The 127,569-nt window shown below is 39.3% G+C and overlaps 2 protein-coding genes across 2 annotated transcripts; both read right to left on the minus strand.

Moving 5' to 3' along the window:
• Window positions 1–13,094: 13,094 nt before the first annotated feature.
• hgfb (hepatocyte growth factor b) lies at window positions 13,095–32,274 on the minus strand. Its single transcript, XM_075469715.1, has 18 exons — window positions 32,155–32,274; window positions 30,676–30,835; window positions 30,224–30,336; window positions 29,487–29,601; window positions 27,526–27,674; window positions 25,598–25,718; window positions 24,652–24,770; window positions 21,807–21,972; window positions 21,582–21,715; window positions 20,513–20,606; window positions 19,195–19,325; window positions 18,211–18,240; window positions 17,325–17,430; window positions 16,810–16,884; window positions 16,525–16,674; window positions 16,313–16,419; window positions 15,706–15,848; window positions 13,095–15,238 (listed from the first exon to the last, which is right to left on the minus strand). The coding sequence occupies exons 1-18, from the start codon at window positions 32,201–32,203 to the stop codon at window positions 15,059–15,061; spliced, it is 2,142 nt and encodes a 713-aa protein (XP_075325830.1). The 5' UTR covers window positions 32,204–32,274; the 3' UTR covers window positions 13,095–15,058.
• Window positions 32,275–45,352: 13,078 nt separating this feature from the next.
• On the minus strand, window positions 45,353–120,498 carry LOC142383899 (voltage-dependent calcium channel subunit alpha-2/delta-1). The gene is made up of 40 exons (XM_075469716.1): window positions 120,210–120,498; window positions 113,242–113,323; window positions 112,946–113,062; window positions 99,923–99,982; window positions 99,209–99,244; window positions 98,222–98,351; window positions 80,706–80,837; window positions 78,651–78,720; window positions 78,345–78,395; window positions 78,052–78,151; window positions 73,783–73,941; window positions 73,299–73,403; window positions 72,217–72,295; window positions 71,757–71,806; window positions 71,179–71,268; window positions 70,972–71,046; window positions 70,796–70,876; window positions 70,372–70,446; window positions 66,081–66,152; window positions 65,826–65,897; window positions 65,009–65,070; window positions 64,685–64,761; window positions 64,015–64,030; window positions 62,016–62,020; window positions 60,824–60,884; window positions 60,639–60,730; window positions 59,557–59,638; window positions 58,887–58,949; window positions 58,213–58,316; window positions 57,651–57,740; window positions 57,497–57,564; window positions 57,343–57,381; window positions 57,048–57,119; window positions 52,785–52,937; window positions 52,603–52,655; window positions 52,097–52,152; window positions 51,773–51,902; window positions 50,958–51,070; window positions 50,139–50,221; window positions 45,353–47,526 (listed from the first exon to the last, which is right to left on the minus strand). The coding sequence occupies exons 1-40, from the start codon at window positions 120,296–120,298 to the stop codon at window positions 47,419–47,421; spliced, it is 3,252 nt and encodes a 1,083-aa protein (XP_075325831.1). The 5' UTR covers window positions 120,299–120,498; the 3' UTR covers window positions 45,353–47,418.
• Window positions 120,499–127,569: the final 7,071 nt, after the last annotated feature.

Genomic DNA, 127,569 nt, shown 5'->3' on the forward strand with positions numbered 1-127,569 from the left:
GTTGGAGCGAGCAGTCAGCGTGGATGTGAAAAGAGGCAGATAGCTCTCCAGGGAAGTGGAAAGATTCAGTAAGGACACTGGACACAGAAAACAACAGATTACCAACCAGGCATACATTGGGCAATAAATCTAATCAAATTTGACTTGCTAGACCACAGCATTTACCCCACAAATGAGTACAATTTGATCAGGATATACTGTGAGTTGAAGAGTTGATGACTTTCAGCTATGCCGAGAAACCATGCTGGAGAAGATCTAAGCCACGCCCCCACACTCACACACTCAGAGACAATAAAGGGGGAAAAGACAGACCCAAGCACACAGGGGACGGGGGAAAAATGACACAACGGGGAAAACACAGAGCCACAAAAGCCAGCAGCTCGTGGCAACTGCAGCCTTGAGACCCCTTGCTTCCCTTGCTTACCCCTGTCTTGTTAACTAAAAAAAATAGAGAAAAAACATAATTTAAAGATTTATATTTGCTTGTTGAAGAGTAGAACTAAAATTAAAGTATATAGAAATTAAGGTGCATATGCCCTCATGTATTTTAAGTGTCTAAGGACTACGTGAGCTATACCACTGACGACACCATCTATATTTCTTAAATGTTTATTCTCAAACTGCCAAGGGTGAGGTTTGGGTTGTCTTCAACTTTCTGGGTAGTCACAGTATATTTTGTTACATTACAACTAAAGGCACAGTTGCTTCTAGAGCTACATAACATGAACATTACAGAAAAGTATTGAAATATCACATCTATAATAGAATCTGATTTATAAAGTCATATATATATTTTTTCCTTATCATCTTAGCGACCATGTTTTGGATTTTTCTTTTCTGTTTTTTATTTATAGCTATGTACAGCCATAGGAGATATAGTATCTTGGACATTTATTTTCTAAAATGTTTAGTATTGGATTGCATTTCGAAGCATCCGCATTTTATCCTAAAATGACAGTTGAACAGTGTAGAACATGCCACGCACATGCATTGGGCCTCCTTAAGATGTTCAGAGTAGGTGTTTGGAAAAAAAAACAAGGCTTGCTTTATCACTTTGGTATGTTTGTGGCCTTTTTTTTGTTCCATTTATGTACCTTACCTGGATTGGTCTGTATAGACAAACAACCTGCTACAAGACTTTCTGGAACTCAAGGGTTAGAGTTCAAAACCTTTGTTGTTGCAGCACACCATTGAGCTCAGCACAAGATACTTACAAACAAGCTTGTCAGTGTACTTCAAAGTATGTTCTTAGTAATTTATGATACTCCAATGTTATCGCTCTCCAAATCAAAGAAACTAAATTGCCCTGGCACTTAAAATTCACTCTCCTGAAAGATGCTGAATAAATAAAGATGCGGCAATTCATCTATCTTTCAGTTATCTGTAGATTCACAGATCTGATCTGCATGAAAATGGTCAGGTCTAAGCAACATTTGTTTATCTCTCTTCTGTTCCCCCATTTGTTAAAAGAGATAAATGATTTTGTGAAAGAGACAAACAATTTTCGATCAGTCAGCGGTATAAATGTATATGACAGTTTCAGTATACGAACAAAAGATCATCTCAAACAAACAAACACAGCTTAAAAGGAGTGGAAGGGGAACAGACATTACAGGAGGGATAGGATACTGCATGGGTTAGGAGTAGGAAGTGTCATAGAAGTAGCTTATTTGGAATGCAGTCAAGCACTCAAGGGCCTGCAACCTTCTGCAATTTGGCAAGGTAATCTCATCTCAGAGGCTAACAAATGAAATATTTCAAGGAGTGAAGTGAACTTCGTGTGAACCAGGCTGTATCTAGGGATTGGGCAGGGGAAGAGGAGAAAGAACACAGGTAGCTGTAGACTAATACATCAAGTTTAATCATGCATAGTTGTCAGTCAGTGGAATGTACAGTATGTCCGCCTAATAACCCAGAAAGAGTTAATAATTAAGGTGAGACAGAATTATTTTTCAGAACATAGCAGCTTTCCTGTTTCAGACTAAATCTCAAATAGGGAGAAAAGCTTTTAGATCCAAATGTGTCAGCCTACTTCCACACTGTCAGGACCCACGGAGTCACTTATCAACACAAAGGGGAGATTATACACAATGTATTTCTGAGCTCAATTTTCATTACCTTAACCTGAACTGACTGGCTGGCTGCTTGTTCCTATTCTTTTATTAAGGCAACTAGAGCCTATGGAGGGGTGGATCTCTCTTCCTCCCCTCCCTCTTCTCCTTGTGGAGCAAAGCGGAAACAGAAACTATTGCTGAAAGAGCTAGTTTGGATGAAATGCACTACCTGGATGAAAGAGACACAGGGTTGGTGGCAATGATTTGCAACTGAGATGGACATGTTTTATGGATATGGATAAATAATGCTGTTGGTTAATGAGGAACTGTCAACTATTTTGGGATGAGTGAGATAGAGTGTACAGTTATATAACTGTTTCTGAGTCTTACACTTTGGAAAATAAGTTCACGGGGGCTTTGAAAAATTAAGTCAGGTTGTGTTTTTTTTCTACTCTTGTCTGATCTACCTCTCTGTGTTTGAGCCATCCTGACCCTGACTGCTGTGTTGTTGGGTCCCCAAGAGACAGCTAAAACTCTGTGTTGGGCAATACTTCTACATGAAGGAAGATTAACTGCAATACCCAGCTTCAGGCTACACCTGGTGTAGAATATTTATTTTCCTTTTAGAGGTACAGTACAACAGCTTCCTTTTTAACTTGGTCTTTCCACCTCTGCTCTTATCAGACCGTTTTAGGGGACAATGGGAATCACTCAACCGCACTCCACCCCTCTCTGCTGAGGCGGAATTCTTTTAAGGTCTTCCTGTAAGCTTTGAGCGACCACATGAGCATAAATTTGTACACGAATTACGCTTAATAACCCTTGAGGCCCATTATTACCATATGAATGAGCATACAGAACCTAGCCAGAGAACTAACACTACCTAACACCTAACTGATAGAATAACCCCTGACTAACAAATTTGTATTGAAGTACTTACATTTCCCCTGCCTGCAGTTCAACCACTAACATTTGGCATCGATTTCTCTTTTTCGCAATGACGTGTTAAACTGGTCCAGGTTGTTAAAACTCAGCATTACAGATAGGTAAGTAAGAACTGAAGTGAGGTAACAATCAGCCACTAGGGTAGAGAGTTGAAATTAAAATGTAATTCCTCTGTCACATATCTGCTTGATAGACCAGGAGTCATATCAACTCACCTTTATATATAGCACATTTAAAGACAAACAAAGCTGACCAAAATGCTTCACAGAATAAAGAGGTTAACATTAAGAACAATTTGTTATGTGGATGACCTTTTAGCAGTGTTTATTTCTGTAATCCAGGTTCAATTGCAAAGGGATAATTATAATTTACAAGGTCAAAAACATGAGAAGAATTCTAATTGCCTAACAGTGATGTAAAACATGAAAGCTGAGGTAGGGCAAAAGAGTTTCATAAATACAGCATGATTTGAAGTTGAAGGTGAATGGAAATAAAGATGGGTAAGGTGGATTATTCTACTCTAAACAGTGACGTTGAAATAACGGCAGCAAGCAAACCTAAGCCGCCTCAAACAAAGTGACAGGGTTTTTTTATACTAGAGTTTTTTAGTTGGTAGTTAACTCAGATGCCCAAATATATGCTATACCGATGCAGATAGATATGTCTCATTTGCAGCCTGATTCTAGAAATTACTTCATCAACTATGAAAAGTTGTGAAAAATTGTGAGACTTTTTGTGTTCTAGGATCTTGTACCTTTTCTCCACAAGGTGGCCAGTCATCTAATGTGGATGAGAAAGTACTTCATTCAGCAAGACAGAGCGCAAGTAATTCTACCAAAAATTTGTTTGAGGAGAATAATGTTGAAGTTTTGGATGGGAAAAACAATGTCCTGACCATAATCCGGCATGATGCACAGGAACCTCAAAAGAAGGGTTAATGTGAAATATACCCACCAACATCCCACAGTTGTATACAGAAATGGCTTAAAAGCATTTTATATGCAGGACTGATCAACACTTGTGATAAAATGGACATAGCAATTGTTTCACAAGTGGTAACAACAAATACTTAAAGCAATAGTTGTACAGTATACTTTGGCCTGTCTTAGATTTGTTATATTGGAACATTAAGAACAAATCAAGATCATATGTATGTTGAACTGGTAAATTCTGTCAATGAAAATGTTTCATGCAATTTCAGGCTCCAATGTATGCATGCATTCGTGCTTTAATACTGCACACAATCAAACAAGCACAAGACAGACTGAGGGACATGCTCACATGTTTACTGTAGAGTTGTGTTTGATGTATGTCCAGAAGAATACATCCATTAAAAAGACACTCAATAAATCAGACAAGCATCAGCAGAGCACAATGACATATCAGTGTGCACACATACTAACATCAAGGTTCCAATAAATGTCCCCCATGTCTGTATGTCTATCCTATTATAGTACAGGACAATGACCGGTATTGGTGATTGACCTGATTTTTCCCATGCTGAGAGCACTCTGGCTGTATAGGTGCACCATACATGAACATACATGAAAAACAGGCATTCAATCTTGTTTACATTTAAAGAAAGTACAGTGAATGCAATAAAAAAAGAATGAATCATAATGAAATGGAAATGGATGCTGGTAAAAGGGAGAGGAGAGCAGAGGGGGTCAGCCCACATGAAGGGAAGTACTGTTGATGTACATGCTCTGTAGTGGAGAATTGCTACAAATATCAATCACTACAAGTGGTAAATATACGAGTCTGGGTATCTGTTTCAGTATGTACATTTTCCCATATTACAACATATAAGTGGCACAGCAATCCGATTTGCAAAATCTGTGGAAAAAAATTCCAGACTGACAGATAAAAGATGTGATTTGTGCTGTGACAGACAAAAACTACATTTGCGGCAAGCTGCAGTTTCTGAATGCACAAAGAACAAAATATTGTAAAAATACTCCTCAACACAAAGGAATAAATGCAGAGTTTGCAATGACAAAACAGACCTACTTATCATGTGCTTATTTGCTGTGCTCTGGCACAAATGCCAAAGTTGTTTCTGCAGAGCTGTGCACATCTAAAGAGGTCTTCTCACCCTGCTTTCTCCTCGAACACATATCCCACCTTCCAACTGCCTCTGTCAGCACACACAACACACACTCAACACCGCACTTTCGCAAAAAAAGTCTCCAAGGGTATTCTCACACAAGCAGGCAAAGCCACATGCACTTTTATGTCACACACACGGGCCATCTGCACACAGAAATACACAGGCAAATACCCCTTGGCACCAGAATTCAGGTTGCTATAACTGTATGAGCCAATTTTAGCTTTTTAATAAAACTAGAAGAGTTGCTACCTGAGATGACCCCAAGGAGAGGAAAAACAATTCAAGTTTCCCACAAGTCCTGGTCTTAATTCCTCTTTATTATCGTAAAGGGGAGAATAATGCTTCCTCTAATAATTCCTTTGGTCTTTCATTCCAATACTGATGTCCTTTTGTGTTGGCTAATGCCATTAGTCCTGACACATGTATAATTGATTATCATATTAACAGCTAAAATCATTCAGTTCATATTTGCTGAGCCTGTGGGGATTGTAGGGATGCATAATGGCTTTGAGCAGTCCGATCTATAGCTTTTCCCCTTTGCTCTAGTTGAGAATGTAGTTGAACAGACTAGAAAACATTTTATTTTGGTCGGTTTTAAGCTCAGTTGATTTTTCCAGTGTTATTTCAGAGCTAGCAGTCTATACCACCGAGAAATAATTTACACTGTGTGCAGTGATAGGGAGGAAAAACACAGTTGTCATGGAGCTTTTATGGTCTACTCAAGTTCATTTGGACTGAGGTTTTGAGTCACATTCTCATTGAGAAAGAGAAGAGAGGACAGAACCTGGTTTCTGTGCCACCGTTCAATAAATGAGCAGAACACAAATTACTTTAAGTGTGTTGAAGCGAGCCATTTCAAAGGGCAGTCCTGGGCCAGCAGTCTTTGACCTTATCTTGAGGGAACGATTAGTGATTAGAGTTTAAAATGTATCTAGTGACAGCACATAAAAATAAATCTTTAAAGTGCACTATATAATTACACAGATATCTATCCAAGTTGTAAAGTTTCAAACCAGATTGTATGCAGTGAAGCATGCCATATTTATCACCATTTTATATGTACTGTATGTATCAAGTTTTATTTCTGCCTTCTTAAATCATTTATCTTTTTAGCTTATATCTAATACCTTTATTCAACTGGAGCTCTTTTACTAATCTGACTTGAGCTATCGTGATGTTGATCCTGGGTTAACAAACATAATTGGGATTAAGAAAAAAAATGAATCTATGTTGTAAACATTTTGACATTTTTGTACTGATTATGTTCTATTTCTACTTTTTATGATTATGTTTCTATTCTATTTTTTGCTCTTTTGCGATAAAGTTTTATCATTCTGAGCCATTTAACCTAGAACAGAAAATTATGTAATGATACCCTATTCTTAACACTGTGATTTAATAGAAAATAGTAGGAGTCTTGCTCAACATTCTCAGGACCTTATTTGTCCTGTTTTTCATTTAATTTATGCGACACATGTTTTTAAATGGGCGACAGGTTCTGGAAGGTGCCCAATGCTCTGATTACAGAGGCATGCTGTTGTTATTATGTGCGGATCAGAGTTGGGCATTGTTCAACACTTCAGTTTAAATTAATTTCATTAGGTCACAACAAAATTATTCTCATGGATTAATAGAATGAGATAAATCAAATCAAATCAAATCAAATTTATTTGTATAGCACATTTCATGTACAAACAGTTCAAAGTGCTTTACATAAAATAAAAGCATTGCAGCAGGGAGTGCAAGAAGCATTAAAAATACATAAAATAATATAAAGAGAAACAAATAAAATAATTTAAATCCATAAATTCGACTATCTTTCTTTATGCACCTCAGGGTAGTGGAGAGAAAAAATATTTTAAACAGATATACAGTTCATGCAAAATCAGTCTCAGAGAAGGTGACTATTATTTCAACCAGAAGGGATTAGCCGATACAAAGTAAAAAAAAAGGCAGCAGGAAAAGAACGCAAGATAGAAACAATAAAACGCGGGTCTGGCGGTAAGCAATTGCAAATCAGAGCCATGGAACTTTGGAAGAGAGGGCCACAAAAGGTAAAATGCAATAGTGGCATTTAAAGGCATGGAGAATTGGAGACAGGAGAATAGTGATGGGAAACTTTATTGAAGGTCCATTCACTCCAGTACACCAACAAACTATCAAGGTTGCTAGCTTTCAAACTACACGCTGATAACCAGGCAGATGGTCTTGCAGCACCTGTGATTTCATTTGAAATTTCTAAATTGTGATTCTTCAGACCGCAGAGCAATTCTCCATTCTGATGAAGGCAGTGCCATATCAGGATCTTATTAGTAATATGTTTCTGAGCACATGGTAATGGTCACTGCAGGATTCTACCGGATCAAAACTATTTGCCCATACAGACTTTTACAAAAAGGTGAATCCTTCCTTCTTCTCTCTGAGTTGCTTTTTATTTGATATTCACACAGTTTCCTAAACTTTGTTTTTTTTAAATGAAAAGATTGTCAGTTTCACCCATGAAATAACTGATTTATTTTTAGATGTGTGTTTTGGTTTTTTAAACTAAAAGCGTGACAGGAGATAGTGGAGAAGAGAGAAGAGAGGAGGTCTGTGACGTCAAAGCTGGTGGAACACATAGCCTTATCTTGTATCCCATGGTTACCATATGCCTAACACCACTGGGAACCTGGGCCGGAGAAAGCTGGGTGACGCACTGGACACACTCACACGGCAGGACAACTGGCACCCAACACAAATGCAAACACACTTGCACAAGAATTTCACTGTGCACAAGTGCAGCACTGATGTCTTGCTCACTCAGGGGGTGGTGTTTCTAATTCCATCCTGGGTTAGAGAGAACACAGAAGGCTAATATCTGCAGGATCTCCAACAGGGAGAGGTAATACACCTCTATCCCCAGGAGATCATCCTGACAGGGAGAGATAGATAGAAAGATATATTTATATATATATATATATATATATATATATATATATATATATATATATATATATATATAAATTGGGGGAAGAGTAAGAGGGAGTCAAAGGCAGAGACTGACTGAAGGAGAAATAGAAGGAAGAGAAAGTAGCATATTATCTCTGTATAGAGTCCTGGGAGGAACAGCCTGTTTGTAGAGTGATACCTATCAGCTCCCTGGCTGTCTTGGGAGATGTTACTTCACTGTGGTGTACTTTGTAGAGATAAAGCATGCCAGTGTCTCTGATAGAAAGAGTCAGACTGATAGTGGCAAGGTGAAAGGGAAAGATGCAGAAGGACTGTCCAGCAGATTGGCAGAATAATGACCACAAAGCTGATTACCTTCCTAAGAAAAAAGTTGCAGCAGATAAGACAATGCTGAAAAAAAGGCCTATCACATGACAGACTGGCAGCAGCATGTTCCAGCACAAAAACAAATGCAAAATGACTGCTGATCAGTTCCACCTCATTTACAAAAAGATAAAAAAAATTAACATGAGGTCTTAAAACAACTGAAAAGTGTGCGAGGAGAACAAAAAATGCCAAATTCATCGCATTTGAAAAAATATGATCAGTGTTGTACATTTGCATCTGAAATATATTAAAACAGGACATTTTCATATGCAGTCAAATAGAATTTAATTATCATTAAATGGATAATATGCAAGGATTCTCTACATGGAGTCATTTTGGGATGTGAAACCCCTTAGCATAATCTACGAAGCTGGTTGTCACTTTGATGCCTTTAGATCCTCCCCACTATGCTGTTTAACACCCCCAGCCCATCAGATTATTCACCCTGCTGTGTGTCTGCTTGCCTGCCTTTTTGCCTGCCTGTCTCTCAGTCTGCCTTGCTGTGTCCTGTGGTCCTGGTTGAATAACTTATGATTAATCTCAGCAGAGCCACTGCCCCAGCAACTGATTTATAACATCCATTGATCAAGACCTTGAGATGGCGTGATAAAAAATTAGAAAAAATGCAGTGTCCACAGGCAAGGAGTTTTCTTTAAGAGGAGGAGCTTGACAATTAAATTTTGTGTGCATTTGCAAAAATACCATCTAAGACAGAACTTTTGAGAAATTTTCATCTAATCTGGCAAATATGTACTATGAGTTATCATTAGTGTGGGATTCACAGTGTATTTATACAGTCTTGCTGCCCAGTATGAATATAATACTTATTCTCTTTTTTTAAGGGCTTTTAAAAAAAGCCCTTTTTTCAGGTTTTGCTGCTTTTTATGTTACAGCTAAATGCTAAGCAGATGTAAAAAAAAAAAAATAAGGATGATAAGATTTTCTCAAACCTAAATGTGTTTTATAAACATCAACATGCAAACATAAAGACAGACTTAGGTTGTCCAATAATGTCTCCAAAAATGTTAAAGAGATGGGACTGAGAATTAAGTTGTGATGAAATGAATAATAGTTAGAACAATAAAAGTAGACAGTTAAAAAGCAGGACATTGCTACTGTTTGTAGAAAATAAGATTTTACTGGGTTGAAAATCATCATCTCCCACACATATGATGAAAGCTTAATGTTTGTCAATGACTTCTTATTGTTGTACATAAATTGCTGCTTACCTTTCATCTTTGCAGAGCTATTTGAGTCTGTGTCATCCTTTCCCTTTATTCTATCTGTTTTATCTCTATCTTTAATCAGTTTTTTCATGTCACTCCTTGGCACATGTTGGAAAACCATTGAATATTTCCATATTCAGCAACCTTGACATTCAGTTGTGACACTTTCCTCTACCTGGGGAATAGTCCTGCAGCTTGGTTTTAGTTTCCCAGTTCCCCAAGAAGCTGGAAGTGTAAATACTCTGCTGTTTTTTCTCCAGTTTATGCAAATTTTCTTTGTTGTTTAGTTCTCGGTCAGACAGAGCAGATCTTTTAGGCTGAAACCAACAGGACAAAAGCAACCCTGTCACAAACGTAAAGCTTTCCCATTTTGTGTTTCTCGACACCATGGACACAAACAAACCTAAAATTTCACAGACATATTTCATCATAGTTTATATGTTACGACTTGTGTCTCTTGTCTAATTTTATGCAAATTCCAGTGCGCAGGTGTCAAGCTCTGACTGGCTAACACTCCAAGAGCCCATAGAGGATTGGCTACTGGGGAAAGGAGCTCTTATAAAGGCTTAGGATGATGACAGCACAGGGACTCATCTCCCTCTCCTCCCAACCAGCGACACTCTTGCCACAAGCCATGTTGAGCATAACTTTGTACAATCATAACTTGTGGTTTGCTGCCATATTATTTCCTTTAGTTTCTCCTGTTTCGTTAGACCAGGGAGGTAAGTGATGCCTTTTCTTTTGATTTGCTTTAGGTCAGTTTCGCTCCTGTAGATAGCTTTGCTTGTTTGTTGTTTTGGCCTTGGCCTTGACCCATCCTGACGCTTATCATTTAAATCCAAGTGGATTGCTCCGTGGCTGCTTGAGACTTGAAGAAGATGGATCCCTCAGACTGGGCATAGTATCCCATATTCTGCACAAGCTTGTGCCTTTTTATCTACATAGATTTACATTGGTCAGTTGGAGGAGTAGCACTGAAAGAAGTGACCAGACTGGTTTTATTTTGGGCAAAAGAAGTTTTGTGGACTGGAACTGTGCTACAAATGGCAAACTTTTACTGTAGCTACTGGACTGGGAAAAAAGGTTGAAGCCATCAAATTAGCTTAAAAATAAGCTTAAACAGTAAAAAGCACTGAAGGCCTGGTGTAAATGCAGAAGTAGGCAGGTCTATTACTATGAGTGAAATCGAATGAATACATGAAAAACATGAATAAGAAAAAATAGAAAGAAATGAAAAAATCAAATAGATAAAAAAAGAAATTAGAAACATCTTTCTGTAATGAGAGAAACTATTGTAACAGGGTCAAATATCAACAAAATGGCCTACTACCTGGTGTAGGTTCCAAATCTGAAAGCCTCAGTAGTGTCTTATGTATTCTGATTAGTTTGTTTTATATCATTTCTTTACTGTGTCATATTAAGTTACTCTTGGTAGAATCATCGGTAAACACATTTGAAATGAAAATTGAAAATGAGTCAGTTAAAGTATGCATCAAGATTGTGTCATGTTACTAAACTGAATTAGTGATAGTGGAGGGATACTTTTAAAAGCCTTGCTATCATCTCACACACTCTGCTGTGCATCAATTGTTGTTTATGGCACAAATATTCACACACACACACCTGCATGCCCAGCAGAGACCTAAAGCTGATGAGCCCACAGAGAAAGGAGATAGTGTCTAAAAAGAGTTTAAATTACATTACAAAGAGAATACAATTAGATTACGAAAGATATTCCTAACTAAGTCTGAAACCCAATGATCTGTTATGGGAGTCCTGTGACTTATAAAACCCTTTCCCTGGAACAGTCATTCCTCATTTTCCATCTTTCTTTCCCAACCATTGTCTCGCTCTCACTTGACTCAGTAACACGTGTAACACACACATATGGAGTATGGAGGGAGTGCAAAGATTTGCATGCATTCATCAGGAAACCATGGCGGCACCCTGCTTCTGTGCTTGAATAGCAATAGCCTAGCAGCTAGGGAGAAGTACAACTTTTTCAACACTTGTGAAATGAGCAATTGGAATATTATCGAAAACGTGTGTATCTGTCTCACACCATCATTTAAACTGCCACACCCAAGCACTGCAAATGAATGCATGATTTAGTTTTTTCATTTAAAAACAAAAATTTGATTGTGGCTTGTAATCATTTCACCTTTACGCCTTTTTTGACTGTGTTTTCACAGAATGGACCCCCTTACACAAGCCATCCATCCATTTTGTATACCTGCTTGATCCAACTCAGGGTCGCGGGGGGCTGGAGCCTATCCCAGCTGTCATTGGACGAGAGGCAGGGTACACCCTGGACAGGTTGCCAGTCACAGAGACAAATGAGACACACAACCATCACACTCACTCCTAGGGACAATTTTACAGTCACCCATTAACCTAACATGCATGTTTTAGGACGGTGGGAGGAAGCCGGAGTACCCAAAGAGAACCCACGCATACACGGGGAGAACATGCAAACTCCACACAGAAAAGCCCCAGCCAGGAATCAAACTTGGAACCCTCTTGCTCTGAGGCAACGGTGCTGACCACCACACCACCCCTTACACAAGCCACTTTTGGTTAATCATTAAAGCCCTCTGTCAGTTATAGATCTCACAGTGCACATTGCCTGGTCAGGGGTGGGGAGTGGGGCTTGTGCCTGGCTTCTTGTCTGAATTTCCATCCGACTGACCTACAGATGAAAGAAAACTTCTAAGACGTCATTTCTCTTTGATGCCTTTACAGTACCTGTTATTGAGCACTCTGCTCGTGTATGTGTTTTCTATACTCGCACTCTGTCAACATCAGCACACGCAGTGTGAATTGCAACAGAAAATGTTGATTCCGGTGTATTTTTCTGCTTGCTCCATAAGTTCCTTAATACAGCATCAATGGATTCAGCATTTAATCTCCAGCTCTCAGTCGCTGCTCTTTCACCTTTATGCACTCCACCTCTTACCCCTCTCACAAACACTCACCTATATGCTCTCATTTACCTCTTATCTATCTTCCACTCTCAGTGGGTTGAAAGAAAAAATATTGTAGTGGTTAATCTAGAACAGCTACAAGGCTGGAGCAATTGATGAGTGTTCCACAGTTTGCATGTAAGTGGATGATAGTCTGGCATATAAAGGTAAGAATATAAATGTGCCTGTATGTGTCTCACTGTGTGTGTGTGTGTGTGTGTGTGTGAGGGAGACGGAGATTAGCAAGATCACCTACACATTCGTATAGTCTCTGTGTTGCTGTGGTGCCATCTTCTGGCAAAGATGCAAAGTAACATTCTATCAATTAGAGACCAAACAAGAGAACTGATTGAGCCTACATATATTTGCTTTCAGAAGATCGCCGTTCAAAGGATGTCACATTTAAACCACAACATAAATTAAAATCTTGGAGTAGAAAGCAACATTTGATACATTGAGAGCCATAATAAAGCATTTCAAATAATTGCTAAAACTGGGTTTATTATTTAGCATATTGGATAAGATGATTTTTATGACAAATGCACATTATACAGACAACATGAGGCAATACTGTACAACCTGTAGAATATAGCAGCTTGCAGCATCGTTCAGTGCGCATACACACACACACAGGCAAAAAAACAAACATTTTATCACTCTCGTACAAAACATAATGTGATTATAATATAAAGCTATCTCAATAATTTACACTGTTAGAAAAAAAAGATGTGTTCATTTGTTTTAAGGCCCATTCAAGTCATCACAGTGAAGCTCATTACAGACAATTCAGTTACAAAGAGCATCCCTTCCACAAAATTTGAAGCAACAGACTTTGTGACATTAATATCCAGAGTGGAATGGAATTGGGGGTCTGCCAAGGTCTGAGAGAAGGGATAACTCACTCAGCTCTGGCTCAACCATGCACTCACACGCACACACATACACGCTCTCCCTCTGCAGATTTCTCTTTGCATACAGTAACCACTGCAGAAAAAAATAAAATAAAAACACACACACACGCTCGTGATTAATTAATACTTGAAATATTAGTTTTTGTATTGAAAGAGTTTTTTTTGTATAGCATGAATTACACAGTTTAGTTTTTGTTTCTTCTTCTATTTGTTTCAAATCCTATAAAGGTTGGATAACCATACATTCATTGTATCTACACAAAAATCATACAGTCAGTGATACTGTGATAACATTACATAATGAAAATGGATCCTGACTTTATTACAAGACAGAAACTTGACTGAATTGCGAAAGCACACTTCATTCCATTTACTTTCCAACACCATTCATGATCTCCTGTCATAGATCTATAAGACCTAAATTAGATTTAGAGTGTCACAAACACACTCAATAAAACATTATTTACATTGAGGACCTCTTTTTTAAGCCCCTGAAGATGTATGGAGCTTGTTAAGAGTGCCCTTAACATTGCCCTACCTCTGGATAGTTGGCTAAGTGGCTCACTGATGTACTCTAAGGGAGTACCCTAAGGGTACAAAGGGAGCTGATGAACCACTGTTTTTGGTGATCAAATCATTCAAGTAATGCCAGGAATCAAGAGTATTCACATACACACATCTTTGATGGAAAATTAAGAAATGGATGAAAATCAATTATTTATTGTTCTTAACTCAATCAAAGACAACCTTCTTATCTTATGCAATATTCAACTTGAAGTGAAACATTTTCCTTGCAAGTTGCTCAAGTGGTTGATTTCCAACTGTATACCTAAGCAGTCTCATGGCTAAATGTGAAATAGCCACAAAGCATAAAAAGTTGTATCTGGGCACAAAAGCTGTTATTACTGTGTCTCTTTTAATGCAAACCATCATGTTTTCCCAACCTTAACTACATTGTTTTTAATGCAGAAACCCTATCAAACAGTGACTGAAACAAAACTATTGTTTCAAAGTAAAAATGACTGTAAAACATCTATGAATGGGATGGGAGTCAAACTAAGTTCTTGTGCTTGACAATCATGACCACCAAATATTTGACCTCTAAATTTGGAAAATACAAAAAAAGTCATCAGATTTGACCTTTTCTGACTGACAAGTGTGATAAGCAGTCCTATTATGCCAATTTTACAAAATGCCTTAAAATTACATTCCTTTATGCATTTTTTGTGTGTCCAGTTGAAAAATAAAAAAAGCAAAAAACTGTTGCCCACTTTGTCTTAAATCTTGGTTGATCAGATATGAACAAAGTTACAAATTTTGTCTTCATAGTCACCATCAGTGATTCTTACAGTAGAATCGGTATAATGATTTTCCATGCTCTTCCAATGATTAATGTCCTCAGACCTTCATCCATGGACCACAAAGGTGTACAAACATAGAAACCAGGTGTCCTGATTGCCACGCTGAGGTTAAAGAAGACGAGCTGTAGTTTTTGATTTACTCCCCTGATTGTGATTTATTTTTGTTTTAGTCTCTAGACAATATCAGGGTTAGAGTAGTATTTAAAGACCTTGTAGATCCACTGTGCGTAGAAGGGTACATTAATGAAGATGGCAGGCTGGTTGGCCCGAGCACAGCCTCTGCCATGGACACTTACGCCAACAATCACTCTAATGTCACCATCCTGACACACAAGGGGGCCGCCATAATCCCTCTGAAAAAGAAAAAAATACATTGCACATTTTTCTGCTTCAGTAGTTGAGAAATGGCTAACATTACTGTTGAAACTTTTGACAGTGATAAATGGAAACAAAAAGTATTTTAACATGCTCAGTGACAGATGGTACCATGATGGACAGATCTTTTCCAAAGTTAGAAACCACAAATGTCTTTGATAGCTGATGAAATTTAGCTCAACAGTCTCCAGCTGCTCTATTTACAACAGATTGAATACTAAGCCTGTGGATTTAAATAACATTTGTTTGAGATTTAGATCAAACTGGGCTTTGAAAGTACTGTGCTGAATCGAGTCTTTTTCTTCAGGTTTAAGGTCTATTCATGGACTGAATGAAGCTGATATTGTAACACACATTTGGCTTCATATTTAAATGGCAAAACAGCTCACTGAGAAAATAACACAAACAATAAACAGTGTAGAATGCAGAATTCATGACTGCATACCTCGCACACTCCTTCATTCCTCTTCCCCCCAGCACAGATCTTGGTATTGGTGATGTGAAGGTTCCTTCGATGCATCTCTCTACACCTGTTATTACTGACAATGGGCAAGTCCACGGCCTTAAGCATGTCATCATGGCCAGTGCCTGAAACAAATGAAAGTTACATGTTACCCGTGTTCTGCAACATGTATAATTCAAATTCCACCACAGAAAAGTTGTTCTTGGTTTTGGCAAACATATTATATGCATATTATATATATATACATCCCACACTGAATGAAGTCTTCATACAAAATAATGGCAAATTTCTGCTTTTATTAAAAACCATATGTCTACTTTAATTCTGCCTGTAAATCAAACCACCTAACAAGCAGTACTGATCTAGGGTTGGCATATTAAATGTTACAGTGTGCTGTTATTGAAGTCAGGACTATTTTATAATATCTCTTTTTCTCCTCCACTATATATCATTAAAACAAAGAGGGCAGAATAATGCAAGAGTGCTATATGAGAAATGCAATATGAAAGCCACAACATCGCAAATTTACGAGATGTAGAAAGTAGGTTTAAAACAGCTGTAGTAAGCGCACAGCACAGAATATCAGTACCTTTTGTCTCTCCCCATCCATACATTTTACAAATTGTTCCCTCTGGGATGGAGCATCCAGCCAAAGGAAGCTGAATTGTATGGACATTGTCTGCAGGAAGGGCAGGCCTGGATATATTAAGTGAACACACGAAGAACAAAAAAAATCATCAATATTACACAGGCAGAAATATATATCAATATATCTTTGAGAATGCTTTCCCAGACACTCACTTAGACAGCCTTAGGAGGGCTAAATTGGAGCCATCAGGGCCACATATCACATAAGCTATGCTGACTTCTTGTCCCTTGGACCAGTCAGGAGGACCCTCTCGAATGTCAGAGACTCCTAGCCACACCCGGTACTCACTGAGGTCTGGAACGCTGCACAGACATAAAAGTTAGAATTTTATTCACATGGAACAAGAAAAAAAAAATGTATCTGGACTGTAACGCTTGAACAGGCTGCTCAAGGTTTGAGCAAAAACTCACTGACACAGACAGCAAGTACTGATTTACCAGGAGGAGAAGCACTGTCTGTCAGTAAGTACCCACTCCTCTCGTATCAGTGAACCGCCGCACCAATGAACAGATCTGGTAAAACACATACGGCACATGACGGACAAAAGTGAAAGATCAGCATTTGTGAAAAAAGCATCTATTATCATTGTTATATGTATTCTGAAAGACAGATGGAGGTAGACTACTGTAACAGTAGTGATGAAATCCAATCACACAATGTAATCTGTACTGTAAGGTGGGTGGGGCTGTACAATTTATATCAATCACAGAGTACATAGTTATTTTCATTATTCCACTGCTTGAGGAAGAAAGTTTTTTTTTTAACATATCAAATGTGTGACATTAAGGAAACCATATAAAACCACAAAGACTTTATTTGGCTTACAAAATGGAAAGCAGATGTAAAAAGAGAAAATAAGAGAAAGCAAAGAAGAGAAAGTTCCATCTGGGCAAAATAATCTATTGTTTATCTTCAGTGTTGGACGACAATGTGCAGAATGTAAATGCTCTACCCTTTCTGTATGCTGACCATCCAGCTGCCGTCTGAGATTCCAACTCGACCCCCTCCCACAATTCTGGTTCTTTTATGGACAAAACATCCCACAGAGGATGGCTCAACTAGAAAAGCAGAAACGCATCCAGATATACATTCAATATTTTTTAATTAATCTCATTTCATTGAGTAAATAGTTAAATCTAATTCAAGCCATAAATGTGCATTCAGAGGTACAGACAGCCAGTTGTTAATGTTGAAATATTGTTTACACAGTCGCAATACAAGAGGCACTTTGGCTGCTTAATGATCCACCATAATCATCATTATTTATAAAATATAAGCAGTTATGCTGATGGCACCAATAATCAAGGTAATTATATTCAGGTTACAGAACACATGGGTGTAATTCGAACTTTATGTGTCAAGAGCAGGGGATTCATCCTCTGTTGTTAGGCTATTATGTACAGAACTAGTCACCCGAAGAGACTAACACACACACACATCCACACCTTTGTTTCTGTGTCTTTATGGGGACATTCCATTGACATAAAGCATTTTTTTAGTCCCTTTTGAATTCCTAACCATCACAACTGAATGCCTAACCGGCTTACCCTAAGTCTGACTTTAACCTAATTCCATCGTGTAATTTGGTCCCCACATTTAAAGGAAGTCCTCCCAACTTCATGCTCTGTCAGGTTTTGGTCCCCATAATGACACGCAAACACACTTACATGGAAACAGATGGCACCACAACGACATAATGTCCTGCGTCATGTAATATGATAGCTGGACATAAAAAGGACTCCATCAAACAGAAAAAAAAGAAACAAACTCTACTCTGCCTTCAAAGCTATCAAATGCAGATCAGCAGCTCTGCTACTTGCACAGGGAGACTCACTCACCCATTGGAATGGTGTTCTGTGAAGAATCACCTGCAGAAAAGGTTGACATGAGTATTACATGCATCTGTACATATCCACATACACAGAGAGTGAGCGGAAAGCAGCATTCAAGTCAGTAGAAAAGACAAAGAAAGGGGGGGTGGGATTCTCCGCAGAAAGTCTGAAGCCAATGTTGTGGACACTTCTGTTCTCACATCCCACCACTCTAGAACATCTCTACAACATTTGAGGACTTGGAGCATGTGTGAAAACAGCTTATGTTAGTCCTGTGAAAGACTGGTGATCTTTCCAGGGTGAACCATGTCTCATAAAGAGAGTCAGATGGGCTCAACAATGCTGATGGATGGACTTTTACATGCTAAAAAGCTTGATATTCAAGAACTATTTATGGTTTGTATATGCACTTGAATAGTGTTACAGTTTTAGGCCTACTTTTGGAAAATCAACAATAACAGGCCAATCTAAAGGCCCAACAAGTTTCAGTATATGTTCCATTTTATTATTTTTGTCTGCAAATGCAGTTATATATCTTCTCTACGTATTAAGCTTTAATCAAGGTTTGACAAGATACAAGACAATATCCAAAAAAGATTAGAATATTTGAAACACAACATCTTTTTCCATCTTGGTTGCTTTGTAGCTTACTGTTCTGCCATTTCTACAGCTAATTAGAAATATGTAAAAAAAAAATCTGTTTTATTAGCCAAGGGAACACAGCCGCTTTCGTTGTGGATTTTCTCTGACACACTAATCTGTGAGTGTTGATAACACTGCAATTAAAGTATGTGTTTGTGTGTGTATGTGGGTGAGACGGTTAACCACTCAGAGAGAAAACAAAAATATGCTGGTGCAGTCCTTCTTCTACAAGCCTGACAAAACTTCATTTTCTCAGAATTTCACAAACTGTTTTCTTATTGTCTATTTGCACTTTAACTGTATAACTATAACTAAAGGTATTACACGTACACAGATCCATGCACTTACAAGGTGATATGTTGCAGTAGTCCCAGCGAATCGCAGAATTATTAGTGAAACACCAGGGACCATGTTTGTCTTTATCAGGATTTCTGCAGTAGTTTCCCTCCAGGCTAGCAATCAGCATGCCCCTTTCACCACTGGATGAACACATAAAAACACACAAAAAAACTCATAACTATCAACATTCAGTAAGCCCCAAAGACAATGTTCAAAACAAAAGGATTTTTTTCCCCCCATTTTAAGCAGAACATTTGGCTCTTGCTGAAAGTAAAAGATTTATTACCAGAATTACAAGCTGAATGTATTTAACCAGATAAGATCTGGACATTCAAAGCACACAGCTGTGCAGGTTTTTTCCGTCAAGACAAGATAAGAAGGTGATTTGCAAAGGAATTTCTCCCTAATATGGCATAAACACACCTACATTCACGTATTACATGTATTATGTAATGCATTCTCATAAGGTTTTTAAAACTAAAACCGAATTTCTTTCTCAGACTAAATTCTTCTACAAATAGGGTGGAAAAATAAAATGAAAAGATGAGACTCGAGAGAGGGGCTTCAAATCACAGTGACCCAGAGGTTCAAATCTGTGTTTATATGTGTTATATTTCCTCCACAGCAAGCTCTCACTGACTCACTGAGGCTCCATGACCCTGACTTTTGACCCATGGGTAGGAGCCAAGCGGTGGAGCCGAGTGGCTTTGATGTGTTCCTACAAAGGAAGGGTTTGAGGTCAGAGGTGAGGAGGGAAGTGTATATCCCCCAACCAAGTTATCACTGAGAGTCATTCCAGCTGAGTTAGGTCATCTTCAGGGATGTACTTTGCTGGGCATTAGGTGATGCTGGAGAAACTAGTCATGGTACCCACAGGAGCTGTTTTGTCCTCCTGAAACCAAGAGGCTCAACATGATCCGCTAACAACAATAAGAGTTAAGTAAAGGTCAAAATAAGGTGCCTACATGCATTAACTCTGTGTTTCAGGTTATTACATATGGTTTTTGGAAACACAGACACATTTTCCTGCACACTGGGACTGTCGTGGACATGTATCTGTGCCCCCAAGCAAGCGTCCTCTGTCCTGTTAAAAGTCATAAAATGTGCACGTTTTCTGCTCATTATCAGAGGTTTGCTTTGATTCAGCTGAGCTGTTAAAATCCTCTACATTTCATTAGGCTCAGATGGTTAACATGCTGTAGATCTGTGTGACATCTTAATCTCTATTTTAGACAGAGGCCCATGTAGGCGATTTATCAGGATGCGGGTCTGTTTTTCACATCATAGAGTTTGGAAAAGTTATTAGGCTAGGATCCAGTGGGCCGACCTGTTGCTGTGGTCTCTCCAGGGAGCACAAGGCAGGTTTGATCTAGTCATTGACTGCTCTCCTTGGTAATTCTCTCCAAAGCCTTCATAGCAGTCTGGATTTGGAAACAAAAGAGAGAAAAAAAATTAAACAGGTAGTCTAGACATTCACGCCACATACAAGAAACATTCAAAAGTCAATATTGTGGGTTTTTTTCAGGGTTGCTACTGATATATCATACTGTAATGCATTTGTAGTGAAAATCTAAATATTGTGATCAAAATTTTGGAACTCCAACACAAAACTTTATTACGGTGGCAATGAACTATATCAGTAATCGGACAAATGTTGAAAAGCAACTGTGACAATCAGTTGAGCCCTACTGTACATTTAATATTGTTAAACTAAAAATTACCAAAAGTTCGAAATGACCATATATTGTATGAACTTAATAATATGAACGTCCTTTAGTTGAGCTATCATAGTTGTGACTGGATCTCAAACAGGCAAAGCTGGGAACACAAATGAATCCACAATGACGCCTTAGAAAAACATAGGTCATAAATAAGTTATTGAAGCTGCCTGTCATCTTGCGTTTAATTTCTGCATAGGAATGTGGTCAATCCTCGAGGGTAGACCACAAAACGACCTCAGAGTGGGTTGATAATCCCAAACACAATCTCTAAGAAATATTCCTAAAATCCCTTGGGAAATTTGAATTTGTGTAATCAGCCATAGATCTACATCTTTCCATTAAAAATCTTTTGCTACCCCAGAAAGACTCTGAACCAACTCTAATCCTTCAACTCCATCTTTCACTCTCCAGTGAGACCAGACCATCCTTAACTGCTGTCAGATTTTATTTATGTGAGATGTGGTCGTCAGTCTTCCCACAGTCCTGTAGGGCTACAGTTTCCCATAGGGATAGAGAATAAATGGTTGCGCACCAATATGTGAGGTTGTAGGGTCTAACATGAATTTGCCAGTCCACAAAGTATAAATACCAAATACTTATTTGCTTTGGATGAGGATAAAAATCAGCTTTTCCCATGTCTCTGTTAGTTTCAAATAAAGCCGTTAGATCTCTTACCACTGACAGGACTGTTTTGGGTGCCGCACTGAGGGATATTGGTGCAGAACATTGTGCGGACCCTTGGGTCTATAGTGAAGCACCAGGGGAATTCTTGACCATCTGGATTCCGACAGTAGTTCTCTCTCAGGTCCCTGGAAAACACATAGAAACTCTTCTTGTAATCTGCTCAAATGTAACAGCAGGGGTTTTTGGAGGGTTTTCTAATGTGAGTTTCAGACTCACTTGCATGGGTAGGCTTGAGGTATGAATGTGTGGTTTTGGGGATACTGAGAATCCCAGCGTTGGCAGGTAAGTCCAGTGTGCGTCATGTCCACCGTCCCCCTATAACCCTCGCCTCTGCCCTGGTAGCAATGCGTTGTTTCTACCACATTACTTTTAGGAGGTGTTTCTGTGAGAGAACAGAAAAGATTAAGCTTGTAAGTCAAGGTAAAAACAGGTCATGTGTATTCACTAATATTTTGTTGTGAAAACCAACATTAAGAGTATAAATTTAAACTATCTGAATTAATCAGTGCCAATCAGTCGATCAATGATGCTAGCTTGTTCTGGGAGTCTTTGATGCCGCTTTTTTCTGCCTGCAAATGAAAAACTACTATGTACTAATGATATTATTGAATAAAAGTATAATTTTCTTTCTTGATGGAAGTATAGCAATTTAAGCTCTACAACATCGGGTATTACATTGAAACATGAAAGCATGAACATTTAAACCATAGACTGTATGATGGACATGGGTTTCACAATTGAAGTCAAAGCAGAAGTGTCTTGAAAATGCATTCCATCTAATGGCCAGCAGGAGATACTCCTTCGATTTAAAAAAGAAGTCACATTGTAAGCTTCCAAATACTATGTGTCTAATTTTTTCAGTATACACAAACTCTAAACAAATGAAAAGCAAAACACAGAAAGAGTCTCCAAACTCTATATGGTTTTTATATGCGATTGTCCCAAAACTGTAAAGCAAGAAATTTCAAATGGACTTCCATTTGAAATTGCTTAACTTGCTAATTTATCCTGTCGTTTACTCGGAATTAACTCATTGCGGAATTTAGAAGAAATGATGGATGACGATAAAATGGATTATATACTATGAATTTGTATTCTTATTGTCCTAAAACACTGTGCATAGTTACATTTGACTTTTGCAAATACATTACAAAAGTAATTTTTTACACCATAAGTTCCCCAACTTTCCACAGGGGTAAAAGCTCCTCTAGCACATTGTGATTAGCATTTCTGCAGCGGAGCCTGAAAGATTAAGTAAATCTATACCAACGTGTGACAGTCTCACATTTCTTCTGAAAGTAATCCCCTGCAAACTGACAACTGAGCCTGGATCTCCTGATTGCTGCTGGCCATAAACTTCAAACAAAACAAAAGTGCCTGCAGTTGTGGGCTTTTTAACATGTTGAGTGTTTAAACATGGAGTGAGGAAATCTATTCCGCTTGATTACACAACACTATTCAGTGCTACAAGGTCCATCCTCAAAGTTCTTGATCCTTCAGAAAGTACTTCCCCTCAAGCCAGGACTTTTTTGGGGTGAAACTGTTTCCTTTGGATTTAATGCAGACACCAGTTCCTCAGTCACACAATGCAGAATGTTAACTCTTAGCTGTCAACACCAAATGGTTAAGCCTGTATAAGAAACTATTTGCTCTGGCTGCAGCCAAATCAGTTGGCCCACAAGTTCCAGTGTGTCCTCACCCTAAGGTTTTGTGTTAATATGAGAGCTACAAACATTTACTTTTATCTGGATATTTTACTTCTGTTCTTGTACAAAAATGAATTCATATTCAGGGTTTAAGCATCTTATATCTTCAATGTTTGGTTTCAACAGAATAGCTCCCTCTATGGGTTTAGTGTGACTGTCCTTAAAAAAAAAAAAAAAAAAGTGTTGGAAATGAAAAAGGCAGGGAATCTCATTTGCTCTCCTTTTTGCCATAGAGGGGCAGCTCATTACAGACAACTAATGGAACATTGTTAGCCTGATCATTGTACATGACTTCATCCAAAAAATGTTTAAAGCTGCAGATCCTCAAGTCTCTAAAACAACCTTTTTCTGCCCGCACAATATGTCTAAAAATAGATACGTACTAATTTGACCATAAACAAAAGAGGGAGTTTTGTCAATGGAGCACATCTCTTTTTCTCTGCCTGTTGCTTTGTCCTCCCTGCCTTGTTTTCATTAAAACTAACTGGGTCGTAAACTTGGTCAGTTACCAAAAAACTCCATATCAAAGAGAAATTGAGACAAGGCTACAGAGCACAGGGCGGAGAACAATTTTTAGAGGAGAGAAAACAGAGCAGAACAGTGAATCACTGGGTCCATATGGAGGACTGCCATCTAGTAAACATGGTGCCAGGGCTGCTGATGATTGTTGCAGACAAGCCGGCCAGTCATAGACTTGAGAGAAAGAAGCTAAACCCAAGAATAACACCAGTTCCCTCTCTGTATTCTGTTCCTGAAGATTGCAGTGGCTTGTCTCTGATTGCACAGTCATATACGAAAAAAGTATCTGCTGCTTCGATACAAGTACAAAGACCCACAGTACACAAAACTAGCTGTGACATACGCTGTTACATATCAATCACAGCACTTACATTAAGCATAAGAAGTGTGATGAAAGTGATCTGCTTGTAGTGTGTGTGACCCTAGTGTTGTGTCTGTATGTGTTGCATGAGGTTAAAGTGGACCAGTAACTGAGCTCTGTGTAGTTTGACTACCACATGTAAGAGCTGGCATAGAACAATAAACAGCAGACCACTGGCGCTGAGAAAAATAAACATTCTGGCTATTAGAGAAGACATAACAGAGAGCCCAACCCAAGAGGGGAACTCTGCATCTGTGTACATGTGTATGCTCCATAGCGTCAACCAATACAAGGAAGGGGAGGGGTAAATGAAGGATAAATGAAGTTGTGAATTATGGTGCAGTCAGTCATACTCCACGGGTCTGCACAGAACACAAACATACCCACTCTCCATCATACATAGTTTTTGACTTGGCACACTTGACTAATGTTAATGTATACAACCACACACAAACAAACAAGCATACATCCTTACCGCAGACTTTGATGTTGCAGTACTCCCAGGGTGTGTTTGGGTCTGTGGTAACGCACCAGGGTCTGTGGCGTCCATCTGGGTTCCGACAGTAGTTGTCATCTAGGCCTTTGTCAGGATAGCTAATACAAAGTGCAGAGAGACTACTTTAATATCTAGACAAAACCTCACATGACTACAAAGCATGGTACAAAACAACATTGCTGAGCAATGACATCTAACATCCAACATCTTCCTGAACTGTGAGCAGAGTAAGAGTTGAGAGACAATTCAATGTGGCTGAAACATGAATAACTGTAATGGTGCATAGACTCCATCTGTGAATCTCCTCATGGGAGTGTAGAGGATAATACATTTCACAACTACAGGTGTTCAACAGTAAGTCATCCCAAAGTCCATATCCCCTCAGGCCTGCAGCCTGTGGACATACAGCATCAGGCTGTGGAATCCTCTCATTACATTAGAGCTGTGAGCAGTCTGGGACCTGGTTTACACAAACAGTGGGATGATTAAGGATGTGTTAACGAGTCCCCGCTAATCTAGACCACCTGCCACCCAACTAGCTGTAATAGTCTTGTTGCAGACACTCAAAGCTGATGTGCACATACAGACACAAATTAAGATCATGTAAGCATACGGCCTCTCTAAATAAAAAAAAATCAAGGCTTTTCCCAGCACACCACTGTTAAAAACAGAGTTACATACTGATTTCTCAAGGCATTCCTTTGGGAAAAATTTTTCCTGGCTCATTCAAAATCACTTCATTTCCAGAGTTAAGTGTGCTACAGTCACATGAAATAGTTGTATGAACCAATTATTTCAATAAGTACTCTGAAGCTTTTTGCTGTTTTATGCTTTAAGTATTGCACTTACGTGTGACTGAGCATGCACAATTCTGTGAGAAGCAGACACATGTGAGTACTTTTCTATGTGTGAGTGGAAAGGTCACCTCTTGGGATGGTACAGGTGTTTGTGTGGTTCACCCAGGTCCCACCGCTGGCATTCTTTTCCACTTTCTGTGTGGTCCATAGGTCCTCTGTAATCTTCCCCATTACAGTTTATACACTCAACTGCACAAAAATGAAACAAATGCAACACAAAATTAAAAAAATCTAAATTATAATATCCAGAAGTTAAAATTAGACCCATTACACTTAAAAGCTTATCTTTTAACAAATAACAGCTCAGCTTTTTTGCATGAAAATTCTGTTTTTTAAAGTTTTAAATGCACTCACACCATTGTACTTAGCAGATTCTGTAAGAGGATGGTGGTTGACCAGCCATTTACTTTTAGATGGTCCAGTATACAGATTTAAACACAAAGTACATGGAGCGTTTTGCAGTGGTCTGTGGAACAGTTTACCTCTTCATATACACACTGCTCAGACTGCTTGGCTTTTACCTCAAATAGAATATCTCACTTTAATAGATCATTTGGATTAAGTTGAGCTTTCACTGAATTTTATTCTACTTTCCCTTTATTCTATTTGTTGTGTTTGTATACAGAACTTAACCTAGTTGACTGTAAGGTCCTTTGGCAAAGTGTTCTTGTTTTTAAATGTGCTACATAAATGAATTCCACCTTGGCATTATAACCGTTCTGTTGAGAAATATAGCCGTTTCTTGTCAAAGCAGAACACTTGTATGTGACCTGGAGAAAGCTTACTCTGGCACAGAGAGAACATGCAAACTCCACAGAGGAGCCCAGGTTGACCAACACGTGTGAGACCTCTTGCTTTGATGCAACCACTGCAGCCCACTTTACACAATACCATCAAAATAGGCACCTTACTACTTATCAGAGCTTCATTCTAGTCATCACGCTCTCATATATTCAATGCATTTACGCACAAACTGTGTGTCAGACAAATGAGGGCAACAATCTTTGAAGAGAGGGCACCATTTGCTGCATGGTGAGCAGTACGCACTGTCTAGTGTAAACAACAAAGAGGATGCTGATTAAAAACAGATGTTTTTGAGCCCACCTCTGTCATTACACAACACATTTAAGACAACTGGCTGCGTGAGTAGTTTTTGCTTTTACACGCCATGTTTGTGTACGTGTATGTTTCCTATTAGTGCAAGTTCATTTTTGCAGAAATCCCTCTGGTCATTTTCTCCTCATTTCATTTCATCCTCAGGCTCTCTATAAAAATAAAATGTCATTATCTCTGTTGCACAAAGCACGATAACCCAGTGGGACACCATATGTGAGTGGGAGAACAAGAGGCTATCCCATTTTGTCTTATCGAACCACAACCTGGTTCTTCATTAAAGTGATCCTGTGTCATGCATGCTGGGGAAACAACCCTTCTGACAGCATGAATCCCCTAGGATTAGATAACAGAGGTTATTATCATCCCCTCCTTCAGGAAGACTTCAGTGCCTGACAGTAACATTGTGTGATAGAACATAGAGGCTGAGACACAGTGAGAGAGAGATTTCCTTTCATCACAACCACATGTGCGCCACAGGAATGGGCATAATGGCTGGAAAATTATGTAGATGAGACAACAGAGGGATTCATATTCTTTAACACTCAGAAAGCTCATTCTTCAGGTTGAAACTATTTACAAACATTTTTATCCTGATGGAATGAGAAAAGACAGCAAAAGCTGAACCACACACCTGGAAACAACTGCGGCTGGCCTCAGCCAATAAAGAGAATGTGTGCACCCACACACATACAGCCCAGATGTGCAGTGGACCTCAGTTAGAACGAAAGCTGCTTAGTCCAAGTATATGATTGCCTAATTTGCTGCAGCTCATTTCAGACTGACATGCTTAAATTGGTGAAACAATTTACAACACGGAATGGGTATTATTTCAAGATGAATGTTCACATGCACACATATGTTGTGTGTGCTTGTAACCTACCCTGTGAACACTGTGGTATACCACACTCCTGGTGTCTGAGGTGTGCCCTGGGGTCGGTGGTAAAGCACCATGGACCAACAGTGGAGTTATCTGGGTTGCGGCAGTAGTTTTCTCTGAGGTCGTTCTTCCTAAACCTCTTAGACATGAATCTGTTGAAAGCAAAGTGGCAGTTAAACAAACAAACACGTCATGAAACCAGCTACCAAAAATGGTCTTACAAGGAGAGCACAGTGTTTTTAACAAACACTACAGCCTTTCCGGTGGTTAATGTCATATTTTCTCAATCTCTGACAGAAAGACATTTGCAAGAAAACTGTTGCTGAGCTGAAAACTCACTGTAAACAAGACCAGTAAAGATCAACATTTGTTAAAGTAACCAGCCATATTTATGGCCTGAGTCATGAATGTCACAATATGTTCGATCAGAGAAAAAACATTAATACAATGTTTCCCATGAGGCCTGTTCTGAATGTAGTATAAACACGCTGACACAAATGACTCATATCTTGTGCATCAGGCACGCACATGGCTGTGGTCACCACTTAAATTGATGGACACAGTGAGTGTATTTTTTTGAGTCAAGCTGTATTTTCCAGTGATGATGAAATGATAAAGTTATGAGAAGTTCATCTTTCAGGAGTGGGCAATGACAGGTAAGAAAATGAGAAAAAAGGGCAACCTTTCACTGATAAAAACACAATTTGTTCTTATGTGTGTCATCGTGTGTTTGTGTCAAAGTTTCCCATGCCAATAAGATGACTGATAAAAGATACAAAGTGCCTGGGTTCAATTACCTGATTTGTAGATACATTAATGGCATTCTGATAAAGCAGGTTCACTGGAGGTACAAACACACACAGCCGACTTTGATTCGCCTGCTGCAACAACTCACCACAAAGGCTTTAAAAGTAATTTAATGCCTCTGAGGACAAGAGAGATAACTTTTTGGTTTTTCTTTCTTCTTGGGAAAATTAAACTATATATTGTGAGTTTTCCCTTTTTTACTATTATTATTTTTACAGGATAAACAAATGTATTACCTCATTCATATATAAATTTATAAGACAGTGATTGAAGCAAAGCCAAAATAGACACAAAACAGGTTTGAATTAAGAAGAAAACAAAAAAAAAAAAGATGCAGCTTGACTTTCGACGATAAGCCCCCTCTTGTGTCAGTGCAAAGATCTCTGATAATTAATAACAAGCCTGTAGAAAATGTGCGCCGCTTTTTTTATGGTAATTCCACCTCAGTTCTCCTCAGTGTTTTTCAATCCTATTTATCTCCTTTGTAGCAAGATTATATGAGCTGTTTAAAAGGAACGCCTGTGGCTACCTTTAACTAAATTACATGTCATATTAAAATACAGTAGATCTAATAGTACATAGTAAAAAAATATTTGTGACATATGTTGTTATTCTTCAGACAGCATTGTGGTATTTTTTCCCCCTAAAATGAACTTACACTATTGATTACAAGGCAAATACAAGAAATCTATGCTAATTTCACTTTCATGATTAATAACTTACATCTTTTTGTTCAAAACATTGTCATACTGAGAGGCAGATACTCTTAATCAAGAGGGTATAGCGGCATATTGAAAAATTTGCTTTATCTGAGAAGTTAGTTGGGATGTACCCTGAACTAAAACAAAAGCTACAGAGAAGATATGATCCTTCCAGTAAAACACACACATGCCCACACACACACCTAGAAAAACAGAGTGGCCACACTGCAGGAAATGATGTGTGACTCTTAAAAACGTTACAATGAGGTCAGTTCAGATGAATGACTGCTCTCAGGAGTGTAATCAACCCCTTATATATCATACTCATACACACACACACAGACTAGCCTCTAGCTACCAACTAATTGGATCTCTCACAGGCCAACACTAATATTAACAGCAGCTTATAACACTATGGTGTTTGACGTCGAGGTGAAAAGTACATCAAATTCTTACTTGTGTTCATGAGGAATATTAGAGGCCCAGTCCTGACAGCGGATCTCACTCACTGTCTCCGACCTCCGGCCCCTGTAGCTCTGACCTGTCCCCACAATGCATTCCCTTACATAATCTGAAAAAAAAAGTAGTAAGAGAGAAAGATGGTAACATTGAGGTAAAAAGACAGTAATAGAGTATCGAAAAGTGTGATGAGTTAACAGCCTGACCGCAGTGTTTTTTACACAAAGCTAGTGCAGATGATGAAGAAAACAGAGACGGGGAGTAAGAATGCTCAGCTTAACAAGGACGTGACGTTGCCAAAAGTCAAATCTGTTTTCCTAATCACGAGTATCTGTACTCAGTAAAATCGGTTACTCAGCCTACATGCTCACCCTTGTGGTCAGTCAGACTGAGATGAGGCAGAAATTTCCAGTGTTTATACAAACACTGCTTAATGACAGAAAATTAACCATAACGTGCTGCAGCACAATAAACACTACAATGGTCCTTGCCCTTCCTCGTCTTTCCCCTGAGGGTCGGCATCGTTACAACAATAAAGTCAATCTCAATAAAACGGAAACAATAAAGTAATCAAGTTCTCCAACCATATCCTGACACAATAAAAACTGCAACTCAAAATTGGTAGCAAGACTATGTGGAAACATTTTCTGTCTTGATGGACAGACATGATAACATGAGGGGACACTAGTTTAGTGTCAGCTGGCAGTGAGGAAAGGAGGAACAGCAGAGGGCACCTTTCTTCTGATAGAGCTGGTAGTTGACATTCTGATGGCTTTGAGCTCCTGGTGAGTTCCTGTTGAATGAAAGCCACTGGCATTTCCTGTTGTTATGATCATAGAGGAACGCTCTAGGAAAGGAAAGGGGACAGAAAAAAAGGGAAGAGTGGCGATTATAATCAATAATTGTATTTGATTTCTTAAAGCAAAATGCAGCCATGGCCAATTAACACAGGTGTTACAATAATCAATGCAAAAGCATATAAATTACAAATGTAATTACAATCATTGGGCTTGATAAAAAAAAAAGACATGGAGCAAACAACTCCTTCCCACTTGACAGATCTTAGAAATTGACAGACATTCTGGGACAGTCACTCTACCATGTTCCAAAATAAGGGGTAATTATAAATTAGAAACATATAAACCCCAGAGCTGAATGAGCTATGATGCCATCATAGTAGACAAACCTGCAGGTGAAGGGGATTTTTCTGTTGCGGCTGCAGGCATTGGCACACCTGGATAAGCTCATCCTCTTGCTTTTGGTCAGGTGGGAGGCATCAGAAGGCAATGCCACCAGCTGGATTCCATCAGATTTCTGGTAGTCCTGCAGTGCATTTCTTTTGCCCTCTGATGCACAGTAACATCACATGATCATAACAATTCAGCAACGTTAATTGGACATTTTTGATGCTCAACTGACAGTCATCTCTACTTTTTGCACACATAAGCCACCATAAGGCTTACAACTATAAAATGTACAACTCTGAAGACAATGCAGCCTGATTTTGTTTTATTCTCTTCCCCTATTTCCAATTAAATCAATTTGCAGTTATACTTAATATTTGGCTTTTGATTGCTATTGTCATTATCTTTGAAGATGCAGTCAAATACAGCAGACCCTTTCTGTGGTTTGAGAGGCAACGTGGATACGCTGCCAATACAAACATTGAACACCAGCATTACAAAGTGTGAGTCAGTCTGCTGTGACTGTGACAGAACTGTGTATGTGTTTCTACAGTTGTTAGCAGCTTGTCTCTTCAAAATCAGAGGAACTCAGAGTTACAGATAAATCTCACATCACCTCCTTCATTCCCTCCTTCCTACAGTGTTCAGGAGTCTGTCTATGTGCACTTCTTCCTTTTCACAATCGTAATAGCAGAACTGGTTGAATTTGGTGATGGTGTGGTATGAGCTGGATTTTTTACTCTTTATTTGGAATGATCATATACCTTGTAAGGACACCTCACATCAGTGTTACTTTCACATTGAGTATTTGGATGCTTTCTGATGAGGTGAGAAGGCTGAGGATTGCAAGGGACCAGTAGATTCATGTTTGTCCCATCCTAACTTTCTAACTCTCTTTCTGACTGCCAAATGGAGAATTGAGCCAAGGAAGTCCCACTATGTTAGAGCTGCAGGGTGATTAAACAACTAATTTTTAATAGGCCATTTTGTGGGATGGTGGGTTAGCGTTTACCCTACTTTATCATCGCTTTCTTATGCCATCCGTTATTCACTCAGGTAAGACTTTCATGTCCCAAGTCTTGTATAATTCGCGCTAGAGATGGAACAACAAGAAGAGTTAAGGATGTCTTTCTAATCTTTTCATCGATGTACATTAACTTATCTCTATGTGATCTGATTAAGAAAACACTATTTTCATAATAATATACTTCATCCACCCAGTTTTATATTTATAACAGCATTATTTAAACACACATTTCCAATAAGGAGTCTGACAGGCAACACTAAGGCTATAGAGTGTAATACAGTTAGGAATATAATCCGGATAGACAATCACAAAGCCTGTGTAACACCGATAAAAACAGAATTAACTCGTGTTTGACAGCCTGCCTACAGAGCGCAAAAACAAGACAGCAAAGCAGCTGTCATATCGTTAAGGAAAAATCTACTAAATAGAACTAAATAGTTTTTGACAAACTTACCACCGCACAAAACGACGAAGAGTCCGAAGATGAGCTTGTAAATCCACATCGCACCGTTACACTACAACAGTTTGAAGAACAAATGGAAACGCTGCCTGCCGTGCTGCCTCACTGCAACCACGAGATGTTGCTTCCACCACTGATGCGTCTCCTCTCTAAGTACTTCGTCGCCTCCCTCCCTCCCTCCCTCCCTCACCACGTCTTTCTGTGCGCGCGTGTAAATTTTCTAAATTTCCTGTAATTTTCCTATTTTTTCTTTTTGTTGTTCCGTTCCTCGTCCTTAACTCTCTTTCTTTTTATCTTAATTTCACTCACACGCACACACACGCGCGCGCGATGACGCAATTTTACCAGAAGTTCAACGATTACCTTGCATGACTGATAGCCAAAATCATCTCCGCATCCTTCTTATTTAATTTTGTTGGCCATGTGTTATAAAGATGGGTCTTTTTGTGCTGTGAAGCTCTACATATTTGTGTGTTCAGATCATTACCAACACTTATGACTAATTACGGAGGTACAACATCACATTGAATCTAATTTGCCTGACTTATTTGCTCTTTATTAAACCTGAAATAACTCTAGAGTGACATGTTACCAATTAGATTTAAAAGGGGGGTTTACTAAGGAATGTGAGCACCTATAAACTTGAATCTGTGCAATATCAAATAATCTACGCAAATGTCTGGCTTGTGGTTCATCAGGAAACCCTTTTTTAATCAATCAATTAAATCCAAGTGAGTTGAATTCACATTTAAGTGCAATTATCATAAATGCACTCAACTGTAAAATGAGTGAACACACATTTTGAAAATGATACATGTTAAGAAGCCTGACATCTCAATCAGTCTGACAGCAGCCCTCCACTCAATCATCCTGTTGGGTCCTCTTGTCTGTTTTTTTTTTTTTTTTCCAATGCTCACTTATCAACACAGGGTGCTAAAAGAAACAGATATTGGCAGCCACTTGTCATCAACTCAGTTTTCCACTGCTGACACACACACTGCTGCTGCTGTATGTGTGTTGGAGGTGTGTACTGGTGGTGGGGGTTGGGGGGTGTTTATGCTACTTTACATTTTCCCTCTGACTCAGATAAGAAATGAACTCACCAGTGGGGGGATGAACGAGGACAAGACACCCAGTTCATTTCCCAAGTGACATCTCCATTTACAGCGATGACACTAAAACTATAACGATGACATGAGACAGTCCGAAACTTCGCTGACTTGTAGCGGGTTTTCAAGCATCTCTGATGCAGCAGTCATCCTGCACCACTGCAATCCTCTAGTGGAAGCCTGATGGACAGCACAGTGAACAGATATTAGGTTAGTTATCAAAATGCAGACTGCGTTTTAAAGCAGTGTGGGGATTCCTGGTAGTTTCTTTACAACCGAACAAATGCTTGAATATGTAGGAGGAGACAGATTCCATCCCTATCCTGTCCCTTGGTTCAGTGAGTAATGCTCCTGTGGCTTCCTGGGAAGACTACAATAATAAACAATCAGCTATGAGTCTGATACTTTCACCAAAGCAGAGCACAACTTTCATGTTTCTACCTTTTCTTATTGATGTACACACACTATGAAACACTGCCTCTTGTAGACATGAGTCTCGTAATAAGACTCCTTTTTTCTTTGTTTTCTACTCAAATGCGCACACACAAACATTAAAAAACAATCATGCTTCACACATAACAAGCAGCAGATGATAGTAAAACCTCACTAGTCTGAGCTAGCGACTAAAAGCCCTCATCACCACAATCTCATTACTGACTCTCCTCGTAAGAATCCAGTGGGTGTTTTCACTGGGACTGCAAGGCTTCGGCTCCGAGGTGGAAATTAGAGAGAGCCAGTAGCCCACTGCCTCGCTCACATGAGCACTGTCAACATTTGAGACTCCTCACATCTGTGGCTGGTTATTGCCAGAAACTTCATATCTGGTAATGGAGGGAGGAAGTTCAATGGGAGATGGAGATGATATGGGGAATGAAGAAGTTGATACGCAGGGAGTGTAGACGAAGAGTAGTCAGACACAATGGGTTTTCTGTGTGCCAAGGAGCTACAGTCCAGAGCAGTTCACTGATGGTTGATCTGTTTGTGTGCATTTTTGTAGAGTGTGTGGAGCATTGATAGACTTCCTGTAGATTTGTTTGGACCTTTTCTGTCCATTGTGTCCATATTATTACTTTTCTGCAGAAGTGTGCGCACACAAACGTCCATATGTGCACATTTTCATCTGCAGCAAATTAGGTGAACCTCTTCATGACCTTGAATCGTTCCAGCTTCTCTTCCAGACATCAGTCATGTAGTATGACCTTATGTACAGGAGAATGGAAAATTTAAAGAAGTGATGGCAGGAGTAGGGGCCAAACAGTGTGATAGTTTGAGTGTGTGACAGGGAGAGATTAAGTGGAGAAAGAATTAGACTGAAGTGATGCAGAGCAAAGGTGGTTCAGGTAATTTACTCTAATTAGACAAGAAAGATGATTCGGGGTTGTGTTTGTTTGTATGTGTGCGGGGTTAGTGATGAAATGGCGGGACCAGACATTGTAAACACAGATCCTGTGTCAAGAGATCCTCCTTTAAACAAACACACACTTCCTGTTGTTAGTGCCTGCGATTGTAGCCACTGCTCGTAACGGAGATCTGCTGACATTTACTGGCAACACAAACAAACTGCACACACAGACAATCTGCCTGTACAAACAGTTTAAAAACACAGCTTGTCGGACAAAACTTGAAATATCTCTCTTTTTTCCATTGCAGGCTTGTGGTCTGCCTTCAAGTCACAGTTCCATCTGATTTTTCTTCCTTAGAGAAAAGTTTGAGTCAAGAAACAGGATTGAAATTCAAAACTGGGCTGTAACACAGCAATTCATTATCGTCTATCAACTGAGTCACCAGCACACCCCCCCCAAAAATCGATCCGTAGAGGATCACACAAACATTACAAATATAAGCTACTAAATATGTTATTGATCTCTCTCAAACAACTTCTTTTGTCAGTGAAACTTTATTGATCACAGAAATCAGAGAACGATATCTTATTGATGAGTCATCATGACAGCGTTGAGTCATCATTTAAATGATCACATTTGCAGAAGGGACTTTTTTTTGCAACAGTTATTTCACTTTCATCCAAACAAGCTTGTCCAGATGAAATATACAACAACGATTGTCTTCCAGCCTTCTGTTCGGCAACTTTTTGAACACCCGAACTTGATTTAGATCATTACTGTAGAGTGGCATAGAATATCTAAATACAACAAATGTTTCAATCCAATACAACACATTCAGGTCACATAGAGCAGCCCTCTTTCTGCCTTTTGTCTTTCCCTCCTTCTGTGTTTATGGGTGTCGATGTGAATATTTGAGACTGAACCCTCGAACAATTCATGAACAAAATGGCCTGGTGCGTTTGTATATCCACACAAAACAAAACTGTTTAAATGACACATCCTTTAGCATGGCAGACCTAAAATGTGTCAGAGAAACACATGAACATCCCACACACACTCTATTATTGTGACTGGCCCTTTGACAGAAAATGCTCACAAAAGTGAGGTTAAATTAGTAGGTTATATTTACATAGAATTACAAGAATTTACAATTTACAAGAATTCAAAAAATACTTTAAATAACCCACTGTGCAAAGTAAACTTAACTCAATATCTAGTACAATAAATTATCCAAAGTAAGAGTCCACAAGGTGTGTTGAGGTTCAACACACCAAAACCACAACCATCTATCACTACAAGAGAATAACCACTGCATAGTCACAATATATCAGCTCCAAACACTGCTTCGGACAAGCAGAAATTTGACAGCATATCTTAAAATTGTGCCTAAACCTGTCTTTTCTCATTTCTCACACATCTGCAAACAGTCAGCTTGTCTTGTCTGCTGCACACTGCTAATTTGCCCCCACGTGATTCACGCACAACTGGAGACGCACAGGGGAGGAAAGGTGGTCGGTAAAATCAAAGAACCGAAGAAGAAAAAAGCTGCTGTGGGGCAGAAGGTACATTGCATCCCACATGTGTCTGTGTCAGGTCTCATGCATGTAATTAACATGTTGATGGTGAACATGGCATTGAGCAGGCGGGATTGCAAACAGCCTTCCGAGCCCACCTGAGTGATTTGCCAGACACTCATGCTGGGAACTTGAAGCATGAACACACACACAGGCAAACACTCGAGCACAAACACACCATTTAAAGTCTTTTGGCTGCAGCTGCTTTAGTTGTACTGCGCCACCCCTCTTTGCCTGTGTTGCAAAGTTGCATCAAGTGCCCACAACCACAACCAGCTGATCTGTTTTACTCCCTCTGTTTCTATCTAATTTCCTTAATATTTTTGCCATGTTTGTTTAAGGTTTTAAATTAAGTCAAATATGCTTTGAAGATAATGCACTAGGTCTGCTAAACACTTCAAAATAATACTTGACTTCCCCCACCTCTGTCTTTAAAATGGGACAAACTCTCTTCAACGCAATTGCACGCAGTTTTTCAAGATGGTTCTGGTATACTAGGCTTATGTGGAGTACTCATCTTGGTTCTTCTTAGGATTTTGGCTGACATAATAGTTGCTTTTATCTCTTTGCATAATGCCAGACTTTCTCAGTGATGTTGAAATCATTCTTCTAAGAAAAAATATGATCTGCTGTGGGAGACCTTGTTCCTGCCATGGATGAAGATCAGGCTTTATTTTTTGGCTGAACAGTATCAAACCTGCTGTCATGCTGCATGGAAAACTGAGGATAATTGAGTTCCTGCTGTTTATGCACAATTAATCCAAACATCACAGTGTCAAAACATTTCATCACTGCGTGTGTTATGTGGGAACTAAATCCAAATCAAACAAAGAAGGAAGCCACATACTTGATGTCAAAGTGCGTTTACAAGCATTTTTAAGCTGTCAGAGTGTTTATCAAGGTTGACACGTCATTTAAAAATCAGAATCTGTGACGAACAATCACACAGAGGACAAAAAATATATAGTAGTTGGAGGAAAAACTTAATATTTAGAAAGAAATGGCTTAAGTGCTCTATGGTGTCTATCAGTGCCTTAGACAAAGATAGTTTACACCTGTGTGATGGTAGCATTAATAAAGAAAGGAATGATGAGATTTTAGGGCAACATAAATGGAGCATCGCGTTAGTTCTGGCAGACCACGTAGTCAACGCGCCCTTTGCCTATTGGCTGACGCCGACCCAACCCTTATGGCTCCGCAACCAGCTGCGCTCAATTGGGTAATCAGCTGATGCTCGCAATTGGATGCTGGCATTTGGGGCACTTCATTTAAACTAGGTTTGCTGTCACTGCTTTTTTTTGCTCTCTGCTTGCACCCACCACCTCCCCTGCTCCACCGACTTCTCATTGCAAACAATGTCATACTGTTGTTCATTGTTGCTTGCTCTGTTCTAGGGGGTTTGTTGCCTTTACAGCAAATGGAAGGCACTCCACCTGAGGATGCTGCTGTTCCCTGTCTTGGCTTCCATGGAGCTCATGGAAAAGTCGGGAACTTCCTCCGAACAGAGCCATACCGCCAAACATAAATTGTATGCATTCAGAATAAGCTTCTGAAATTCATATCTGTTTCTCGTCTCATTTTGACGAGAGTGGTTCTGACAGAACTGTGTGTTATCTTCAGGTAGACATTTTTTCATGAGACTTCAATACATTTGTTAACAATGCAAAACCACATTTTTCACATATTACAACATGGCAGCAGAAGAGGATACTAATATTGAAAGTGCTTCATTACGTTGTATCTTCGATGCCAGAACGTCTTACAGTGTAAGATTTGTGAGATGGAATGTCAACGTTACAAAGTGGTAAGCTTAACTGTCCCAACTTTTATTTGGAATGTGCTGCAGACCACAAACAAATTAAATAAATTTGGCAAGAAAACTTCCTTATGGTTAGTGTTGCCTGTCGTGGGATAAATGCACATGCTTCCGACAAACCCAACACCAGCCAGTATATGTTAGGGCCCACTTTAAACACAGGGAAAAGCTACAAAACAAGGCCTGATCTGGGCTTGAATGGAATGTGTCATGTCGAGGCTCTTCACCTGGACAGATTTTTCTTGTGTTATGCCTGCCAATCACATTCTACACGCACACTCACACACACACACACACACACACACACACACACACACACACACACACACACACACACATGCACACAGCTTCACATACTGCAAACTGAGAGGAGAGGGAATTAATAGGTAGTGAGAACAGACAAGTGTGTGGTCATGTTTATGGGTTTGGAAAAGACTCTGGCATTTCCTCATAATACATGCCAAGTGTGTGATATATATATCTTTTTTTCCAAACGGACAACATCTTTCTTTCTCTCAACATTTGCAAAGATATTTCAAGGTTGTGTCCTGATGTCGTTGATAGCACGAATGGTAAAGTAGACAACCACCACAGGTAAATATTTAAAACCCACCATGTGTGTTTTTCTACTGAGCATTCAAAATACAGTTGGACTTTGACAATAAACCTGTTGCAAACTGTTGGATCAAAGCCTTAAGAAAAAAGGAGTGTGTCTCATATGGGAAAACACACCATGGAACAACTCATGTACTCGCTCAGGCAGCAGTTATTTACTCTACTCTAAGACAGAAGGCAGTGTGTTTTACAGATCACGACAAAACCTTAGTGACCCTGAAGCCCCGGCAGTTCTGTTTTATGATGACGGAAAAACTGTGACCTCTCTGTCACCGCTTACGAGAAGAATATTCTTTTCATAGTCGGTGAGTGGTGGGTGCAGCGGTGGGCGGGGGTGGGTGATGGGGTGTGCTGTCAATTAAGACCGTTGCAGCTAATGTAAACGATATTATAGTTAACAGATTCAGAGTTTATTCGGACTTGGGTTGATTGACCTGGAAGCATACTGACCCAGAGGCTGCCAAGAGTGTTGGTGTTAAAGTGTCCCTGAGTTGTAACACTGTTCTGAAAATAGAAAATTCTGGTAAAAGTCTACACAATTATGTTACTATCACAGTAATGTTATTGAACTTTACAGGATTTTACTAATGACATGCTGGATCCTTCCAGATCCAGCCACGGGTCATGCTGTTGATGCAGCATCTGTCTCATGTGTCATTTCCTGCAATTGGTGGCACAGTTTCAAAAGCCACTCTGATTAATTAAATTAACCAACAGTGACTCACACAGTCCTAGCTTTAAATGTTTTAGATTAGGTGAAATGCTGTTTTTTTCAGGAACAAAACATTAGTGGTGTTCATCAGAACTATGCATGTTAGATGGGCACAAGAATAGAAATGAGAAGAATTAGCCATCACTCAAGTTGAACTGATGTTTTGTGCATCAGCCATTGTGCTGTTTAACATCATTTGTAAAACAATTGCATGGACATTTTTGACTGACATGTTTTTAAAGGAATGTTTCGATCATACAACAAATCTCCAGTTCAACTCCACCATTTAAACTTTCATCTGAATGCAAAAACAAGGACATGCCTAGGATAATTATACTTTGTATTCTAATTCTGAACCTGTTGTCACAGAAATAGGAAACATCAATAAGCACACTTCCTGGACTCCACATTAGATGGCAGACAATCATCTCCTCTATCGCATTGAAAACAGTTATGTCAATTGTGACAACGCCGCTCTGTGAAAGGGGACTTATTCAATCAGAAGGGTAGAAATTGATTTATATTTCAGTTTTTCAACCTTTAGAATTTTTTACCTCGATACCTTACCAAATACTCTCTTACTAAACTGAAACACGGTTTTAGGTGCCAAAACATAACCACAGCCCTTTTACAGACAGCCGTTCCACTTCCTATTCGCCCCATTATAAAAAATTTGGCTGCAGTTCAGTTGATTTTCTCTGGGGGCGCTGGCGAGCGAGTGCAGAATGGCCATTTTCCATAGGGCTGGCGCTAATAACTCAAAAAATGTCCCCGCTAGCGACTGAAACCTGAAAATATTAAGGCTGAGTTATACTTCTTTTAACTGCCCTTGCGCTTGCGTCTTGCGCGTATGTTAATGGCTCGAGACGTTTATACTTCATTTTGCTTTGTCGGCGCTTGCGTGTGCTGCGTGGCGATTCACCGCCAGGACAGTAGGTGGAGTAGCGGGTTTTTTCAATGACAAGCCTACTATGATGAAAGCAAATTCACCGCCAGGACCTCTTCGAGTGGATTCATGCTTCTTCTTCTTGTAAATAGCCGGTATTTTGTCAGATTTTCAACACCTTGGGGGTCTAAACGACTACTTTCTCGCCTGAAAATGTTTCAAATGTTGCTATAGTTATATATTTACAGAGTTTATAGCTTAAGGGAAATCAGCTTTTCAGGCTGGCTGATTTGGGCTCGGACAGGAGTGAAGTGCACTGTGTGTAAACGCTCTGCATACTGTCAGATCGATGAGTGCCGTTTTCAAGTAGTAGGCGGTTTCGAACACAGCCAGTGGCTTGTGCTTGCGTCTTGCGTGAAGTTTAGAAAATTGAGGTGACACACGCAAGCACGCAAGGGGGGGCTTGCAACCGCGCAAGGGCTTGCGTTGCGGCTTGCGTCTTGCGTTGCGTCTTGCGTTACCGACTATAAACCAGGCTTTACTGTGATTTCTGACAGAGGGAAGTAGATTTATATCAAAAGTACAATAACCTGGGAGTTATATCTTTCTGTTTTCTTACAGGTCTGGCATTTGCGAGTCAGTCTCCGCTAGCATTTTGCTAACGGAATCTGAAGAACGCACGGCAGATTACGACCGGCTGCTTTACGGCACTCGTCCACTGTGCCAGAGTGCTAACCTGGTGCTGCTAACAACAACCAAAGTTAAACCAGAGGCTAGTCAGAGAGTATGTAAAAGGGCTGTGCTGAAATCTGTAACTATTTGAGCTAACACCTCTCTGCTAGCTCAGCGCTAGGACTGACCATGCCGTAAAGTGATGCCACATGCGTGACGTCACTCGTGAGGCAATACTGACAATAAATGTGTATTTTAAAAAGATCTAGTGAGTCTAAAAAATCAAACCAAGTGCCGTTTGAAAGGATAATTTATCCTTCCTTTAGGAAAATTAAAATGAAAAAATATAAAAAATTCTATCCAAAGCAATGGCTGGATCTAAGGTGGATTTCATAGTACCACCATAGAGTTCTGCCTGCTCTGCACTGCTTCGTTGGCGCCCCTAGAGTGCAGTACCACCCGGAAATAGCCGCCAGTTTTCCCTCTCCTCATAATAGAGACTCTCTGACATAACCAAACTAGCCTGGGAATTCCCATGCTGCTTTGCGCTTGATTTCATTCTCACTGCAAAGTCAGCCTAGAAACCACTGCCCTTGTTTTTGCTAGAGTTTGGGAACCAATCACAGAACGGGGGGACAGCAAGACGATGACGACGTCTATGCGCTACACCGAAGCTTGTAGAGTGTTAATCCAACATGACAGCGGACACAACGTTACCATTCAATGCAGCCTTAGAAAGTGTTTCGGAGTAGATTCACCCTAGGGTCATTTGAACCGTGACATCCAGCCAAGTAGCCCACCCGAAGTTTTTCCGATATTGGCTGAACATCAGCTGAGTTACCGAGTTATCCCGAATAGCTTAGTACAAGCGCTAACGGACCCTGGCAGTATCTCCAAAATTACCACACTAGAATCACGTCATGACACCAAACTTCTACAGTAGTACAAATATGGTCTGTACTCACAAAACGATGCATTTGGAAGTTTGTACATAGTCCAGGAGTTTATTATTATCATCAACACAAGCCTGATAGCTTTTCTGCTGCTAAAGCTGCGTCGACGTCACTTCTGGGAGCTGGGAGCTTCAAAGTAAGATGAGGGTTGATCTACTACTGTAGACAACAAAGCAAGGCTGCTCAATTTCTCCATTATTAAAATAAATTCACAACTCTACAACATAAAAATTCATGTAGAATATAGCATATAGGCCTACTTTGTTGTCAATTTAAGTAGCTTAGAGCGCAAGTTTACTTTTATTTTCCATTTTTTTCTTCTTCCTCGTCGAATTTCTGTCGTCATCTGGTATAAGTGATACAATTGGCTATGAATCGCGCACAAAGCAGCATGGGAAGAACCTGACGTCATTTGATAGACATTCGTAGCGCCCAATAAACGGCTCTAGGCATTCGTAAACCACGCCACCTAGTTCCCAGACCACCATCTCATTGAGATTGTGGACGCGTCAGCCAGGCTATAACCAAACAGTTTTTTTGCCAAAACCTAAACAAACTCACACACTTAAAACAATTTTCTTTTTTAAAAGAAGACTGATACTAATAGGAGAGCCAAATAGTAGATCTGTGAAAGAATAAGAAAAGAAATGAGGAAATATATGCAGAAATAAGATAATAATGTGGAAATATAAAAACAACAAGAAATGTGGGATTGTGAAGGCAAATAATAATTTTAATTAATAATAAATGATTTCAATATAAAGGATTTTCACACATTTCAATCATTTTGTTTTGATGTAATTTTTTTCATTATTTCAATTATTCTTAAACTTTTTCTGTTAGTTTTCTCTTTACATTTCTAATTGCATTGTTATATAAGACCTTTCAGTGATTAGATTTTCCAAACAAATAGTTTAGATTACATTTTTTTTTTAAATGTGTTTTGGTTTGCTCAGTGTTATAAGCGGTCCAGTTTTTGTCTCATGAAATATTCCAAATCCCAATTTGAAAAGATATGTTTAACTTTCATACACTGTGCCTGTAACTGCAAGGCATGCTAAAGGGTAAAACCACCTATCCATCCATTTTCTATACCAGCCTTATCTGATTCAGGGTCATGGGTGGGGAGGGCTGGAGGCTATTCCAGCTACCATTGGGCAAGAGGCAGGATGCACTCTGAACAGCTCACCAGTCCATCACAGGGCCAAAGAGTATGACCTTGTGCTTATTTACAAAAGTATCTCATTTCAAGCTCCCTTCGAGATTATTGATATATAGCACACATACGACGACCTTATGGCCTAACGCATATCCAAGAATAACAAACATTTTTACACCCACCACTCTGACCTGTGGTCACACTAATTCTTAGATTACCACCAGACAAACACAATATCATCAAGTAAAGTTTTACTCTGTATATCTCTACTCCCTAACTGCGGCGTTAGCACCTGGCCTTCCACTGCTTGCTCCAGGCAGGAGATAGCAGAACTGTCTGTGTCAATTATGTTGTTGCAACAGGCAACACAAAATTAGAAACATGGGTATAAGATCTTTGTCAAAACTCTCTGCGGGGCACTCTCAATCATGCTATTATTCCACATACAGCTAAGCTTCACACTTGGATGACTACTGTTGTCTGCCTCACTATGCGGGTTTTGTCAAAAAACATCTCTGTCACCATTTTTATGGAAGTGGAACTCTGCAAATAGGAAACAAGAAGTTCAAAAGGAAACAAATTTCTTGGTAACGATACCAGAGACGATATAAAGAAGATACCTGGCACAGGAGATGATAAGTGTACAATACATGTTGCTGGAGTTGTTAGATTAGATCACCTGGAGGGATCGTCTACTCTGCTGGTTGTTTCACTATCTGGCAATTATTGATCTGGGAATAGGAAAGTGCTATACACTTAAATCCGCAAGTTGCTTTTTTTGGCCCTGCTGCAACTTTAACAAAACAGTTTTGAAAATGTCTCAATTGTAATTTCACCACAATGACTTGACACTAATTTGGTTAATTCATCAAAAAATGCAGGTCATCTAAGAGCTCAAGCTGTCACCAGCATATTTGTTCCGTCTAAACGGAGGTTAAAATCTCTAAATGATCAAAATAACTGAAAAGATGAGAAAGAAATTTGTAAATTAAAAGTTTGAAATTTATTTCACTTCTGCATTTATATATATATTAATATTCATAATTAATTTAAACGAATATTTATCTATCTATATATATATATATATATATATATATATATATATATATATATATATATATATATATATATATATATATATATATATATATATATAGATAGATAAATATTTGTCTTTTAGCTGTTCGTTTTAACATAAATAGTTAAATAAATAAAAAACATCTGCTGAATTGTGACACATGTCTAGTTGACTGATACAAACATACAGTTGAGGTAAATTTATTTTTAACTGTGCTGTACAGATGAGCTGTAAGGAATAAGTTACGCTACTCTGATTTCAGCTGAAAATTGTTTTGTTGTTGTAAGAGTTTGCGCTTGTTTCAGTATGACAGTAGAGAACAGAGCTTTTTAAACATTTCTTTACAGTAAAGTCAATTGACATTTTAATTGTTGTTTAGTAGATTTATAGAGTCTAGACACGCACTTTGTATATCTTAGTAACCATCCAAATGGCAGTTATGGTTTCCTCTTCATCAATCTAAAATACAAACTGGTCTTATATGCCCAACTAACTATCTGGAAGCATTTACTGTTCCACAGGGGCTGCAGACTGGTGAGACTCCCATTGATCACCATAATGACCCTAAGCCATTACCAAAGAACAACTACTGCAGATGGAAAGATGAGTGCAGTGCTCTGTCAATAGGAATGCCATCTTACAATTTTACAGAATGGAAGCCTAATATAACTAAATGTAAATTGAACACCCTTTCCTAATGCTCTACATCTGTGTTTTTAGTTTAAGATAATTTGCCTATAATTGCTGGAGAAACAAAGTTGCATTATTTAGACAATAAACTATAACAAAAAATAGTTACCCCTCTCAAACTACTAACACTCGTGCACTTACATGTCAAACCATCATGACTAGCATGCATACATTAGGTGTATGATCAACTAAGTGTAAAATAACTACAACCTGAAATCTTTAGCTCTTTAATTTAGCTCACCATCATTTGCTGTAGTAATGTACAGTAGACATGCTGCTGGCTGTGATCACACATACATCAACCTATGCTGGCTGTGGTCCAACATACAACAAGCAACAGGCTTGAAATGTTCAACCAGAGAGGCAAGTGGAAAATATTTAAAGCCTTGTAACTTTCCTAAAGGGATTCAATATAAGGGAATTAGCAAAAATCCAGATGTTTCTTTTTTGTTGTCGTCTATTTTTTATTTTTCAGCAGCAAGGATAACACGTTTAGTCTGCTCCAAGTTGGCAAAGTTGTGAAAAAAAAGAGAATCTCAGGTCATAACAATACAACACTTTTATTGTGAATATATATTTGCACAATAATCAACACCATATTATAAACATTTTTTCTCTCGTTTCATTATTTCTTTTATACAGTAAATAGTGTACAAATGTATACAAAATTTATTCAGGCTAGTGAAGTTCCACAAAAGAGTATTTTATGTACGGTATTAAAGCACAATCAGAAATAGGAGGGACACGCACATGCCTGCACATAGACACGGGACCCCCGGGGTAAAACACAAGTCAACACGCAACTTTGATAGACAGCAACACCTGATCACTCGATACCAGTATGTCACCATGAAGGTGAGGCGGAGAGAACTCAATATTCATCATAAAAAGTAAACTGAAAAACCTTACTTACCTGTGATCCTTGTGAATTATGATAGGCAATGCAAAATTACCACTGGTAGTGATGTGTTCACAATGTCACAATGTATAATAGAGTTCTCTCCAGCAGGCCCTGATGCTGATATTAGGCATATAAAGTGTTCATACACATAACAAGCTCATCCCATGACATTGCAGCATTTCAACGCTGAGCCTTCAGCGTCTGCTTCACAGCACTTATAGAGCAACACAAAGAAGTAACAAGCATGAGGAGGAGAACAGCAAGGAGAACGAAACAAAGAAACAGTCATTTTGATATGCTGATCTCATTCACAAGTCATCTTCGCACCTGAGTCTGGTGATCCACAAAAGGAACAGAAACAGGGTAATCTGGAATGCGAGCTCAAGTCTGGTTTAGGTTTGTTTTCTCCAGGGAGGAAAATAATATTCTTCTACTAAAGTCACTAGTCGTCTCTAACGTTGTCATAAATTAGAATTACAGCAGCAGATTGGGCCCATTCCATAAAATATACTGCATGGGCAAACCCCCCTTGCTATGCTGCAGCAAGCATTAGCATTGAGGCAAACATGGTAAGAGTACAACTCTGATGCATTGCTTCATTGAGATATCAGACTGTTTGAGCTACTATGTAGGCACTGGGAATTTGATGCATCAAACTAAAGACAACCAAAGCTGTCAGTCCAAGTACAAACATATCCTAGATTATAATATCCTGGTAGATTTTTCCATTGGGTGGAATCTCACATCACATATCTCTTTGGGAGATATAGATACTGTAAGGTATCTACAGTATCAATCTAATCCTGTAATATATGTACTGATGTGCAAACATATCTGAAGAATCTCTTGAAAAAAAAAAAATTTGCACATTTTATGTTTACATCTTGTTGTCTTCCTTGGTACTGTTTGGAGCTTTGGTGTCAACATGTTGGTGTTGTCTTACGCTCTGTATTGAGCACATGCTGCTACAATACAACACCTAGCTAGTCACAAAATACTCGTTGATTTTGCAAACAAAAAATAAAGTAGATAGATAGCTAATCGACATTGAAAAACACTAAGCATGTTTAGTGTGACTTTCAACCGAGTTATCTCGGGGTCTTAATCCGACTGCGAGTAACCCGATTTGGTCCAATTTTTAGTCAAACTAAGGTGTCTACATGAACTTCATAACTCAGTCTTATTGTAATTTAGCCATTAATCCGATTCTTTCAATGCCATGTAACCCCACTGGCTCAGGCTGAAGGGATGTCCATAATAGTTGCACTGGTTGCAAAAATAAATAATCGTGACAGCATAATGATCCATGTGCAATAAGTATAATAAGCAACAAACAATACTGACAACTACACAAATCAATGCTGTCAGTGAACATACAGTCTTTGAATGACTTTCAATTGGCATAGTGGGATAACTCTCTAACCTCTGCTGAATAAATCTGACACACAAATGAGGCAGAATTAAAGGGTTTGGTTAGCTCTTACTCTTGCACCATAGGAAAGAATTAAGGTGTATATCATGGATATTTGTGCATCTGAGCACAGTAAATGTGTCTCTATATTTGAAAATGGGAAGGAGGAAATGGATGAGCACCCTTTGGCATTGGAAAATGAAAATTCTGATACCGGTCATCTATGTTGCGAATATTCTGCATACATCCTGTATTGCGTATGGCCTGGAGTGTCCTCTGGCCCCCTGTGAAATGGGATGATCGTCAGTGTATGAGTGACCATGTACGTATGTGTAGGGGTCATGAATGTAAAGATTTCGCCAGCCACAGTAGCAGCAGTTGGAGACCGAGCACAGGCCAGAGACTCGGGCTCAGACAGGTCCCTCCTCCACAGTCAGAATCACCTTCCTGTTGGACAAATCAGTAAGTAAATAAGAAAGTAAATAAGAAACAGCTTCTCTGGCATTCTGTAGATCTACTAAAACTTCCACCATTTATAAATGCTACTTCTGCCACTTAATGTTTACGACTGTACAATGTATCAAACTATCATATTCCATCACGTTGTGTCAATTTATTTCCAAGTGCTGGAAGAGAGAATTGGAAGAAGCCACATCAATGCAATTTTTTATCTCTCAACAATTAAGCTGGAGCCAGTGTAACCCTTGTCTAAAAACTGAAAACCAGGAGAAACTGTCAGTGTGGTTCTGTCCAAAGGTCACAAAATCAACCTACCAGCACATAAAGAGCTTAAAAATTAACTAATAAGATGTTTAATCCTTGAGGGAAAAAAAGAATGGCAATCTATGTGAAAGGCGTTTTACTGATGTGAGAGTGGTACATATGCTAATCTTCTCATCTAACCCTCAGCAAGAAAGTAAATGTGCAAGATTTAAATAATAATAATCGTAACATTCCGCTGCAATTTTCAAAGTGTTTCCCACCTCATTATCTTTTTGTGCATTTGTGTCTACGGTATTCACAAACACCTGCCTGTTGAAGCATGCGACTATAAGTTATTTTTTTATTTAATGGGAGTATTCAGGATATCCGTGCATGCCAAAGCCCTCAGAGAAAGAGGTGGGAGTCTTCTCTATTCAAAGAGCAGGAAAGCCACGTGACACTTCCTCTGTTTACTCCAGTGACAAAATGGACTGGCCTGGACACAAACTGTCTTCCTGTGAAGAGCAGAGCCAAAAGTAATGGGACAGCTAAAAGAAGGAAAAGCGACACGACCTACTTTTACTCTGTTCATCCACTTCCTCAGCCATTCATCCCCTCCCCTTTGCTTCCTAGAAAAGGCCTCGCCATAATATAAACTCACATGAATCGGTGTCCTGTTATTTGTATGATTTACGCTTTTACAACACAATGAAAGGCAGGAATCACAAAGATATGAAAAACTGTTTCTACCAAATATTTAGACGTCCTATAAATTGTTCAAAGTTGGGTAGTCATGTAATTCTCCCACATATGATTTATCTTTCTTGCTCCTTTGTTTTACTAATTTAGCTCAAATGGCACAGCACACAAACTTCCCAGAGATAGTGGAAACTACACTACATCTGCATTTGCTATTATTTTTTGCATTTTGTATTGAGTACCTGACACTTAAATATTCAAAATATTGTTGACATTGTTGGCACAGTGCAGTTTTTCATCATGCCTGCCTTTCACCAAATATCAGCCAGGACCATCTCTGGGCCTCTGTGACTCTTTACAGAATGACACAGGCCACAGTAATGGATGGATGCAAGGATTGTCAGAATATTTAGTCTCTTGAAGCTGATTACGGCCTTGCTTGAAATGTTTCTTTATTGCCATAATTTGAAGATCATGGGTTATTGCTTTGCTTTGTTTTGATGACAGTTTAATCTATGTCAATATCTCTTACTTCGTGTTCAGTAATGCATCTTCCCCATGAGTCATCACAGTGATCTTCATCAGATGTGATCAAATGGATCAGCTTCTTTTTTTTCTAACCTCCATAATTATCCTGTGATCTCAGAAAACAAACCTTGTTCTCTAGGTAACATTATCGTGAGAAAATCAACAGTGATCCTATAAAAACAAACAAAAAAGCAATCATCTTCTGATCTTAAGATAACAACATGAATAACTGCAGACATGGTTGTTCTTCTCTGATTAGATATATTTTAGTAGATATACCATTATTTTTGCTGCCAAGTATAAGTCGCATGTTAGAGAAAGAAAATAGCAAAAGACAATGCTGCATTCTGCTGATGAGACAGGCATGCGACAAAGACACAAAAGCCAACTAATCTATTTAATAAGTTATGTACTGGTATTTAATTTTACTTAAATTTATTAAAAACAAGTCAAACATAGTAGCTCTATTGAAAAAACAAAGAGACAAAGATGTGTTGGTACAGCATGAGTAGCTACATCATCATTTTGTTTTATTTGTGGTATAGTTTAGAGATCATGCTACTTGGATGGCTATCAAAGTGATTAAATGGACAATACCCTGGATGTTACCTTTTAGATTTTAAATGATAAATCCTAAAGAGTGAATTATATGACACTGAATTAGCTGCAAAGACTAATATGCCATAGTATCTGATTGTTTCATATGTCAGTAAGGAAATTTTGTGAAGTTGTGTGATGACACTGACCCTGAAGTCAGAACCAGAAACAACAAAAAAGGTGTAGGGCTGAGAGTAGAACCTCTGCTGATTGGACACAAGGGCTCATCCTTGGGATGCAGAATCACAAAACAAGAATGAAAGATGATAAGTGGTAGGATGATGCAAAGTAAGAGAAATAAAACTTAAATTAGTGTGCAGCCAAAATGTATCAAAATGAACAAAAGAATATTACAGCTTGACAATAAAAACGTTAAGAAAAAAATTGCTATAAACCAATGTGACTCAAAGCAGAAAACAAACTGCAGATGAAAATAAGGCAGATACTGACAGAAGCCAACCATTTCATCTCACTAATAGAGCCGTTCTCTGCAATGTTCCCTGCACAAAGCCACTCATGTGTTTGTGTCTTACATTTTCATTGTTGTCAAAACACACGTCCGGCCCTTTGCGGTATCTGGGATTCTGAGCCAACTCACATGGATTTGGACCTTCAGCTGAGCAAAAACTCAGGAAAATATGACTTCCTATCAACGATCTACATATATCATATTCAAACAACAATGATAAATTGACATGGTGTCTCTACATTTCTCTAAAGAAATCCACATGCAGTCTCAATTCATCAGTGACTCACCGATTAAATTTTCTCCAGATAGTTGCTAACTTTCTATTAACACATAAAAAGAAAAGAAAAAGTAAACAATTACTCCAAGACGGTTAAGAGATCATGGTGAGTATTGTGGAGACAGTGATTTAGTTTGATACTCTATTTTCTAAAGAAATATAAAGTAGGTGTGTATGTATCAGAATTTCTGTTTGCTGCAACCCGGTTGTGACCTCTGACAGTGACGCTGTCCCTGTTACATCAGTAGGAAGCTATAGACAGAATACATCTGTCAAACTCATATCCTGAACATATATGCACTGCCATAGTTCAAACATTATACTACTCTTAACCTTAATTCAGCCTGATGGCAGCCTGTAGCCCAGATGAATTTCTACAAAGCGATCCAAGTCAAGAGTAATGTGAGACCACCTCTCATATGCTGTGCATCTGGTTTACTGTTCACAGGTGAACATTCACAAGGGACCTACTACAAACTCCTTAACTCTGTGTGTCCTTCTATTGACCATCTAAAGCCCCACTGCCCTGTGCGTGATAGATGTAGGACTGGAAAGCACATAGTAAGTGTAACTTCTGTCGATTTTACGTGTTGAGTAAAAGGATACAGGGTTGTTCCGCCTGTCGAAGCGGCCTGGGGTCACACGACAAACACGTTGCCTTAGCATCAGTGATGAGAAACACTAGGTTGGTGTTTGGAAGCTTCTCAGCACGATACATTCTAGAAAGGAAACATCAACGCACAGTTTGTGTTCATAAAGACAGTGACATACCTGCAGTGTGAGGGTACCTTGCACCTCCAATTTGCATGCTACATTAAATCCCTGCAGAACACATTTGGATTTAGATATACAAGAATGTGTGTAGTAGTGCACATACACTACATACACTTCCCTCCTCTTGGAATTGGCATTTTATGGTTGTCAGTGAAGTTTCTGTGTCTACAGTTGTTAACTTTTCGGAGTAAAGCATCAGTCACTTGAGACTCATAACACCCAGTAATTATAGCCATATTTAACCCCCTCACACAGTACAATAAGACACAAAAGGAGGTTAAAGTGAAGCAAATGTGCAGTATTCTGTGAATAAGTGAGTCTGAAGTACAACCAAAGAGTGAGCAAAGAAAAACAGAATAATAAAGCTTTTGCTCTTCCCTCTGCAACTGCGGTTACTGACAGATCATGTGTCTGATCAGAGTTCATCTGAAAACATCTGCCTGAAATCAGGCTGCAAAACAGAAGGGCCAGGAAACCAACAGTTTTCTGGACCAATCCTCCGGGACAGCTAAACAAAAGGATGTCCACCCAGAGATCAAAGGTGAAAAATCTTAAATAGTGTAACCCATTTACAGGATGAATGGAGAGGGAAATTTAAACAGCAACATTTCCAGATTTGATACTCTTTTAAGCAAATGTGGACGTACCTGGAACAGTTTCCACAGTCCAGGACACCTGAGTAGGATCTTTCTTCATTGTCAAAGAAGTACTGAGTCTGCTCTGTAATACAGCTTTCTTTGAACATGGCATCTGGTATGTCTTCATCTGCTGATTCCACTGGAAACGAAAAACATATTAAGTAATCAGAGAAGTTAAAAAGAAGGATCAGTCAGAAAGCGGTGGGACTAAAACCAAGCAGGCACCGCGGAAGTGCCAAAAAGTTCCGTTCATTGAATGGCTCAAAAATGATCCCCATTGAAATAAGTGAAACTAATTGATTATTATACACAGTTTTAGCTTACATTACTTACCTGCCTCTAAAAGGTTGGGAAACAAAATCCCAAAGAGGAGCTGCTGAAGAATCGACCTATGATAAAGAGAAAGCGAAAAAGTACCCTGTATGGGTCAACAGATCTTCGGAGCATTTTGTTATCTACTTACAACGAGCATCCAAACGCTACTTTTTAAAAGCAACACCTCTGTCTAAGGTTAAGAGTCACTGGTGATGTAAATGTCATGGGAAGTATTTTCTGATCTATTTTAAAAGCCAGTTATATTACATTTGGACTGCCATGCAGAAAATGATGCAGTGTAATGTTGCGTAACTGCGCTTGTCCTACGATGACCCAGCCAGCTTCAACTCTCAACAACACACAAATCCACTCCCAAACACACTCCTACCTCTGTAGTACAAGTGTACTCCCACACTCAAATGCAAACACACACACACACACACACACACACACACACACACACACACACACACACACACATATATAAAAAAAAAGAAACATAAGCACACAACCTGTACACTCACCAGGCAGCACTGGAGGCCCACCAGCCAATACTGAGCAAGTCTGCAATGGTAGGCTGGAGAAGGACAGGTAAATACATTTGTGTAGGACAATACACTGTCAGATAATACATGAGTATGTTAACAATAATAATGTCAAAGAGAGCGACTGCTTTCTGACAGCTTGTGTGAGTAAGTTATCTAACCACATAGACGGAGCGGGGTCCTGCTGCTGCCTTGCTGTCTTTCTCAGGGTCGCAGACAGACTGATAGTCGTACGTCTTGTTGAAGGAGTACAGGGAGGTGTTGACCAGGTTGATCATCAGCATCGGATCCACCTCACCAAAGAACTGACCTATCTAGAAGAGTTTACATGTATACACACACACACACGCACGCACACACAAAACAGTCAATTAAAGCGCTGTAAATCTCTACTTGTAAAAACAAAGCCTGCAGCTGAGCCCTATTTCCTTTGGTGGTTTTACTTGAGATAGTTGGGTATGAAACACAACAAGTTACAAAAAATAGCAAAAAATACAAATTTAATCTAATACAGCCTCTTCTCAGCAACCACACAAAACAATTATATCATTAGATCAACATTGTTTTGACACACAGATCAGTCACAGCATTAGAACCACCAATGAGTTACTGTATATTAGCTTGAAAGTATATAATTCATACAGTTGATGTGTTGGAAGCAGGATATAATCAAAACATGTAACAATCTAAGCAACAAGGGAATGAAACAGAAAGCTTGGGGTATCTCTAAAATGTCAGGCTTTGCGGGGTGCTTCCAGTATGCGTTGGTAAGCGCAATCGAAAACTGGTCCAAGGAAGAGTAACAGTGAAATGGTAGCAGGGTCTGGGATTCCTAATCATAAACTATGCCCGTGAGAAGTGAAGGTTAGACCCTGAGGTCTGATCACTCACAAGAGATTTGGTAGCACAGATGGCTGAGAAATTCTGTGCAGGCTGTAATGAAAAGTGTATGTAAGAACACACTGCATCACAGCTTACTGTGTATGCGGCACATTGGCAGGCTATTCAGAGTGCTCTGACCCGCCCAATGCTGAAACTGCCTATGATCGCCACTTGAGCGTTACAACTGGACCTCGAAAGTGGTCTGGCTTAACGAATCACATTTTTCATATAAATTATGAACGTTGCCAAGTACACATGCTTTACTGATTTGATAAAGGCTGCATGATTGGAGGCAATATTTTGTTGGAAAACTTTGGGGAGATAGCATTCATGTTGATGTTGTGTTCACATCAACTGCCGATCTAAAAAAACTTTGAAGACTGTGGAATGTGCTGGAAAGATGTGTGTCCCATGTAGGCTTCATCTCAAACGTTACTGAACTCTAAGGATTTCATGAAAACATCTTGGGAACTGATACCACAGGATACCATGAAAGGTCTTCAAAAGGCATCCAGAGTCAAAGCTTTTAGTGGCATGTGGCACATTATCAGTCACGTGGCTTTAACTGGGTGTTGATCTGTGTATATATTTCTCAGTGTACTCTGAAGAAACTATAGCATTGTTGGATTTCCCCATATGATTCTGTAAATAAGACTTTGTTGCTGAAAACAAAATGTAAAAACTAAAGGAAATGTTACCAAAGTCCTTGAGTTTACTCATTTTATTTGACTTAAACTTTAAATGACATACTTTCATTACAACCAGCAGAGAATTGCCTCTTAAAATATAAAAATATAGTTTTGTGTTAAATTTCTGTCACAAAATATGAACAGAAAACACTGAAATAGTTCTAAGCCAAGTCAAATGTTGAAGACTTGTCTCAGTATATTCTTTCTTTTCATGCATTCCAAGTCTAACTCAGTGTTGTTGAGTTCAGGGCCCAGCTGGGGGCAAACCATCAGTTGCAGAAACCATTTTTTTTTCTTGTGGCTAAAAATAGTGCTTTATGACTCTAACTGAACGTTTGGTTCTGTTATACCGCAGAATACATTTTGAATCCTGATGCTATTGGTTGAGATATCAATTTCTGCAATATGGTATTTCAAATCAAACTAGTCATATGGTATGTATTGGCTTCTGTGAAACAATGAACGGTCACATTCTGAAAAACCTCAAAGAAAAGTTTCTAAAAATCCTGGAGCCTACAGCTCTAACTAATCCCAAATCTTTTTAGAAACCATCTAGAAACATCAAAAAAGTCTGTGGAAAGTTGTAAAACACGTTTTGGGAAGGTTTAATAAATTTGTCAGAATTTTTTATTCCAGATAAAAAGAAATCCCTCTCTTGGTTAAAGTTCCTTTGGCAGCAATGATAGTATCAAGAGTACAAGGGAATGATTGTACAAACCTGACACATCTTTATTTTGAAAGTTTATAGACCACCAACGGACTCCCTTAATCTGGCTTCCTCGCAAAACTTGGTATTCAGAAACTAAGGGCCTTGGTCAGAGAAGTGAAGAAAAAAGCCAAAGGTGACTATAAATAAGAAAATATGGTGATACGGAAGTGAAAATTGTTATTTTATGGAGATAGGAGAACTTTAGAAAAGCACAACCATCACTGCAGCGCTTTACTATCCATCCATCCATTGTCTATACCGGCTTTACACAATTAAGGGCCGCAGGGGGGCTGGAGCCCATCCCGGCTGCCATTGGGCAGGAGACAGGGTACACCCTGTACAGGCTGCCAGTTCATGACAGGGCGAACACAGAGACAAACAAGACAAGTAACTACTGGTATAAATAAACCACTCCTACTATCAATGAAGAATCACCATTAAGCTAAACTGCTTCATTTTGGACGTGGAGGGAATCTGGAGTATCTGCAGACAACCTACGCATGCACAGGCAAACTCCACATAGAAAGGCCCCGGCCAAGATTCAAACTAGGAACCGTCTTGCTGTGAGGTGATGATGCTAAGTACCACACCACTGTGCAGCCCAGCTTTACCAATTAGGTCTTCATCATTAAGTGGCAGGACAGAAGGAATTCTTTCATAAAATCAGTATAAATTTGCCTGCTGAGAACCTACAAAAATGTACATGAATGGCTCCCAGAACATGAAACACAAAAATTCTCTGATGTGATAAAATGAAGGATGAACTATTTGGCTACAATTTCCTATGACATTTATGCTGTAATGATCCTCACATCACAGGAGGATCATGCTTTGAGGATGTTTTTACTGTCACAGGAATTATGAACCTAACAAGGAAAGAAAAAAAGATGGATTCAAGAAAAATGCAAAGCTATCCTGAATGCAAACCTTCTCCAGGGAGATCAGGATATTTGTTAGAGTTCAAGGTTTCCATTTCGACAAGATAAACACCCTGAAAATAACACAGACTTGGCTTTGGTAGAGGTCAGTGGAAGTCCTGAAGTGATCCAGCAAGAGTCTGGACCTGATCCCAATAGTCTGGAGAGACTTAAAAAAATGGCTGTGCTCTGATGTTCCACATCCAACCTGGTTTCTCTCCAGAAGAGTAATAGAAACTTCCAAAGAAAAGGTGTGCCAGGATAATTCCCAAGAGGAGTTTAGGCTGTCACTGGTACCAAATCTGCTGTAACTAAATGGTAAGTGAAGGATCAAAATAGATAATTTTCAATTAATTTAACAAACAGCTCATTCTTTGCAACTATGGGATATCACTTGTTGTTGGACAGGAAAATAATTAACTGAATAAATTTGAAGATTAGTGGGAAACATTACAAATGGTGGGAAATTGCAAGGTTTAAATATTCCTCATATGTAACAATTCCTCTTCGAAAGCACAAAGAAAGCGTTCTGAAAGGTTCCTGTGGACAACAAATATTTCACAATGTTAAAAAAAAAAGACAGAAAGGTGCTTGTTCAAACGCTCGAAGGAGATAAACTGTTTGTCAGATTTTGTGATGGTAGAATGGATCAAAGACAGCAGATGTCCTGTTTTAACTGACGTAAAAATGTTTCCAAACCCACTGTACTGTATACCTACCAGTGACAGGCAGAGTTCGAGGGCAGCCAAAAAAGAGCAGAGTTAACGCAGCAGAGCAGACTTCTTACATACACAGGGGACACACTTCAGTACAGCTTCCATGACTGACTAAAACCCATCAGCCTTCCCTTTGATCCTCTTCCAGTGGCTAGAGCTTTCCCCTAGCAGAGACATGGGTGCACTGCTGTCCTACAGGAGTACAGCTCAGAGAAAGCATGCCATTCTAATAACTTAGTCAGAAGGACTTTATTTGCCCTCTGTAGAATGATGAATTACTGTGAGAAAGAGACTTAGTTTGTAGAGAGGTGGAAAAACAGAATAAAGGAAATGAAAATATGTCTACAAAGTCTCCTATTTAGATTATGTGACTGCTTTATTGAGTCATGATATACCTCTTTCTGAGCATAAAAAGAGAGAAAAGAAAAAGACGACAAATGGGCAACTCGTATAAAGTCACAATGACATATAAGACAAGACGAGATGAGATAAGATAACTGTGCTCACTCACCAGGGAAATATACACCTCTTGATTGGACATAAGAAGAAATCCTCCATCATCCAAAATTACGCAATCTACATGCTGCAAAATAAAAAAAATAAAAACAGAAAAGTGTTAGTGTTAGAAATCTGAAAAGAACATTCAACCTCAACTGGAAAACTTCACACAGAAAAGGAAAACATGCATGATAAATATGATAAGATGCGGATACAGCTAATAAAAAATATGGCTTAAAAACTACTGATATCAAAATGAACTAATATACGACAAACTAACTTTGTTAGTTTATTCTATATCGCTGTACCTTGTCATTCCTCAGACAGCCGCAAATCTCATCCTTGCACTGAAAAGTAGAAGATTTATTAAAATGAAAAAAAGATAGTATTTATTGTAAATCAACAGATAAAATTGTAAGATTGTCATAAACAATAGAAAGAGGCTTTATTAACAGAACTTACATTGAGTTTCAGTGTAGCGTTAATGAAACTGTTCATCCAGAATGAGACATTGAGTTTCACTCCCACAACTAAAAAGAAGAAAGAAACAGAGGCATGGTGTGTTGATTTGTGTTGCATCGCAAGACGCAATCAGTCTGGTATCAGGAAGACTGACCTGCTGGTTTGAGCGTGACTTCATCGATGATGATATCCACTGCTTTGCTCACAAGGATACCTGACTCAGACACAGGCTCCCTGGCCTCTACTGGTTTTTATAAAGTATACACAAGGGATGACAAACAATTTAACTGCAAGTAAATTTAAAAGTATAACATTCCTCAGTGAGCATAATGACACAAATGATTAAGATAATGGCAGTTTTTTTTTTTTTTTTTTTAAATTCCATGCATTTTAGCTGTTGTAATTTATGGACATGGAGTCTGTGAAGCCAGAACATGTGTTAATCCAGTCAAGTGTACTGTAGCTGTAACACTGACATTTGCCTGTCCTGGTGTCTGTTAGAGAGATCATTGGAGATGACAGGATGTATACAGGGAAGGAGGGAGGGCGGGGATGAGCACAGCAGGAAAAGGAGAAGGATAAAGAGAGTGATATCAGAGGCCTAAGAGTCTAATCGTTGCCAGTAGGGTTGGGATGACGTCCAAAGGCAGTGAACAGAACAGGCTCAGTTCCAGACCACACTGAAAATCCTCACGCACATAAATGTGCACACTTACTGTTGAAAGATGGAGCTGTGAATATATATATTTCATTATCCAAGGTCCTCTTGTAGAAGCTGGACTCATATGTCTCAGGATTCTCAGCCCACTCTTCTCCAGCACTGAAACCATCAATATGCTCATTTAATATTATACATTCACCATTTTGGGCATAAAAATCTAATCAGAAGTTAGATGATTCTAAACATTTAATATTTTAATGTAAAACCAAATTAAGTAACAGCAATAGGACTCACACCCAATGCTGTTGATCATTCACTTAAAGTAATAACTAAATGCATTTCATTAAATGTATATCAATTTACAGTTTCTTTTTTTTTTATTATTCATTTGTTTAATCAATTTATGTATTTAACATAGCAGATCCCCAAAATCAAGTTTAGGCAATTGTTGCAAGGAAAAAAATTGAGGAAAATCAGCAGCATTTGGCTACAGAAATTGTGGTTTTGACCCTCGTTCTGTACTGGCCTGGCTAGGTCTGGGAGCTCAACTGAAAGAGTCTTATTCTCCACGTTCTGGAAAAAATCCAAAGGAGCAGAGCAGCCAAAGGCGCTCAACCTAAGAGTATTACGGTCTGTATCAATTTTCATATCACACATTTATAATACCAGATATTTGGAACAAGCTTGTCATGTCATACAGTGAAATTCAGAATAAATAGGGAAGAGTACCCTCTGGGATAGACTCTTGTGATTCCTCCATCTGTGGCAACAAACCTGGCCACGGCCCCATCCCTGAGAACATGGAATGTAACAGCCAATCAAATGTCAAATACAATGACACTCACAATTACTGGAAAAAAGTAAGACCAAGGATCAGACATGAAACAAATACTTGTATTCCCAGTTCCTTTGTATATGCCCTATTCGTATGTCCTAATGTTAAACAGACACCATTCAGAATGTGCAAATGCATGTTCAGATTATTATTATAATTCTTATCTTCAGACGATAATAATATGTGAGCATGAAATAAAAGGAAACTGTTTTCCTCTCAAAACAGCACGTCTTGGCTTAAATCAGTATGTTGGGTGTGATATGCATTTCGTGCTTTGCTTTCATCTCATTTCAATGTTAAGAATAGATCATCCAAAGTAGACAATAAAAAACTAAAACTTTGGCTCCGTTGGGCAATAAATGGTGCATGGAATAAGCATCTGCTATTGCAGTTCAGATGAATAACGTATAAATGTAACACAGAATTCAATATGAGAAATTACTATCATTATTGCTATTATTATCATTATCATTTTACTACGGCAGTTCATGTTTCTGTAATTTGCAGAATACTACATCTTTGCATTGCATAGAACATAAAAAAGCTGGAATGTTTGGCACTTACACAGTCTGCTCTCTCCAAAGTTTAACCAGTTCAGCTGTCAGACCTGCATCCAGGATCAGTCGATTCACAAGGGAAACATTGCCTACAAACCAAAGACAAGATCATTTTAACTTATTGCAGGTATTACAACACCACAATAGCAGAACAGGGAAGGGGAGTTATGGTAATGGAAACAATGGCAGTCTATTTAACAAATTTAGGCAGGAAAAAACTGTTTTCTTACCCTAAAAAAAAGACACAAAAAAAACAGTAAAGTGCCTCTGACCAATGCACTGAACAAAGCACACAAGTGTGTGTATTGCTAAACTGTAAGACTATCAGGAACACTAAGGTCTCACTAGATAAATGCTGTACTAGACACTGTACAGCAAATCGCCCAGAAGGGAGAACTAAGTAGAATTTACAATTCGGAGAACCAACAGTACTTTGTGAAGGACTGCCTGTTAGGAGGGAGATGATGATGAGGTATTTAGTTTCAACCTCACTGTCAAGAGAATTACTTCTAAAGATGAAATCATTTGAGCACGTTTACCTTCAAAGTAACAACTCAGTCGCCACACTGCAACTCTTGAGTGTAGTTTTAAATCATCCCCATAACTTTTTACGAAGACTCAACATAACAGCAACATTAATTCCAAAGTATATGACTTGGCCTCGGGTAAAAATGGATCCAGGATATTTTGATCCATCAGCTGGATAAGGGTGGTATGCCATGCTAGCAGTGAGATCCATTAAAATGATGACTGATCGAACACCATGAGTCATTACTTAGCATGACAACATCAGGCTTCTAGGAAATTCAATCAATCAGTCCGATGTCACCCCGTTGACACCATACTGACCGTACTAGCCATCATGATATCCGAGTGGTAACTGGTATATGTATATTTTCCATACTTAAAAAAAAACATGCTATGGATTTATTTATATACAGTATATCTATAAATTCTATATATTACTTGGAGGGGCAAGGGTCATTGTCACTAAAGTGTCCAATATGAATATAAACAGGTCTTAATTAATTAATGCAACCAGTATGAATGTGTCAGGTGAAATAGCAGTGACAGAGATGCATGACTCACATGTATCTGGAGTGTTTCTATCAATGTACTGGTTGAAATCGAGGAGAAACTGGCTGTTGTTGAGGGACAGCTTCAGCTCTTTGCAGTACTCTCTGGAGAAACAGCATTGATCGAATGAAATATCTGTCCCTTGTCTGTTTGTTTTTCAAACAATTTTGTTGTGCAGTAATGTGAGGCTCACTCACCTTGGGGCAATGAAGGTGTAACCGAACTCATCAAACCTCTCTGGCTGTATAGTCTCCATGGCTTTTAAAAACACAAAGTGCCTGTCTTAGTATACAGTCACAGCATATAGTATCGAAACATATATTTTCATGGCAAAAATGAAACATATCTGGATCACAACTCTTGAAATGATACACCATGAAAAGCAGATTTTTTTTTAGGAAATGCTTTTGGTTGATACATGGACACCACAGTTCACATTCCATATCTGGCTCCCACATCCACACCCACACAAAACATATTGGACAGATATGAGGTGATGGATTAAGGTAGAGAGTGCGACTGGAGTAGCAGGCATGAGAAAGTAACTGACTGAGAAATACTTGCCTTCTTGCCCTGTTGTGACCCCAGGGAGAATGTGTCGGAGAAACGCAAAGGCAAAGAAAGACAAAGGGTGATGCAAATGCATTCATCATCTGACAAGTGATGTCATATCTGAGGAGAGATGCTGGAACGTGTGAATTTCTCTCAACAGAGGGTGAAAAAATGTTGTGGTGAAAGAATATTAGCTCAAACTGTAAATCAGTTCACATGAAAAAATGAAGCGTGTGGTGGCGTAATTAAAAAAACAGAACATAAAATAACAAAACATGGACTACTGGATAATCACCCCAGACAAAAAAAACAACAAACACATGGTATGACAAAAAAAAAAAAAGAAATTCCCTCCAAGAATTTGCTTTCCTCGACTCTGGATTTAATTTAAAATACCAGCTTGTAATTCTTATCTCATAAATGACATGACAGGCATCAATGGCCATCATTCATTGGTCTCTTAAAATGAAGAAATTTGGACAATGCCTTTAAAATATATTGACTCATGTGCTACAGTCTGTGAAAGCAATTACTGAGCGCAGAGTTTCCTTGGGGTCCTGGAAATCTGGTGCAGGATGAAACAATGTCTTAGTACATAAAATATAACAAGCAGATGCATTGTCACCCTGTCTCTACAGACTGGGCAGGGTGTCTCTAAGTCTGATGCCTTTCCACACCATTTTGATTTTTTTCCTCCTCTTTCTTGCTCTTTACTTATCTGTCACCATCTCTTCAAACCCCAGTATTAGGTCATTTATTTGAATAATACAGTGTTACTCCTACATGGATGAAAGAAAAAAAACTATATGTCCATCCATGACACCCTTGACTAGAGACCCTCGCTAATGTATTAAGAGGGCAAGTGGCTGCAGAAACCACCAACTGCATGAAAGTGGTAAGATAGATTGAGGTTTTGGTGATCTTGCTTCAACAAAAAACTCTATATGGCTCTACAGAGAATTTCAGAGTCCTAAACTCCCTATAGAAGACGTCTGCAGCAACAAGGCACGGTGTGTTGTTTTCATTAACAGGCCTGCAAACGTGCTGACAGCATTTATGGCACAGTGACAGACTCGTTAGAGCAGGGGAGTAGTGATAGAGAAGCTGAAACACTCACTCAAAATCTCATTTGTTAGAATAACTGCACCATTAGATGTTTACGTTTTGTAGCGTCATGTTAAAACTATGAAAAATTCAATAAAAACCAGATGACTATGTGCTGAATCTGGAGTTTTTCTACTCATTATACCATCTGGTCAACTTTGGCTTCTATCATGTTGCAATCAGCGTTCATACAGCCATCCATGCATGTCTTCGACCAAATACAGAGGAATATAAAATTTATGTGAAGAGTTAAGTGAGTCGAAGATGAACCAATCTCTCTTAACGGTCTTAAAGGCAAAGATGAAACATTCATTTTCAACAATTCTGAATAAATTAGTCTATTGTTGTTGCTGATGTACTATTTCAGGGTGAAAACATGAGGAGGAGCACCATGCAACAGTTTGGCCACCCTAGGAGATGCAAGGTGTCAGGTAACCGTAGGATGAGGATTATTTAGCTCATTTAGCTTGTAAGGGCTATGACTCATTCACAGTCAATGTTGACAAAGACCAGGTGGTACATATTTCAAAGCTTTATAGATTCTCTGACTACTCAAACCAATAATCAGCAGCCATTAGCAGGATCTGCTAAACAGTTGCCCAGCACTAGAGTAGGTCAAGGGTATAAAAGATAGTAAGGCATTTAGAGAAGGAGATAACTGCCTGTTGGATTGCCCTGAATGCCAATCATAACCTCTATTTGAATTAAAAAGTTCCTCAAGAAGATTCAGACTCTGGTGTGAAAGCCCTGCTCATGGATCTTTAATGGAAGTAATCAGAGGAAAATCTTTATTGTATCCTCATTACAAACTACAAAGTAAAGCTTCTAGATCACACATGCATTTTAGATTAAGTTGAAATAGAACTTTTTTTCTGCAATGTGCAAAGGTATGATAAGAACCTCTATCCAACTTTTAAGCAAGATGTTGGATCAATTATAGCTTGGACTCTCAGCGAGTCTCATGAGGCACATTTTACTGGTTAGGGGGGAAATTAAATCAACTAAATACTGGAGAAATAATAAGTAATCATAACACTTTTTCTAAAAGAGCTGGACATGAACACAGGGCTTCTATATCAGGATGATGATGATTCTTAACACAATTTAAAATCCACAATAACCGACTCAATAGACTCAGGCTAATAATTTATTCCCTCACAGTTCCTCAACCTGAGGATTAAAGAAATGATTGACCTCAAATGAGAACTGCACGCCAGACAGCCTCCTGATTCCACAGAACTAGATAATTTTGCTTAAAGAATTCACCAAATTCCCCCAAATAAGACTTTCAGCTGCATATGAAAGGCATTACAAGCTGTGATACTTGCCAAAGGGGATTTACAAGAGTAAGTAGTGTACAGTATATACTGCTCAACCTTCTGCTTTGGCCTCTTTTCTTATTTGTTATGTTGTAACTTTTTATTTTTCAACTGTTCATAAAGGTATTCTTGCTTAATATATTAACCCTCGTATGGTCTTCACTTTTGGGACTCTTTGGTGTCCCTTGGGTCAAATTGACCCAGGACATATTTGGGGCATCAAAAATAATTTTAAAGGGATGTGCCATTGTTACCTTTTGGCTTTTAGAAATTTGATATTCTTGTGCTTGCTTAACTACAAACAGTGACTAAATAAATAGTGTCTTCTCTTGTATGATGTGACATGCAAATAACTGGAAAACAAACATGCTTATGCAGTGGATGGCAGGAGGAAGATAAAGAACAGAGGGTACTTGCCCCAAGAAGAAGCTGTAAAATTCCATCACAGAAAAAAGACAAAGAGTGAAGAAAATGCATCAGTATCATAATGCAACGAATTGTACAAAGAGTTGCACATACAGCATGTGTGTATATGACTGAGTTTTGTCTAAAAAACTCAATAAAGACAATAAGTATAAAGAGGGAGGGGAGGGGAATATCAGTAAGAATAAAGAGTATGATGTGAAGTTTACAGATTCAATATATTTGATATGTTAAAGACAGAAAACTGAAAAACTGTTTGGTAATACAGACAACAGAAAATCAGAAAATGATGGAGGCTTGTCTTTTCTTCTGAACCAGAAGAAGGGCCAGACGGAGGGGGTAAAGAGGGATAGAAGTGTGAAATACAGACAAGATCAAAAGACTGTACGATGAGACGAAAAGCATGTGGAATAGCTGTGTGGGAGTGAAGGGCGACTGACCAGTGGGTTACACTACAAAAGACAAGCACAGTGGGGATTTGCTATTCTGAGCTGCAAATACAAAGGAGTGGCTGAGGTTTCAGTAAGCAGCAGTAATACAAAGCAAGTAGGGATTCTCAAGGTTACAACCCAGAGAAAGAAAGCAAGCATGGGAGTTGGCTGTGAGGGACACCAACACAGTGAAATCTCACTGATCTGTTTGTGTGGATGTCATACTCACATATGGCTTGTTTTATGTCATCCCCCAGCTTAGCTTGAATGAAGTGCTCACTGTATTTAGGCAAAACAAGGGCCAGGCTGCAGGAAAGATGAAAGTCAGACTTATAGTATATTGGGACTTTGAACGGACTATTGAATGTTCAGTTAAATCCAAAAATGATCTTCATAGCATGTTTCCAATTTAACAAACAGAGCTGGTAGGCAGTAGAGTGACCCCTGTTGGTTAAAGCAGCTTTCTTCATTGTAGATGACATACAGACAGGTTGACAGGCCTTAAGCAAACATAAAGATGAACAAAGAAAAAAAATCATAAAATATGTCTTACCTGTAATCTGTTCCATTGACTGGTGCCCATGTGTAAGTCCTGACTCCTCTATCTATGTATCTCTGCCAGAAATGAAACACACAGATAATACTTGCATTTCTTTTTTTTTTTTCAATGGTGTCTTCTCTAAATGTCTCCATTTATTTTGTTTTGGTGACCAGATGGATTTACAAGATGACCTTATAGTTAACAGAGGTGGCAAATACATTCACATGTTGGGGAACATCATTTTGTATATGAAGGTACTATACATATGAGTTGAGTCCAATCTTAACCTGACTCGAAAACTTTGAAAATGTCACAGTTAATATAAGTGCCATATATTAAATGCTAAATAACTACAGCCTTAAAGTTCCTATCAAGCCGACAGTTTGTCTCTGTGTATTTACAGAGTAAAAAAAACAGAAGGTAGGGATGTTACTCCCGCCAGAGTGGTGTAAAAATTATTTACTCTATAGCTCTGGCTCCTGCTTAAAAAGCCTGGTCTGCTCTGATTGGTCGGTTCAACTCTCAATGCGCACCATTACACACCAGTTCTCTTTAAATTCAAAATAAAAGAAAGTGTTCGAAGGAAGATTACTATATACCTCCAAATGTAGGATGACTCATCAAGATTTTCAATTGTTTTGCAGGAAATCACAACTCCTTAATCACCATATCCACAATAACATTATTTTAATATTGTTGGGGTGATGCATAGTTTATTCATAATGCAGTTTAGAACATTTATTGAAAAAACTAAAATGACAATTGCACTTATTTTTCATTTTCACAAAAACCCAAAAAATTTCAAGTTTCTAAGTTCAGAGTTTCTTACCTCATCCTGTGTTTTCACCAAAGTGTGAATAGTGCGTTCTCCTGTCTCACCATCGATCATCATTCTTCTAATCTGCATAAAGCAATAAAGCCACAGATCCCACTGTGGTTGAATCTGATCCACTTCGTACCAGTATGTTTGAAAACGGCAAGCCTCTTATTTTCATACTGACAACCGAAGAACACAGATGCACACGTTCACACAGACAAATGTGTATGTGTGTTTGGGATTTATCTACGTGTCTGTATTCATTACCTCCACTTTTATATCATTCTCCAGCTCAGCATCGAGGAAGTCCAGGGTAACTGGCTCCTGGAATTTAGGATTCTGTGAAAGGGATATTTAATTTTGAAGTGTGACACAATTTCAAAAAAACTGCACACAATTCACAAACACACACTTAAAATAACAAGTGGTAATTAACAGAGAATACATTAACAGAGAGGATTCTTTTACTTTAGGCTTCTCTGGAATAAAGCTGGAAGCAGTTTTTCTTGTGTTCTATCACTTCATCTGAAGCCTGCTGAGCTGACACAGAAAAATGCTATAAAGTGCAGTGGGCTATTTAACAATCTTCTTTTAGGGGTGTGCTCTTAATATTAGTCAACTATATAGTGGACTATGTAGATAGTCCTTCTCTATGAGTTTGGATAGAAGTGTTGCCAGTGCTTTCGACCCTTCAATGCGTAGGTCATTTTTTTAGATTATTGCATACAGTGGGTCACTGGCAACTTGGCAGTAATATAGGACAGCTTAAGCTGCATTTCAACTACTTACTTTAAATGTTTTTGTCTTACTCTTAACCTCTCTAAACAGATGTTTTAATAATAATTTCAAAAATAGCAAAGACACATTATATTTCAGTAAATGACATGACTATAATTTACAATTGACTGTATTAGACAAGAAATCAAAAGTCACAAAGTCAATGTTTTTTGAGTAAGTTGTGTGTTTTTAACCAAAGTGTTCCTCTCTAAAGCCAAACATGTTTTTATTTTTAGTTTCACCTCTTCTACTTTTTTTCTTATTGCTGTCTTTTTTTGTTCTTGTTTGTTTTGGCTCCTGCCATGGTCACGGCAACTAATTGCCAATGTTTGTGTCTGCGTTGCGTTGGTGCAAACTTCTGGCTTCCCGCGCGGCAAATCTGGCTTGAAAAACTACTTTGGATTTATAGGAGAAGGGTTGAGGCAGTTAAATTAACTATACGAGATTGCCTCATCAAACTATAGGACGACACATTTTGACCCCCTTGTCATTCAGAGTAAATACATAGCTATGTGATTCCCCATGCACTGCTTTCACTTCTAAATGATCTGATACATGAATGATACAAACACTCATTTTATATTCAGCAGTGAGCTCAGGTTTACCAATGTACGTCCTTCTGTATATCATGATGTCACACATTAAATGTATGCTTTTTATCATTTAAAATCTTGATATTGTTTAGTACATTGATACAAACACCGAGGAAATTGTAGACCATTTTAACTTAGTAAAACAGGGTTTCTTCATTGAAGTGTTAATGGAATTATATGCATTTCAGTTATTCATACTGGGATGTTCCTTGGTAGTAAATTAAGGAAGAATTACATTATTTTGCCAAAAAATTGAATCTAATCATATGCATGGCACATAAAACAAAGTATACCATATGGCCCTATTTTGGCATTATATATGACAGAATCAGACTTGATACAAAGTGACACTGACCTCTATTAAAGTCCTCTCTTAAAAACTCTATACGTCTGAGTGGCTTTATGGTGATATAAAATGGTGGCAGAAATCTAGTCCTGCTCTGTAAAACAGCAGTATATGGAATCTGATACCAGCCTGTCCTCCCCAGAATTTTCTAATTAAAAATGCGGGGTGATATTCTACGAGCTTAAAGTGATGTTTTTTTTTCTTCTTTCGCTTGTTGTTTTCACTTGCATGTTCGTATATATTGGGAAGAAGGAACTCAAGACGTGCAGACATTTGTATTTTGTTTTTAAGGATGTATAAAACACAGGTGTAACTAGCTGTTGCTATACCAGTGCTGGAGATAAAATAATATAACAAGTTAAGAGGTAATCAGTACACAGATGAAGGTGGCAAAAAATACCGAATCATGTACAGTAAAGGCCATGAGTTATATTCCTTACATGTGATGATAAGTGAAATAAATTGAAGCAGCAAAGGAAGATGATGATGATGAAGGATCTCGACATGAAAATGAGAAAAGAAAGAATAAAAGATAAAGAGGTACAACACTGGGTGGTGCTGAATAAAGCATCAAACCGACATAAAACAGGAAAGAAAATATAAAGAACATGAAAACACTGGATGGATGAATGAAATATCAGCCATATGAGAAATGCTTTAACTCTGCAACATGGGAGGTCCACATGACATAACTCACATTAGGATTTAAAAGGGCCCCAGGTCAATATCGGTGTTCCACAATCCTATATTTTGCTGTGTCAGTGTGACAATGTGCCTTAGATTTGATGGGAAATTACCTTTATTTGAATGATAAATTGCGCTGTAGACTAATTTGATGGACATTTAAGATTTCTTTGTTTATGTCACATTGATCTCACATAACCTCCAAACTATTTCATGAGTATGACAAATCTATGCTTGTTGCACTTCTAAAACCACGAGTGCTTCTGTTCAATGCATGTAAATGTGGAAACACGAGGAAAAACAACTATAAACCTTCCCTATTTTGAATGCTGACAAAAGTTCTATATACTATCATCAGATGTCTCGGACCATCAAGAAAGACTTCCTTTTTTTTTTAGGTACACTTTATGAAGATAAGACACTTACTTGGTGTCAGTGTCAATTATACCACAGAATGTGCCCATACAGAAGCATGTGAATTTTCACAAAGCACTACACACAAACTACTCTCACATATTTCTAAAATAAAATCAACAAATTAATCAGCTGTCATTTATGTGTGGGTTGCATAGTACATTACAGATGAATATCAGCTACAGCAGAAGCTACTACATCTATGGAACTGTACTACCAAAACCCTACAACCTAGAAACTACATCTGCACTTTAAAGTGCATCTACTTTGTCTCACCTCATGAAAAGTGACAGCGTACTTATTAGTGAGCCTGAGCTTCCTGTTACGAATCCTTTTCTACGAAAATTACGAAGAGATGTACAGTGATAACTTTTGGAGGTTTAGAATGTGTTGAAAGTGAGACTGTAGAGTCAACAACAGAGAAAGACATGAGCTGCTGCAGGTCAGTACTCATTTTGAAAAGTAATTCTACATTCACACACAACGTTGAACACATTAAAATGTTCTACTATGAATAATAATTGTAATTGCCCTGGTCTAAATAAATAACAGTAGGCTTTACAGGTCATCCCACAATTCATCAACCAGTACACACCTACACCACCTACTGCATTATCTATTTTCTTTTCTTTTTTTTTACAATTCATACCTGTTTCACAATTCTCTATAAAAGTCACTTCTTATTTCTTGTTTTTTCCAAGAGCCTTAGAGTTGCAAGTGTATACTAATAATGTAAGCTGACAGAATGTGAATGACCAAACTTATAAAAGTATTAAACTAAGGTTAAAAATAACTGTTTCCATAACTGTTTGTCTTGAAGTGTGTGGGGTTCACAGTTTCAGATCCAAGGAGGTGCCGTTTTGAAGCTCTGGGCAACACATGGCTCTTAAGCTGCCTGTCAGTGCTGGCTTGCCTCAGGCTGAGGGTAGTGAGCTGCAATGGGATTTGCTGAAAAGTGAGCTGGAACCTCTTGTGGGGTCAAGGGTAATTTTTACTGGGTCACATCTAAATACCTGCCAGTGGCTAGAAGTCCTATTGCATTAATCTAACAAATTGTGAAACTGCTCAGGGCTTTTGGCAGGCTGAGGCAGGCATCCTATGGCTTGTTTGCTTCCAATGAAAGTGTTATGACTTTCTGTCATAGCTAAACCTGAAGAGAAAAATATTATATCTTGCCATTGAAACAAAAATGTACAAATAATACACTTGAATGAAACTAAGTATAGTGATGACAACCCTCCACATTTTTTTTTTGTCTGATAAATCTTCATGCACGTGAGGAAGAAAATATAACCAGCAGGTCCGGGACAGATTCCCATTGTGGAGCAAATTTAATTTTGGTCTAGGATACTAGGATACTATTTTCACTTTAAAATACATTATCTTAGCAATATGCCACAGAGTTTCTTTTTATCCCTCATTCTTAAACATATATACCAGTTCACTGCCAAGTCTTCATATCTGTGAAATCCCACGTGGCAGAAGTGACCTTCCAACCAATATTTAAGGACTGATGATATCAAGTCATACACTAGCAGGGGAATAGACTCTCTTTATTAAGATTGATGAGGTGACGGCACCTGGAAAAGTTTGAAAAGAGCCTGCACCAGCTGCTAGGCTGCATATTATGCACTGATGACAAGTAGTCAGAGTAAAGCAGTGAAATAGTGAGAGTATAATATAATACATCAAGCCACAGACATGTTTAGCCACACAAAGTGATGCATAGTGCCAGAGGTCGTACCTTTGGCTGGAGATTGGGGTGCAACAGGACATATCCATTGGGATCAATGGCAAAGTAGTATCCATTTGGACCAATCTGATATAAAGATGGATAGGGAAGAGGGAATTCATTTTTCTGTCCTGAAAACCCTATAATTATCACATTATTGCACCTCATGTGTGGCATAATGGCAAGACCATGGTAATGGTTGTGAAAAAGTTTAAAGAAGGGCTTCAGAGGCCCTAAAACATGGATGAAAGTAGACATAATCGATAAAAAAGGCATTGTTATTTGTGGATGACTTACTAGAATCAAATCACACACTAATTGCACCAGAGGGAAACATATGAGCAAGTTCTTCACAACTGAGCAAGTCACAAAATGAATGTGTGATGAATGCATTCGTCTACATGCATGTGATCACACATGGGTGTGTTTGACTCACTGTGAAGCGTGGTGTGAGCTTCTTGATGTCATCAAGAGACACGTCAATCCCCATTACACCAAGAATCAACTGATTCTGGTGCTGATAGGAAAAAAATGAGAAGATGAGAAAAATAAACCACACTCACAATCAGGCTGACGCCACCCATCTTGTGCGCATGAATTTATTTACTTTACCTTAACATTCCTGTCATCAATGGTCTGTGTTCTGTTGAAGACGGGCAGTGTTCCAGTGATTACCAGACCCAGCTCCTGATGGAGAGTCAATCGAAAGTACCATTCAAAAAATTTTCTGAGTAGAGTAAACAAATATGTATATATATTTTTTTGCAAAGAAAACTATTTTTTCTTATTTATTACAAAACACTAAAAGTGATGTCATACCAAAGCATCCAGGTATACATTGGTCCATTGGACTTGTTTGGCCTGCTTGTCTGCAAGAACCATGGGTCTTCCCAAGACATCTAGGTACTCCTAAATTAGAAAAACAACACCATCTAATTTTCTGTATTCTTTTTTATGCAGAGAATATGCATTTTCTAAAGCGCCACGAGATAAAACTTTTTTCTTCTTTTCTTTTCTTTTCTTTTCTTTTCTTTTCTTCTCTCTTTTTTTTTTGCTCTTTGGCTCCCCCTACAGTTGTGGGATATAGTGCCATACTGTCACTGTCATAAAAACAAATCTCTGTGTGAGCCCAGCAAATGTACAGCCATGTACATGAATTAGCTGTCATGTTGAAGAGGCCAAAAAGACAAAATCAAAAGTGAACAGCAATGTCAAGCGATGGACAAAGTTGTGGTATCTGATAACTGTGGGCAGTTAGGGCAGTTTCAGGCCCTGACATCAGGTCAGCGTACTTCAAAATAAGTCAGAAGCACAACGTTTTAAGATTCACAAACTTCTCCAGTGTTGCTTTAGAGACCGAATGTCAGTGGAAAAAAACAATAATGTTCTAACATTACCTGTGTGTTTATTCTGATGGCTCCAATAGAAGGAATCTCATAGAAGTAACCTAGACAAATGATCAAACATAAAACATTTAAAGAAATAAGAGACAGCACGGTATCTATAAAGGAAACACCAAATGAGAGCAAAGGATGCAGGCTTGCTTCTGTATGATGGAATTTTTTTACTGATTCCACTCCTCCTTTACTTCTCTACAGTGTGATTTGAAAGCAGTCATCCGTGTTAAGCTGCTAAGGTTTAAAAAATCTTGACAAGGATATTTGGAAAGAGCTCCTCTGCTCTAAAGCTAGATCTATTGTTATTGATGTTGCCCTCTTAAAACATCCCTTTACTATTGATAATGTTTTATTCTGCCCTTTTATATCTTGATCAGGAAAAAAATACATCTGAAATCATTCAACCTTGTCAGATGGTAAGATACTGACTACAGCTAGAATTGTAACAACACAACAACACCTTTGTTGGAGCAGGCCATCCACTGAATTGGTCCTTTATCATAGTTGTGTTGTCCTACCGAGAAAGTGAAGATTCTGACCTACAACACAAGATTTGAAAGAATAAATGAATAAACGAGACATACTTTTTTTTTTTCCATTTAACATATGCCATTACAACTTTTCAGCCACTGACAAGTTAAGTGATTAGTATTGATCCTGCCATTACGATACAATATTGTGCTGGGAAACCATGAGTCAAGCCATTCATGTGGATATTTACTATTGTGGAAATTGACACACAACACCCAGCTAAACACTGTCACCGACCAACCGAAACCCCCACAGGGAAATTATATTTCCCAAATGCTAAAAACTTCCCCAGCAGGACCAAACGCCCTGCCACACCACAAAAACAAGCCAACATCCTTCGTCCAGGCGCAGACAAGTCTGGGATGTTTTGGCAGCAGGGGGCGACCAACACCATATGTGGCAAGTGCTTTCAAAGTTATGGTCGTTCAGTGTGTGTTTCACTAATGCTGTCTCTCATACAATTCTAAACAAAAAGGAAAAAAAAAAAAAGGAATCTATAAAACATGTCTAACATGTTGAAAGTATAACTCAACATGATAATACTTAAAATTTCTATCAAGAAATCAACATTCTACATGCAACATTTGTGTGATTAGGCATATCAACATGTTTTTGTTCTATGAATATGCAAAAAAAAAAACTCTTCTGCCCCTTTTGTAAAGAAAATGAGCACATGTAAACTTAAACCCAAAGGGAGTTCCAAAAGGTAGAATACGATCATCTTTGTATTTTTTGTATTGTGCATGTGTCTCTGTGTAATTTATGTTGTAGAGACTTAAATCTTGATACCGAATCACAAACTGGGGACAGACCTCCTTTTGGGGAACAGAAAGTTCCGACATTGTAAATTGTTGCCTTTTAATGAGGACTTGATAGGGTAAGGTTAGGCTTAGGCTATGGTTACAGCAGGGAAGTTAGAAATTCAAGTATAATGCCACTTATTTAATGGAATTAAATAATTGTCCCCTAAAGTGATGGAAAGATGTATGGGTGTGTGTTTTATCCTTATACCTTTTTATCAGCATTGTATTTCTCTAATATGGACTGAGCTCTCTCCTCTCCTCCATCAGTAAACAGCATGATGATCTTGTTGCAGTTTGCTCTGCTCACATTTGTCTAGTCAAAGAAAATGTACACATATTTTCATTATTGATGCATTACCGTCCAAGAGGCTAAATGTTTTTGGAGAGAGGCTCCTGTTCACATGGCCATTACATTTGGTTAACAACCTGTAAAGATTGTTTCATCATTACCTTTACAGAATCACTATCACTGTTATTCATTAAAGGTCATGATCATTCATCTATAACAAGACATTTATGTAATTATCCAGAGTTAAGCAGGAGAAATACATTTAACCACCAGATGGCAGTGAAAGACAACAATGTAAAGCTGCTTAACAGACAAAACATCAACGCTATCCATTCATAACTTGATTCAAACCCTGTGCTCTCAATCACACTGAAGTTTAGACAAAATAACATGTTTTTCTTACCACAGAGAGCTGCTCAAAAGCAAATTCAAAGCCTTTTGTGTAGTTTGTAATTCCTTTGGCTGTGATGTTCTGTACAGCATCTTTCAGCAGCTTTTTATTTCTCACATTGGCTTGAACCAGATGGTCAAAACATGCCGTCTTCTTCACCCTGGTGTTAAACTGGGAAACAGAGACAAAAAGTTATGGCCTGCAAATGATTCATACAATTAGAGTGTGTCCATGTGTAACAAATACAAATGTAACACACACACACACACACAAACACTCCCACCTGGCCTTGGCTGTTATCAGGCAGTGGTAAACAGACACATTCATCAAGCTCCACTAATTGCTTCACATCCTTGAAGCTCAACGATTTGGTACCCATGGAAACAAGATTCTGCTATATAAAAATGAAGATAGGCTGCAACACCATCTTTTTTTAAAGGTGAGACCTCCTGATTTCATCTCTACAACACATATAAATACTCCACCCATTAACCAAACGTATGGCTTCAGTATTGAGCTGTTTAATTGATTGTCCATATTTTCAAACTTTTAGGATTGACATTTTTAAAAAGCTCTCAAATACAATAATTATTAAGGGCAAAACAAATTGCATAATAGATAAGAATGAGTAAAAATATAAAAGATCTTGTAACAATGGTAAACCAGCACATTTATAGTGCTGCAGAACTCTTCTAAAAACAATACTGCACTTCATCGATCTCAACTAATCAATCTGTCTCTGTGTGATGGCCAAAAGGGAGGCTAAAAGCTCTGATCTACACAGACAATCCGGCATAAAGAGCCATATGTGTGTGCCCACGTGTATGTGTGTTCCAAAGGAGCTTGGCAGCCTTGAAGTTCCTTTTAAAGTGACAATACAAGACATACACACAATGCTATATCTCTGGTTGTGGTTTCACAAGAGAACTGAATCAGGGGGAGAGCATATAAAAACACACAAGGAACACATGCAAAAGCACAATGGATTTTCACATGAATACCTACAAAGAGAAAACAAAGATTTTATTTTGCATAATCTATTAAAAAGAGAATTGAGGGTGGGGAAATGAGAGTGTGAGAAGCAGAAAGTGACAGGAAGGGGACATAAAAAGAAAGGTGGGAGGGTGTGAATACAGAATGTAAAAACAGGAAGATGAAAAGCTGTATCTACTACAATGAGCTCATGTATTATGTGTAATGCATTCATCATGTGGTTAGAATATAACTATTTTATAGATAAACAAAGAGGAGGAAAACTATGATGAAAAAAAGCAAGACAGTGTAAAAAACACAATGTTGCTTTGTAAGCCAATGTTAAGGGCCTTGCACATGAAAGTGGAGGCAACCCACTGTTCTGTTGTGATCCCATTACAATAGCATTTATATGTGTGTTTATGGTCCAGGCCTTGGGAATGGATTAGTGATGACATGGGAGAGACGGCTAATCTTTAGGCTCTAATCCCACCGGACTGTCTGCCATTCTGCTATGGTTCTCTGGTTTGCCCACTGGAGTGATGGTGGCTAACAACACTGACAGCAGCTAACATGGCTCAACAGGCAGGATGAAAGTGATGGGAGTTTGGCAAGGTGAGAGGTTCGGCGAAAGAGAGAACACAAGCGTGAAAAAAAAACTGAGAGGATGAGACAGACAAGGGAGGACAAGATAGAAAAACAGTCATTAGTAATCTTCTGACCCGCCTGGCTTTTAAGGATGAGAGTGAGCATCTTCCATTCTAAAATGCCAAAATAGTCCCTGGGCGAATGTTAATCAGGGTAAATGATTTATGGGTAATATCAGAGACCAGTGATTTAGTAATAGGTAACAACACCCTCTGGATCAGACAAACTCCTCTGTGTGCATGAATAAGTGAGTCAGTGACAAAATAATTGCACAGTGCATTTTGTTGAGGAAGAACAAAAAAAACTAACATTTCTGATTCCTGCTATTTCATTTTACTTTGTCGTATTCAATTTGATTTCATCTTCTTTTATTGAATAAATTAATAAGAATCTGGAATGTTTATTAATTAATAAAAAAGTAGTGAACCAAAAGCATTTTTTAACACATCAAAATGTAATGAGTTTCAACAACACAGCTACATTGTGTTAGATACATGATACATTGAAAGCTTTGAGTTCTAATTTGGTATCATCATCAGATTTATTGAACTTTATGCACAAACATTACTTTTTATTTCTCCATGGCTTGAAGCATGTGTGGTAGCAGACAAGTCTATCAAGAGCCAAACAGGTTCCTCTGGTTTATCAATTGAAAAAAAAAAAATAGATATATGAAAACAACCTTTCAATTCAAATATACTGCACTCAAGGTGTCATTAGTCTGGTGTCCATTCACTAGCAAAGCAAACCATCAGCAATCTTCTGAAAAAGCCCCTCAAAAGAAATGTTGATCAGACATGACTCTATTGAGTGGTTTGAAGCGAATAAACTAGGCTCCATACGGTTGCCAGAGGGTGTTGGTATAAGCTGGTGGTATGGAACCTTTCCCAGCTGTCATTAGGCGAGAGGTAGGGTACACCCTGGACAGATCGCCAGTCCATCACAGAAAAGTGTTTCCATGCCTAACAGACATCAAGGTTATTTTTCGAGTCAGGAAAAAAATTAATATAAAAGTAAGCATATAAATTAACCATTTTCTATTTCTCCATTTCCATTCACTTTTCTCTACTCACACCTTTAGAATGCAAATCAAATAAGTCAATGAAAACCCAGCTATTGAGTGAGAGTAGGCAGGGACTGTTCGTCAAATAAAACAGTTTTATGCTGCTATATGACTACTGTCTACCTTTTTTTTTTTAATGTTGCTATCCGACCACATTAACTGTTGTTTTACGTGAGGGATGTAAATTTACCTGTAAATTACTATTACTATGAACTACAGTAAAGTTATTAATCTATTGTATTATAAGACCAATTTGTTACAATGTGCCATTAATTCACGAGCACTAACTTTAAGCCAGACTGACTGCCACAAAACTGAACAATTGAAGTGTGGATAAAACAGAGGTAGAGTGATGGTGTCATAACATTATATCTTGATTCAACAAAGATGTGTTTACTGCTCTATAATATAAATGTTCAAAGCATTAAATCTTCAAACTTGAACTTTTTTGCACCCTCGGGTTCCTTTTTAAATCCCTTGCACCATCAGTGCATTACACCCGCTGCTTTTTAGATAAGAAGCCTTCAAAAAAAAAGTTACATCAAAACTATTCACTAACTAATTGCTCTCAGTCTGCCTCGTTTTCAGCGAAACACACACACACACACACACACGGGCACACTTTGCTCTCCAACAGATTCTGATAATTACACATCTTTGCAGGATCACAAGTCCACCATGTAAAAGAATACATTGTGTTCAAGACAAAAGATCCCCATGGAGAGGAGACAGAGCCTGAATGGCTTCTTTGTGCAGAGAGGACGGAGACAGCTCCAATCTCTATAAAGACCTATCTCAATAAACACCTCCACAGGTGCCCATCTATGCATCAAACAATCTCCTGATTGGTTCTGTCCCAGTGTAATCACAAACATAGTGCCCTGGAGTAGATTGAAAGTGTGGAGTTAGAACATTGGAAGTGATTCGTGGGTGAGAAAAGTAAAAATGAAGGGAAGAAAGTGAAAACTGATGGGACGGAAGCTGTGGTATTGAGGATGGAGCAGGGGATGCATATAGTGTATAGGGCTGCTCTTTGTGTTAATGTTTGACACAAAGAGATAAATGGAGGTATATAGTGAAATGCTGAAAGGGATTTCATCCCTTTATGATGAAAGGAATAAGTGATGGAGGGATAAAAAGGGTGATGGATGACTGTTTCCAGGACTGCACTGCAGTCAGTGGCGAAACGTTAATTTCTTTAGGAGCAGTGGGAAAGGACATGCACACTTGCACCCCCAACTCGAAACCTGTGAAGAGTTTTAATTCTGAGCACCAAATAGAGCAGTGGGTATTTCATTAAAGGTCTGTTTCAGGGTGGCCAGATCTTGGAGAAATCCATATATCATTATTAGTCATCCATTTCTCTGCCTCTCTTGTTTGTGCATGTCTGCATGGACCAGTGTTGTGTATGAATAGGAATGTACAGATTCAAAACTTTCTCTGAATATGCATTTTTTCTCGAATCGGAGCATAAATGCACAAGCTAATTCATGCACATAACTTGAATCCATCTTTCACTCTCAGGCCGGACCTCCCCGGTGGCCTAAAACAAACATATCACTTAATATTCAGTAGGTGGAAGGTTTAATGATACTCACGTAAACAACATTGACATAGTCATCATCAGACAGAGTCTCCAGCATCTCACTGACAGATGTCCTGATCAGTTTGAGAGTTAAACCAGATACACTCCCACTCCTAAAAGAAGAAGAAAAAAAACTTGATAGTGTCGCACTGCAGTGTTACCTCACTTTTTCAACTATGAAACTTTACTAAGTATAATCAAAAAATGGCTTTTCTTGGGAAATACATGAATCTAAAATAACATAATAATCACAGGAAAAATTACTGAAGCGAGGTTATAGATCTGTGAGATTATCAAGGTACTCACGCATCCACGAGGATTAGCATATCCTTGGGTGAGGCAGCTCCTTGAATGTACCTTGATGAATGAAAAACCACATAACTGACAATGAAACCCACACTGAATATTATGAGTCACTTTTTATTATCGTATTTATTCTTTCTGATTATCATTAAATCCAAACAGGGCTTAGAAATCTGGATTAATTTTACAAAACAAATAAGAATACTTATTTTGATGTGAATATGAGCAAAAAAAAAAGCTTTAAAAATGTGTGCATCCTAATCAGCGCTGAATGAGTGTGTCCTTATGTATTTAGACCAGTTTTCTTACCATGGCCTTCTGCGGACATCATAGAGATCTATTTTACTGGGAGTCTTACGAGCATCCATCCAGGGAGAGGCTATAAAAGAAGATCGCATATGTAGATAAAAAGGTTTTTTTGTATATAAATTAAAAAGAATAGCAACCAATTCCTTTTTCTGTTTCTTTTCTGACACATATGACAGCTAGACTAAAATCAAGCAATATGCGGTGTCATATTCAGCTCAGCAGTGAGTCACTGTCAGACATGATAAGCCACATTTTGTTATGACAGTTGGCTTGTTGGATAGAATCCAATATTTATCACACCATCTCCACTATACCTAATTTCATGCGCACTAAAATTATTGGAGAGGTAAAAAAGATGGAAATGAGATAAGATATTCATTTAAGATGAGGTGTGCAGGGAACTGAATCCGCTGCTTTCTAACTGCATGCTGCTGGTAAGGGGCACCATGAAAGCAAGTCAGTACAGAAGTGTGTGACTGCCAGTTAGGGATACTAAAAGTAGTAGGAAAAATAAAATCAGGGCCAATACAAATTAAGGAATGTTAGAAATAAACTTTTTTTTTTCTTTCCGAAAGGCTGAAAACAAAGTTGATGATGACAGGAAATGTCATGAATATAATTAAGTTAAAATGCTCCAATAATAGAGTAACACTAGACTGCAGCTGTTTGGTGTGCTTCCATACAAAATCCCTACAAGACAGAGATTATATATAAACTGAGGTGTGAAAAAAGATGATTTAGTGAAATATAGTGAATAACTGGCTCGGGGATCAACCTATGTTCACCTGATTTGATTTAGAGCTTCATTGTGATAAAAGGGACACATTTGTAAATAAAAACTTGGTTTTATTAGCCTGATAAACCAGCCTAAATGGATTGGATGTCTAATTTAGTCTGGCACCGATCAATGGATACAACGGAACATTGTTGATGAGCACAACCCGTTGTCTTTCAAACCGCGTCTGTGCCTATAGGCCAACGCTCTGACCAATCAGCGCAACTGACTGTGACGTAGTAAGCGCGACAGAAAGCTTTGGTGGGAGGGGACTCTTCCAAAACTGATGCCAAGCACAGATTCTATAATAGGACAGATACGCCACTCACGGTGCATTTCCGGTTTCCAACGAGGCGATTTTGGTTGCAGTTCCACCCTCTTTCCACGTGGGGCGCCCAATTTTGGAGACCAGAATGAATGGAGTCCTATGGAGCTATACGCCCTTTCGTGCCCTTATCTCAAGATATAATTTTTTCTCTAGTAATTCGAATGTTGTTTTCGAAAGAGGGTGTTTAGAAAATACCCATGGCTGAGTTTTAGATTTTTAGAGCCACTCATTTGCTTAAAAAAAGGATTTGAAGTGTATATGACGTCATACATAGCTGGTCGACCAGCTGTCATTAGCACAATGCTAGCGCGTTGTGGACAACAAGAAGCCAACCAGTAAGAAATCAAAGGGATATATGTACTCGTTCAGTAGATTTTTTACTTGAAACCCATGTTGAGCTCTCAGAAACTACATTCAAATCTGAGCGCTCTTGAGGAGACTTAGGTGACACTGACCATTTGTAGCATCTAGCTCCATTGGGCCCCATTCATTCTGGTCTCCACCGACGCTCCCAGTGGAATTCTGGTGGAACTGCAGCCAAAAAGCCGGTACAATGGGGCTTAATACAGAGTGGCAAGGCTGTTCGTTATAATGGCTGTGTGCCAAGGCTGAATCAAACGAGCACTGTTCCATTGCCGCCGCCATCTTTCTTGTTGTGCTTTCGCTTGTCTATGTTCGCTTCCACTGCCCAACGTCGCACTGCTCTGTCGTCACTCCCTCAAAACCCCGCACCAGAACCCTCTGGCCCGCCCGCGTTGATTCAAAACACATCTCTGCGTTGTGATTGGTTTAGTTGCCATCTGCCAGATTCAGGGCAGTATTTTCAAAATGACAAGTGGATCGAGGCCAGACCCAACCGCAGGCAAAACATTTTGCCGTCCAGCAGTTGGCGCTGGTTTTCCAGGCTATGGTTTTATATGTTTTGCAGTTCTTTTTTTTTTTTTTTTTTTACCTGGGTAGTAGCGAGCCAGGCCGGTAGCACTACCAAAAATCTGCCAGAGAAGGGTCGGGTCATCCTCTCTATTCTTCTTAAAGACATCCTCCAACGCCTCTGTCCAGTTGAGTTCATTCAGCACAATGGTAGCTGAAAATCCCCCAAAAATACACAAATACATACTGTATGTCAAAAGGCAACATATGTTAGAAAGACATAGATGTGTGATAATATATTAGAGGTCAATGAACTGGCAATTGTTTAGAGAGTGTGAAGAGCTTTCAGTATCACATGACACAGATACCAAGCTATCTTTTCTTTTTCTCTTTTTTCATTCTAATAAGATACACAATTTAACAAGACTAAGACATTAAAAACTGCTTAACTTTGCTGTAATTGCTCTGTCTCTGTTAACCTTAGCGCATCTCTTCTCCATCAAAATATCTAAAGATAATCAAAATACATTCCTCCGCAACTGCTTACTGACAAGACTGCTTGAGATACTGATGTCTTCATACAACGTTTTTTCTTTTTTGCTCTCCCTAAAATAATCGCTGGCCATTCTGTGAAAATATATGCAAATGCAGGTTTTCTCAAAATTTACAAATGCATGTCTACATGCACTCTGCATTTATACATCACAGCAGGGCCAGTCAGAATGTCGCTGAAAAAGGTTAAAGACACATGGACATCCAAGATTAACACATTCATTAAGATTCAGTCACAGCCTCACTCACAGTGCGAGCCCACTTGCCCAGCAGGACATATGAGCAAATATTTGTCGTAGGTGGAGTCGAGTAGGTGCCTGTTTTAGCCACAAATACCAACGAATAGTATCCAAGCAGGAAATTGCTCTGACAAAATTAAACAGTGCCAAATTCGAAACCACCAGACGCATATGTGTTTGAATGGGTGTATGCATGTGATTGATGGTGCGAGTTGTGAGCGGCAACAGGCATTATGGATATAATGGCACAGCAACCAGACAGCTCAGAGCCACATAACCCTCAGCATGATGGATAGAGACACAACACAAGCTGCCTCAACTCTATCTTTCCTTTGTCTGTCTGTCTACTGCTTTTCTTCTTAATCCGCCTCTATTTCTTCTTTTCCATTTTCCATACAAACATACGTGTGTGTGTGTATACTTTTCTCTGTGAGGGCATATGTGTATAAGTCCACCGTGTGTGCGTGTGTGTGTGTGTGTGTGTGCGGGAGGGGGAGGGGGGCATTGATGGCCTGTATTGTGTGTGACATGGCTCATTGATGTGCAAAGCAAACACTGTTCATTTGCATGCATGTCTCTTGAGGGGAAAGTTAATGAAGGTTTAGTTGCCAGGAGTGCATGTATTTTATTACAGTATAGACAGAGAGAAGGAAAAGCATGTCGTGTGTGTGTAATTAGTGGATTTCTCACATCAAGCACAGACTTTTAACATAAGAGGGGTAGAAAATAACACCACAGCCCTTGTTAGATCCTGAGATATTTTTTTTTGTCTTTGTGTATATACTGCGTTTGAGTTAAGGATAATTAAGATAAGATAGGTGGATATATAGTGATGTTTCTACACACAAGTCAACTAATTTATCTACTGACATAGCTAAAACTCTTTAGTTTGCCGACATTAGCCGCATTCGGTGTCATATTTTTAATTTTTTTAAATTTTTTTTTTTTTTGGTTGCTATGCGCCGACCTTATTGGCAGCAAGTCTGTGTAGCTCTCAATTTTTCTCATCGTTTATATGATTATTTGTCATTTTTCATTTTTTAGTTTCTATCTAAACATTTTTAGTTATTTTTATTGATCTGCTTTTTTGTTTTAATTATTTTTTTTTGACAATGTGCACTACTACTAAAGCAGTGCACACACGAGAAGAACTGTTGGCACTGTCAAGGATTGGACACGGAATTAAACATCCAATTCCGACCGAGCTTAAAAAACTGTAGCGTGGATGCAGAGCTGGAGCGAAACTAAAGGCAAAGAGGCACAACAAGGAGGTGGAGGTACAAACCTTTCCTGCCCTCGGTGATCATGGGAAACGCTAACTCACTGCCTAACAAGTGTGATGAGTTAGAGGCGCTTGTGCGGAACCAACGGCTGTATAAGGAGAGCAGTTTGATCTGTCTGTCTGAGTCCTGGCTGAACTACAACACACCGGACTCATGTGTGGACATTCCCGGCTTCACAGCCGTACGAGCGGATCGAGACCTGAGTACGAGCGGCGGTAAGCGGAAAGGCGGGAGTGTTATACTGTTCTTTAATCAGAGATGGGTAAACCCCCGCAATGTGACCGTTAAAGCTGCAGTCTGCAGGATTTGTTGTCATACGTAAAGTCCTAATTTTTGGCATTTTAAAGTTCCCATGGCATGGTATAGTAGCGGCGCTTTAAATGGGCTTTCAGAGGCTTCAGGATGTTATACCCCCAGGCGTTCTCAAAATTCACCCGAAAAACGCAGATTTGGCCTCTTAGAAGAAAGCCGCATTTCAGCGCTCTCTCCAGTGCCCTGTTTTCCTAATGAGAAGCAAGGAGGAGCGCGAGGGGTGTGTCATGGCTGAATGGGGGGCGTGTCTGATTCTCTGTTTTGGCTAGTAGGAAAACAAAATAGAAATGGCAGGTGAGCAAACCATCGTGCCGTTCGCCTTCGACCCGGAATCGGACCCTGAAGCCGAGGCGCAGGCAGTTCAGCAACAAACTGCAGATCAGCAGCGGCTTCAGCAAAATGTCTCAGAATGGTGAGTTTGAAATGTTATGTCTGGAAACGTTTATGGTTGGGTCGGTCCGAACCACTGAGGTGCGCAGATATAGCAGTCGCTTAGCCTACGGTAGCCTAATTAGAGCAGAAATTGTAGTCACTACATCAGGACTACCTAAAATATTATTTTTGCTTACAAAACGTATAAGTTCCCAACTTATTTTGCAATGTGGGCACGTATTTGCAGTGCTAACATTAGTGAGTATGGCTGCTGGCATCTCAGTCTCTACACCAAGTAACTTTCTCAATGTCGCCTTGCATTGTACAACAGTAACACTGCCAAAGTATTTCCCATAGTACACATTGCCAACATGCAAATGATTCTCCACCCAGTGTTGACATAAGGGGAGCGATTTATAACCAAGTTTTCTAGACAAAAAGGTTTACATGCTATAATATACTAAAAAACCATACCCCATCATATCCTGACCAGGTGCTGGATCCAAAGTGTAACTACACGAAGTGAAACTTATGCTACAGATTTCTGTGTACACCTTTTTAGTAGCCTGTCTTCACTGGGAACAGCCAGCTGTTCGTTGCCCATGTAGTTATACAGTAACCTATGGCATGCAAAAAACATGATAGTATTCTGACCAGCATGTAATTATTCTCCATGCTCACCTGTTAACTCATTTACTTGCCACTAAAGATGTTTCATTGTTATATTTGCCGGCATTACCTGAAAACAGAATATCATTACACTGCCTTTTTTTTTTAAATAATAGGTGTCAATGTGGAATTTGCGAGATAATGCCCACAGAAAGGGAGAATAGATGCTGCATGGAGATCCCTCAGGTAACACTGTAAACATTTGGATCTACCTGTTTGGCAGTTTACGCCTGAGAAGAACGCATCGGTAAGCGTTGTAAAATAATCACTCATAGCCACATACATAGAGTTTACAGTACACCCACCCAACAGAGCCTGATAATTCAACTATGCAGACAGTATGAAGAGTGTTTGTATATTTATTTACAAGACATTATTAAAACACAATCAAGAATAATCCATAGGAATATGTAAATATGTACAACATAGCAATAACAGAAGAACAACAACATTCTCTGCAAGTGTAATTTTTTCTATCTGTTCTTCCAGGCGCTTCAGGTATTTGGCCTACAGGCAGTTTGTGGCGTGGTGCTGGGGCTTTTTGGGTCGCCGGATCAGAGCGGTCATTCCTGCCTGTGTGGTCCTGCGTATCCGTGCCGAGTACCCCGATGATGAAGGACACTGCACCGGGTTTAGACTGCCTCGCATGTGAAAAATTAGGTCCATCAGGACATCCACATTCCCTTTTCACACAGAACATTCATACACACTGTACACGCACAACATTTGTATATTTCAGTTAGTCATTTGTACATTTCAATGTTTATTTATATATTTATATTTGTTCTATATATATATTTATGTTTGTTTAATTTATATTTCTCACATTTTTTGTATTCCTATTTGTTGGAATTAACCTCAGTAAATTTGATAAAGGCAAAAGTAGTTGGACTTGAATTCTTGAACTTTTGAGGTCTTACCAAAGGTTGGCTTAGTCTTTTGACGTTTGACTGCACTCTCCCTTCTTGGATTTGGGAAAGGAGATTTTGAAGAGAGGTACACCGTCTGCTGTCTGGGCCTGTGGTCGGTTCGCATTTTCATTAAAGTGGATCGCCGCCAAGTACAGTCTGAAAGTACAAGAAACAATGTGTAAACAGTGTTTCTCACAGAATTTTCATTTGTCATGGTGGTGGGGGTTAGCTGGTAGAGACACATGCATCATCATGGGAGAGCATATGAAAAGCTCTTTTCCAAAATGCTATAGAAGCTGTTCTTATTACTTTTTTTTTAAAATCTGATTTCAAGCATCAGGAAAGTGATATCAGCTGAGATAGCATTTGAAACATTTAAATGCTGCTTTTAATGGTAGTAACAAATAAAACAACATTTTTGAAAGTAGGTATAAAACATTTTGGAAAAAGCTTTTCATATATTGTGAAGTTTCATAGGAACTATGATCTGAAAACCCCCTAAAAGTATACATTTTTTGGTAAATCAAATATAAATTACATTCACAAGACAATCTTTTCAGGGGACCTGGTCTAGGTGTTTTGTGCCTTACAGTGCTGGAGAAACCCGGCTCAATAATGACATTTCAGACAAAAACTTTCAACAACTACAAGGTAAAACATCTCACCTGCAAAGCATTCCAATATAAGGAAAGACAACATTCTTCGGTGTGGCTGCAGTCCTATTGACAATGGGGTCAGTCTGGCAGGCAGCATCCCTGCTCCGGGATGTCTGGACGTGAGCACTTGATGTGCTGGCCAGTGAAGAGTGAACCTGATGCAGACAGAGAGCACACATCTCATGGTTCGAAAGCTGAGCATTACACTCGTGATAAACTGACGTGTCACGACAGATTTGAAGTCAAAATTGTGTTCGAATTGACAGATACATAATGGTGTATGTTCGAGGGACGTCAGCAAACGTTTGCTAAACATCCTTCACCCAGCCACAACACCCGATCGCGTATCACACACGAAAGACGTAGAAACGACTCGACGTTAAAAAAAAAAAAAAAAAAAAAAAAAAAAAGTCACCAAACCGTAACAAATGCTTACAAAATATAAAGTCACCAATCTAAAGAAAGACTTACAAAATATGAATTGTTATCGTCGGGCGTCATTTTCCGTGTAACAGACGTATCTAGCCACAGAACATAACTAGACTTGCTTACCTAAGTATTCATGCTGTATGTAGTCCCCTACACGTAAGATACTTGGTCAAAAGACAAATGTCTTGTTTTACAACCAATTTTCTAAATCTAACCAGTTTAACAGAGTATTGGTTTTGTAGCGCAGTGTAGGTTTCATGGATAAATACCTCCACAGCTAATGTTGGCTAGTTAGCTGTCACCCATAAAGTGCTAGCGGCTAGCAAATAATTATGACTTACTTGATCGGTGTGGGTAGCTGATGGACCGGCAAGGCTTGGCACTGATCCAGGCTTCAACTTCAGGTGTAGGGTTGTGAAAGCATTCCTCTGAAATGTGTCGCGCAAACACTGACGCTCTTTGGAACATGCATGGGCACCCGTACCTCTAAATGAAATTAGCCATTCCGTTTTCAAAGGGACAGAGGATGGAAGCGGAAACATATTCTTCTCTTCATCTTCACATCCTGGCACAGTACATTTCGCATGGTAAAGTCGTTTGGAAGCCATTGCTGTATCTTCTGTGACTGTCTTAGGTTGTGGCGAGTCTCGGTCTACGCCACATGAGTTGGGCGGGTAAGATACAGGTAGTTTACCAGCAGTGGGTGGAGACAGAGGGCGTGGCGGAGAGAGGGGGTGGGAAATTTTGATGAGCTCTATCCTGGCATGACGTCATGCCAGGAGCCTTGAGTCAACGAGACAATTCGAGGCTCTCTGTTCAAAACATGGAGGAAATGCTGTACTGCTCAGTGAATACATTTCGCAATTTCTACTCACTGGGGTGACTAAAGGAGGCTAGAGAAACTCATTTTAAGGCTCAAAAACCTCTGAAAGTGAAATTTTCATGCCATGGGACCTTTAAGAGTTTACATGATCTATCAGAACGCTTGAAGTTGAAAACGGTGACCTCCGTAGTCGCAAAATGCAAGAAATGCTTATTTTTTAACCGAAAAATAAAAAGTTATTCAACTTCCTGTCCCGCCCCATCAAAACACATGAGAACTCGTGCACGTCTACGTGCACGCCAGATGCGCGTACACGACTCCTCATTCATTTGCGATCATGGAAGACACAGTAAGTAGACTAGCCCGTAATGAAGTTCAATAGTTTAGATAAATAAGCGTGGGGACGAGCCTACCTTGTATCGCGCGTGCACAATCAGTGATTGACAGGCAGCAGACCCCAGCTCGTAACCTGATTGGTTACCTTTTACTGGTCCGGTCTGCAATTTTGTAAACAAACCTGCTGGCTTTGGAGGGACCTAGCGGGACATATAGGGGACCTAGAGAACTCAATTTTTTTTGTATTGGGGTATTTAATGTACTACTTTCAGAATCCCCGGACAGTTCCAGGCATTATGCTTGAAAAAGAGTTGCAGACTGCAGCTTTAAGGAGAGGGTTTGTTGTCCAGACATCGAACTGCTGTCAGTTGGTTTCCGTGCATTTTATGCGCCCAGAGAGTTCCCATACACAGTCGTCATCGTTGTTTACATTCCACCAAGGGCGGCACCTGTAACGGCGTGTGACGTCATCCATGACGCCGTTGCTAGGATACAGACCCAGCATCCTGAGGCATTCATTGCAATCACAGGGGATTTCAACCACGTCTCTCTATCCTCCTGCCTGACTGGTTTTGTACAGTATGTGGACTGTCCAACACGTGGAGATAAGACATTAGATCTGTTCTATGCTAACGTGAAGGAGGCTTACAGGACAGTGTCTCTTCCACTACTGGGTAGATCTGATCACAGCATAGTCTATCTACAACCCACATATAGACCTTGTGTACAAAGACTTCCTGTTACTACCAGATCTTTCAGGAAGTGGTCACCAGAGGCGAGTGATGCATTGAGAGACTGCTTTGATGTCACAGACTGGGCTGTACTGCTGGAGGAAGATGAAATGGACATTGACATGGACAGGAGGGTCAGCACCATCACAGACTACATTAACTTCTGTAGGGACACTGTGATTCCAGTGAGGACTGTAAGGTGCTATCCAAATAATAAACCATGTATCACCAGTGACATCAAAGACCTCCTGAACCAGAAAAAGAGGGCGTTCCAGAATGGGGATAGAGAAAGGCGGAGGAGTGTACAACAGGAGCTTAAAAAGACATTACGTCGAGCTAAGGTGGAGTACAAGAAAAAGGTAGAGAGACAGCTGGAGAACAATAACACCAAGGAGGTGTGGAGGGGCATCATCACTGGATACAGACTGAAGAACTCTCAGTCTGTAGAAGGTGATGTGGACAGAGCCAATACTTTCAACCATTATTACAACAGGTTTGACAGTGTGGCTTTTCCCTCCTCTGCTGCTGCTCCCTCCACCCCCACCACTCTCTACCTCTGCTGTCACCAACAAGTTTCTTCTGTCCAGCTGTACCTCCACCTCTGCAGCAACTTCCACTGCCTGGTCTCCTGAGCCAAGCCACACCTCCATCTGTGCGGCAGCTCCCACCACCAGGCATCCAGAGCCCAGCTGCACATCCACCTCTGCGGCAGCTTCCACTGCCAGGCCTTCTGAACCCAGCTGCACCTCCACCTCTGCGGCAGCTTCCACCACCAGGCATCCAGAGCCCAGCTGCACATCCACCTCTGCGGCAGCTTCCACCACCAGGCATCCAGAGCCCAGCTGCACATCCACCTCTGCAGCAGCTTCCACTGCCAGGCATCCTGAGCACAGCTGCATCTCCACATCTGTGGCTGCTCCTACTGCCTGGTCTCCTCGATCCAGCTGCTCCTCCACCTCTGCAGCAACTCCCACCACTAGCCCTCCTCTGTCCAGCTGCACCCCCACCCCCATCTCTATGGTTGATAGCAACATCACTCCTGTCCCCATCCCTCCGCTACAACCTCTGTGTCTAACTATAGAGGAGGTTGGAGCTGAGCTCAGGAGACTTAAAGCGACACTCCGGAGTAGATTCAACATGGGGTCATTTGAACCGTGATATCCAGCCAAGTAGCCCACCCGCAGTTTTTTCGATATTGGCTGAACATCAGCTGAGTTACTGAGTTATCCCGAATAGCTTCGTACAAGGGTTAATGGATCCAGGCAGTATCTCCAAAATTACCACACTAAAATCACATGCCATGACACCAAACTTCTACAGTAGTACAAATATGGTCTGTACTCACAAAACGATGCATTTGGAAGTTTGAAAATAGTCCAGGAGTTTATTATTATCAACACAAGCCTGATAGCTTTTCTGCTGCTAAAGCTGTGTCGACGTCACTTCCTTGATCTGGGAGCTTCATAGTAAGATGAGGGTTGATCTACTACTGTAGACAACAATGCAAGGCTGCTCAATTTCTCCATTGATAAAATAATTTCACAACTCTACAACATCAAAATTCATAAAAAACATGTAGAATATAGCATATACTTTGTTGTTTACAGTAGTAGATCAACCCTCATCTTACTTTGAAGCTCCCATACCAGTCAGTCTGCATTGATGGAGGGGAGATAGAGACTGTTCAGACCTGCAAATACCTGGGGGTGGTGCTCGATAATACACTGGAGTGGTCTGCCAACATAGACGCAGTGTACCGGAGGGGTCAGAGCCGTCTCTTTTTCCTGAGACAGCTCAGGTCCTTCAATGTCTGCAGTGATATGATGTGCATGTTTTATCACACTATCATTGAGAGTGTACTGTTCTATGCTGCTGTCTGCTGGGGGAGTTGCACTACAGACAGAAACTGTAGGCGCCTGGACAAACTGGTGAAAAAGGCTGGTTCTGTTGTAGGCAGAAGGCTGGATCCTCTCAGTGCTGTGGTGGAGAAACGGATGAGGAGGAAGTTAGATTCTGTGATGGAGAATAATAAACATCCTCTCCACAGCATCCTGACAGGACAGAGGAGCAGCTGCAGTGAGAGGCTCATCTCTCTGCGCTGCAGGACTGAGAGGTTCAGAAGGTCCTTTGTTCCCACAGCCATAAGGCTTTATAACAGTGACTGCTGAGTTCTTCTCAAATTGATTGATTGATTTTTATTTATTTGTTTATTTTGCCATTTAGTCATTTATTATTATTTAGTTAGTAGTAGTATTATTATTGTTGTTTTATTGTTGTTAATTCAATCATTGTAAATATTTAAAAAAATGTTGAGCTACTTGACGAATTTGAATTTCCCCCATTGGGGGATAAATAAAGTATTTTTCTATTCTTTTCTATTCTATTCTATTCTATTCCGACAGAGCAGTTCTAAGAACGGTCCACCTCGAATTCAGTTCTGATAACTGTCCTTCCCCAGCGGAACTGTTTCATTCTGCATTCGCACATGAGTCGGGACCTTGATAGGGACTGATGCGACGCAACCGTCTGCGACAGTGACGTGTTACTTTAGCGCCACATTCAACAACAAAACAAAACAAAACAAAACAAAACCCGTGAAAAGTAAGGAGGGAAGAAAAAAACACCACCAAGAAGCTAATATGGAGAGCGGGGAGGCCACCGTGTTCATGGTCTGATGGTGATATTAATCATGGACGATCACATCGGGCGTCTAACATCGAGGCTGGAAGAGCTCACAGAGAGAGTCAGGAGACGAAGGATTGAGCGCAGGTGATACTTCTTCGTTTCATGAAGGAAGAAAGGAGAGCAGAGCGCCGCAGACAAAGGAGACGACGTGTGAGTTTAACTTATTAAACACGCGCTGGTTGTGTCTGTGTCGTATGAGTAAACATTTCAGCCGACAGCATGACATGGGGCGTAGCTACCGACCACCAAACACCTCCGTCAGATGTGTTCCTATAGAACCCAGAAAAGACCCAGCCTCAGAGAAGGAGCTAAAATGGTTCCAGAACCTGAGGTTTTTTCCCACATTCGCACGTATAGGAACTCGGGACCTCGGCCCCATTCCTGAAAAGCTTATAGGAACTGCAGAAGGTTCCTACAGTGCGAATGAGGCTATTAAGAAGATATGCACGAACATAGTCTGAGAAACGCATCACAATCAAGGCAAAAACCTCTAACAAGTAATGTTTTTCTTCTTCTTGAGTACTTCTTGGTTAGTCATAATATTGAATAAGCTAAAGTGCTCAGTAGGTTTATAAGGAATACAGAGTTCTCTGGTTGCCCATATTACCCCTGACACTAATGAATTCCCTGGCTGTGCCCAGTGGCTTTGATGTCATGCCGACTCTACATCTAGTAATCACTTTATCTGTGTGGGACATCACAGGTGCAATATAATTCACGATGAAACATAACATGAATCAATATAGATTTCTGGAAGATAAGTTGATAATTTTTTACTAAAACAATCTGGAAAGTAAATTCTTCCACTAAGCGTTAATTCAGTACATACTAATTTCTTTCAATAGACTTAAGCTAGAGATGAAAAACTGTTTTCACAGAAGGATTTTATTTTATTTTTCACTCATCTTATAATGGATTTATTTCACCAATCTATATGCAACAGAATAATGTCAGAAAACACACAAGCTACTGAGCTGAGTGTGTGACTGTTGGGATACTATTAGAATTATTGAGTCTCTTGCTGATGCTCATTGCGAACTTTACTTCACACACATTAGGAAGAGCAGCCAGATTTTTTAAATATTTGTTTATTCAGATCAGAGGATTTTATGTCTGAGAAGTGGACTGTTTTGTGCCTTTAATTAAGAGATTCTTTTGTCCGGCCCATATAGACCGTGTATTGAAAATTGATAAAGTCATCCAGTGTTAGGTGGGAAGGCAATGTGGAAGTGCTTTAAGGCTTTAGTAGAGCAGTTCCAATGGATGACATGACAGTGGTGTCTACATGTCCATCTCTGACATGCATTCCCTGTTCTGACCACTTAAACATGAAGTCCTGATTAAAAGAGATTTTAACTGATGGTTGTCCCACTATGGAGTCCTCCTGTCTCCATAGAACAACTCTGAATCCCATCTCTTGTGTCCTTTCCCAGGTTGCGTGTGTTATTGTTGAATTCTTTGAAAAACCAAGGAGTAAACTGTAGCAAACTGAGCGAAAGGTTTTTTTTAGTTCATGCAATTGGAAGAAAGAAATTACAAGAAATTCTCCAATTTATTACACAGAAACTTAAATCTATATATTTTCAGTTTTTCTAAAACAGGGAGCACATTAAACCAGCTGAGATTGTAAGTTTTTGCACATTGGCAGAAGAGAAAAGACTAGATTAGAACAGATGCTGGACCACACAGATCATACCAGACTATAATTTATGCACAGTCTCCTAACTACTATTCATACTAAACCTGCTTTTTAATGTCAATCAATTGTTTTTCTTGCACAATTAGGCCTTTGTATGCAGAGATATTTTACTAGGTACAGCTGGTAAAGCTCACACATGTGCGTATCTGTGACAACATTGAAAGTATAGTGTCCTACCACGTAACAAACATCCACTTAACCTATTGCCACACCTGAGGTGATATCTGAAAAAAACCTGAATAAAAAAATAGAATAAAATAAGATAAAGGCTATGGGCTACTTCTGCGTTCAATCTGAATGAGCCTAAATGACTGTTCTATTCCGTTGCTGCATTATGAGTGATTCTACCATTACTGCAAATGAAAAAAAAAAATGTTTTATTCTAAAAGCAGAAATTATGTTGGCAATATCACCTTTGACTAACCTTTTTTATTATTATTTTCGTCTGTTTTGTTGCTGTTTCGTTCTGTTCTTCAGGAAAATTTAACCAGCTATTTAAAATGCTATCCATAGTGACATATATAATAATTTATGCTCCTCTAAATCTCTAAATAATTTTTTTTAAAAAGTCCTCGGTTGTCGGCAATGAATACTGCACTATACTGTACAAGCTACTGTCTCTGTATCCATTAGATTCAGCTATTTTCTCCTCTGTTTATCACTATCTGTGTCTCCCTCTCACACTTAAGTCCGTCATTGTGGACAAACAGATTTGGCATTTGTTATGTCTCTGTCATTTGAATGTCTCCATCCTGCCCAGTGCTCCTCTCACACACGTGATGCTGATTTCATAAACTCAGCACCCACTTTATCGAGAAATTCAATTTTCTCTTCCGCAGCAAAGGCTATTCCTGGAACATTTATAGAGGGTATGAGATCAAACTGAGAGTTGAAACCTCAACAACATATGCATCTTCTGTTTCTTTTTCCTCCTGCATGTGTGTTCATATCTGCAAAGCTCAAAGACACACACTTTTCTTGCCATTTACCATGTTCTTCTTTGATTATATTCATTCTTTAGTTTGTTTTCACGAGCACACCTTTCTTTACTGTGACTCTATCTCCAATACATCCTAAAATCTTGTCTTAACCTCAAAATAAACTTGCAGGGACTGGATTTTCAATAGCATTGACAGAGACTGTTCACCTCACACACACACACACACACACAGCCTTTAGTGCTGGATAGGTCTTAGAAGCTCAGAGTATCTATGCATACTTATTACCAGCTACCAATAAATAGCATCTTTGAGAAGAGGGGACTGTGATGAGTCATGGCACCCTGCCCAGATTATGGCCACAAAGGTATCGAAGGTAAAAAAATGACAAAGTTAAAAAGAAACCTTTATTTTCAAACAAAACCTGACATGTATCCATTCCCAGCCCTGTCCCTCATTTGTGCCCCTGTGTCTGGGGTCATCAGAAAGGTTATGCACATAACCTTGGAGCCAGACGCTTCCCCAGCAGGCTGAAAACCATGCTGAGGAAGTCACTCCATCCTGCTGCCCCTTCAAGTCACTGCTGACGCACTATATTCTACTCTACACTAATTATTTTCCTAACTCTCCAAATACAAGCAAGCAGAGATCCAGTCTAACATAAAAACAGAAAAAGTATTCAAGCACAAGTTAACAAGCAATGAAACAGTCTAATGGTTAGTAAAACTATCCTGTACCAGATTCATTATTGCAGCCCAGCAAGAACCTCTGTTCTAAAGATTACATTCCTAAAATGTAAAAAGACATGTAAACGTAAAAGAAAAGCTCTGATACTTACATCACATGGCCTGAATTATGTAGAATTCAGGCAACAGTTAAGATATTCAGCAGACTGGCCTTAAGTCACTGACATTCAACTTGAGCTGTGCTAATGTCACAGAGACTCAAGAGAACCTAGTTTTTCTGAGCCACTCAAGGTAAATGTCACCACATCGTGATTAAATGATCAGATATGTGCTTTTATAAGAAATAGTTCACCATCACTCTGTAATAGCAAAAACCCTCCCTCCCAGGACCATGCACTGAAAAAAAGACTTTTTGGTGAAGTAAACTCTATTAGAGTAACTGTCATAATTTCTACCTTGTATTTTTAAGATTCAGTAAGAACTAGAGCTTCTTAAGTAAAATTAAACATTTTATTAACGTAATACATGAATTATAGGGGAAGAGTAAGTTTTACTTAGGTTTCCTCATACAATTTAAATGTTTAATAGTTGTATGTACATAAACCTAGAAACACTACATAAACTTTACTCTGAAAGTGTTTCGTTAAAATCTACTAAGTTACTTCATAACAGCAAATACTACAGATATATAAAATTTACTTAAAATTTTGAGTAAAATGATGTTCCTGCCTATGAAAAACAAGTAGAGTTTACTTAATTTGTTTAAATAAATATAACTTAAAACTTAGATGTAATTAAGTAAATGTTACTTAATATCTTCAAAACTGTTGCATTTTATGGTAAGTAAAATTTACTTGATACTGGCAAGTGAGAGTTACTCATTGCAGCATTAAATATTACTTAAATCATTTTAGTGCAAATACTTACAAAGGGTTTTTTAAGTAAATCTTATGAGTTGTTTTTTTTCAGTGTGGGTGCCTGATCTGTGGGGTGAATGTTTCAAAGACATGATTTGAGGGGCTCGAGGAAACTCGTGTTGTGACTGAACAATCAGTGATTAGCTACAGTCAGTATGACCGCGAGAGATTAGGTCGGGTGACACAACATCAGGGGTAAACATGGTAAAAGAAAATCTAAAAAAGTTAGGTGAAGAAACTACGGCCTGCAAAGGGTTATGAGAGTACCATGAGCACCCATGCTTCTGGCATGCAATATCATAACAGCCTCAAGAGAGAGAAGCCACGGAAAGAAACTGTCACTTTTCCTAAACAATCAGACTGAATCCCCAGAGGCTGCTTGTATTGTGCATAATGTAGCGTTAACGAGACTCTTGTCTGTATGACAGCTGTGACTTCTTGATAGAGATCAGTCAGGTAAGTTGGGGTTAAATCGGGCAAATGATCTTGTAGCTCTGCTGCAGATCAGCCATCTGTTGTAAATATCCTTAAATATCCTTTGACTTAAAAGTCCCATACATAAAATAAACCCTTCATAAACAATACAGAAATACGACAACAATGAAAATCTTCTAGTTTGAACTTGGTTCAAGTGTAACCACTGAAAACAGGCCATATAAAAACTGATAAGAATATATAAAATAAATATGTTGGGTTAAGTCAATTCAGAAAAATGCTGAATTCGTTTTGAATGGAATCGCAGAAAATATCTCTCAGTCAGCTAAACTACTTTTGACAGCTTTTTAAAGCTTAACGTTCAGATTGTGTTTAGCTGCGGGCAAAGAAGAACCAAATCAAAGTCATCCCTTTCAAGTAAGTCCTATGTGTGCATAAACAATGATGCCATTTCTCAATCAGTGACTGGCATCATGCAAATCATCAGGTTGGCAGCTTTCAACTTTCTCCAAACCACATACCAAATAGAAGAAAGACTCATAGTTTAATCACAATCCCTTTCTAAATAGTTCAGAATAGATCTCCTTTCTCTCTTGTTTCTAATATTACTTTAAGTTCATTAGACTTTGTTTTCTGGGCAGAATGAATCCTTCAGGATCAGCTCTCTTTGAAGAATGTGTATTTCTGTCTATTGTGTTTCACATTAGGCCATGGCGGAAATACAAAAGAACAAAGCAAAGGACGTAGGCATATTGAACATTTCCCATCATTTTTCCATCATGTTACATTAGCATTTATGATCAGATAATTTGTTGGCTCTGGAAAGAGTTTTAATGTAACACTTAGGTAGCTCACATTAAAGGTACTTGTGCTCATCTACACTCCTTTTTTCACTATTGGGAGGAGCTGCATAGCAAGGAGAGCCCAGTGAGTCTGGTGATATACAAGTGTTAAGTTACAGTAAACTGACAACGAGGCTTTGGGTCAGTTTTTAAACTAAGTTCAAAGTATAATTTCTGTCTAATTGATGTATTTCATAACACAATCTGCCACTATAGACAAACCAGAAACAGTGCAAATGTCCCAGCAGCCTTAGAATATGTTTAAAAAAAATCTCAACAAATCTAATATCCTTCTACAGAAAATTAGATTGTGAGAGATTAAAATAAAATAGATTTTTCTATCATTTAATAATCATATAGAATATTCTCTCCTTGACTCATGTGGAGTGGGTTATGCAGTAAGGTCTACAACCTCACTAAAATAGCGCATTGAGTGTTTAAAGTGTTGTTTGAAAAATTCAAAAAATTCTAAATTAAAAATGTTAAATAAACAAAATCATTATGCTTATGAGAACATTCACCAGCAGATTCAGTGAGTAAAACGTACAGGTAGGGTTGGTAGTTGTTTTAACTCATGTTATCTGTTCAAATGTTTGAAGATGATCTTAAAAGCATTGACAAAAGCAACTTTTAAGTTTGATATTGTTTAAATCATACTGTCATGTTCAGTTCCATCATTGTATTAATATAAATAGATTATCTTCATTTGACTGTGGTCTAGCAGCCTATAGCCTTAAACTGTGTGAAACAATGTAACATTTTAATGAAAAATCAGAACATCTTCATCGTAACTTATCCAGACAAGAGTCTATAGATATTCTTAAATTAGTTGATGTAAAAATGCAGGAAATTTGTTTTTCTTTTTTAATAAACTAAAATGCTCTGAGGTGTCCATGCTTAGGACAATTGCTATTTCAGAGAACCCCACTAGTCTTGCCCTTTCAAATGTGCTCTAACCAAGTGCCTGGCTGAGACAATAAGGCCCTTGTCAGAGTTGCTCAGGTCTTTACGTCTACTTGAACTGGAAAGCATCAAGCTACCGTTCAGTTGGTGAAATGGTGTTGGGAAGCTCATTTCATACATGTCAGTTCCTCTGAGGAGAAATTGAGTTCATTATTCAGTCATTATTCTTTAGTTAAAGTCAGTTCTTCAAACCATATTGTCCTCAACCTGACCAAGAATTTATTTTTTGCCTAAACCTAAGAAAATAATTTCTTAGCCTAAATCTAACCAAACAGACTCAAAAGTAAGGTTCTGCAGAGTAAGATTATGCTGGCGAGAGCAAGTAATTTCAACACCTGCCATGCCAATGCCACATACTGCATTGTAATTGTTTCTCGTAGTTCTCTGTTCATCCATCACAAGTACCACCAGAACAAAAAAAATAATGGTTTCATTACCACAATCAAGGCTTCGGTGTAGCGTAAGTGTAGTGCAAACAAGTTGATTCACAAGGATTAAGCTTGTGATTTAAACAGCAAGTATGAATGATGAGTGTTTGCACAATGTAAGCATAAACACTTTATATTTGTATTATACGTTGAAGAAGAATACAATTTTGAAAAGTTTCATTCTGCCAACATATGCAAAAATGTAAGAACCCATAATAAGCAGTGTCATAGGCTCAAACTCAAATCAGTCATCCTGTTTACTTTATCTTTAATATTTAGTAATTTATTCTGTGGAACAGTATTTTTTTAATTCAGTCCCACAGAACTCCTTATATGGTCGGTAAAATAAATAAATCAATTAATGATAATAACAATAATATACTGTCAAAAATCTTTCTTTGAAATAAAGAGAAGAAATATGGACAGCTCAAGACAATCATCAACCAATTCCATACAGCAGACCTTCTGCTTCTTTACATCCCAAGGTCACACTTGGCTCAGAGACAGCAGGATAGTAGCCGGGAAAAAATCCTATTATACTGTTTCACTTATTTTTAAATCCATTATTTAGCTACGGGCAAGTTAGGTTGTGGCAGAAGCTGTAAACAACATTTCATGATAGGCTGATGTCTCAGCTGTATCCATGGTTACCATTTGGGTTTGTGTATATGTATGTGTGTCTTTGTACTCACAGCCATCATAGATGTCAGTGGGAATGTGGACAGCCGTGTGGTTGTGATCAGTCAATCGTTTAAATAGCAGATCCTCTTTAAATTCTGGTCGAATCCTGTATTTTCTTCCCTCTGTATCATTTGCATCCAGCTGAGAAGAAGAAGAAAAAATTCAAGATCCAGCTAGTAGTTTGACCGCAGGTTTAAGATGTCATATCAAGCCCTTTTATATTATTTGCCGAGGCATAGCCTGTAAAAAACAAAAAAAAAGCAGTAGAATGCTGGTAGAAGCATAGAAAAATTTACACATCCTCAACAAATTCCGTCTGAAGTAATTACATCATTACGGCCAATTTTGCACCCTATATGCTCGCTTTAAAAACAAAGCATTATCGACTATTTGTGTAATGATGTCTTGCCTTTTTCTTTTTATCTTCACCACTTGAAGGGAGGAGCAGCAGATAGCCAGATTGTCTATGGACTAGTGGAGATTTATAACTCCTGCTGTGTATTCGCCAATTTACATCAATGAGAGCAGTAGAGACGGGGAGATATATGGTAAAAAGCATGATGAGATATGAAAGAATGTAGGGAAGAGAGGTAGTGAGGTGTTGAGAGAGAAAAAGAAGGGGGGGCTAGTGTGAACACTTGCTTCCTAATAAAGCAACAGCGTAGCCAACTCATACATCTCATCTGTCAATTAGTGGAGAAACATGGCAGAGACCTCTTCACCTGAAAGATAGTGGGAGGAAAGATGACAGGGAGGAAGCTGCATGGGAAGAAAAGCCTGAATGAGGAAAAAAAGGGGGTACTACAATGAAAAGCTGAGAATGTGGTGAATGGTAGATAGAAAATAAGGGACAGAAGAGAAGATGTGGCAGTGAGGAGGACAAGATAAGGAGAGCGTTGTGTACGTAAACCTTATCCCTGGCCTATGTCTCAGTGTGACCTGTGTGAGGGCTTAAAAAGAAGGAAAGGCAAAAAGACAGAAGGAAAAAAAACACTCACGTTGTCCTTTGCGTTGTAGTAGGCAATTTCATCATCCTGTAAACAAGTCACAAAGAAGCCCAAATATTAATTTTAGGATGTTTTGAGGTCTTATACAAAGAAGTATTCCATTTATGTTATCATGAAAAGCTTTATCCATCTTTAAAAAGTGCTTGTTTTTATTTGTTGGCTGGCAACACCATTAATTCATCACACAGTTTAAGGTGCTGATGACACTGGTATGTGCTTCCAGTTAAATGGAAACCATGTTATACTGAGAAGAGTGTTCCTTTTTTAAAACATGTGCTTGTACCAACTAGCAGTTGTAAAGCAACAGTAATGCATTTTCCTGCAATTAACAGGGCATTAAGGTTCTTTACGGCTTTAACACAAATCTTATACTCCCTGCAGCAAGTATCTTTCCTGAGCACCACTTAATCTCATTCAAAACTCACTCCCACTGAGGCTTTCAGAAAGCCACATATCTGTCCATCTGGTCATAATGTGTAATAATACTGTGTATAATGTTCAATAAACCCAATTACCACTGGAGCTGTACTCATTGCCAATGACAGGCATCTGCAACAGATTAAAATATTCAGACAAAGAAGTAAATGTAAGTCTGGACTACATGCATGGCTATTTGCATTTCATGAGTGTTTCAAGGTTTTCTTCTTTTTTAAGTTCCTAGTGTATGTGCTGTGGTCTGTCTTTATCTTTTGCTTGTCCTGTTACCTCAAACTCGTCTTTCCACCCATGCTCCATCTGGAACACTTCAGCAGCTGTGGCCAATTTCTGGGGAGACAAATGTGGCAGTGATTCATATTGGAAAATGCTCCGAGGTTGTTTTGATCAGAGCGTCTGCAATTTTCTGGAAAAAGTGTGTATAAGACACATTAAAAAGCACAAGAAGACCATCCCAGAGACAGAGAAATTATTTGAATCTCATTTGCAGTGCTCAAACTACAGGGCTATCGCAGTCTTGCAGAATTCACTGGTCACTAAAGGCCACACCGCCTTTGTGAATGTCAGAATGAAAAGGTTGAAACATACGAAAATGTCCATCTGTGTGTGGGTGTGTATTCGAAAGTGTGAACAAGACGGGGTGTGTGAAACAAAGAGTGAAATGAAGAAGACATTGTGGTCAGCACCAGGATGGTGGCCAGCTGATCACCAGATAAAGTCAAGAGCAAATGGATTACCCACTGAGAGGCTGTCGATCAAACTGGATACTGCTAAATAAGGATAAGGATAAGAGGAAGAGTATATACATGCAATTTACCTAAACTTCCCAGCTACATAGCCATACATTCATATAAATGAGAAGCAATAGATGAAACAATAGTGGTCACAGTAGAGAGCTACAAAAGTAAAATATAAGCAATGTAAGGGGAAGATTTTATACATAGCGTCACACTGCTAACCAATTACATAACCTGGACAAAGCTTCAGGCTGATCAAATTATCTTTCAAAGTATGATTCCATCCTATTTTGTCATTTTCTTGTCAAGAAAACAATTAGCCATAGGACAAAAGGGGGTTCTGTGATCTAGATGCTGTTTGTACATAAACAATTTTGACCATCACTGCATACAATTCTAAGGGTCCTGCTTGGTTGTTAGAATAAAGAACCAAAAGACCCACAGTAGGCAGAGAAGCAAAAAAAAAATTGGAACCTTTGCAGAAATCTGTGCACATGTTCACCCAGGTAAATACAAAGAAAAATAAGCTTAACCTGGTCATGGCCTGTCTGCCTGGTCTCTACTGGGTCATAACAACCATGCAGAGAAAAGGAATGCTCTTAAAGAAAACAATCCCTCGAACTTGTGACTTCCTTCACAAAAGTAATGTTACAATTGATACAGAGAAACACCAGTCAGGAAAGCATTTTGAAGAAATAAAAGCAATCTGAACATGTACCAAAAAACTACTTTGATGACAGCATCTCTCCATGATCTGCATCTGCTGGGCTGTCACAAAGGAAAGTATGATAGGTATGTCAGATCTAAATAAGATGTTTATAGTATCTGTTTTTTTTTTCTTAGAATGGATTTGGAAATGTATCGTTGTATCCATGACCGTTGCTGCCGGCAATCACTCCATTCTTAAACAGTGCCTTGGCCTTCAGTCATTGGAACTGTTCCAGACCTGTCTCCACCTCCTCTGCATTGGATGGAAACATAAAAATATACACTTCATTCCAGTCATAAACAACCAAACACACTCACCAACAAACACAAAGTAGTGATGAAGTTATCATGCATGATCTATCTCATGTACTAAAATAGCATATTGTCTTTCTATATCATGTTTTCCTTCTTGTTGGTCAGATGTTCAACATTCAAGATAACACTTGTTATCTTCAGACACTACAGTGTGTAAACTACTTTACAGATTCCATATGGCTATTTACATCTGATCAGAGCTCTATTTGAATTAAAACACTTATTTGACTAGGAGCCCATCATGGTACAAAAGTAGAATGTGCAATCCTGCTTGAGGTCACTTGCTGATTATATGCTTCTGTGCTACTGGTACCTCTGCACCTCCAAGACCAGCTTTTGTAAAATTACAGTTTGCTGCTTATTCAAGTGTTAAAGAAAAAATTATGTGAAGAAAGCCAAGGAAGAATTGTGTGGGTCGCATTATTTTTAGATGACTAAATAAGTTAGCAACCCCTCTTCTACATATCGTGATATTTAATGACTTTTTCAGGAAATAGCTGGTTCTCTATCACTTCATCCAATCCCATTTCTTTCCATAAGTGTATCAATAGAAAAAGCTAATATCTAAGATTGAAAATGCACTGCCTAAGGGACAGATAGGCAAGCATCCTGAAAAAGACTATGTAAGGCACGTCTTCTTTTTGGGTTGATGTCAAACATCAGCCATGTAACATCATATCAAGTTGTATATCAGGTTCGCTGAGCTTTATCACTCGAGCATACATCCAGGCTGTTCTCAAAATATGTTAATTTTCTTAAATTCAGAACCACGCACGTAAGACAATTAATAATTCCTAGCACATTGCTGTATGTGATGGAAAAGATAAGTATCAGCAACAGCTGTTGAATGTTTGATACAGCACACATCATTTTTAAAGCAATTTGTCTGACAGTTATAATTTGAATAGAAAGATCTTGTTTTGTTTGAAAATTCCCTATCCCCTTACACTGCCTGCATATGAGCTCACACATGCAGATCTGCAGATATATACACTCACAGACTGACAGAGTTTTTAAAAATTCATGACAGGACTTTGACGAGGCTCCTCTCCCCTCTGGAAGACATGGGGGAGGGTGGGAATGTGTGTGTGAGCAAAGATACCTATTACTCCTCTTTTTTTCTCCGTATCCTTCTGTATACCTCTATTTGTCAAACATATACTCATAGACATTGTCACACAAACCAAACGAAAACAACCACACAGTCAGATGAGCTCTAAAGAGTCCAGATTTTATTATACGTCTTCAAAAGTGACAGCCAATCTCTCTGATTTAGCATAACAGTTCATTACAGAGCTGTGGCCATTAGCCTTTTTTTTTTCCAATTGATTAGAAGTCAGTTAAAAACAAATTCAGCATTCCACTGTTTTACTTCATGGAAGTGCGTAACAGTTTCTGTAGCATGTTTGATCTAACAGCCCATTAGCCTCCCTTTCACTTTTCATGAAAGCTCTACACAATAATGAGTCCACTCTTTCAATGGATTGCCATTGGAGACCTGAAAAGAGTCTTTACTCCCCTTTAGCTTTACGGAGTACAGGGTTGCTTGTATACAGCGAAGCTGGACACTGGGTCTATAGCAGTGAGGTGGCAAAGAGGCTTATGGAATGAGTTGTTTCAATGAGGAAGGGGAGCACAGAGGTGAGGGAATCCATAACATGATGTAATTAAAAGCAAAAATTAAATTAGGGGCATTACAGCATGAGTGTGAGCACATATGTGGGTGAGGTATAAGGTTATTGGGAGTTCAAAAGGCTCGGGGGAGGAACCTGTTCTGAAGAATCTGACTGTTCTGCTCCGAATGCTACAAAACCTCTTACCAGAGACAGCAGTCCGTGGTGGGGATGGGTGGGGTCACTGGCAAATTTGTGAGCTCTGGTCAAACAGCAGCTGTGTGCAATGGGCTGGATGGATGAAAGTGTGAAATGTACGAGATCATTTAGCAACTGCCATGCAACACAAAACCTGGAGCCAAGTTGTGCTAACATTGGAATCCTGAAAGCACAATAAAGATATATTCCTGCCATACTCTTACCAGTCTTATCATCATTCTGATAGGGCAGCCCAGCAGCCCACCATGCACTTAGTGAGAAAACAGAGCAAAGCTGAAAGGATGGGGAAGATGAGAGTAGGCTAGCCTCCACTAAACTTCACAGATCATCTTAGAGTCCTTGTGTGTACGTGTGAGTGTGTGTGCTTGTGTGTGTGTTGGGTGGGGGGTGCGGGGGTATTGCTTTGTTGTCTCTATAGACAACAAAGAACTAAAAGATCATTAGCACCCACACATAGTCTACGTTTTCCCTTCCTCATTTCTGACAGCATGTCCAAAACCCTGAATACTGGTTTTCTATTTTGCCATGTGTTCCAGCTCAAAGGGATGAGAAGAAAGTAAAAATGAGGCAGGCAATATGGGTCAGTGTGAGGGAAAATTAAAAAGACAGGTGTCTGAGAGAAAGAGAAAGAAAAAACAGTCCTGACTCAGTGTGATCACAGTCTTCAAAGTTAGCTCATTAAAAATGTCCCTCTTTCATATCTAATAAACAAATACCCTGTCTGTGTCAGAAAGAACAGGAGAAGGAGAACACTAATATAAAAAAAAAAAAACATTAAAGGAAAAGGGAAACAAAAGGATGAAGGAAATTACAGTGGCAGTAACAAATAGAAGAAAAGCAAGTGTAAGGTGTTTTTAGATAAGAGTGGACGGGTGGAAGAGCACAATGAGACATAGAGGTCAAAGGGGTTGATTTCTTAATTCCTGTTTGACAGAGATGTCACAAAATGACAGGAGATGGTCAAATGCATGATACAGTAGCCTGGAGAAGCATGGCAATATAAAAAGTCGGAGATGCAGTGATCCACAGAGAATAAGGCAAGATGAGTAAAGGGAGGTAGCATGAGACAGAAAGCAAGAGCTGAGGTATCAAGAACCCATAGGACGGTGTTGCTGCTCCATGTGGCTTCTCTTAGGGGCCAGCAATACTTCTGATGTGAACAGAAAATCTATAGCTGTTTCACATCTAATTTGTTCCCTTTGGCTCTTTGGCCCTTATGGATCTCAAGAAAAACTGTTATCATTTGCTCTAATCTGTACAGCTTTTTGTGCAGTATATCACCTGACCAAATTTCAAAGAAAGTCCTTGTTTACAACACAGAAACAGTGAGAATTGTGTTCTTGCGAACAAAAAAGAGGACAAAAAATAACAAAGGAAAAACAATTTTCAATAAAGGATTTCTCATTTCAAGTTAATTGGTGTCTCTAAAAAAATTCTCGCCCATTGACCGCTGGGATAGGCTCCAGCCCCCCCGCGACCCGACCGACAGATTCAGCGGTATAGAAAATGGATGGATGGATGGATTTCTCATTTCTGACTAATTGGTTTGTTTACATATAATCAACCAATTACTCAAACATCAGCCAGAACCTATAGGGCATAAATTGAAAAAAAGTATATTTTGGTAGTTACATAGAAATACAAATATATTCTGCCTGGTGCTTCATCCACCTATCAGAATAATGCATGAAAATAATACATTTCTAAATTCTAATTCTAATCACATGAGAGGATGGGAATATCAATTAAACTCTTCTTTTGGTTGAACACATACAGAAACATTAAGTCTATATCTGCTTTCCAGGAGTAATGGCACCCTCATTTTTCAAAGAAATATTTATATATATACATACATATATGAACACACATATATAACCTAAGCTAACGTGTAACCATAATTAAATGTAGCATATATCTTAATTTCACATATACAAGCAAAAAATACATACAGATTTAGGAGATGATAGCAAAAAACTTGTTCTAGAGTTGCAGGACCATGGGCAGATTCTGACCTTGTTCACTCACGCATACAGTGACGAGGTAAAAGGTAATAGGTGTGATAAGACTCAGGTGAAAGTGAACCATCGAAGCCCAGGTGAGATGTGTGATGGGATGGAGGATCTAGATGCAAGACAAGTCAAATCCAAACGGCAAGAGTATTCATTTCCCAAGGCTATGGTCCATAATGGAAAATCAGACGGCAGATTCCAGTAAACAATACAAATAGGTCCCAAATCAAAATTACAAACAAGCAGACAAAAAAAAAAAATTAAACAAAGGAAGCAATCAAAGAAAAATGCTGAAGGTACAAGCACTAAGAAATTAAGCAAGATGGTAATGTAAAAAAAAAACAACAACACATAATAACTTCATAAAACCAAACTCAAATCATAAGACTATGCAGCTGTAACCAGTCTATTATGACTTTGCACATGATTTCATATATTATATGATCAAGTATTAATCAAGTATCACCAAAGTAGTTCTTCTTAATGGATTTTCAGTGATCTGGCCTGAGACGATTTGGGAGAATGATTGAACAAGTATATGTTCTCAACCTAACTCTTTCATACTGGGTGTTCTTTTAGAACCTTGAAACAAACAAAATGAGCAGCCCTGTTAGACACAAAGTAAAAACAAACACTTGTGGAGAGGCAACAGCTTGATTTGGAAGAAAAACACCAACTTGAGCTGGATGAAAAGTGAGCGAGTAATAATTTTCTTGTCACATTTCGGTGACTGTAAGTACCTCACAGTTTCACTATAGTGACAGAAAAAAGGCATATGGCTCTGGTCGCCAGTTAAAAGGAAGAAACTGCAACGCTTGCAAATGGTTGTAACTATGGAGCATCCTTCAACACAGTTTAGATTTCTTCTCTATGAATGCATTAGACACTTGTCTCTAACCTACCACAAGTCTAGTTAGAAATCCCCATCTGTGTCCCCCCCATCTGCCTTTCTGTCAACACACATAAACATGAATGCAAGAACACAGACAGAGACACTCGCAGACGCCTCTTGTCTACTTAATATGATCTGCAGAGAGCGGAGATGGGAGGTTGGGCAACATCTGTTCAGGAGACTGGCATATCTCTGATCATATCGTAGCCTCTACTCATTACTGCGTTTCGATTGTACACGCACGCACGCACAACACACACAAACACACCAACATAGAGATCACAATGTCGCATCTTGTGCTCAAAATGATGACACTGTCACAGGAGGCAACAGATTACTATAAATATGGTCCAACACCTGAGACTCAAAGACTCTATTAAACATTTGCAGAGATAATACGCGATGGACTTAGCACACAGCCCGAGATGAATGAAACTGGATAACTAAATCATTTAACACAGCACTGGAAATATTGACTGGGATACAATTAAATACAACTGTTAGAGAGTACAGTTGTTGATGCGATTATAATGTTGAAGTAGATCTTCCGAACAATATTCGGGGAGACCTCAGAGAGGTCTTGAATGCCCAACAGTGCAGATTTTTTTCCCATATATGCTTCATATATGGTGGATGAAGGGCTACCAGATGTAATCTTATATTTCACATAGAATGGCATAAAAGTTACTTTAATTATGTCAAGTAATAATTCTAAGAGCAAATTGTAAACTTCAAGGTGAAATCGTTAGGGTTAGAGTTGAACTAATTGTGCTATCCAGAGGGTACAGAACAACCTTTATTGTGTAAATACAACTCGAAAATAAGAGGTAATAATAGATAATAATAATAACAATAATAATAATAATAACGTACTGGCATACAGTATTATTAGCATTATTATTACAAATACGTGTTTTCCCTTTATTTTGTTCTTTAACCGATAGATATATCTCTGGGATTTATGTTGTAATCTTTAAAATAAGCTTATGCTTTCTATTCGGGCTCAGGTTGTTTTTTCAGATTCATCTCCTGGGGTACCCTTACTGAGGGTGAGAATGTCAACGGTGACAGAAATGACACATTAACTTCTATTTACCTTGCAGCTCAATGAATACATAAACAAAGTTTAATGGCAAAGCAATTTATGTTTTATCAATTGTGCCGCACTTAATTTGTTCAGGAATCTGGGGCACGATAACATCTGTTATCAAGCATGTAAAAGGATTATTGTGGAAGGTGTTACCAAAATGGTTGTTTGTGTGTAATCTTATTTCTTTTAGAAATAAATGCAGAAATAAACCAATGTAAACTATAAGAAACACTAACATAATTTTTTTTATTATTTTTGTCGAGTAATAAGTAATAAACACTCTCCTGCAGACGATGCAAGAGCTCATGCAAAATTACTGTAGTTATAATTATCTGAATCAGAGCTAAGCCCAAGGCACTTGACAGTTTTAACAAAACAATTTCCAAGATATTTTTAGCAAAAGTGTGGTATTATTGAAACATGCTTAGTTCATATAAAAACTTCATGAATTCTCATTACTCCAATCTTTTTATTGGTAAATGTTTAAATTGTAATAATCATTTTGCATAAGCCAACATTGGACAAGGGAGAAATGCTGTTTTGAGAAACCACACCATAATGCATAAACACGCATGTACCCACGGGCACCTACTCCCGTATGCAGAGCAGTTTCCCCAATGAAGAAATGTACCTCCTGCATTCTGTAGAGTTTTAGCAGTTCTGGTTATGTATACCGGTAAGCACTGTTGTAGCCTAGCTCATTAGTTACTGGCAAGAGCGTTCACCACAACAGAAGAGACTAAATGTACAGATATTGTACACATGTTCACATACACAATTCTCTCTTGCTGACAGTTCAAGCAAGAGCGAATAACTACAGCAAAATTGTGATTTCTTGATGTAAGGAATACAACTTTGAGCCAGCAGACATCTCATGTGTGTGGATGAGCATCTATCCTGCATTGAACCTATTCATATTGGACTGTAGGTCACTAATAAATCCCTCATTTACATCCATCACATAAGATGCTGGTCCAACCGGTGCCTGCTACAATATCTCCACTTTGTCAGAGCCCAACCGGATTTTGTATCTGGCATCAACAAGATGTTATATGTACTTTGAGTAATAAACATGGCATGTACAGCTGGCAGAAGGTGAGCCTCATCTGGTAATGGTGTATTTATTGAGATTCATGTTTCACATGTGACTCGCTTTTTGAAACATCATTGCTCAAAGTAAGGCGTGAAACTGAATTAATTTACGTCATGCTGATGCTAATGATGTTTTCTCATGACTTCTCAGCATTGTTCAAATGATTTGAAACAGAGGTTAAGTTGAGTTTGATGTTTCAAAGGCTAGATACACCATCGCAAAAATCATCAGCTGATGCTGCACAGTGACAGTCCAGATTTACATTGAGTGACTACTATTGAGTTGGCACATTGTTATGATGGGCTCACAGTTTCAGTCACAATTTCGGACACGTTTATATATTTGACAAAAGCAACAGTAAAGTATGTGAATGAGAATGTGAGTAAGAGCAGCTTTATTGGGAATTTGTATGTTTCACTAAAAGGATGCATGCTATTATTCGTGGTTAATCTTTGTTGTCACCAGCTTCCTATTCTGTTGACTGAATGGGAACTGTGAAGCCTATGCAAAGTGCCTAGGCCAGTTTTAAGCCTGGCTTGCAAACTCCATATCAAAGACGTACAAAGCCACAGTGGCTCTCTAATCCTTTTGTGCCCCTGAGTTATCCCTCATTTCTGTATGAAAACAATTACATCAGCCCTGATTACAGGTTGTTAATTCAACATAGAAATCTAATTACAGGTATTGTTGACCTTGCTGTCCATGTGAGCAGCTGTTGTGCAGTTAAGTTTCGCCACTACAGCCCACAAACAAATTAGGCGTGCAAAACTTACACATTCTATAACATGATTCAGGACTGTGCATGTGGGCAGTTATTCAGTGTTTCACTGTTTCTTCTTTTGCATTAACAGTTCTACAACATCAATAATTAAGCTTTTAATTACAGTGGGAACAAAAAGTAAGACAAAGAGGGAACAGGCTGGAGATGGGGGGAGGGAGAGATGTGTTCAAGTAATTGGATCTAGCCTCGAGCACATCGCACACTTTCACCGAGGGGTCAGCCGCATTTGAAAAAAGCTGTGGCAATCTCCCTCTTCAGTAAAACAAGGGTTGTCTCTAATGACCCTTGTACAGCTCCATACGTTTCAGGAAAAGTAAACCTGCCTGTATTATTGCATATGCATACATTTGAAGCAGCAGTCTTGCCATTTGACTTGTGCAAAAGGTAAATAATTTTCTTCTCACTGAAATTGCAGAGGTAAATCCATTGTTATGCAGATCTGTGTAGGGTTCTGCATTGCTCTCTCTGTTATATAAGAATAAAAATAATATCAATAAATGTTAAAAGGTCTGAGTGTCTGGAAATTTACATAAGGTGATCAGACTTGAAGAATAAAATGTGACTGACAAGGAAGCTGATAACAAGCAGCATTTAGGTAATACTTATTCATCTTCCCATGAAGGACATTACTATTTGTGCCTGTTGTCCCTGTTGGTGTTTATGATTGTTCCGTGTGGAGCTTAAGCCACAGTATATATTGCACAACCTGTGATAAAGGGATTTCTACCGACAGCAAGCAGCCAAGTACCCATTAATAATTCATGTTACATTCTGCCACACACTTATTTATGGAAGCACGAGTAGCCACACGTAGCCACATACTTGTTTCACACACCTGTGGCTAAGTAAACAGTGGCCTGTAGAAGGTCATCCATCATGCAGAATTGGAGATCAGAGAAAGAAACCTAAAAAAAAGAGCAAAAAAGGACAAAATGCAAAGGGAGGATGAAAGATTAAAAACAGTTAATGGCTAAGTGGTAATAGCTAAAGTGCCTTGGGTCGTCGTCAATTATATTGACACTGAAAGTCTTTTTCAACCCTGTTTTGTTCAAAGGCATTGAACAATAAAGAAAGTCCCAACTGCAATGAGATTTCTCTTTTTGTGTTTTGTAGATAAAGCCAAAAGCCTCACATAAAGATGGGCCAGCAAAACTTATCTCAGAGAATAACTAAAACCTACAGGAGCAATTTACTTCAGTCATCTTCAGTATCGCCTTTGCTGGCATTTACGATTCCTGGGCAGTTTACAAGTCTTAAAAACAGCAACACCAACGTAGGAAACCTACAACAAAATGAACTGAGAGCCTACTGTTTTCTGTAAGTTGGACTGTTTGTACCATCCAGTGCAACCTCCCTCTGCTCTTTGCCTCTGTCCAAAAGTTCACATATCTGTTAAGTTCCTGCTCATTAGTCTTTTTTCCCTAACCCCCCTTTATCCATTTATCTCGCCATCCATGCAGCTCAGGACAGAAAATTCAATACTGGTGTGCCTCGAGGTCACTTGTAAGAGAGGATGAGATACAGACACACAGTAAAGACTGATACATGATCAATGTCTCAATGTCTGAGGGTAAGATAGACTGTCAACATCAAGCAAGCTGATGCTTCACACACCAACTACACATATGAACCAAAAAATGCACAGTGATGCAACCCAGCCTCAAAACTATTGCTGTCTTCTATTACGTTGTTCATTCACTAGAGCCAGTTTTCACTCTGTCTCATGGCACCAGTACTTGGAAAAATGATAAGAACACCAGAGTCTGTACTTAACATACACGGACACAGGGCAGAAGATGTGTTTATGAACATTCATAAATACTCCTGTTCCATTACTAATAAGACAACAATGGTGAGGACTTATAAAGCCAAAGGTCTACTGTAAACCATCTGTGAAAACAGTTCAAACTCTTGATACAGATGTGCAACTCTGACCTACTTCAGAGTGAAAAAAGAGAGTGGGGAGAAAGAACGAAGCTCCCCAGGGTCAAAGCTTTCATTATCACATTCCCTCCTGTGGAAAAAAAAAATAAAAGAGCAATTTCCGTCCCTGCTTCTGTTTGCAAAAATGCCTCACCCACTGTTTGATCTGTGGTAAATACAACAGATTTAAGATCTATCTCCAATCCTTTGTTAAATTTGATAAATCTAAATAAATAATATAAGATTTGTGTTAAATAAATTCCTATCATGTGTTACATCCATCCACCCATCCATCCATTTTCTATACCAGCTCTGGGGCAATGAGGTTCTGGACTCCATCCATCCACCACTGGACAAGTGGCAAGTACACCCTGGACAAGTCTTTAGTCCATCACAGGGAAAACACAGAGACAAACAAGACATGCCGTGCGAGCTCATACTCACTCCTACGGTCAATTTAGAATCACCAATTACACAGACATGCATGTTTTTGAACGGAGGAAGCCGGAGTAGCCGGGAAAGAACCCATGAATGTACGGGGAGAACCTCCAACACATCCGCACAGAAAGGCCCCAGCTGAGATTCAAACCAAGAACCTTCTTACTGTGACTAACTACCACCATACCACTGTGCAGTCCATACATTTAAAGACACAATAAAAACCAAATTTAAATATTTAGTGTTATTCTGACCAAGACTGCAATTTTAAGACGCATGTAAACATGTGAGACTCATCGAAATATATACGAAACTGAGTTTCTGGACAGACACACCCAGATAACACGGCTGGGGATCAAATGCCTCCTGCATGTATAGCTCTTGCCCGATTCAGCAGTACATGTAACAGTGCTAACTGTCAAGCCAGCGGCTCACCTAATGTGTGTGCATTAGTTTATTTTGAGTATGAGCTTGTGTCTTTTTTGTTCGTCTCTTTCTCTTCTGGTTCGCATGTATACATATGTGTTTATGTGTGCGTGCGTGTGTGCACGTGTGTGTGTGTGTGTGTGTGTGTGAACGAGAGCGTGCGTGTGTGTGTGTGTGTGTGTGTGTGTGTGTGAGAGAGAGAGTGTGCGTGCGTGCACCTTTGTGTGTGTACGTGTGTGTCATCTACAGCAGTCATCGCTCAGCGGTGCGCTGTATGACTCTGCCACTAAACTCTGCCAGGTTGTTTTTCCCAACAAATATGAAGAACTGTAAACCTGGAGCTGCTCTGTATGTCTCTTGTTTTCCCAGTGGAAAATGTGCAGAGCAGACATACTTGACAGAAAAAAGAAAAGGAGTGGAGGTACAGGCAATGTTAAGATTACTCTAGGTGACCACCACATATCACTATAAGAGCGGTAAGTTTTGCAATAAGTATGAATCCACTGAAACAGAACCCTGGCTATGTTTCAGAATCTCCTGATTTACAGATCAAGTTCTGTGTTTTCTTCTATTGCTTCAAAATAATGAATGTCATCTTCTGCTTGCAAAACAAAACAGTGCCAACGGCTGTTGATATGCCTTCTACCTTAAAGCAGCAGGTTTGCTTGTTTCTAGAGAGGTAGAGTGTGGGAGAGCTGGGAAAAGTGCAAAGGAGTTTAACCTGCAAAAGATACGTTTAAAAAGAAAAAAGAAGAAATAAATGAGCAGAGTTTACTTTTTAAATGTTTGATCAAATCTTAGAGAAAGACTTTATTAGGCATAATCAAATATCAAGATTGTCACCATGTCACCAACACCTACTGCACCTAATTATGTCTCAAGGGTTTTTAGCACCACACTTTGATTACTTAATTTGTTGTATATCTTCAAGTCTACAAGAACAGATGGGAAACTTCTCTGCGTCATGGCCCGTGTTAATAAAGAGTTTGTCCTGCACTGTATAAACTTGCAAACTGACAGCTGGTTCCCCTGAGTGGAAAGAGTCTTACCTCCAAGGCAGCAGACCTCTTCCGCAGCAGCTGTTCTATGTTCCTCGCTGCCCTGGCCACCAGCTCCTCTGCATCATTTTGCTCCACAGTGTAGAGGTCCTGGTTTCCCAGAAAAATCTGAAGAGATGAAGACATCAAACAGTGTACACAATCATACATGGAAATCCTAATGTGTTATACATTTATTCTGTTACTTAACTGATTAATTATGTGTATGATTTCATTTGAAAAGGAGGAATTACATGTTTTGTTTTTTCTGTGAATACAATGAAAAGATTGCATTTTAGTATCAATACCTGAGTGAGGCTCTTCCCAGCTGATGCTGTATCTGCCAGGGTGATCAGCTCTTTCTGCATTTGATCAACCCATTCTTTAATCCTACAGGACAAAGCAATACACGCAAACAATTTTGTAACTGAGCTGTTATGAGATTAAAAGAGACATCACAGGAATCTCACAGCACAATTAAACTGTCAATCAAGCTACCTTACATCTATCGTCCAGCATGACCATCAAGTGACATAGCATGAAAACAAACAAGATCAATGAGAATCACTCTTATAGGTCAAGCAGAATGTGAACCAATCAAACTCAGATCACCAGGAACAAAATAATTTAACAAAAGACGTGTCAGTGGCTGCCACCCAATATGATAACATTTTAGAAGTTCAAACATAAAATCAACCAATCAGAAAAGTGTCAACCAGTGTTGTGGGTGGTGTTAGTGATGTGAGTGGACAGGCGAAAGGTGGGAGGAAGCCAGGATCAATATGTCCCTCTGTATATCAAAGACCTTTGAATCATTTCCAACCTGCTGGTGCCATGGAGTCACATGTTCCATAGATTCAAAGATGGCAGCCACTCTCTTGAAAAAAAAGAAAGACTTTTGTCTTGTCAAAATATAATAACCTCTTTTGATTCAATAAATTATACATCACTCCTTTTCTAAGTAACCATAGCTAGAGAACATAATTATGTCATTATGCATTAAAAGGAACCCTGCCTCTCGCCCATTGACTGCTGGGATAGGCTCCAGCCCCCCCCGCGACCCGACCGACGGATTCAGCGGTATAGAAAATGGATGGATGGATGGATGGATGGATGGATGGATGGATGGATGCATTAAAAGGATGGCTTGTTAGAATATGTTTTCACAGGTGTGCCTGCGATGACTCCAGCAGCGATATATTTGTGCACATGTTGATATATTACCTAAATATTTCCCATCTGCTACAATGCAAGCACTTAATGATTCTCTCATGCTACTCATAAGGACACAATATAAAAGAGTGTGATTACAAGTTTGCTTAGAATACAGATGTTCTCATTAGTATGCACTCACACTAACAGTCACACTCACACTGACTCAGCTGTGACCCTCCCTAATGGTAATGTATACACAACGGAATAAACATTGTAAGATGGATATTCATTCTCCAATGAATATTCTCATAAATTCTCATTGCTGCGCTGTAATAAGAAGTATGTCTGAGCAAAAAAGTGCAGAACATTTACTGTGACACTATACTGCTACGGGAGGCGGTAAGAGAGAAGGGTAAAGAGGATCTAAAGAGCAAGAAAGAAAAGGGGGAAAGATGCCGAAAAAAACAGAAAATACACAGTGGATGAGGAAAATTCAGAGGCAGTAGACTTGAGGCAAAAGATGAGACACTTTGCAAGAGGTAATACCATAGGGGATAGCTCATTGTGAGAAAGTTTGCCAGATGCATTGTTTAAAAAAAGTTAAGATATCTTAATGTTTGCTTTTCCACTGACTTCAAATCAGAAAGCTTCTTACGCTTCCTAAACATTTAGGGAAGGTCATTCCATTGTAGGAATTTTATGATGTGGTTGTTTGAAAAAGAAAAAAACTGGTAGTTAACAGCAATCTATTGGCACTGAATCTGCATATAATAATAATAATAATAACAACTATTATTATTATCATTATTATCAGTAGTAGTAGTAGTAGTATAATATTAATAATAAATGTATTATTTTGCAAAGCTCGACCTTATGAACTTGTCTGAAGTGGAAGTAGGAATTGCCTCGAATTCAGCATTGACAGAGAAGTGAGCATGTAGTGTTTCAATTTCAGCTCCATGCCAAACTATACGTGCCCTATCCTAAATCTGCACGGTAAAATAGGCTTAGGTTTAGCCTGTACTTTAACAATTTTGACACTTTGTTGCTGGGCAGGCAGATACTGCATATGGAGCAGTATTTTCTGTATCTGAAAATCAGAGATTTGAGGGAAAAATTTCAGATTCCATTTTTATCATCATATACAAATTATGAGTAGATTTAGGTTTGATTTTAACCTCTCAAACCCCAAAGCCCCAGATGTGGGGGGCGGGAGGGGAACATCCAGTTTGATCCAGTGTAAGTACCAGATCGTTTACCCACAATGCATTTCGCTCCTGCCCGAGCCGAAATCAGCCGGCCTGAAGCTGATTTCGCTTAAGCTCTAAACTCTGTAAACTTTAGCAACATTTGAAACATTTTCAGGTGAGAAAGTAGTCGTTTAGATCCCCAACGTGTTGAAAATCTGACAAAATACCGTCTATTTACAATTTTGTTCCGCCGAATTCGGCGCTACTAAGGCTAGCCGTAGTGAGCAACAAACTTTCATTTAATTTCACAAAATAAAAGACCCGTTGCCTTTTATCATAGGGAAAGCCATTACGATACAAATGGTGCTTTTGTTTTGAAAACAGAAAGTTAACCTACTCTCGTTATAGCTAGTTTGAAACTGCCGTTTTGACAGGAAATGACGATCGGCGACGTCACGTTGCGTTGCATCTTGGGTAGTTTGAGTATGAGTAGTAACCTCATGATGCATACCCAACATTTCGGCAAATCTAGTATGCATCCATGAACTTCTCGCATACTAAAACTTGCATACTAACTCAAAAAGTTAGTATGAGTAGTAGGAGAAGTATGCGGTTTTGAACACAGCCATTGTGATTGGCTGCACGTCGGACAGTTGTGATTTGCTCGGAAAAACTACGTTGCGTTTGACTTTCACGATAGACAGAAAGACAGACAGACAGACAGAGATAGATAGATAGATAGATGCCATTTCTTTAAGCAAATTTTTAAGTGTGTGTATTTGTCTTATTTACTTAGACTGTATGTATGTATATATATATATATATATATATATATATATATATATATATATATGGTACACACTATTTTGTAGGAAAATATTTAATTTAATATTTAATTTCTTCGTAAAAGCTCTCCATAGCTGCTGCCGATCACCGAAACGCCACGAAAAAAACTCTCCGACGTACAGCGCCTAGTTACGGTTACTATTGTGTGACATAATCAGCAGACGATGGAGCCCGAGCCGATCTGGAAGCCGAGCCGATCTGGTACTTACACCTGCTCAGATGAAGTCCCACAACTGTGAGCTTTATTTTGATGGTTTACAAATGCAGAGAAATACTCCGTTAATTTTGGGCATGTCATTTTCAGGCAGGAGTCCCAGAAAGGCTCCTGGGGCTGAACAGGTTAAGAATTAAATTTACTATGAAAAATTATTTTATTTATTATTTATTTTAATTATATGCCACTCCTCTCTTCTCTTATTTTCTTTTCTCTTCGTGCTATTCATTAACTTCTTCCTCTTTGAAACTCTCCTCTTGATCCTCCAGTCCTCTGACCCCTTTGTCTTTGTCCCTAAATCTCCTAATTGCAGGTGTTTGAGGGGACCTTGGAACCCTTACGCTTTAAAAGCCTGAGGCAGCCTGACAGGCAGTTCTGAGTTACAGTTTATGTGTGTGCTTCCAGGGACCTGACATTCAGAGAAGTAGAGAGCTTTCTTCCCTGAGTTCAACTTTCATGAAATCTCCTGCGACCAGTGTAAATCTCTAAGAAAACAACTCTCAGGTCCTGAGAAATGCTTGAGAAACGTGTGCTTTGGTGTAGTATGTGTGTGGTTCTACGCATACAATATAGATGGTATGGATTTTTGCCCGTCTTTTTGATGCACTCTTCTTCTACACCTATTTTGTCAGATTTCATATGAAAGCAGAATAACCCTAACTTGAAAACTGAACCTTTAGGATGCTTTTTGTTTCTTTGCTGTAAGTGTGTCATTATGCAGAATACCATACATAGTGACGTGTTGACAGAGGTCTTGGTTGTAAAATGATTACTGAGTTTAATATACAATAAATTAAGATTACTTTATTGTCATGTGGTCATTGTCACAGGAAATACAAAAAAAATGCTCCTCCGCATTTGAGCCATCCAGGTTGGCACCTGTTGAACACACATGCACATGGTCACACACTCATGGAGACAGATGCCATACACTGGAGCGGTGGGTAGCCATTTACAACGCCCGGGGAGCACGGGGGCACGGTGCCTTGCTCAAGGGCGCCTCGGTCGTTGCAAGGAGGTGGAATGCCACCTCTCCAGATGTCAGTTCACCCATCTTTTGAGCAGTGAGAGTGGGAATCGAACCGCCAACCTTCAGGTTTTTGGACGACCACCACTGAGCCACGACCGCTCTTCTATAACAGAAAGTTTCTAAAGCTTTACATCTGTAGCTTTGTATGGATATTTGCAGGAACACTTTATTTCCCATCTTCATGCACATTAATTCATCTCCCCAAAGTCATATGTACATATCATACCTTGAATTGCCAGTGTATAATAGCCGTGCTTCATAAGTACCATGAGGTAAAACATAATCTCAGCTCACCGTGGCTCATGAAATCGGATCAGGTAAAGTTCTGATGACACAGAGTGATGCTCGTTATTTTTTCTTTTTCTTTTTTTTTTTTGTACTGTTAGCACAGTAGGAAAGTGATATGGTAGGTAGGCAATGACTAAACTAACGCTGTCATTAAAAAAATAAAATAAATGGCAATTAAGTCAGCTGAGCTGAGGCAGAAACATTTTTCCTTTTTTTTCTCCGGTTGCTGAGGTTTAATTATTATAGCCTGTGGTACAATACTGGATAATCAAACACACATACTCACACATGCACACACAAACACATGTTCAAATGGCATCTGGGTCAGACATTGCCCTACATTGTTTTACAGACCCAGGAAGAGCAGATGAGTGCGAAAACAGAATGAGGGGCAAAGAGACAACGTAAGACTGTGAGAGACAGATGTTGTGGTAAAAATCTATCTGGAACTAGAGAGAGTAATGAGCTTGCCCAAAGTGTGTGTCTCACAGTGAGAAGATGTGTTAAACTACACTCCGAATACACATCATTACACAGGCAAAGACAGAAACTGCCCAGTACAGACAGCAAAGCGGAACGAGTCATGGAAACATCAACTCCAATGCACAAGAACAACCTGTGGTGCTTTGCTCACACTGTAGCCTCTACATTAACACCCAGGAGGCCAATTCAATTTTTTTCAGCCTGACCCAGATAGTGAAAAGTCGCTTGTAGTGGCATTTTTGGAATCAACTCTGCTGACCACCACATAGCTCTCAATCTTTTCCTCACAACTAAAGATTGAGCTTAGATTTCCAATTTTACTTGATGGTAATGGTTTAGTGATATAACCACCATTGATTGTATTGTAAAGCCAACATCATATTGTGTACTCAAAAACTCTCACATGATGATATGCTACCATACTGTTTGGAGAGTTTTTGTTCCAGTCTTGTTCCTCTTCATGCTGAAATGTTACTCTAAACATCTCAGGTAGCGTAAAAATGTTTAATCTTTAGAATAGCTGATGGTTATGAACAGGCAAAAAACACCCTCTCCTTATAGTCTGCCAAACAGCTTTTTCACAATGTCTTCTCTCTAACCACCTGATCACTGCACTCCAAGAGAATGATCTTGATTAATGAAGTGTGAAATCAAGCTAATTTTGAGTGTTCTGTTTTTGCTTATTCCGTGTGTCTGTCTGTTCAAGTATTACTGGCATCATGCACTCTCCAAACAAAAGTACTTTTCTTTGGTTTTTCTTATTCTTTTTCTTGCAGACAGTTGTTTGGTGAAAAGGTTAAGTTTTGTGATGATACGAGGGAGATGATCCGGACTGTAGGTTTACCTTTGCAAAGCATTACTATGAAGAATATTCAATTCAGCTGCTTAATCCAGAAGAGACACAAAAGAGAAAAGATTTACTTATCATTTACTGGTAATCATTTTGGAGCCTGAATACTAAAAGAAATCAAATAAAAGAATACTAGGTTGTTAGTTATGAGGTAGTTATTTGCTTTTGCCATTTGACTTAAATACTGTGTAGCCTATAGCAGGACATTCGGTTTTCTACTCAACTGATCAATTGAAATTTAGCAAAAATATACACATACCAACATAAATACAAACATGAACTAGTTGGGCAAAAAAAACGACAGATGGATGCAAGTATTTTGGTCGATCTGGTGACCAAACCTCAGATAAATTCAGATAAATATGGTATTTTTTTGCCTTGTTGTATTTTCTAGAATGAAAAAAAAAGGTGCAGCCTCATCAGATATTCACACGATAATATTGTGCCGTTCACAAACAGAAAAATTGGTCTTTTGGCTTGGAAGCAAAAATTCAATCAGCTTTTGCATTCATAATTGTATTTGTTTGTCTGGATTTGTAAATGTTGTGATTCAGCCTATCTGGGCTGTGCTTGTGATTCTTGTTCGCTCAGTCTGTTGCTCTGACATAGAGCCTAATGCGAAGGCTGAATTTGATTTGCATTTCAAGAGCAGTTACTCTGAAATTATCTATCAACATGAAAGGAACCAAGAGGGCCAGATTTTTAAAATGTGTCTTTGAATCATTTCCGAATTTAGCCTATCTCAGTACTATGGGGAAACGGATTAACTACAAAGGAGATCGCTCATTAAAAACTCGAAAGGCCACAGACAAAAAACAACTTGAATCACTATAAATATAACATTAAGACCAAGGTGAGCCGGTGTAACTCTTCTACAACTTCATTGAGGAGCTGTCACTGCCCAGCGTGGCCACCGGCGACAAACTGCTGATCACGGTTACCAACATTAATCATCCCCCTGATGTGAACAGACAGAGTTGGGATGAAATGCCGTCTGCCATTAATGTGCCTCAGATAACCATCGGTGTATGAATGAAACGACCTGCCCGCCCCACTCTCACACCCACGTATCGAACTATGCAGTCTACACAACACAGTATGAGCGGCTCATTGGGAAATCAAGCCCTGCACTTATGTCTACACAATTAGCCCTTGGAAGGAGAAGCAGTCTGGAGAGCTTGGGCTACAGTTCGAAATAGGATTATCAAAGCTGTACTTACATGAGCTGTGTCGGAAACTGCGATGCCAAACAGCCCCCCTGCCACAGCAGGAGAAGAAACACCCAGGTTCGTTCCCTGCAGGTATCCATTGTAGAAAGGGGGGAAATTCCCCGACGTGCGTCAGTATCCAATCTGCTCCGCTCCCAGCCGCCGCCAATGAATGGAGTGATGTGAGCAAGCGGCGCGTGTGGCAGTCTGTCTCTCCCACACAGATTAACAAACCTTGACACCTCTAATCTGATCACCCGGCCATCCAGCGCTCTAACAGGTAGGCTGCTGGGGCTGGCTATTTCAGTCTCTCTGTCTCTCTCACCCCCCCCCAGCTGTCCCCACTCCTCTCGTCTGGGGGAGAAAAAAAAAGAGAGAGAGAGAGGAGTAGGAAAGAAATCGTGTCATGTGCTCTTCATTCAACCTTTTGCAATTTCGATTAATTCTCCTGTAATGGTGGTTCCATAAAATACTGTATCAAACTGTGTTAATTTCTGGGATACTTTAAAATAGATTTGATATGTCTTTTGATCTGGAAGGCTTCTCTCTATATATTCTCCCTTCCTTTCCCTCATGGTGTTGGCTACAGCATTCCATATTGTGAGTAACAAATAGTTTTTTGGCTTTCCTATGAAGAAACACCTGCTACAAGCAGGGTGTGACGACCACAGACACAGCACACGCATGCTGAATACAGATTCAGGGTATACCTCCTAACATTCTAATCCTTACAACCCGGAGATAGGGGATGGCATTGATGGCAGTCTTTAAACTGGTAATGGAGAGGGTGCAAGCAAGGCTGTCCCACATGAGAATGACTTCTAGAGTGACAGATGTATTGATTTCACACATGCGGTGGAGAATCTGAGAAAAATACAGCAATAGCCCGCTGAAGCTCAGTGCCATCCATCATACCTGTTTTATGAGATTGATTTTGTGACTATGTGCTGCACATCCCAACACCAACGTAAAAATGACAGGATATATATGATATCATGCATGGCTGCAGGGTATAAAATCAAAGTCTGATTTGAAATTACAGATCATCAAAAACAAAACAATAAAATAAAAGAAAATAATCAAAAAATGATTCAAGAACAAAACTCTACTCAGTGAGTTTGTCTATGTTTGTGATTGTGTCTAATCCAGGCCTGGAGGGAGGGGAGGGCAGGGCAGCACAAGCAGGATGCTTGGGGATTTGGTTATCAATCGTTGCTTGGCAACCACACACCATCTCTCTTGTCCTCTCTCCCTGCCCTCCTCCCTTTTCCCCATTCTCTCTTTTTCTCTTCCTCTCTACCTACCCTATGCTGTGACTGTACAGCACTGTTGCTCTCCCCCCTTTAGTTTCTTCTCAGTCCTCATCTTCTCCCTCCCTGACACATCACCCACTCCACATTTTCTTGCACAACACCTCCCTCACACTCATTTCCCCTAGCAAAGGAACTGATGCACCTGCTGATGGGATGAGAAAAAAAGTGAATGGTGAGAACTGGAGGGGTTGCAGAGTGAGGGAACATACTGTATTAGGAAAGAGCGATATAGAGAGGACAGAGCAGTAGAGGTCTCATCTGCGCACAGCCTCATTCAACACTTTTTTTCTTTATTAATTATGAGTATCTCACACTACACCCTGGATCGTACGATGTGTCAGATTGTTCCTTACATTGCTATGCACCTTCTCACCAGAATACAACCTAGCATTTGTCACACAGATGCAGACAGACTGCATATCTGTGTCTGGATGACAGCCAAGAGTATTCCAGATAGTATATGGTTACATGACTGAAATTATGAAACATTAGAGGTAAACTTCCAGCTAATACCAACAAGGCATACAAATTAGAAAAAGCTCAGTTTGTCCTACATTAATGCACTTTTTGGTTAACAAAAAATATGAATTCCCAAACAACATCATCATAGATATTTACCAGACATGACAAAGTACATAACATCCATTTAAACGGTAAAATCTTTCTTCCTAATTTTAAAAAAGAGAACAACAGGCAGACACATCTGATGATGATCAAATACATTTCTGAATGCATTACTCTTTAAAAATCAATTGTACTTCAGTGAATACTCTTATTTTTTGACAGTGAATACTGCCATCTGGAGTTAATCCATTATTATTACAAGAACACGGAAATATGCTGTATATGGGTATATGCCTACGTTCATCCATGCACATAAAGGCCTTTATTATATTCATTATAGTTTGACCAAGAATGAAAACCAAAATTTAAATACTTATTAAACTCATCACATAGCATCTGTGAGCTACAGTCTTCTAAACTGCAACCTTGTGAGACTGCTGTAGAGTATTCCGATATATCTGTTAAATATATGAGTCTTATCAGCAGCAATCCACCAAACTAATGAACAAATCAGCACCAGTTTTTTTCTTTGGGAAGCATTGATAAATTGTGCCTGTAGCAGTTAGACCATTATTAAAGTCAGGACAGTTTAATTAAAGCAAAATATAGTGATCCATCTTTAGCTGTGCCTGCTGAGGGCTTAGGCCATTCCAGCTGAGACTGGGCAAAAGATGGGGTACACCCACCTTGCTTGGACAGCTTGCTAAGCTATCACAGGGTTAACACAGAGATGTATAACCATATACACTCACAATAATAATTACATTATATTTAAGACTGCATGCAGGCACAGGGAGATCATGCAAACTTCACACAGAATGGCCCAAGAACATGTTTGTTGTAAGACTGCACTCCGATGCTGGCCGTAGTAATAATAAAAATAACCATCATTCATATGACTATTTATCTGTTTTGTAATATAGCAATACATGTTGAGCAAAAAGAATGACTTAATCAGGACCATGTGCGTTTGTCCATCACAGTTGATACAAAATCTCACAATAAAAATGATTGTTACCATTACAACCACATCAGCTCATCTTAAATTTGATGTCAACAACATCAAATTTAACAACAAAAGCGTTAGGACAGGGGCAACAAAAGGCTGGAAAAGTGAGTAGTACTAAAAAGAAACAGCTGAAAGATGTTGCAACTATTTAGGTTAATTGACAACAGGTCAATAACATGGAGTATAAAAAGAGCACCTTAGAGATGGAGACTCTTAGAAGTGAGGATGGGCAGAGGTTTAACAATCTCCCAACAAAGATGTCTATAAATTGTGGACATTTTCAGAATCTTTTTTTCAGTGTAAAGTTATGAAGACTTTGAATATTCCATCATCTACAATACAGTATATTACATCTACATCTATAGTATCATCATAATTCCAAGAATCTGGAGACAATCTGCGCACAAGGAACATGAATAGGAACAACAATATTGGATGCCTATGATCTTTTGGCTTTCAGGCAGATTCTGTCATGAAAATCTCTGCATGGGCTTAGGAACACTTCCAGGACACAGTTTGCACTGCCATCCACAAATGCAGGTTAAACCTATCATGCAAAGAAGAAGCCATGTTTGAACATGATCCAGAAACGCTGCCGTCTTTTCTGGACCAGAGAAAATGAACAGAGTTCAGTTTAAAATTAACTGAGGCCAACTTAAGTAAAACTGTTCTGTGGCCAGAAAAATGTCTTTTTGGAAATCATGGACGCCATATCCTCCGCACTGAAGATGAGAGGGTTGCTATCAGCACTCAGATCAAAAGCATGAATCCCTGATGGTATGGAGGTGCATTAGTGCCTGTGGACATAGCAACTTGCACACCTGGTAAGGCACCACCAGTGCTGCAAGATATGCACAGGTTCAAGAACATATACTCCCACACAGCCTATGTCTTTTTCAGGGAAGGCCTTTCTGTTATAAAGCCGAGGGTGGGAGAGGATCTGGTTAGTTGTTGCAGATGTATTGTCAGACAGAAGCAGATGGCACTCTTTTCCCTTAAAGTTTGTTGTGAGACAAGTAAGAATCATTACGATGGCCACTGTAGGAGAACAGGTAAGTTACTTGTTTGCCAGATTATCCATTAACCGATGCTGCCGTTTCTCTGTCTCCAGGTATGAACTGAAAAGTGGTGACATATATGATCTTTGCAGGCTTTCCCAGGCGTGGTGGTGGTGGAAAAGGTAAGAATTTGTCAGGTTTCGGGGTTGGGGGGTGAAGGTAGGACACGGACTTACAAAAACAAGGAAGATTTATTAACAAAAAACAAAGTAACATCATAAAACGCGGCAGAGCCGGAGAAAAACGGAGCTATAAACAAAACAAAAGAACATGGCATGGAATAAATACTTATCTTTAGAAAAAACGTGGAACTCATGGGACGTAGGAACCTTAGCGTGGCTTTGAAACTTGACACTAAACAAAGATCCCGCAAAACTGAGAGGGGAGGCAGGAAACTAAATAGGGAGTGAGAGTGATTGGGGAGTGAGTGCAGCTGAGGGAAAAAACACAGGTGAAGTGAATGAAACTGATAAACAGAGTGCAGGGAAACTAAAATGGCAAAAACTAAACATGGAGTGACACAAACATAACCTAAAACATGAAACTAAAAACGTGAGTCCATGGGTGTGACAGAGCCCCCCCGTCAAGGGGTGGATCCCAGACGACCCTTAAAGGACAAGACCGTTTTTTTGACATTGGGCCCTTGATTTCACATTATAACATGATGTTCTACTCACCCCTGCTTGTTGTTGGTAATTTGGAGCTGTTCCGAAGATATTCGAGAGGCGTCTGGCTGCTCTCTTGAGATATTCGGCCATGACACAGTTTCCTATGGGCAAGTTTATACAGGCACAAACTATGCTGTTTATAATTTATTAATTACTCTACACTAGCACTGATAACGTGGAGGTGCGTCGCTTACTTTAAAAAATCCGGGTTACTAATTTTGAATTTTAGCCGAATGAATAAATAGGCAGCAGGTCTGTGGGCTGTCTGTGGCAGTAGCACGACGATGACGTCAGTAACACCCACAAAAATTCAAAATGACAGTAACCTGGATTTTTTTAAGTAAGCGACGCACCTCCACGTTATCAGTGCTAGTGTAGAGTAATTAATAAATTATAAACAGCATAGTTTGTGCCTGTATAAACTTGCCCATAGGAAACCGTTTCATGGCCGAATATCTCAAGAGAGCAGCCAGACGCCTCTCGAATATCTTTGGAACAGCTCCAAATGACCAACAACAAGCAGGGGTGAGTAGAACATCATGTTATAATGTGAAATCAAGGGCCCAATGTCAAAAAACCGGTCTTATCCTTTAAGGAATCCGAGGGTGGGAGCGAGGGGCTCGAAGCCGGTCAGGCTGTGGACTAGAAACGGGTATGTGGTACCGGCTTCGGGCAGCAGGAGGCAGTGGTCTGGCGGACGCCCAGACCGCATAGCAGGAACAGGCGGTGGTCTGGCGGACGCCCAGACCGCATAGCAGGAACAGGCGGTGGTCTGGCGGACGCCCAGACCGCATAGCAGGAACAGGCGGTGGTCTGGCGGACGCACAGACCGCATAGCAGGAACAGGCGGTGGTCTGGCGGACGCACAGACCGCATAGCAGGAACAGGCGGTGGTCTGGCGGACGCACAGACCGCATAGCAGGAACAGGCGGTGGTCTGGCGGACGCACAGACCGCATAGCAGGAACCGGCGGTGGTCTGGCGGACGCACAGACGGCATAGCAGGAACCGGCGGTGGTCTGGCGGACGCACAGACGGCATAGCAGGAACCGGCGGTGGTCTGGTTGGCCCCCAGACTTCCGTTGGTGCGGTGGCAGCAGGCGGTGGTCTGGTTGGCACCCAGACTTCCCTCTGCGTGGCGGCAGGAGACGGCCCGGACCCCCGATGACGTGGCAGCAGGCTGTGGTCTGGATGGCACCCAGACTTCCGTCGGCGTGGCGGGAGGAGGAGCCGGGGACCGTCCCACGGTCGGCCGGACCTCCGACGGGGGGGGGAGCCCCCCCTTCAAGGGATGGATCCCAGACATACCCAAAGTCTGGGGGTGGGAGGGAGGGGCTCGAACCGGTGAGTCCATGGGCTGGGGCCCCATGGGCTCTGAGGCTTTGTCGGGCTCTGCCGCCTCGTGGTCGAGGTCAGGCCCGGAGGCCAGCTCTGGAACGGCTGGGGCCGGGGCCAGCTCTGGAACGGCTGGGGCCGGGGCCAGCTCTGGAACGGCTGGGGCCGGGGCCAGCTCTGGAACGGCTGGGGCCGGGGCCAGCTCTGGAACGGCTGGGGCCGGGGCCAGCTCTGGAACGGCTGGGGCCGGGGCCAGCTCTGGAACGGCTGGGGCCGGGGCCTGGGATGCTGGAGTGGTGAGGGAGGATGTGTACAGCGCAGCTACCTTCTGTGGCTCCATGCCAAAGATATCCAGCATAGCAGCGCGCTGTACACACCTCACCTCTGCCCAGATGTGCATCACTCCTGACATGTGCCGGAGGACCTGCTTTTGTAAAAAAAAAAGTCAATTAGATCATTGGCAGAGTTCAGTTTCTCCCAGGAGGTGCAGCTCGATCCTGAGAGGCACCAGAAGTCCCCAGCCAGCTCCCAGAAGGCTGAGTAGTCCGCCGCGTCCATTTTTTGGCGGGATCTTTCTGTCAGGTTTCGGGGTTGGGGGGTGAAGGTGGGAAGGTAGGACACGGATGCGGACTTACAAAAACAAGGAAGATTTATTAACAAAAAACAAAGTAACAACATAAAACGCGGCAGAGCCGGAGAAAAACGGAGCTATAAACAAAACAAAAGAACATGGCATGGAATAAATACTTATCTTTAGAAAAACGTGGCACTCTTGGGACGTAGGAACCTTAGCGTGGATTTGAAACTTGACACTAAACAAAGATCCCGCAAAACTGAGAGGGGAGGCAGGAAACTAAATAGGGAGTGAGAGTGATTGGGGAGTGAGTGCAGCTGAGGGAAAAAACACAGGTGAAGTGAGTGAAACTGATAAACAGAGTGCAGGGAAACTAAAATGGCAAAAACTAAACATGGAGTGACACACAAACATAACCTAAAACATGAGACTAAAAACGTGAGTCCATGGGTGTGACAGAATTCAGCCGATGACACATCAATGTTACACATGTTATTATGGTTAGTATATTTTGCATTCTGATATTTTTGCTGTCTCAAATCTAAAAACAATGTTAGTTTGTGCATAAAGATGGTGCTTTGATATCATTCTTTTAAACAAAAGAAACTCTCCTTTCCAAAGATCAAGTGATTATTTGAAACATAATTTCACCCGAAAGAACTGATTTTAAAAGAGTGCGGAAAACAAAAGATTATCTGCATCTTCACTGGCACAGCACCATCAACAATAAATCACAATTAAATGATGAAAACTAAGTATAGTATAGTATTTAGCAGGAGCACAACAGCACCATAAAGTGACAGGAAGGGTACTGCAGTGGTTTCGCACGAAACTCTCATGATGGATAGGCTC

Source organism: Odontesthes bonariensis, chromosome 7, assembly GCF_027942865.1.
Source record: "Odontesthes bonariensis isolate fOdoBon6 chromosome 7, fOdoBon6.hap1, whole genome shotgun sequence".
In the NCBI taxonomy this organism is placed as follows: domain Eukaryota; kingdom Metazoa; phylum Chordata; class Actinopteri; order Atheriniformes; family Atherinopsidae; genus Odontesthes; species Odontesthes bonariensis.

What these genes read in the sequence shown, in the direction of transcription:
- LOC142383899 (XM_075469716.1), bottom strand. Translation starts at nt 120,298, where the DNA reads ATGGATACCTGCAGGGAACGAACCTGGGTGTTTCTTCTCCTGCTGTGG. An exon ending in AGAGGTCTGCTGCCTTGGAG is followed by an intron (nt 99,983 to 112,945) that starts GTAAGACTCTTT and finishes TTGTCTCCCCAG; the next exon opens with AAATTGGCCACAGCTGCTGA. An exon ending in AGCTCACACCACGCTTCACA is followed by an intron (nt 70,447 to 70,795) that starts GTGAGTCAAACA and finishes TCTTTATATCAG; the next exon opens with ATTGGTCCAAATGGATACTA.
- hgfb (XM_075469715.1), bottom strand. Translation starts at nt 32,203, where the DNA reads ATGTGGATTTACAAGCTCATCTTCGGACTCTTCGTCGTTTTGTGCGGT. An exon ending in TGGAGAGACCACAGCAACAG is followed by an intron (nt 19,326 to 20,512) that starts GTCGGCCCACTG and finishes GTGTTCATCCAG; the next exon opens with TGGTGAAAGGGGCATGCTGA. An exon ending in CTACTGCAACATATCACCTT is followed by an intron (nt 18,241 to 19,194) that starts GTAAGTGCATGG and finishes CCTTTTCTGCAG; the next exon opens with GTGATTCTTCACAGAACACC.